Below are 144,179 nucleotides of genomic sequence, written 5' to 3' on the forward strand. Positions count from 1 at the left end.
GATCACACATAGAGCGGGCGGTAGAGACCTACAAATAGAGACAGCGGCCTAATGGCTAACCCGAAAGAAACAAGACTTCATCGACAGCTTACCCTAGTCTAGGAGACCAGTCCTGGATGTCCAAAGGCAGTAGGAAACCATCAGAAAAAAACCCTAATTCCCAAAAACCCGCAAGAGGCCACCAAATGGGAAATCGGCGAAACAGTGACCAAATGCTACCAAAATTCATGGGTAGGAGCATCTCGACATGCTCGACAAGTCTATATGACCCACATGACCAAAAAGTGACCCGAAGCGGCACTAAACTTCAGAAACGGCATCAGACACACAAAGTGTCAAATTGCTCTTGCGGCCAAACCGCAAGCCCGTTTGCCACCAAACTTCACGAGCGGCCTTCCTAGACCATCAACAACCAAGTCCTATGGTGGTAGACCACCACAAATCATCGAAGGTGTGTAAACGCAACCACGAGTGCTTCTAGAGCGACAAATTGCCAAATGAAGCTCCGGTGAAGCCAAAGTCGACAAAAACCATACGGCAAGGATCCCCAAGGGATTGGGAAGCTACGGAGACCAACATCAAGAAAATTTATCGCCAAAAAGCACTCCAAAAGTCAGAAAACGGCTCGGAAGCTCTGAAGTCCACACAGGGAGGTATTCTCTATCCATTTGACTTTTTTGTTGAAATGAGGCTCAAAAGGGACTTAGGGGACCAAGGGCAAGCACTGGGAGCACCATCCATGAAAAAATCACCAAGAGACATCCTACGCGTAGGATGTCTCAAGGGCACTTCTGGGCACAATCTCCAACAATTTTCATCATGCACATTTTCTGAATGACATTTACAAGCTATCCACCAAGTCTCATCACATTTGGACCAAATTTGATCTCATATGCATGAAAAAACGCAAAGTTAGGGCATAGAGGCAATAATGGGCCATAAACCTACAAAATCTTGTCCAAATCCAATGAAACTTGCACAACACATTCACCAACACATCAACAACCAATCTGTGTGGCCAGAAGGAAAAAATGATGAAATAGACATCCTACGCGTAGGATGTCTATTTGACTTTTTTGACCAGCAGGGGATGTTTGATCATTCCAGATCCAATCACCTCATCATCAGGAGCTCATATATCAAGTTTGAAGCCATTCTAATCATTTTTGACCCCCAACACTATCAAGATACACTTTTTGAGCCCAAAAACACCATACAGGCCCTTACAAGCATCAAACCTTGTCCAAATCCAAATCCAAGAACATAGCCATGTTCCATAGGCCAAGGACTACCCAGAGGACAAGTTTCATGTCATTTTGATGAAAAAGACATCCTACGCGTAGGATGTCTCCAGCATAAATTTAGCCTTTTGTGCAGAGAGTGACATCATGGGAGCCAATACCATGGTGCAATAAGCCCATATACCAATTGTCAACCTATTTGGACATCAATTGCTACCTATGATGGACTTTCTACCCATATTGTGACCTAAAGACTGAATCAGCCCAAAATTCCACTTTTTGATATCCAAATTCAAATCGAAGCACATAGCCATGTTCCATGGGCCATACACTACCAGCATATCAAGTATGAACCAATTCTGATGAAAAAGACATCCTACGCGTAGGATGTCTAGATGAAAATTTTTGGCCAGATTTGCACTGTGAACACATGCATAGCTTAACAAGTTCCTTTTAAGCTTCATTTTCAATTTTCAAGTCATTTGGATAAGTAAAACTCAGTTTCGAAGCTAATATGGAAAAAATGCTAACTTCGGACTACTGAGTGCAACAGGATCTATGGCAGCCGCGAAATCACCGGCAAAGAAGAGAAGAATGACCATTAAGGATTACCTGGAAGAAGTGGAACCCTTCGTCATTCCAGAAGGAACACTAAAGCCCACCAGCACATGGATACAAGAAGATCTGTTAGAGTCCAATGACCTAAAGATCTACCAAGGAGTGTTCAAAGACATTGAAAACAATGTTATTGAGCTACCAATGCTGCCGAGAGAACTCAATGAGTTTGTACGAAGCAAGATGGCCGGATACTTAGAGAAGATTGATCTCCACAACTACTTTGAAGCAATACCGACAGGGGTGGACATCAAAAGAGTCTGGGAGTTTGTGACAAGCATCAACGAGGATGGAGTGGCCAAAGTAACAGATTTACAAGGCAGACCAGAAACAGATATTATAATCACTGAGCGGGTGGTAGCAGATGCACTAAACCTCTCCAACGAGGGGGATAGTGTAACGAAAAGAAGGGACGAGGTCAAGGTGTACAAAGAGAAGAAGGGGAATTACACCTTTGAAGACCACTCTTTGCCAACCCAAGAGTGGCAATCATGCCAGTTATACGACCAGTACTTCCACATGTGCACGAAGAGGCCACAAAAGTACAGAATGCCGCCAGGTGCAATTGCCATGACATTCATGTGGGCAATGACGAAAGGCACCCCAAAGATAATCAACTATGCGGCATATATACATGACAACCTAGTAAAGATGGGCAATGACGAAAGGCACCCCAAAGATAATCAACTATGCGGCATATATACATGACAACCTAGTAAAGATGGGCAACAAGAAGCCAACCTATATAGTGCCAGGAGAACTAATCACCAAGGTGATTTATGGGGCACTACACGCAAAAGGAAGGTGGCCTGACCCCCCCGTCTCAGAATGATTGGCTGAGGTTAAAAGAAGACAAGGAAGACGAGCCACAAAGAGCACCAAAGGTGGCTACAAGACTGAAAAGACGGCTAGAGCCAGTTCAAGAGGAGCAGCCCGAGCATAAGAAAGGGAAGAAGGAGTTTGCTCAAGTGCAGGCGGCCAAAGAAACAAGGTCACATAAAGCGGCAAGACTAGAGAGGCTGATGGAGAGCTTCCAAGCAGAGAGAGCCCTAAAGGGTGATTTAAGTGAACTCTAGAAGCCATCTCTAGAGTCTATGTCAAGATAATCCAAAAGAGTGCAAAGGGACCGATTTGAAGACTATATGCTGCATCAGAGAACATTCCACACGTCCCTTTCACAGAGGAAGAAGTACAACAAATACAGCAGAAACTGCTGGATGAGCAAGAGAGCCAAGAAAGAGAAAGAAAAACTAAAGCAGACAGGGATTTAAAGGGCAAGCCAACATCTCTACCGGCTAGCCCTAAACCCAGCCCACAGCCATCACCACAGCCCTCACCACCTCCTAGCAGCCCTCCACCAGAAGATAAGGAGGCTGAGGACAAACAAGAAGAAAATCAAGCAGAAGAGCAAGAGCAGAGATGAGAGCCGGAGCCAAAAGAAGAGGCTAAGCATCAAAGTGAGAAAAAAGAATTAGATGATTCTTACTATGCATTTTTGGACCTGCTAGCTGTAGGATATACGAAGGAAGAATCCGCCACAGTCGCATTCGACTTGGCGAGGGTAGGGCCTAAAGAACAGATGCAAGGCATCAAGCTAGTCGAGTTAAAGGAAATTGCTACAGATACAGTGGACCTGCACCCGCCCTCCAATGACTGGGACGTGGTGATGACAAAGCTAACAAGATTGAGAGCGCAATCCATGGCTTCAGAGAAAGAGATGACAGCTCTCAAGGCCACTCAAGAAAAGATCAAAATGGAAGTAGATTCTCTGCAAGCACAAAGCCAAAGGCAAAAGGAGAGAAAAGCTGAGCTACAGGTCAGCTTAGCAAGGGCACTAAAAAGCTGCCAGGAAATGGAGGAAGCCAATCAAGCAGCAACAAAAAGAATGCAAGCAGTTGAAGAAGAGTGTCAGCAGCTCAACAAGTCATTGCTAGATGCCGAGAAGGAAAGAGATAATCTAACACGACAGCTGGCAAAAGAATCTAAAGAAGTAGAAGCCATGAGGAACGTCAAGGAAAGAGCATAGATAGATCAAGAAGCAAGCCAGGATGAGGTCCTTGAGCTCAAGGACCAACTGAAAGTAAAAGATCAAACCATCCAGAGGCTGCGAGAATCACCTGCCAGAGTCAAAGCTACTAGCTCGACTCAAATCATGACTGAGAGTCAACTCTATGAAGAGCAAATGCAAGAACTTCAGAAAGAGCTGACTCTAGAGAAAAAGCAGAGATTGATGATGGCAAAAGGATCTATAGTCATGCAAACGAGAATGGAAGAAGGCCAAAAAGCCCTGCAAGAGGAAGTGGAAAGCATGAAGAGAAAGCTCGAGGAGGCAGAGAGAATAAACGCCGAACTAAATGACCTCCTCGTGAACATGGACGAAGAAGCAGAAACAGAAAAGCAAAAACTCCTCAGGCAAATTGAGGATTTGAAAGGACAGCAAGGAGGAGAGCCAGAGAGCACATGGCCAGCTGCCAATGAGGGCATTGACTTAGAAAATGTGGCAGATCCGGTGGACACGCCTATGCAAGAGGAAATCCTAGAAGGATCCTCTCAAGAGCCACAAGATCTAACACAAGAAGAGGAAGAAAAATTGCGTAAAGCAATAGAGGTGGAGCTCAGAGAAACCACAAAGGAAGCCTTGGAATGGGAGTAGAGGGTCTTCAAGTCTATGACCATTCAGAAGATCGACGCCAGCAACTTCAGGCGCGAGTGGATTCAACCCTCTCTCCCATATCCATTGCTGAAATATGAGGCAGCTGCCATAAACAAGTAGATCAGAGAAGAGCCAACTGTACCCCTTTACAATGCAGATACCTCAAAACCAGAAGGGGTCAAGCTCATTGTGGATTCTCAGCCAAAGTGGAGGAAGGCATGGCTTACAAAGTACCCACAATACCTAATCCACTTGGTAGAAGCACCTAAAAATATCAGAGACAATCTCAGCTTTTGTCCTCTACCAAGGATTAGGACGTGGAAAGCGAAGGAAATTTTGCAAAGGAGCCAACCCACTTGGCTGAACTACCCTAAGTTGCTGGGCTTGAAGGCAGGTGAGAGAACAAGTGTCCAATACATGGTGAAAACCCTAACGGGCACCATAAAGTTGTTCACTGGCTCACGTGACCTTACATGCATTATGATGAGGAAAATCTGCAGAACTCTCTTAGCAGTGTTCGAGTCTTTCAAGCCAGGACAGGTGATGGATAGTATCTTTTTCTTCCAAGATACATACAGATGCGCTTATGATTTGTCTGATTAGCCTTCCAAGGAGGTGATACATGCCATGTATCAGAGGATAATGTTTCTACCCTCCTATCACCTCCAGGCTTTTGAAGAAGCGTTCTACACGGGCTTCTTCACCATAAATACTGACATTTTTGGCCCGACAATGATGAACCTGCATGCTAGATACGAATCTCTACTAAAGATGCGAGAAACGATTTGATGAAGAAGCAGATCAACGACCATGTCGGGGATGACATGAGCAAGGAGGGGGAGAGTGTTAGAAGCTGGACACACCCCACGACACTAACTACTCGGAGGATTATTATTTTTTGTAATTATTCATTCATTGAGGAAAACCTGATTTTTCACCTTGTAAATATTGGGACTTATAGAAGTTTCTAGATTGTATCCCAGTTTTGATAGTTAGATTGAGTAGATGGTTGATTTTGGAAATTTAGGGTTTGAGAAATTGTAAGGTATATATACCACTTTTTGACCTTAATGAAGAACCCTTTTGTCATTTTAAAAAACAATTTTGAAGTCTGTGAGTGAGCGTACTGTGTATGAGAGAGAGTGTGTGAGCTTCATCTTGATGCTACGTGTGCTCCGGTGGTCAGAATTGAGTGCGGAGAAGCGCAGCGTGTTGCCTTTGATGAGAGCTACGCGCCGATACCTACATTGCGCGCGTACGGTCCGGTTTTGCGAGCTCCTTCTACGAGCTTCATTGGGTGTTTGGGTGAGCATACGTTGTCCGATTTCGCATTGTAGCATATCCACGCGTTCACATTGAGTAGAACTACACATTAGGAACTTTAGATTTTGGAAACAAAGATCTGTAGATTTCGGCTAGACATCCTACGTGTTTCTGCACCAGGTGTTTTGGGTTGGGATTTTGGTTCATAGACCTTAGGGAGAGTGACCTATTGGTATTAGTAGGGTCTCCTTCAAGTTCTATGGTGGTTCGAGATTGTTTGATGGGTGTTCTGCTCTAGAAAGCATTGTAGGAAGTTTCCTCTTATGCACTCTTGAAGGCTGTGACTTAGACAATTGGTAGAGACCTCTGTAGGAATTAGTTAGGAGTCGGTCGAGTGTAGGTTGACACCTTATGCTTGCTTCCACGCGCCTACAGGTCGAGCTTTGTCCTTAGCTGACATTACATGTTAGGTGAGTTCTCGCTGTGCTGACGTCCGTCGCGGCGTATCCGTCCAACACATGTTCTTCTGACATCTCCTCAATCACTATACCTTTGATTCTAGTCACCACCCTTACTAGCACAAGTTTAGGTGTTTCTTAATTCAGATCCTTCTAGTTTGGTAGCATTTAGGTAGTGAGCTACATAATGGCCATATCTTTTGCAAGTATAGCGATTGAATTTTCTTATTCCAAAGTCACCTCTGCCTCTACCCTAGCCAATACCCTCTTGGTATCTGCCTCTGCCACATCCAGCACTCGTGCTGGTCTCATTCTCCTTGGAGCCACTTGCCCCATCTGTTTTCACCACTTTTGGAGTCATTAATGCAATCCTAGATAAGTACTTCCCCTCCTTGAAGTAATGAATCTTTATCTCATAATTGTTCCACACATGCCAATAAGCTTTAAAATATGTGCATTAAGAACATTCATCTGACTTGTGATCTTTAGATTTTCACTTCAAACGTGTGGCCTTGACCTTTTCCATTGAAGATCTTGTTTTGGCCATCTCAACTATCTGTTTTGACATTTCTCCCACTTCTTGGTCAACAACCCTTTCTTCTAGCCTTTAGCTTTTTCATCTGAGTCACTATTTGATGAGCTGGAAGTTCTATTGGAATCTAACCCTTCAGTTAACATTTTGCAATCACTAGAATCTCTTCTCTTGTGGCTTCTTTCCTTTCTAGCAGTGCTATTCTAGTTTGAGGGATCCCTGACAACATTAGGAAATTTTGGAGGTCATTCAGAGGGCCTTTTAGAAGAGAGAGAGAAAAGATCTCTTTCAATGAGAGAAGAGCCAACATTACATAAATAATAGACTAATATTATAAAAAATATGAAAAAGGTGTCACTTATTTATTTTAAACTCCACGGATCATTGAAAACAGTTTCCTTTTCATTCAATGCAAGTCTCGTTTTTGTGACATAGGCGCCGCTCATTAAAAATTGCTTCCGTCATCACTAAAATACAAAAAATTCACAAAAGTATCATCTAGTGGTGATAGTTGGAGCTTTTGACACCTCCAATGCGTATGGAGCACCCAAAAAGCGAAACAATGAATTTCTATATACCTCATTCTGATACTCGGAGAGGGAGAAAATCCCAAAAAAACACTAAAATGTGGTTTTTGGCAAATGGCGCCGTTTGCCAAAAACATATATATTTATATATATAAATGTGTGTATACACATATATATATGTGTGTGTGTATATATATATATATACATGTATATATATGTGTGTATATATTTTTGGAGAACGGCGCGCAAAGGCCATTCTAAATCTTTTTGGAGTGGCCTTTGTGTGCCATTCGCCAAAAACCTATATATGCATGTATATGTGTGTGTGTGTGTGTGTGTTTGTGTGTGTATAACATATATATATATATATATATATATGTCTGCTAGTATTCTATCTTCGGAGGGAGGGTTGCAGGTGGCATTTGTGTACTTTCTCGTGGCAACCGAGATATATCTATTTCTCTCTGTTATACAGACACACACACATATTTTTATGCATATTTATATGTATATGTTTTTGGCAAACAACGTGCAGAGGCTACTCCAAAAAATTTGGAATGGCCTATGCACACCATTGCACGCCATTCACCAAAAACCACGCTTTTCTCCCTCTTCAGGTGTCAAAATTAGGCATGTAGATATTCATGTTTTAGATTTTTGGGTACTCAAGACGCTTTGGAGGTGTTAAAAGCTTCAAATTCTACCACTAAATGATAGTTTTGAGAATTTTTTTGATTTTAATGATGACGAAAGCAATTTCAAATGAGCGGCGCCTACGTCACAAAAAAGACACTCGCATTGAATGAAAAGGTAACCGTTTGGTTCACTTTTTAGAGTGTCTAGTTTTCCTTTTGAATGTACTCAATAAGTGCGAGTGTATTTTAAGAAAACTTTCTAGAGAGAGAAATATAATTTCTTACAAGGCCCTCCAAGTTACCTCCAAAATTTTCTAATGTCTAGATCATTGAATTTCTTTGTAGGGGGTGGAACTTCCTATTCCCTTAGCTTCTTACTTCTAAAACCATTGAGGAACCAAGCCCTCATTCTTTTTTCAAACGGGGGTTCATGCAACTATCTGGTTAGTTCCTTGATTTTCTCCACATAGCTCTTGACTAACAATTTGCCTTGCTTTATCTTGTCCAAGTCACACAAGATGCCTTCATCTCCTTTATTTTTTGAGTACTCTAGGAAAAATGATTAAATCAATTTGTTGTACATTCTAAGTTGGCACGCTGGGTAATGGTAATATCACTTCCTAGCTACCTCTTTCAGTGTTTGAGTGCAATACTTTCCCCATTCATCCTCATTGATATCCTTTAGCTTAGGGTATTGTTTACATGTGTGAATATGCACATCTAGATCATCTCTCTTTTCCCCTTTGAAGATTTGAAAAGAAAATCTTTAGATCATTAGAACATTCATGATGACTGGTCTCCTTGGCATGTGGGTTGGATACACCCAATTTTCTTAGCAGCTATTAATTAATCTAATATGAATTAAGTAGATGGGTTGGATCCACCCAATTTTCTTGTTGATTTTAATTAATCTAATATAAATTAAGCACTCTCACTCCACCTAATTGCCTTCCTTTTATCTAGAGCATTCTTCTTTTTAGGTTTCTAGATAATTTGTGGTGGAGCACTAGAACCAACATTCTCCTTTCGGATCAGTTGGTAAATAGCTTCATGCTCCTTGTGCTCAGTCTTCATCTCCATTTTATATGGCATCAAAGCATTCCAAGTCTTTGTGTCAGCATCATACAAAGTGCGTTTACCTCTAGTCAGTCTGGCTCTAGCAAGCTTATGAAATGATGTTGTGTGAATCCACCCATCAAGAAGTGGTTGGTTTGCTTTAATTCTAGCCTCGAGCAAGACTTTATTCATCTCTTCGAACTAGGGTTGTGACATTGCCCTGTTTGCTAGTTCTTTTTTTGAAATCTTGGAGGCCTTTATTGTGAGCTGAAGAAGTTTATTAGTGATCTTTATGAGATCGCTAATCTAAATGTTCCATTGACCCATCTTAGGCTGAAATTTCTACAAATCAACTTGCAATTTATCCACCTGAACCTTCTTCAGAGCTTCATTCAAAGCGTCTCTCTAGGCGGTCCATTCAACTTTTCTTCTCTCATGCCAGTCTCTAAGATAATCTACTATTGTAATATAGCATTATTGATTAGTGAGCTTAGTATACTCTGGGTATAGGGTGAGAAAGAAGTGAGGGAGTTATTCTTCTTTAGTAGGTAGTGCATACACTAGTACTGAGGAATCTAGAACAAACTCTATAAAGTCCATTACTATCTGGTTTTCTTGCTGCATCATCTTTCTAGTAATTCTAACCAAACGGTAAAGACTTTTGAGATTTAGCTCCATCTCTCTGAGCATCATCTTGTTCTTTGGTCCTTTGCTACTGGTAGCATTGCTTTCCAAAAACACCTTTACCTTTTGATCAAGGACAACTCTGGCAATTTGTAACTTGACTAGCATATCCTTGATTTGGGTCCTTATATCTTTCATATAACTATATGTAGGCTTGTTTCCTGTAGCATATCTAAATGTAATCCAAGGCTCCTAAGATTAAACATGGATGGGTCCTTTATATGCGGGTTCACAATGATATCATCATTAGTCAAGAACCACTCTAGTACTTGATCCAATACTTGAACACAACTTGGATGATAGGGTAGCTAACAGACGGTCTGGTCATGATAACTGATCATCTTCCAATCCTCAATAATTTTGGCCCTAGAAAACAACATCTAAAATATTTTTAGATGAGAATATTTAGTCTCATCGTGTGGAAATTCCTAGTTCTGGGTTGCCCTTTGCTTTATTGATCTCTTGTTGAGTGTTAGTAACTCAATGGAGGACTTGGATAGAAATATGAACTTGAATCTACCAAAATCTCTATATCTATGTCTTTCTTCTGATCTGCTGACCCTTCCTCTCCAGTGGACTGTTGTGTTCCTTGTTGAGTTTGCTGTTGATTTTGATCAGACTGAGTTTGATCCCCTTGCTATTGTTGATTCCCAACTTGTCCATCCTTCCTTCCCTCTGGCCCTTTGTGTGTTTCTTTTTGGTGCCCGCCAATTGTTGAGACTAGTACTACAGGTTGGTTAGCATCATCATCATCTAGGCTCCATCCTCCTGATCTTGATCATCTTCTTTGGCCTGCTTGTTTTCATCTAATTTTTGGTCCTTCAAGTGATCATCAATGCCTAGGTCACCAGAGTCGTTGTGTACTCCTTAGCTTTTCATCCAAATCAGCCTTCATGGAGTCCACCAAAATATATTTTGTTGTGCGGTGGCCTTTTTCAAAGTGTTATGCACTCCATGAAGTGACTTCAGAGCAATTTCCCTTTCACTCAAAGCTCGTTTGAGTACTTCCTTTTCTTTGATAGCTTCCTTCTTTTCTACTACCATGATCATATTGTCGGTTGTGAGCTTCTCTATCTCCCTTTGCTGTGTAGTTATTAGCCATGCATCTTTGTTCTAGTTGATCTAATACTTCAACAACATGATTCTTAGTTTAACTATTTCTTTCTTAAAATTTTAGCCTTAGTTTCTTGGAGATCCTCCTGTGATGTAGCTAGCATTGAACTGGAAATAGATCCTTGGGCATCCATCATTTGCCCTATAGCATTCACAATTGTATTTCGGCCAAATTGAATTGTAGCCACACATCCATTAGTAAAGGTCTCTATATCCTTCTAGTTGTTTTGATTTACCAACACATGAAGGCTATAATGCATCATGGATCTCTTACATTTCTTAATAATCAAGTTCCCTTATAGAGGCTTCTTTTGCAAGCACTACAACGTACCAAGTCAAATTGGATAAACATGCTTGTGGGCAAATATATCTGTTTGGGTATGAGAAGTTCTCAGAGGTGCACTGCCTTTTCCCTTGTCATTAGGCATAACTTGTTCCTTTTAGCAGGCTTCTTTCTGTCAATGGTTGTTTGTGGTGAAGTCAGTTCAATTTCCTTGTCTACTATTGTGCCTTTAGTCAAGTCCATACTCGAAGGCAGTGTTAACTTTGTCAAAGTATTTTGCTTCTGCTTTTGTTGTGCTAGTAAATTTGTTGTCTTTTGTTTCTTTACCATTGGCTCATATATATTGGATGTACCAGCTCTCAATGTACCAACTTCAAACTATGATGTTGTCCTTCTTGATCCAAGTGTTAGCAATGCTAACTGATTCCCTTCCCTTGTAGTGTCTCGTTCTCTTCCTTGGCCCTCTATTGTTTCATACTCATTGGTATGAGCGTTCTTAGTCCCTTTTCCCAAAGTCTTTTGCCAAACTTTCTCTGCGTTGACATGAGCTGGGTGCAAGTTGCCCAGTATAGATACTGCCAGGCATACCATGCTTTAAATATATTTTGAGTCTTTACCTTGGTAGTCTATTGTACCAAACTATTGTACGGGATGGTACTTGAGTTGATATTAGAACAATGATTTTTCGATATGTGTCTGCTTTCCATTTGTTGTTGTCATCGATCTCAGTCACTACATTTGTTTCAGGCTTCTTTTGATTTTTGTCTTGCAGATCTATGACTTTGCTAGATGCCCTCATTATCATCAATATGGTTTTTGCTTCTATGAGCTCCGCTGGATTGAGACCATCGGTTTGTTCTCTTTGAATGTCTCCTCTTGAAATGCGTTGAATGATGAGAATCTTGCAACACATCAGTTGTCCCTGGATCTAGATGAACATCTATTTTATTCCCGGGTCCTCTCTCAGTATCAAAGCCTTGCTTTGACTCCTTGTAGATGGTGTTGACATGATGTGGATCATTGATGAATCTCTTTACTGGCCTTCTACAATGTGGAACTCTTCTAGGTAGGATGGTTAATTTTAGATGGTTGTAGCACCAATTGGGGATAGTTATTTTGTCAAGAGCACCCTAGCTCATCCATCATGATCACCAAAACGAAATGAGCTGGTCACATGTGAGTGCTATCTGAGGTTGGTTAGTTGAAATTAGTTCACACTACGCAAGTAGAATCAAATAGAGACTTTAAATATCTGAATAGGTGAAGATTGGAATAACGTACAAGACTTGAAACAAGATGAACTGGAATATGTATTCCGATCACTATAATTGGAGTACAATAATATGAGCCAAACTTTGCTATGGATTAATAACAAAAGAGTACAAGAGCATAATGACATCCAAGACACTAGACTTCATGATAATGGTAAAGGTAAACCACTAATTGAATAGTGGGTCCTATATATAGTTGTTGGATTTGGCATCTAACTTACTGTCTCCTGTATAGTTATTGTCATAACTAAGTTGTTGGAATTAGGGTTGCAGAGAAACGCACACAACTTGGAGAAGATGAAGGAAGCTCAAGGCACACAATAGAGAGTGTGTTACTTAGTGTGCAATGGAAAGATAGATAGCCCTAAAGTGATGGGCGTATATACAATGCTCGGGGGGAAAAACCTCCTAAAGAGGGAAAAAATGCCCCTGCGGTCCTAGTGTGTTCACAAAACATCACTACCACATGTATATGTTAACAAATCCCCCCTGGAGTGATGCGGTGAACGAGAGCTGGCACATGAGCAAAGGGAAGTGCCATGCCCCGAGGACATGATCAGCCCACAAAGGGGAGTAAGCCCAAAGCTTTGCGGAAAGCTTCAAGCTTCTCACGAGACAATGCCTTTGTGAAAAGGTATGCAAGGTTGTCTTGTGTTGGCACATAAGCCAAGCTTATCTCTCCTACTGAGAGCCTCTCCCTGACATAGTGGTAATGCACCTCAATGTGCTTTGTGCGAGCATGAAAAACTGGGTTCCTCACAACTGCCAATGCACTCTGACTATCACTGTAGATAGTGTTGGCAGTGCAGTGTCCTGTCCAACACCCAAATCAGCCATAAGGCATCTGAGCCATACACACTCAATCGTAGCTGTGAAGACTTCCTTGTACTCAGCCTCACAACTTGAAGTGGCCACAGTAGGTTGCTTCTTTCTCAACCATGATATACATGAACTACCAAGAATGAAACAAAAACCACTTGTGGACACTTGCATGTCAAAACAACCAGCCCAATATGAGTCCGAAAAAGCATGTAAGTCTGGTGGCAATGATCCCCCCTTGGGATAAAACAAGTCAAGATGTAAAGTGCCACTAAGGTAGCGGAAAATCCTCTTGATAACTTGCCAATGCTTAGACCCTGGGCTATGCATAAATCTGCTGACTTGTGAGACTGCAAACTGAATATCCGGCCTCGTATTGCATACATAAATGAGGCAGCCAACAGTAGTTTGGTAAAGAGTGACATCAGCAGGATCACCAGCATCATGTAGACTCAACTTCAAACCTGTTTCCATGGGAGTGGCAATAGGTTTGCAATCCTCAAGTCCAAACTTACATAGCAATGTCTCTATGTAACTTTTCTGACACAAAGCAATACCACCATCACACTGCTTAAATTGTATACCCAAATAATGATGCAACAGCCCCAAATCTTTCATCTTGAAAGTAGCATTTAAATCAACCTTAAATTCAGCAATATGTCTCTCATTTGGTCCCGTGATCAGCAAATCATCGACATAAAGAACTGTTAAGTATGGAGCCTGATTTACCCTTGTAATTTTCTGTGGTAAAAGCGCACATTTGTAAGGTCCCCATTATGAGGAGAAGCCATCGTGCGTGAAGGAAAATCACTCACCGGAAACCAAAATTTTCACGGACAAGAATCAGGGGCAACTTTAGAGGCCTCGGGGGCGGAGGCCCCCGAGACTTTTTTTTCGCCGGAATATTATGGCCGGACGGCCCCCGGAAAGTGGTTGGAAAACAACCGGTCGGTTGGCCGGTGGCCGGTAGTCAATGGCCGATAGTCGGTGATCGGAAGTCAATGGCCAGTGGCCAGTGGCCGAAAGTCAATGGCCGGTGGCCGAATTCAAAAGCGGACTTGTCTTCTCAAGGGCGGCCACACATGGGCGGATTGGAGGGTCCGATTTGGACTTATTCACACAAGGGCGGCTACACATGGCTGTCTCTCATAAGAGAGGGCAACCCTTTTGGCTTATAAAAGGAGGCCATTTCTACACACATTTCATAGTGTGAAGTTGATGCAACAAGGTGAGTGTGAGGTGGTGAGAGTGAAGCAAGGCGGGAGCTCCATTAAGGGTATAATCCCTTTGTAAACTACTTCTTGTTTTGAAGTACTAAAGCCATTGAGTGGCTGCTTTCCCGTGGACGTAGCCCACATTGGGTGAACCACGTATATCATGTGTACTCTCTCTCTCTCTACTCTATAATCTCATGTATGTAAATCTGTCTCTCTCCATTAAGTAATCTACTCAATTATCTATTTAGCTACGTCTTATTTCCTAACAACTGGTATCAGAGCAAGGTTTGCTCGTAGCTAAATTATCTCAAGGAAATGATTCCTTGACTTGAGTGGGAGTTATGGCGGAGGAAGGGAAGCTCAAGATTGAGAAGTTCAACAGCAAAAACTACCAACATTGGAAGATGCAGATTGAAGACTATCTCTACCAGAAGGACCTCTATTTGCCACTAGGCAGTCTTGCAAAGAAGCCCGCAATGATGGCAGATGAAGCATGGATTGTCCTTGATCGAAAGGCCCTGGGAACAATCCGGTTAAGCTTGGCGTCAATGGTGGCCTTCAATGTTTCGGAGATGAAGACCACAGAGGACTTGATGAAGTCACTTGACGACTTCTACGAGAAACCATCGGCATCCAATAAGGTATTTCTTATGAAGCGCTTGTTCAATCTAAAGATGACAGAGAATGGTTCAGTTGCAGAACACCTAAATGACTTTAACACAAACATAAGTCAACTTCGATCGGTGAAAATCAATTTCGATGACGAAGTGCGAGCTCTCCTTATATTATCATCTCTACCGGATAGTTGGGACAGCCTTGTGATGGCTGTAAGTAATTCTATCTCTGGTATAAATACTCTTAAGTTTGATGATATTGTGGGTGTTCTCCTAAGCGAGGAAATACGAAGGAGAAGCACAGGAGAATCATCAAGTGCTGCATTGTCAGTGGAAACAAGAGGAAGGCCTAAGGAGAGGTTCAAAAGCCAAAAGGGTCGTGATCACTCAAGACGGAGCAAGTCACGCACAAAGTCAGTTCTTGAATGTTGGAACTGCGGCAAGAAGGTCCACGTCAAGAAGGATTGCTGGTCCAAGAAGAAGAAGGAGACAGAGTCTCAAGACAACAAGCCAACATCGGAGGCCAATGTGGCAGGTAAAGTAGAGCAAGATGCTCTAATTCTCTCATTAGACAATGTGTCTAATTCCTGGATAGTAGATTCCGAGGCTTAATTCCATGCGACACCACACAAGCAACATTTCCAAGACTACACCAAAGGTAATTTTGGGTATGTATACTTGGGACAAGATGAAGCTTGTGAGATTGTCGGCAAAGGTACAGTTTCTGTCAAAACTACTAACAGAAATGAATGGAAGCTTAAAGATGTTAGGCATGTTCCTTCTCTTCGAAAAAATTTAATATCTACAGGAAAATTGGACGATGAAGGTCACAACATTGCATTCGGAAATAAACGGTGGAAGATCTCAAAGGGATCTTTGGTGGCCGCCAAGGGAGAAAAGGTCGGTACTTTTTACTTGTGTACTGTTAGCACGCAACCTTCAGCTTGTGCAGCAACTACAGAAGTTGATAGTGCAGTGTGGCACTATCGACTTAGGCATATGAGTGCCAAAGGAATGCAAATCCTTCAAACAAAGAAGCTTCTACCAGGTTTGAAAGAAGTGGACTTAGAGTTCTGTGAAGATTGTGTTTATGGTAAACAAAAGAGGGTAAAATTTCAAAAATCAGGAAATGAAAGAAAAAATAAAAAACTTGAGTTGGTTCATTCTGATGTTTGGGGTCCTGCAAGTACACCATCACTTGGTGGCTCATTATACTATGTAACATTCATAGACAATGTAACTAGAAAAACATGGGTTTATGTCATGAAGAATAAATCCGATGTATTTTCCATATTTCAAAGGTGGAAAGCCTTTGTGGAGAATGAAACAGGTACCAAGGTTAAATGCTTCAGATCTGACAATGGAGGCGAATATTGCAGCCAAGCTTTTGAAAGCTTTTGTGCTAGCAATGGCATTCGGAGGCGAAGGACAACCCCAAGGACACCTCAACAAAATGGGATTTCGGGAAGGATGAACAGGACAATCATGGAACGAGCACGAAGCATGCGGCTACATGCAGGCCTACCGCTTGAGCTTTGGGCGGAAGCTGTAAGTACGTCTGTGTACTTAATCAATCAGTCACCCTCAACGGCATTGGATGGAGGAGTTTCAGAAGAGGCATGGACAGGTAAACCGGTGAATTATGCATTTCTCAAAGTGTTTGGGTGTGAGGCTTTCATGCACATAGATAGAAGCCTAAGATCAAAGCTAGATGCAAAGTCCAAAAAGTGTTTCTTCATTGTCTATGGAGAAGGAGACTTTGGGTATCGCCTATGGAATCCTGAAGATGGTAAAATCTTTAGGAGTAGGGATGTAATTTTTAACGAACAAAATATGTACAAAGATTACTTGGAAAGAAAACAAACAAAAGAAACAGGTGATGAGTGCATGGAGCTTGAGGACGGTGAAGACTCAAGGACTGCAAACGGTGACAATGTGCAACAACGTCAACCAAATGAGGAGCTTCAACCTATTCCCCGAAGATCTACAAGAGCAAGTAGACCTCCAGAATGGTTTGTTCCTTCCTTCAACCATCTCTTGATCTCAGATTCTGGAGATCCGGAATCATACGAAGAAGCTATGCAACATGAATCCAAAGAAGAATGGACGAAGAGCATGCAAGTGGAGATGGACTCACTACATCGCAACCAAACATGGGAGTTGGTTGAGTTGCCTAAAGATAAGCGGGCACTTCAAAACAAATGGGTGTACAAGCTGAAGGAAGAAGAAGGTGGGAAGAAAAGGTACAAGTCTAGGATTGTGGTAAAGGGTTTTCTCAAAAGAAAGGTATTGAATTCAATGAAACATTTTCTCCTGTTGTAAAGATGAACTCAATTAGGCTTGTCTTAAGCCTTGTGGCTGCTCATGATCTAAATCTCGAGCAAATGGATGTAAATACGGCATTCCCTCACGGTGACTTAGAGGAGGAAATCTACATGCTTCAACCAAAGGGGTATGAAGTAAAAGGTAAGGAGAAAATGGTTTGCAGATTAAAGAAGAGCTTGTATGGTTTAAAGCAAGCATCAAGACAATGGTACTTGAAGTTTGATCAATGGATGTTGGATCATGGATTCACAAGATGCAACTCCGATCACTGCGTCTACACGAAGAATTTGGGAGATGGGAAATTCATCATCCTAATGTTGTATGTTGATGACATGTTGATTGCAAGTGCTAACATGCAAGACATCAAAGACCTAAAAGAGGAGCTATCTAAATCTTTTTCAATGAAAGATTTAGGTGCTGCAAAGAGGATACTTGGTATGAAAATATCAAGGGACAAGACGAAGAAGACAATAAAGCTATCTCAAGAAGATTACATCAAGAACGTACTAGAAAGGTTTGCAATGCAAAATGCAAAACCAGTTTCTACACCTTTGGCTGGTCATTTTAAACTAACGAAGGATATGTGTCCAAAGACACAAGAGGAGATAGCCTATATGTCTAAATTTCCATATGTTGCAGCGGTAGTTTCTCTAATGTATGCTCTGGTCTGGACAAGGCCAGACATTGCACATGCAATGGGAGTTGCGAGTAGGTTCATGGACAACCCAGGTAAAGAGCATTGGCAAGCTGTGAAGTGGATACTTAGGTATCTAAAAGGGACAACAACAAATGATTTGTATTTTGGAGGAGCTGATATTTTTCTAGAAGGGTATGCTGATGCAGATATGGCAGGTGACAAAGATACTTGAAGGAGCACTACTGGCTATGTGTTCACGGATGGAGGCACAGCAGTAAGCTGGGCTTCAAAGCTGCAAGTAGTGGTTTCACTTTCTACCACGGAAGCAGAGTATGTAGCAATGACGGAGGCAAGCAAAGAAATTCTGTGGCTCCAGAGATTCTTAGAAGATCTTGGATTCAAACAAGACAATTGTGTCTTGTACAGTGATAGCCAAAGCGCTATCCATCTTGCGAAGAACTCAGCCTTTCATTCAAGGACAAAGCACATTGAGGTGAGATATCACTTCATACGCACTCTTTTGGAAGAGGGGCAGCTAAAGCTAGGAAAGGTGCATACAAGTGAAAATCATGCAGACATGTTTACAAAGGTGGTCAACAAGGAGAAGTTGAGCTTTTGCTCATCTTCAATCGGCATTCAAGGATAAGAAGCCAGAATGGAAAGCAGTCACAGGTTTGGTTTGGAGATTAGTCTCCAAGTGGGAGATTGTTAAGTATGGAGCCTGATTTACCCTTGTAATTTTCTATGGTAAAAGCGCACATTTGTAAGGCCCCCATTATGAGGAGAAGCCATCGTGCGTGAAGGAAAATCACTCACCGGAAACCAAAATTTTCACGGACAAGAATCAGGGGCAACTTTAGAGGCCTCGGGGGTGGAGGCCCCCGAGACTTTTTTTTTCGCCGGAATATTATGTCTGGACGGCGGCCGGAAAGTGGTCGGAAAACAACCGGTTGGTTGGCCGGTGGCCGAAAGTCAATGGCCGGTGGCCGAATTCAAAAGCGGACTTGTCTTCTCAAGGGCGGCCACACATGGGCGAATTGGAGGGTCCGATTTGGACTTATTCGCACAAGGGCGGCTACACATGGCTGTCTCTCATAAGAGAGGGCAGCCCTTTTGGCTTATAAAAGGAGGCCATTTCTACACACATTTCATAGTGTGAAGTTGATGCAACAAGGTGAGTGTGAGGTGGTGAGAGTGAAGCAAGGCGGGAGCTCCATTAAGGGTATAATCCCTTTGTAAACTACTTCTTCTTTTGAAGTACTAAAGCCATTGAGTGGCTGCTTTCCCGTGGACGTAGCCCACATTGGGTGAACCATGTATATCGTGTGTACTCTCTCTCTCTCTCTCTCTCTCTCTCTCTCTCTCTCTCTCTCTCTCTCTCTCTCTCTCTACTCTATAATCTCGTGTATGTAAATCTGTCTCTCTCCATTAAGTAATCTACTCAATTATCTATTTAGCTACGTCTTATTTCCTAGCAAGAACCACAATGAGAAGTACATCACCCTCACGCTTTACATACAATGTGCTTTCTGTTGGACTGTTAGAAAAGCCTTGTTTAACCAAATGAGTGTCAGCTTTCTCATACCAAGCACGAGGAGATTGCTTCAACCCATACAAAGCCTTGTTACATCTGCACACTTTGTCCTCTTGTCCTTTTATGACAAAACCGCGAGGCTGCGTTACATAAACTTCCTCAAACATGTCACCATTCAAGAAAGCAGTAACAATGTCTGATTGATGTACATCCCAACCAAAATGAGCTGCCAATGCACATAGAAAATGTACAATAGTCATACGACAAGTGGGAGCAAAAGTCTCTTCATAATCTATGCCTTTTTGTTGTGCATAACCCTTTGCAACAAGTCGAGCCTTAGGGCGATCGATCTCACCATCCGGTTTGCGTTTCAACTTGTAAACCCACTTCGTACCAATGGCCTTTTTGCCAGGAGGCAAATCACATAAAGTCCATGTGTCATTCTCTATAAGTGCATCATATTCTGATTGCATGGCAACTATCCAATTTTCTGAATTCCGTGCTTCATCAAAAGACAGAGAACTCCTCAACATCATGTAAGCTAGACACAGCCAAAGCATAACAATCTGATGCTTAAGATGCATGGCGAGAGCCTGAACGAGTACGACTAGACAAAGGTGCATCCAATTTACTGTCACGCAAAGTGTGCACCAGCCATTTTGGCATACCTCTAGCGTGCTCATTTTCAGCCCTTTCCACATGAAGTACATCATGTACATCTGCATCAGAAATAGGCTGATCTAAAACAATTTCAGAAACCCCCATAGGCTATACATTTGCCTCATTGGAACTTACATTCGTATATCCACCACTGAAAAGAGGCAACAAAGTGTCATAAATGTCCTGTGAGCTTACATTACTGTCTCTAGTACATGACAGTAAGGGTTGAACAAAATCTTCCACAAACACTACATCCTGTGAAACCAGGATACGTTTTGTTTGTGGATGATACAACCTGTGACCTTTGCTCTCAGCACTATAACCAACAAAAATACATTTGACAGCCTTATCATCCAATTTTCTACACTGTGTTTGTGGCAACCAAAGCATATGCGAAAAAACATGCATGTGCCAAAATAGAAGGCTTCATATGGAGTAATAGACTGCAAAGCTTTCGTAGGACACGTGTTTAGTACATAAGTGGCACGCATGATGGCCTCAAGCCACAAAGAATGCGGAAAAGCTTGACTTTTGACCATACATCGTGCCATTTTCTAAAGTGACATGTTTTTCCTCTCAGCAACACCATTTTGTTGAGGTGTATAAGGCACTGTACATTGGTGTTTTATCCCACGACTAGCTAGAAATGCATTGAATTCATGAGACATATACTCCCCCCCTCGATCTGAACGGAGTCTTACCATACACCGAGCGATATTTTCTGAGCGAACCAAAATCCGGAACCAAAATCCGAGCGAATATTTATATTGCATGGACCCATGTTGTCCTATGTCGTGCGGTTTGAGTTCCATCCTCAACATCAAGGATGAAGCAGAGGAGGGCATGCCACCTAGGGACCATGTTTATAGTTTTCTTCTATATTCTCTCTCTCTCTCTCTCTCTCTCTCTCTCTCTCTCTCTCTCTCTCTCTCTCTCTCTAGCATATGCAGAACCACCTTCAAATCCTAATAGAGCAATGATCTATGTGTGTTGATTCTTGTCTTCACGTCATTATTCAAGAGACATGACTTCTGAGGTTTTGACTCCGAGAGCTGTAGAGCACAAACATTCCGCAGGCTCTTTGTCTCTCCTTTCGGATCTCCTCGCTCTTTCTCTCTTGTTGCAAATGCATTCTCTTCTCTCTTTGACCATAGCGCACAAGATAGGGCTCCTCACACATGGTCTCTCTCTCTCTCTCTCTCTCTCTCTCTCTCTCTCTCTCTCTCTCTCTCTCTCTCTCCCCCCCCCCCCAGGAGAAAACTAAGAAGTTAGGATCGATTTTTTGTTAGGTTACTTCGAAGTAAACAAATGAAAATATACTACACATGTGCTCGTGAATATAGGCTAAGGTCTAAGCCAAAGGTTTAACCACCTGGGCTACTCCCATTTGCTAAGAAAAATGCACAGCTTTTGTTTTCAAGTCCAATGTGGCAGTATCCTTAACAACCATCTGCAAAAGGAGGGTGGGGCAAGTGCTCTAGTGTAACAAGGGATGTGAAGCCATTCCAAAATACAAAAGTGAATGGACTTTTTTTTTGAAACTCTTCGATGTGTATAGAAATTTTAAAGAAATAAGTGAGAGACTCTCTCCAGGTTAGAAATAAACCGGGGTCCATTGTATTATAACTAGCTAAAATTGTAGAATCTCGGCTAGATTTTGAGCTAAAAGAAAGAAGTGAGAGACTCTCTCAAGGTTAGAAATAAACCGGGGTCGAGTGTATTATAACTAGCTAAAATTGTAGAATCTCGGCTAGATTTTGAGCTTGCTTTTAAAAAAGCTGGGAAATTTACACAAGTTTTAGTGTCATTATCGACAAAATATTCAAATTTTGACCTAAAAATTGGGAGTAATCCAAGTTTGCCCTTATTTTCACTGTTTAGGAAAAATGTAGTTTTCTATTCTTCTCTCTCTCTCTCTCTCTCTCTCTCTCTCTCTCTCTCTCTCTCTCTCTCTCTCTCCTTCCTTTTGTAGTTTTGAAAAAAAAAATCTATCTCAAAGGGTGTGCACTAAAGTTTATCCTTTGTGGGACATTTAAAAAAACACACACATTGAAGAGTGTCATTACCGATAAAATCTTCAAATTTTGACCTATAATTCGGAAGTAATCCAAGTTTACCCTTATTTTCATCGATAAAAAAATTCATATTTGTCTGTTTCATGCTCTCTCTCTCTCTCTCTCTCTCTCTCTCTCTCTCTCTCTCTCTCTCTCTCTCTCTCTCTCTCTCTCTCTCTCTAGTTTTTTTTAAAAAATCCTCAAAGGGTGTGCAGCGACCTTTATCCTTTGAGGGACATTTTTTAAAAAACACATTGAAAATATTTTGCCTTTAGTATAAAGAGAGTATGTATTAACGATTTTGGTTCAATTTATTTGGGCGGTATCTAGCAAGATTCAGTCGTAAGGTTAGGAAGTGAAATGAAAAGGGAAGGGGTGGGTTGAGATGGCCCCGAGGGACACGTGTAGAAAACAAGAAAGGAGGCGGTTGTAGATTTCAAAGGCAGATGCCAAGTGCTAGCATCTGGGACAGAAGCAAGGCACGATAGCATTGCGAGGGTCAATGGCAAATAATTTCTTTTGTGCAAGCTTTAAAATTATGTCCGGCTTCTGACAAAGTGGCAATCTTTTCATGCCTGAAACAATTTCCCTCGCTCCTATCTTGGTGATGTTTACAATAAACACGACCTCCCTCTCTCTCTCTCTCTCTCTCTCTCTCTCTCTCTCTCTCTCTCTCTCCTCTTGCATCTTGACTTTTGCAATTTGCATCACTTGCGCGCTCATGACTTGTGCAATTTGCATCGCTTGCGCGCTCATGACTTGTGCAATTTGCAGCTCCTGTCATGCACCATGAGAGTGAACCCTTTACATCAGTCGACTACTAGCAACAAACTCTGCGAGATCAATGTGGTAGGTGGAAGAGAAGGGTCATCGCCAATAAATAGTGGAAAAACATGAATCGAACCTAAGAGTTTTTTTATAAAAAAAATATTCACATTTAAACTCACTACAAAAATACAAAAAGACAAAGTCTAAAGTTTAAAAAAAAGTGACAAAATCACAAGGCCTCCTCGTAGAAATATATTTGGAATCCACAAGAGAAGAAGAGGAGGTGGGAATGAAATGAAGAAATAGGAATGTGTCATGTAATTGTCATTGCATTCAAAAGAGAGTTTTAAGAGTTGTATGAAGAGGTTGAGTCCAAAAAATTTGATAAATTTTTATTTTGTACATTGCTAGGTAAGTAGGGTTATTGATGGTGGATGGAGGATCCAATGCACGTCTTTTGTGTGATCACACCAAGAGCAAAATTTTATGTTGCATGGTGGAGTAGAATTGTGAATATCTATTTGCTAAATTCTAAGTTTACTTCTAAGTCCCCTACTTAGCCAAGACTTTTCCCTTTAAAGCAAAACAAGAGTGCATAGTGTCAAAGATCTAAAAAAACAAGAAGTGTTGGCAAGGCCTTTACTAAAGCAAGGCGAGAGCAATATTCAGTCAAGAGCTCTTCTTTCACAAAGTCCTACATAGCTTTTTCACTTGGGATAGAGCAACATAGATTTTTTAGAACTTTAAGAACACACATAATAACACAAATGATTGTTGGTAATTAACTAGATATTAGATATTTCAACTATAATTAGATATTAGATGAAAAGTTGACCATATAATAAAACATCTAAGCTATACATTTTTCAGATAGACTACAAGAAAATATGAGGGAGAGAATGTGAGAGAGAAGGTAGAGAGAAGAAAATTACTTTGAAAAGGCAATATTTAGTAAGCTGATTTTCCTATGATATATATATATATATATGGTACTTCCAACATCTAAAAAGAAAATCCACATTGAATAAACATTGAATGGCAAAAAGATTTATCATAAGAGGATTTTTAGAAATATGCTTCTGGGAGATAAAAGGTAACACGAGAGAGAGAGAGAGAGAGAGAGAGAGAGAGAGAGATATGAAATGAAATGTTGTATTAATGTCTTCAAAAGGCCAAAATAATCTATGAGACCAATCTGTTACAAAATAGTGAATTTGATACCATGTCTGGTTACAAAAGAACTAGAACAAAAATACTACTATTACGAGAGCGAGAGAGAGAGAGAGAGAGAGAGAGAGAGAGAGAGAGAGAGATCATTTTCATTAAAAATACTGATTTTGTAGTGATCTTTTTTTAAAAACCTAATTTTGTTGGCTGGCTACTTATCAAAGAGTTAATGGCAAATACACCATATCATAAAAGGAGTTTCTGAAACATGCTTTTGGGGGATAAGCTAATTTCACAGGTTGGCTACTTATCGGAGAATAAATGGCAAATAGATCATATCATAAAAGGATTTTTGGAAATATGCTTCTGAGAGATAATGCAAGAGCAGGGACAAATAGAGAGAGGAGAGACTGATCGTTTAAAAACAACATTAACTTCGTAGGTTGGCTACTTATTAGAGTTAACGACACATAGAAAATTGAAAGTGAACCATGAATAGGTAAACCAAGTGTGGGAAGAAAATTGGGCCTACGGAGAAGCCTGGCACCACATTTGAGCTCTCCCTCCTAGCTCCACACAAAAAGAAATGCAACACAATATGCCCAAATCTGTTAGCAAAGGGACATGAAGATCCAGCCAGCAACTAGAGCACAAAAATGACTAGTGACATCATGCACAGATAAAAAAATGAAACGCTAATGCTAATGCTTTTCCTCATCTTCTCGGCCCTCGCTCTTGAGCTGCAGCAGCTTTTGCGGAATCCAGGCTTGGGGGCAGCAGTATTGCCACAGAGCTAAAAGGCGGTCCACATTTGCATGCTGGAAGAAGAAAATGGGGTCAAAGGCGACAATTTTTGGGTAAGCCAGATGCCCACCCGTGCCGCCCACGATGGTGTACACCAGTCGTGCACCAGCTCCAGCGATACATAGTGCCCATACTGTTTGCCACTTATGCGTTTTCTCGAACCAGAAGTGGTTGGAGAAGGGCATCCATTGGTTATGGTGAAAGACTGCGTGCACGCCCTCCACCAGCGTGGTGTTGGCATTGCGCATGACAGTGACATTGAGCTTGTCGTTCTGGGACTGGTAGGTGGCAGTGACATGGCGCACAGTAGGGTAGTGCTGAGGGGTGAGGGGATACCCTGACCGGGCACAACGTAGTGGGGCCTGGCGGTGGGGTTGAAAACATCAGAAGCGTTGAAGGGCTTGGCAACATCGATGGGGACAACGAAGGATTAAGGGGGGTTGGGAATGGAGGTGCTCAAAAAGGAATTCCAGGTATAGAGAAGGGAGATTTCAGTGGAGGTGAAGACTTCAAGAAGGCCTAAGACGCGGGTGGTTTGGTTAGCACAGTCCCAGTAAGGGAAGCGGAGCTAGGACGGCCTACTCTTCCGTGGAGTCAGAGATGAAAATGGAGGCGAGGACCTTGGCCTGGCGAATGATGGACTATTCCAAGAGCTGCATCACGTAGGGGTGGTGCCAAGTGGGGAAGAGAGGGGAGCCATGTTGGCAGTAGCTGCCCCACTGTTCAGGACTCCAAGCCGTCGAAAGGGGCATGAGGCAGGCCATGAATGCCTGTTATCTGATAGAAAGACCACTTGTCGGATGCAGGGAGTGCTTGCACAGCGGACAGAGCCAGCAAAAGCACATCCCTCCTCATGTTCAGCTGATCCAGGCGTTCTTGCGCCATTTCGTCGCCTCCCGCCTACAGCGCATGTAGGTAGAAAAAGTCCAGCACCATGTTCTCACGCTCTATGGCCTTCGTCTCTATGGCCACGTTGGAGCTCGCTACCCTCACACGCTTGAGGCTCCTCCATCTCTCCCCCACACATGACGCTCCTCGATCTCTCCGGCCATTCCCTCTCAGGCCCCATCCCTTCCTCTTCCCATTCCATCAGCTCCTCATCGCCATCATCAACTCTAGAGAGCTAGGCCACAAAATTCCCTTCCTCTGCCTTCACTGACAATGTTGGTCTCTGTGGACCACTGTTACCAATCATGGTCAGAAAACTGTTGATAACGCGAGCGAGAGAGAGAGAGAGAGAGAGAGAGAGAGAGAAGGCGGTGAGCGACAGGTAGAGCTTTTTGGATATCATGCAGAGTAGGTCAATGAAGGGGAACGAAATGGTTCTAGAACGACAAGAAAGAGAGAGAGCTTGGCCTCGCTGAGTGAGAGAGCCATAGAAAGAGAGAGAGAGAGAGAGAGAGAGAGAGACTCAAGGGAAGATCTCAAAAGATGCCTCAACTTTGCATTTTCCCAAAATTCATAAGACATCTCACATACCACATTGGATCCTTAGCAACCCACAAAAACCTCAAAACTAGACTCATTTATTTTTCATAAGAGGCGGCCAAAATCTTTAATCTTTGAAAACTCAAAGACATGTCCATCATTAGCATTTTCCCAAAATTCATAAGACATCTCACATACCACATTGGATCCTTAGCAACCCACAAAAAGCTCAAAACTAGACTCATTTATTTTTCATAAGAGGGGGCTCAAAATCTTTAATCTTTGAAAACTCAAAGGCATGTCCATCGTTAGAGTTACACACTCTTCATTTAATATGAGTGTCCTCTATCTTATTTTAACCAATGAGCATTTTGGGCTTATTAAAAAGTGCTTTGAAATACAACTCAATTTTTTTCTATTTTAGTCAGCAAAAAGAGAAGGCATCTCTATAACCTTTGCCCTTTGGACAGGCCAAAAGGCCTCCTAAAGGATCTGCACCGGGCAGATCTTTTAGATCTGCACCGGGCAGATCTTTTAGGAGGCTCTTTTTTTTTGAAACTATCATTTCATAGTGAAATAAAAACTGATTTTTTTAAAAAGCTTTATCTTTTTATAGTGAGGTGTTACATTACATACTAGGTCTATTTTGCTACCTCTCCATTAATTTCTTTCCAAGAATCCGCACTCGCTTCCCAGAATCACTAAAAAGTTTATGCTTTACAAGGTTCCCACCTTCCCCATCGCCTTGAGCTTTCGCCTTGAGCTTTGGCAAAGTCCATGCATCTGCCTCTGCACTCCTTGTGTATATCACAAGGATCAAACTTTGGCCCGCTCTATCAGATCACCATGCATTGTCCCTCTGCCCACACTTGTTGTGCATGCATGACAGGAGACCGCACAGGTCTTTTGCAAGGGAGAGCACACTACTAGCTTGACAACACTCAGAATGGGAGGTGCTGAGAGAGAGAGAGAGAGAGAGGAAAATTTTGCTACGTAGACATACTCGCAGCTCGTTCTCTTACCTCTCTCTGTCGTACTACCGATGAGTAGCCCATTGCTCTTTGTGCTTGTCTTGCAATGCAATTGAACCAACATCGCACCCTGCACAATGGATGCCATTTCTTGTACAGTACCATGACGAGATTCCCATACTGCATATGCATCCCTTGGTTTCCACAATGGTTTTCTACATCGGCTTGGCCTAATTGACACACGCGCACGCACACCCTTGCGACAAGACATATCTGCAATGCCTCTAATATCCGCAGTCGTCTCTCTCTGTCTCATCGCCTTGACAGCATGGACACAAAAAAAGCCCCATGCATACTGCTCATGCATCACCCTTCTCTTTGCAAGCAAATATTTTGCAGTGACACACGTGCCACGACCTCGCAATTTTCTGCCCTCAGAAAATTTCCCTCTTTTGAAAATCTCTCCCTATCTCCTCCGTATGTATGCCCCTCCCCACGCCCTTTAGTTTAGCTTTTGTGCAAACTTTCACAAAAGCATCTTCAGAGATTCCTACAAAAAGAAATGGAAAAAGGATTAGAGGGACATATTTGAGTTCAAAAGTGAATAGGTCTTTTTTTTACTCTCTCTTTGAACTAAAGGCAAAGTGAATAGACTTTTCTTTTCCAAAGTTAGCAATGTGTTATAGAAAAAAAATCCTTCAAAGCTTATTTGTCGGTGCAACCCTTTCAAGCGAGATTTTTTTTACTATGCAATGAGAGAGAACAAAAGTTGAACGAAATGATTGTTTCTATTATTAATAAAAATTCATGATTAACAATTTTGATTCTCACCCTATCTTTCAATAATAGTAGCCCACAACTACCAAGGTCTCATTGTGTTACGTCAACAACCAGTGTTCATAGAAAACCGATCTTTAGTGTACTTTTTAAGGACAACAATTAAAAATTATTGGCTAGTTTGGAGGGGCACCTTGATGGAAACCATCTAAATTTGGAGGATTTTAGTGTAAAAACCCATAATTTTTTACAAAAAATTGGGAGATTTTCAATGCTCTTCTTTTTTCCATTGGTTGCTAAAAATGTGTCTGGTGACCATGACGCACGACAACAATTTCGCCCTACCTTTCGAGTAAGGCCACACACTGTTAAGAGTTGGGTGGAAATACTTCCTGGCCCAACAATCTTTGCACTTGAGGATGGTGATGGCACGACTAGATGTGGATTTAGTGGCATAGCCTTACTGAGAAGGAGCACAGTCTTTTTGTGTGCAGGCTACATCACATGAATTGCCATAGAGTCATCAAATATGTGTTGCACATTCAGAGAGAGAGAGAGAGAGAGAGAGAGAGAGGAGGGGGGAGGGAGGGAGGGAGTTCTTTCGGATGCAAACAGAGGGTTTGGACTCTAGAGTCTTCTAGAGAGAGGGGGGGTGTGTTTAGAAGAAGTGGGAAACAAAATCTTAATGGATTTTATTGAGACTCTCCTTTTCAAGAAAGGCGGGGAGACAAGCATGCAATAGTCAGCGCAACACAAACTTGTTACTTGCAATTGACCTTTAATTTTGTCTTTGGGATCTTGGTAGATTCCTCATAAAAGCTAAGTAAAACTCAACAAGGATATTGATACTCGTCTACAAATAGCAACAAATAGGTGATTGTCTCAATTCAAAGCACCCTAAAATATTCACGATAGTCACCTATAATGTTTCCACATGAGCAAAGAGTTCAAAAATACTCAAAATATAGTGAAAAGGTGGCCGGGGAGGGGTCGAGCGTTGATGCACAAGAAGGCTTACAGATAGCATGTCGGCAATGTTAGACTAGTATTCCATAAAATTTATTTTCACAAACTTACCAAATTCCTTTGGGCAATGGAAAAGCTATGAGGTTTCTTTTAGTTGCTAGCAAAGACACAAGAAACAACAAGCTCAATATGTCATGCTTGCTAGCACCTACGTCTTGCTTAGCATATCCACTCTTAAACTTAACTGCCAATTTATTTAGTCTCTCGAGTAAAGAAATAAGCGACTTATATAAATGAGTGACTTACAAGAACTCTTGGCTTTGAGTGTTTTGATAAAGTGCCTCTCATTAACTTGCTTGATTTTATGATTGCTCAAAAAAGTTCGCTCGAAGTTTGGGATTCCTCATCGGAACGGAGGGTTCCCATAGTACATTTTGAGACATTTTCAGCCATAGCCAGAAATTGTTTGAAGCACATAAAAACTTTGGACTTCACTTTAAGCGGAAATACCCATGCATGCCTGGAGTAATCATCAATGAAAGTCACGAACTAAAGGTATTGCCCAAGGACGGAGTTTGCATGGGCCCACAAACATCACAATGCACAAGCTGCAACCTGCATCTGGCCCGAACTGAACCATCCTTTGTAAACTTAGAATGCTACATCTTACCCAAAATACATCCTTCACAAACATGTTTGACAGGTGCTTTAAGAGGCAGCAAAGAAGCAACCATATCAAATTTCTGCAAATGCAGCAAACTGGCGAAATTCAGATGACCAAAACGTGCATGCCAAAGTTTTGCATCTGAAATAGCCATTGAATCTGCAACTGCCTATGCAAAATTTTATCCACGCTTGTCATACAAAGTGAGCTTATACAGCCCATGGCATAAAAGCCTAGATGCAACGATTTCATCACCAAAACTGAGATCATGAACTGTACATCTATCATCGACAAATTTGACTACAAGTCCAAGTCTAGCAAGTGCAGATACAGATAAAAGATTCTTCTTAATCCCAAGTACATAAAGTGCATCAACTAGTGTGAAAGAACTACCATTAGCAGCAGTAAGCACAATCTTTCCAACTCCCTGAACCGGATAACATGCATTGTTGGCACAAGTGACTGAATTCCCATGAGGAACAGACTCGAGAGAGGTGAACAATTCACGATGTGAGGTAATGTGCTTTGTAGCACTACTGTCAAAATACCACACATGTGAATCTGCAGCAACTGACAAGCATGCATCATGGACAACAGGATTGTAAGTGCACTCTGCGTTAAAAGCCCATGCCGCATCGATATTAGCATCACAGTCTCCTTTCCCAGAAGACTCAACAATGGCTGCATTTGTAGTGGAACCAGCATTTGCAGTGGAACCACCCTCTTTCTTCTTAGCCTCTTTGGTCTTCAATTTAGGACACTTCTTGATCAAGTGATCATTAGCTTTATAATAATGGCAACGCAACTTCTTTTTGCCCTTATCACCAGAATTGCCAGACGAAGTGCTGCCAGTAGAAGCATTAGGAACAGAAGTTTTGCCACTCGCAACAGAACCATAAGAAGTGGCTGCATTGCTGTTACCACCCTTTCATTGAGAAGCAATAAAAGACTGTTCAACGCACGCTGTCTAGTCCTGTTTTTTCTGGAAAGTGACTCTTGCAATAGCAATGTGCATAATGCATCAAACTTGAAAACTTCTAGATTTCCTTGGGTCATAAGTCTCCAAGTACTAGCAAAAGTCTGGTAAGAATCTGGTATGGCATCAAGAACAGCCTGTACAAGGGAACTATCTGAAATGACTTCACTTGCAAAAATAAGTTGCTCATTGATATCCTTGACACTAGCAAGGAAAGTGTCCATATCATCTTCCTCATGCATAATCTTCGACTCCAGCTCTTTACGCAGCAAAGCAATTTTAGCCTCATTGCAACTTGCATAAAGACCAGCCAAAATATCCCAAGCCTATTTTGCACATTTTGTTGAACGGAGTGAGGAACAATGGTCCGCTTCAGAGACAACACAATCAATGCATGAGCCTGCGCATCCTTGACATCCCAATGAGCTTGTTCTGTTGTAGGCAAAACAATTCTAATAGCAGCAATGCTTGCAGCAAGACCTACAACATCCTCAACATCGCCTACATCCTCAGAACAAGGACATACATCAATGCCCTGCATAATATTCCAAACGCCCTTTGACACAAGAACGTGTTGCATCATATAAGCCCACATAGGGTAATTGTCCCCATCCAACTTGTCCTCAGCAGCAAACATCTTGAAGACATCTGTGTTGTTGTCAGCCATGGTAAATGATGCACATGATGTGAAAACTGTCCAAAAATAGGAGAAACGGAGCGGGAACAACAATTGCTATATAGCACAAACCGTAGAAGACTGTAAGGCACCTGTTATACACAAATTGGCACTAACAAAAATTTTGCACAAAATAACAAAATTGCCTGTGCAAACTTGCCTATAGTGGAAGCGGAGGCCGAAATGAGCCCGAATCAAAAATCAGGGAACGCTTGCCAAACCTCACTGAAATCGGAGAAAGTGAGCAGGCGTGTGCTGGAGCTGCTGGTGACTAAGCCCGGGAGGACGCAACCTGCTCTTATACCAATTGTTGGAATTAGGGTTGCAGAGAAACGCACATAGCTTGGAGAAGACAAAGGAAGCTCAAGGCACACAATAGAGAGTGTGTTACTTAGTGTGCAATGGAAAGATAGATATCCCTAGAGTGATGGGCGTATATACAATGCTCGAGGGAAAAAACCTCCTAAAGAGGGAGAAAATGCCCCGACGGTCCTAGTGTGTTCACACACATCACTACCACATGTATATGGTAACATAAGTTTGGTATTTACCATCTCCTATTGACTTTTTGACTGGCATTTTTTCCACCTTCTACTCTCTCTCTCTCTCTCTCTCTCTCTCTCTCTCTCTCTCTCTCTCTCTCATAACCCAAAGGTGAAGAAGAAGCGAGGTTTGATTTGATTGTTCTTTGGGAGTTTTTTCAACTCTTCTACACCTATCAACTCTAGTGTGTGCTGCCATGTTTTGAGCTGACATAGGATCTTTTGTATGGGGATCATTACTTGTCCATCGCCACATTACATTGAAATGGGTAGCTATCTTTGGTGATTATTAGAGGTCAACTTGGCCATTCTTGTACATATTTGTACTGACTCAATAGACTACTCATTAAAATTTTTTAGCAGGTTGTTGCAACGAACGTCTGGATAATATCTATATGGCACTAACATAATATGTAAATATTAAAAGAAGTGACTTAGGTTGTTGCGACGCATGTCTATAGAATATCTAGTATCAACATAGTATGTTAATTGTCAAAGAAGTGACTCGAATCATTCACGGAGACTCTTTGAGGTTTTCAGTCCTCAAGAAGTGAACCCTATCAAGAAATCATATCAATTTGACAAGCAAACCACCACTTTTTGATCAAAAAAATTTCTTATGTCCTATCTCACTGCTCTTGATCATCACGTCATTTCCTCAACTAAATGAAATCATATGTTGACAGTTGGGTCAACATTACAACATTACTCAACAAAGCCTTATTTTGTGAGAGTTATGGAATGACGAGGATTATGGTTATAAACATCATTTGTAATAAGTAGGTAGTCTAGTTGCAGAAGCCAGGGTGCAATGGCACTTCCAGATTGTAAATACCAAGCCATTTGACCCCTCAAACTCTATTTTTGGTTAACCTAAGGCTACCCTAGGTTAACCAGAAATAGAGTTTGAGGTGGTAAAATGGCTTGGTATTTCTCCGGCAATGGCGCCAATGCTGCGGGAGAGAATCACACCACCCATAAAGTGTATGCAACACAATCTAGATCAAGATAATTTCAATCGAGGACACATAAAATAGGCACACAGAGGAAATCTCTTTAGCTTAGCAGTCTGAGACCATCCTACACATACAACACTTTGGAAGGCCAACTAAACCACAATCTAGAGTCTCACTGCTCTCAACTACACCACCTACCCACATACACACAAACGAAAGGAAACCCATTAAATCATACCAGAATCATACAAAAAACTTAAGGAACACCATCCCCTCACTAGGATACAACTGTCCCAAAGCCTCTACACTCAAAACCCTATCACTAAACCCATCTACGAAAAATGCGTATAAAGACAAAGCTGAATTCTGAAAGTGCACGAAACTGAAATCTATGAGTATCTAAGTGTATCTTATGTCAGCACGATTCTAATGACTACTTGCATGTAGAAAATAGACATCATTTGGTATACTTACAGCCGCAATTATCTTGTAGATACGTGAGGCATTCTCTCCGTTCCACGAGGAATGCTTGGCATTGTCGCGTAGCTCTTGCCGAGGCTAGCACAATAGTGAAGTCGGATCTACAATGTGATGAATGAGCGGGGAGTAGCGCCAGGATAATGCTCACGCTCTCTCTCTTCGTCTCTCACACACAATCGACGGCAACTTGAAACTTTGATTATGATTAAGTTCTCCTTACAAAACTCACATAGGTACCTTATATACTACGGCTACCTTAGGTTAACCAAAAATAGAGTTTGAGGGGTCAAATGGCTTGGTATTTACAATCTGGAAGCGCCATTGCACCCAGGCTTCTGCAACTAGACTACCTACTTATTACAAATGATGTTCATAACCATATTTCTTAGCATTCCATTACTCTCAAAAAATGCTTTGTTGAGTTCTATTGTACTGTTGACCCATCCGTCAACATCATATCATCACAAAAAAGTTTGAGCTTTATACCTTGGGCTTTTTAAAATGGCCAACGGCTAGCTCACATGGATTTGGGCTCATAATCATATAATATAGCTTAGAGTATACAGATTTTAGATGAAAATTACATGGACTCCATTACATGGCTTCCTTAAAAAAATAGGATGAATTATATAAAAAATGGGCTTATACTAGGTATGGTTGGCTAAGAGGGTGCCCATCAGCTATAGCAACCAAACACTCCCCCCTTCCTAGCTGTTGTTGGTCCTCATGCATGTTGTGAATGCTCCTCCATAGTCAACTTTCCTTTTATTATCTTGGAAATATTTCATGTTGATTGATAGGTTAATTCTGGTACATCTCATATTAAAGTGAAGACTACCTTGACTGCGTGTACCATGTATTCCCCTATGGGTTTATGGTTATGAGTAGGCTTTGTGAGAAATGGATAGTTGAGTCCTGATGGCCTCCTTCTCTTCCATGTATAGTACGTCTTCCAAGATTTCCTTCTTGGTATTGAAAAGTTTATGGAGTCAATCCTTAAATTTTGCTAATAAATTTTTTATATTGTCTCATCTCAGGGCCTTCTTTAAAACCATTTTTACTCCATAGCGGTTGGCTTTCCAGGATGAGCAACACATACTCTGCTGTCATTGGGACATCTTTGTAATCTCCTTTGGAGTTTGGTTCCAGTGTTGGGAGTAAATTCTTTTTCCAGAGGACTAGCTCTTGCTTCATCAATGGTAAGGCAACCATTTCATGGCCAAAATTCTTCACATGCCCATCAGGTTTGAGCATCAGTAGAGTTGTTGATTCTAAGTCCTTGAGCTCATAAGACATAAATTCTTTGCGAGACCCTTCATGCATGTCTTCTATCCACTTCTTGAGCTCACCTTTGGCATTCATATACTCTCTTTTTTTATTCATGCTCCTACATTCCTCGCCTGGATGATGTACTTGGTAAGTCCATTGGGGGACATGCCAATGCTTTCAAACTCTATGTGCTATGTCTAGGTGACTGGTACTATTACCTTTGTCTGTAGAGCAACTAATTCCAATAACTTAGCTTCCATTTCTTTGGCATGCATCTCTGCTTGGGTGGTGATGTCTGCTTTAGCCTTTGCCAACTGGTCTTAAAGCTCTTTAGTCTATTGTTATCTTTGGAAGCTGCTTGCTAGCATTCTAGCCATTAGAATTTGTTGTTGCAACTTCTCTTGCTTGAGATCCACTTTCAGAGATTTGACTTCTTCAATATTTGCACTGTTGTGAGGTGGAAGCAATGGAGCTACATCTTGAATTGTCAAAAGGGTGTGTTTGACGACGTCCGAAGATTTGCACAGCTTGCAGTAGTGTTTTTTCTCCCCCTCTAGAGCCTCCTTCATTGCTTATTGCTATAGGTGGATCTTTGTATTAGCTTCAATCTATTTTTCTAGGTCTTGATAGATGCTTGCAACATCTTCTTGCTGCACCATCTTAGGCTAGAAGTGGGAGCTCTCTTTTGGTTTGTGTCTCTCTTTGTCACAGAGGTCTCTATAATCTGATCCATTTTTGGAGGATTTTACTTTTGTTGCTCCTCAAGACATCTTTGTTCTTCTTGAGTGCGGTTCTGGTCTTCTATTTAAGTTTGTGAGTCTTTTTTCTCCTATTGATCAGTAGGAGGAGGAGATGGCTGCTTCAAAGAGACTTGCTGCTCCATTTCCTCCGCATCTTTTGTTGTAGCTATATCTTTAGCTGATTCTCATGATGAACTTGCTGGCTGGCTATGAGGATAGTCCAAGGTTGAATCCAAATCTATTGTCTTATGTCACTTAGAGTCCTCCTCCTCTCCCTCTCTCTCTCTCTTCAATGTTTCTCTTCAGGACTTTGTGGATTTATTGACGTGAGGAGCTTGCAAGCTTGACCTCCACCCAAGCTTTCTATTGTCTCTTATCTTTAAGCTTCTTGAGCTTTTTATCTAGCTTGACATCATCCTTGATTGACGGAGGTGCATCTTGCTAAATTTCTTCCATTTTCTTCTTCAACTCCAATATCTTTGCTTGGCGCTCCTCTATGAGCCATTGTAATTCCTCCATTGATCTTTGAGTTTGAGATTTTGGGATTTGATATGTTTGTTGTGGTCTCTTCTTGATCAATGTTACTTCTATCTCTCCTTCTTCATACAATTGATATTTTGATGGAATATATTTCTTTGTCTTGATCTTGCCTCGGAGCTCAAAATCAAATTTAGTAGCCTCACTGTTAGGAGTTGATGCTCTAGAGCTCTGACCGCATGTTCTTCGCTTTGTAGTTTTTGTGGATGAGCTACCCACCACCTTAACTGCATGCTTGGCCTTGTGTAAGCGGTTAAGCTAAGATTCAACTGCAAGTAGATCCTCTATAATTCTCAAGGCTTGATAGAAAATTCTTGTCAGCATTGTCCCCATGTTCATGTATGCTTTGTTTTTGTTGTTTCTTTTTAAGTTAGCTTCCACTAGATTCTCTAAAGTGTAACTTGTAAGGTTGCACTTGATCACTCTTCTCTCTGCTAACCTAATGGACATCACCATTGCTACATGTAGTAGGGGCTCTATGTAATGGGTGTTGAGATGTCAAGCTCAACATGTACAACTCCTAGATGACTACCGATAACAGTCATCATCACTAGCACGAATTGTTGGATACACATATCTCCACCAGTGATGAACAACATCCTTGGTCACCCTCACTTTGCCCATGACATGATTATAACACTTGTACCCTTTCTACTCAAGGGAATATCCAATGAACACACATTTTTTTTCTTTTAGATCAACCTTACTTCTTAGCTCATCTGGAACATGCACATAATCAATACATCCAAACACTTTAAAATTTGATACATCTGGGTTTTCCCCACCAAATATCTCTTCAAGTGTTATATCATGTATTGCAATAGTAGGGATCCTATTCATAATGTACACACCTGTAGCAACAACATCAGTCCAGTAACAATGAGACATGTTCTTCTCATTCATCAATGCTCTAGAAACTTCTACAATGTGCGTGTTCTTCGCTCAGCAACACCATTTTCTTGTGGAGTATACCTGCATGAAAACTGCCTCTAAATTCCATGCTTTTGCAAAAAACCATTGAATTCATTGGAGAAGTATTCTCCTCCTCCATCTGATCTCAAAAACTTCACATGTTTCCTAGTCTTTTTTTCAACCATAACTTAAGCTACACCTCTATTTCCTAACACATTGTTTTCCAACAAAATCTTTATTTTTAAGATCCAATATTCTTCTATCAGTGTACATCTTGGTAAGGTTGATTGCCTAGAAAATTCTGGACAATTGGAGCCCTAAGATCTATAGACATCCGTCATGGAAACCCGCTAATAGATAATTACAAGATGCACAACACCAAACAATGCTATGTTGTAGTGCATTGCCTACATGAAGTCCTTAAATCCTAATTTTAAGCACATTGTAGGTAAAGACAATACAGTGGCAGGTATGCTATCAAGGTTAAGGTATGAATATGAGTCACTGATCATGAATGATGAGGGTGATGATGTGGGCACAAAGCTCTATTCAATCTCTCATGTCAAAGGTAATTATGGCTGCATGTCTAATCTAGTTGAATTATTCTTGGAAGAGCTTTATGAAGGTGAATTGGAAGCTACTTGAGTACTCTAACAAAACAAGATGATTGGTCTGAATAAGAGTTCAATGACAAATAATTAAAATAAATACCTAAAAGTCAAAATAAATAATGGGAACACATTGGGCAGCTCACTTAAAATCCTTGAAGTTGTGTCGTGGACAACCTAGGTTAGGAGGGGGGGAATGTTAGCTATACAGTGAACAAAGAGGCTTTGAAGACCAATCAGGATGTAATATTCACTTTTTTCTGAATCTGAACAATTATAGCCACAAGCCTTTGTGCAAATCCATCAAGATCAGCCCTTGTACCAAGAAATGAAACATCAGTTAGAAGCCCTAGAACTTCTAGCCACGACCCCTTCAAAGCAGAATCCATTAAAACATCAACGGTTGTTGCAAGTTCCCAATTGACACAGTTTCCCACAAAATCTATAGACAAGCGCCAATATGAAGATCATCAAGGACAAAAGTTTCAACTAATCTTGACAAGTCAAAGACAAAAGGCAATGAATCCTATAATGTTTAAGCAATTGAATGGGACCAAGATTACACATGCATATCAAGATACAGATGGCAAAAAATACCACCAAATTCATGACCTTGTACAAGCCTCTATGGATGCTAAGCCTGAAGTCAAGGATTATCTCAAGCTGGTGCAAAGCCTCAAGCTGTCAGAATAGGTGAAAGATAGGTCAGAATCAACAAAAAGTGAAGCTCAAAAGGCTACAAAAAGGTCACCACCAAAATCTCCTCCAAAGAGATAGATTTTGCCAGAAAGTACAATGGATATGTACATATGGCTTATAAAGGTCTCAAGAAGGTAGTTTTTATTCATGTCCATGTTGTAATGACCAACAATGTGCACAAGGTCTCCATTGTCCATAATAGCCTTGATAGAAAAAAGTGTGTATGATGATGGTCAAAATCCTTGTAGATATTCATGTCTAACCAACATAAATGGATCAAAGAGTAAAAAGGATTGAGATATCTTGTTGTATTATTGGTGAGATTCAAGTCTTCAATGCACGCCTACCATATACTATGTTTTAATTTTCTTTTCCCTACAACAAACAAAGATCACAAGCCAGACATTAAGGAAACATCTAGAAGATTGTTTCAAAAATATAGAGATGTTTTTTCCCGGGAGCATACAAATCTGAAGGGGTTAGATCTAGAAGTTTGCCAACAAAGAATACCACTAAAACCAACCAGTCTACCAACTAGATGATAGAGGCATAGGATGAACCCAAACTATGCAAAGAAGGTTAAGAAAGAGATTAATAACCATTCAAAGGCAAGATTCATTATAGAGGTGGCAAGCAAGGACTCGTTATTTCTAATTGTGATGGTACCAAAGAAGAACAAAAAACTAAGAGATTACCAAAAATCTAAATGCTTAGACAATTAAGAACCCGTTTTCATTACCCTTTATTGATATGATGCTTGAGGAGATAGTTACTCATGTAATGTAAATTTTTTTTACGGATACAATGGATACAATGAGTTAAAGATTGCATCAGAAAACCAGGCTAAAACTACCTTCATCACTCAATGAGAAGTGATCATGTATTTGGTTATGACATCTGGTTTATGTAACATCCCAACTATGTTTCAAATAAATTTGATGGATATTTTCAGTGATTTCTTGCATAAATGTGTGGCCATATTTGTGCATGATTTTACCATATTTTCATCTAAAAAAATTGCAACTCCTACTTTTGGAGATAGTGTTAATAGCGGCTAGCATGTCACCGATTATGCACAAGAAAAGGATGTGCAAAGGCTATGCATTACATTTTCTATGTCTATTGTATAGGTTCTTGGGATCATTTGCATTCCAATTTTTATTAACCTAAAGGCTAAAGGACTCAATTCAATTGTATTGTAAAAAGGCTTGGAGTCCAAGCCTATAAAAGAAGCCTATGCTAAAAGATAAGGCATCCTTGGGTGAGCTACTCTCTTTATATTGTGATGGTCATGAGGTTCTTGGGCTTTACATGCCCATGTAACTCTTGATTCTTCTAATCAAATTCTCTTTCTTTCTTGTTAATCTACTTTGTACTTAATTTTGTACAAGTGAAATTGTATTAGTTGATTGTAGATCTCTAATCTTTCTCAACCACATCAATGGTGGTGTGTGAGGGCAATGACTTCCTACTCTCTCTCTCTCTCTCTCTCTCTCTCTCTCTCTCTCTCTCTCTCTCTCTCTCTCTCTCTCTCTCTCTCTCTCTCTCTCTCTCTCTCTCTCTCTCTCTCTCTCTCTCTCTCTCCAAAGTATGTGTGTTAGTGTTTGTGCATGGAATGTGCATTGAGTGGTTGGACAGTTGCATCAACGCTAATGTGACGTAGGTATGTTAACCTTGCAATACTTGTGTGTATAGGGTTAAGAGTAGTGATATGGGAAAGAGGTTAACTTCAATGGCATAATGTGTGCAATGTATGTTGATGAGTAGATCTGTAAGCTTGAGTAGAAAAATCCCATTCCATGGCTCCCTAGCCGGTAATTGCACCATGGATTGATGATTTTTTTGGTCTTGGATTGTAGATTAGGCCTATGCTACAACTATTCCAACATTTGGCACGTTGTTAAGGATCAATAATCTAAGCTAGTGAGTAGAGGATGTAAAGAAAAGAGTAATTTTGTTACCATATACATGTGGTAGTGATGTGTGTGAACACACTAGGACCACCGGGGCATCTTTTCCCTCTTTAGGAGGTTTTTTCCCCCGAGCATTGTATATACGCCCATCACTCTAGGGCTATCCATCTTTCTATAGCACACTATGTAACACACTCTCTATTGTGTGCCTTGTGCTTCCTTCGTCTTCTCCAAGCTGTGTGTGTTTCTCTGCAACCCTAATTCCAACAATTGGTATCAGAGAAGGTCACGTCCTCCCGGGCTTAGTCGCCAGCTGCTCCAGCACACGCCTGCTCACTTTCTCCGATTTCAGTGAGCTTTGGCGAGCGTTTGCAGGTCGACAAAAATTTTGGGCGAGCTCGAAGAGTATGGTCTGCTCAGAATTTTGATTTGGGCTCATTTCGGCCTCCGTTTCCACTACAGGCAGTACTGCACAGGCTATTTCGTCATTTTCTGCAGAATTTCTGTCATTGTCATTTTTTGCATAACAGGTGCCTTATAGTCTTCTACGGTTTGTGCTATATAGCACAGGTTGTTCCCGCTCCGTTTCTCCTATTTTCGAGCAGTTTTCACATCAGGTGCAGCATTTACCATGGCTGACAACAACAACACAGATGTGTTCAAGATGTTTGCTGCTGAGGACAGGTTGGATGGGGATAACTACCCTATGTAGGCTTATATGATGCAACACGTTCTTGTGTCAAAGGGTGTCTGGAACATTGTGCAGGGCATTGATGTACGTACTGGTTCTGAGGATGTAGGCGATGTTGAGGATGTTGCAGGTCTTGCTACAAGGATTGCAGTTGTTAGAGTTGTTTTGCCTACGGTAGAACAAGCTCGTTGGGATGTTAAGGATGCGCAGGCTCATGCATTGATTGCGTTGTCTATGAAGCGCACCATTGTTCCTCACATCCGTTCAACAAAATCTGCAAAACAGGCTTGGGATATTTTATCAGGTCTTTATGCAAGCCGCAATGAGGCTAAAATTGCTTTGCTGTGTAAAGAGCTGGAGTCGAAGATTATGCATGAGGAAGATGATATGGACACTTTCCTTGCTAGTATCAAGGATATCAATGAGCAGCTTATTTCAACAGGTGAAGTCATTTCAGACAGTTCCCTTGTGCAGACTGTTCTTGATGCCTTACCAGATTCCTACCAGACTTTTGCTAGTACTTGAGACTTATGACCCAAGTAAATCCTGAAGTTGTCAAGTTTGATGCATTATGCACATTGCTGTTGCAAGAGTCACTTTCTAGAAAAAACAAGACTAGGCAGTGTGCAGTTGAACAGGCTTTTATTGCTTCTCAAAGAAAGGGTCGTAACAATAATGCAGCCACTTCTTATGGTTCTGCTGCGAGTGGCAAAAATTATGTTCCTAATGCTTCTGTTGGCAGCACTTCGTCTGGCAATTCTGGTGATAAGGGCAAAAAGAAGATGCGTTGCCATTATTGTAAAGCCAATGATCACTTGATCAAGTCGTGTCCTAAGTTGAAGGCCAAAGAGGCTAAGAAGAAAGAGGGTGGTTCCACTGCAAATGCTGGTTCCACTACAAATGCAGCCATTGTTGAGTCTTTTGTGAAAGGAGACTATAATGCTGATGTTGATGCAAAATGGGCTTTTAGCACAGCGTGCACTTACAATCCTGTTGTCCATGATGCATGCTTGTCAGTTGCTGCAGATTCATATGTGTGGTATTTCGACAGTGGTGCTACAAAGCACATTACCTCACATCGTGAATTGTTTACCTCTCTTGAGTCTGTCCCTCATGGGAATTCAGTCACTTGTGCCAACAACGCCTCTTATCAAGTTCAGGGAGTTGGAAAGATTGTGCTCAGTGCTGCTAATGGCAGTTCCTTCACACTTGTTGATGCACTTTGTGTACCTGGGATCAAGAAGAATCTCTTGTCTGTATCCGCACTTGCTAGACTTGGACTTGTAGTCAAATTTGTGGATGACAGATGTACAGTTCATGATCTCAGTTTTGGTGATAAAATTGTTGCATCTGGGCTTTTGTGCCGTGGGCTGTATAAGCTCACTTTGTATGACAAGTGTGGACAAAATTTTGCAAATGCTGTTGCAGATTCAAGGGCTATTTTAGATGCAAAACTTTGGCATGCACGTTTTGGTCATCTGAATTTTGCCAGTTTGCTGCATTTGCAGAAATCTGATATGGTTGCTTCTTTGCCGCCTCTTGAAGCACCTGTCAAACATGTTTGTGAAGGCTGTATTTTGGGTAAGATGCACCGTTCTAAATTTCCAAAGGATGGTTCAATTCGGGCCACATGCAGGTTGCAGCTTGTGCATAGTGATGTTTGTGGGCCCATGCAAACTCCGTCCTTGGGCAATTACCTGTACTTCGTGACTTTCATTGATGATTACTCGAGGCATGCATGGGTATTTCCGCTTAAAGAGAAGTCCGAAGTTTTTATGTGCTTCAAACAATTTCTGGCTATGGCTGAAAATGTCTCGAAATGTACTATAGGCACCCTCCGTTCTGATCCAGGGGGGGAGTATATGTCTCATGAATTTAATGCATTTCTGGCTAGTCGTGGGATAAAACACCAATGTACAGTGCCTTATACACCTCAGCAAAATGGTGTTGCTGAGAGGAAAAACAGGTCACTGACAGAAATGGCACGATGTATGGTCAAAAGTCAAGCTTTGCCGCATTCTTTTTGGCTTGAGGCCATTATGTGTGCCACTTATGTACTTAACAAGTGTCCTACGAAAGCTTTGCAGTCTATTACTCCATATGAAGCATGGCATGATAGAAAGCCTTCTATTGAGCACATGCGTGTTTTTGGCTGTTTGACATATGCTTTGGTGCCACAAGTGAAGCGCAGAAAATTGGATGATAAGGCTGTCAAATGTATTTTTGTTTGTTATAGTGCTGAAAGCAAAAGTTACAGGTTGTATCATCCACAAACAAAACGTATTCTGGTTTCACGGGATGTAGTGTTTGTGGAAGATTCTGTTCAGCCCTTGTTGTCATGTACCAGAGACAGTAATGTAAGCTCAAAGGACACTTATGACACTTTGTTGCCTCTTTTCAGTGGTGGAAATACGAATGTAAGTTCCAATGAGGCAAATGTACAGCCTATGGGGGTTTTTGAAAATGTTCTAGATCAGCCTATTACTGATACAGATGTACATGATGTACTTGAGGAGGAAAGGGCTAAAAATGAGCAGGCTAGAGGTATGCCAAAATGGCTGGTGCACACTTTGCGTGACAGTAAATTGGATGCACCTTTGTCTAGTCGTACTCGTTCAGGCTCTCGCCATGCATCTTATGCATCAGATTGTTATGCTTTGGCTGTGTCTAGTTTACATGATGTTGAGGAGCCTCTATCTTTTGATGAAGCACAAAATTCAAAAAATTGGATGGCTGCCATGCAATCAGAATATGATGCACTTATAGAAAATGACACATGGACTTTATGTGATTTGCCTCCTAGCAAAAAGGCCATTGGTACGAAGTGGGTTTACAAGTTGAAACGCAAGCCGGATGGTGAGATCGATCGCCATAAGGCTCGACTTGTTGCAAAGGGTTATGCACAGCAAAAAGGCATAGATTATGAAGAGACTTTTGCTCCCACTTGTCGTATGACTACTGTGCGTTTTCTATGTGCATTGGCAGCTCATTTTGGTTGGGATGTACATCAATCAGACATTGTTACTGCTTTCTTGAATGGTGACATCATTGAGGAAGTTTATGTAACGCAGCCTCGCGGTTTTGTCATAAAAGGACAAGAGGACAAAGTGTGCAAATGTAACAAGGCTTTGTATGGGTTGAAGCAATCGCCTCGTGCTTGGTATGAGAAAGCTGACACTTATTTGGTCAAACAAGGCTTTCGTAACAGTCCAACAGAAAGCACATTGTATGTAAAGCATGAGGGTGATGTATTTCTCATCGTGGTTCTTTATGTTGATGAATTTCTAATCACTGGACCAAATGAGAGACATATTGCTGAATTTAAGGCTGATTTGAATGCTACTTTCAAGATGAAAGATTTGGGGTTGTTGCATCATTATTTGGGTATACAGTTTAAGCAGTGTGATGGTGGTATTGCCTTGTGTCAGAAAAGTTACATAGAGACATTGCTATGTAAGTTTGGCTTGAGGATTGCAAACCTATTGCCACTCCCACGGAAACAGGTTTGAAGTTGAGTCTACATGATGCTGGTGATCCTGTTGATGTCACTCTTTACCAAACTGCTATTGGCTGCCTCATTTATGTATGCAACACGAGGCCGGATATTCAGTTTGCAATCTCACAGGTCAGCAGATTTATGCATAGCCCACGGTCTAAGCATTGGCAGGCTGTCAAGAGTATTTTCCGCTACCTAAGTGGCACTTTACATCTTGGCTTGTTTTATCCCAAGGGGGGATCATTGCCGCTAGACTTACATGCTTTTTCGGACTCAGATTGGGCTGGTTGTTTTGACACGCTAGTGTCCACAAGTGGATTTTGTTTCATGCTTGGCAGTTCATGTATATCATGGTTGAGCAAGAAGCAACTTACTGTGGCCACTTCGAGTTGTGAGGCTGAGTACAGGGCAGTCTTCACAGCTACGGTTGAGTGTGTGTGGCTCAGACGCCTTATGGCTGATTTGGGTGTTGGACCTGACACTGCCAACACTATCTACACTGACAGTCATAGCGCATTGGCAGTTGCGAGGAACCCAGTTTTTCATGCTCGCACAAAGCACATTGAGGTGCATTACCACTATGTCAGGGAGAGGCTCTCAGTAGGAGAAATCAGCTTGGCTTATGTGCCAACACAGGACAACCTTGCAGATCTTTTCACAAAGGCATTGTCTCATGAGAAGCTTGAATCTTTCCGCAAAGCTTTGGGCTTACTCCCCTTTGTGGGCTGATCATGTCCTCAGGGCATGGCAATTCCCTTTACTCATGTGCCAGCTCTCGTTCACCGCATCACTCCAGGGGGGATTTGTTACCATATACATGTGGTAGTGATGTGTGTGAACACACTAGGACCACCGGGGCATTTTTTCCCTCTTTAGGAGGTTTTTTCCCCCGAGCATTGTATATACGCCCATCACTCTAGGGGTATCCATCTTTCTATAGCACACTATGTAACACACTCTCTATTGTGTGCCTTGTGCTTCCTTCGTCTTCTCCAAGCTGTGCGTGTTTCTCTGCAACTCTAATTCCAACAAATTTCATTACTAACTCCATTAATTTTGAGTCAGTATAACCCAATTTATTGTGATTTGATCATGTGTGTAAGTGATTGAAGTAATTGAAGCTAATTTTGAGCTACGTTACCCCAACCGCCCCAATTCCACTCCCATTTTCACTAATTTCACACTAGCCATTACTAATTTTGCTTTCTTTCATGCTAATTATAGTAATTTCATGCTAACAATCACTAAGTTTTAGAGAACTTTTGACTCATTTCACTAAGCTAACCACTAATTTTTTTATGTGTAATGTATGTTTAATTCCCTAATTTTGGGATGATTTATCACTTAATCAGGTTTTTTTGTGTTAATCCATGCCTAATATTATGATTTGAGTGATTAATTTTTTACATACATTGATCCATTTTGGAGCCAAATAGGTGGTTCACACTTTTGTTTGTGCAATGATTGAAGGAGTACGAGCGGAAGTGCGACGCGAGAGAGAGTGCGAGAAGAAGAGCACGACGATATGGTGAACTCGCTCTACTGTAATGTGTAGAGCATAGTGAGTTCTTATTAGGTTTTTACAAAAGAATATATGTACATACCTTGCGGCCCGCCCACTTACCTGGGCGACCACATTGGGCTTTATACCCCAACAACCTCCCACTTAAAGTCCAATGTGGTACTTTAAGTGTGAGAGAAGCTACTATACAAGCTAATATACAAGAGATGTAGAGAAGTGATGTACTACCCTACACCTAACTGCTTGAGAAAATGCGCAAAGCTCTTTGAGGGAAGTCCTTTTGTAAGTAGATCAGCAGGATTTTCTGTGGTGTGAATTTCGACAAGCTGAATTTGCTTATCCTCGAGCATTTCCCTGATGAAATGATACTTCACATCCACATGCTTTGTCTTTGAGTGATAAACTGGATTGCGAGCCAATTGTATAGCACTCTGACTATCACAATATAACACAAGCATCTCTTCTTTGATTCCCAAATCTGTTACTAGTCGATTAAGCCAATTGATTCTTTGCATGCCTCTGATGCTGCAACATATTCAGCCTCTGTAGTAGACTGAGTAACACAATCTTGTAATCTAGAACGCAATGATACTGCTCCACCAGCCAATGTAAAGACATACCCTGACGTAGAACTTCGGTTGTCTAAGTCACCTGCATAATCTGAGTCTATAAAACCCTTTACAGTTAGCTCCTGACTCCCATAGCATATACGCATACTCTTTGTAGCTTTTAGGTATCTCAATATTCCTTTCACTACCTCCCAATGTTTCTTGCCTGGGTTTGAGATGTATCGAATTACTACTCCCACTGCAAATCCAATGTCTGGGCGAGTAGCAATCATTGCATACATCAAACTACCCAATGCAGACTCATATGGAATCTTATCCATTTCAGCCTGTTCTTCCTCAGACACAGGACAATCTTGTTTGCTAAGTTTCACATATGGTGGCAATGGAACACTCAATGCCTTTCCCTTCTCCATATTGAAACGTTGCAAAACCTTGTCAATATACTCTGTTTGAGATAACCAAATCAACTTCTTTGATCTGTCTCTCTCAATGCGCATACCAAGTATATGACTTGCCTCACCCATGTCTTTCATGTCAAACGATTTTGCCATCTTTGACTTCAAATCTGAAATTTCTTCCAAGTGCTTGCCAGCAATCAACATGTCATCCACATACAAAATAAGGATCAGCCAACTACTATCCTTAGCCTTCTTTGTATATAGACAGTGATCGAACTCACTATGTTTGTAGCCTTGAGAACGCATAAACTTGTGGAATTTATGGCACCATGCCCTCGGTGATTGTTTTAAGCCATAAGGACTCTTTAACAACTGGCATACCCAATCTTCCTTGCCTTTCTCAACAAACCCTTCTGGCTGCTGCATGTAAATTTCCACATCTAAATCACCATGCAAGAACGTTGTCTTGACATCCATTTGGTGCAACACCAAATCTAATATGGCAACCAATGCAAGAAAGCATCTCAATGTAGTCATCTTGACCACCGGAGAGAAGACTTCATCAAAGTCAATGCCTTGTTATTGCTTAAAGCCCTTGGCAACAAGCCTTGCTTTGTACTTTGGCTGACTATCATGAGCGGTGATCTTATACCTGTAAACCCATCTACAAGGTAGAGCCTTTTTGCCCTGTGGTAATTTAACTAGCTTCCATGTCTGGTTTTTATGCAGAGATGTCATCTCTGACTGCATAGCCAATTGCCAATTCCCGAAGTCCTTCATTTGCACTGCTTCCTTGTAACATGAAGGCTCATTGTAATCATTCAGCATGACATAGTTCATAGATGAAACAAACCTATCAGGAGGTCGTGTGACACGTCCAGATCTATGCAAAATAGGTGGCTCAGACTCAGCCACAACCTGTGGTTCCAATCTATCCTGTCCTTGCTCCTCTTGAGCCCTGACATTTTGTCTTGCACGTGCACATCCATCTTCTTGGAAGACAACTCTTCTAATCTCCTCAACTTTCTCTGGTTTAGAATGATATTTGGATTCATTAAAGTGAACATCATTGCTGCGGATAACCTTTCTGGATTCGGGATCCCAAAGTCTGTACCCCATCTCACCAGAATTACCATAGCCTAGAAAGATGCACTTTCTACTCTTTGACTCAAGTTTGTTCCTAAATTCCTTTGGAACGTGAGTATATGCCTCACAGCCAAAGACTATGAGATGCTTGTATGAGGGAATTTTGCCTGACCATACCATCTCTGGCACTGAATCCTTCTGCAAAACCTTGCTAGGAGATCTATTTACAAGATGAACAGTTGTTGATACAGCTTCAGCCCAAAACCCATTTGGCAGTTGTGCATTAGACAACATACTTCTGACCTTCTCTTGTATGGTCCTATTCATCCTCTCAGCAACACCATTTTGAGGAGGATTGTAAGGAGCAGTAAGTTCACGTTTTATACCTTTTGACTCACAAAAGTCCTGAAATGACTTTGAAACATACTCTCCACCATTGTCAGTGCGTAAGCATTTAAGCTTCTTGCCACTCTGATTCTCCACAAGTGTCACAAACGTTTTGAAAACACTAAACGCTTCATGCTTGTGCTTGAGAAAGTAAACCCATACTTTCCTCGAGTAATCATCTATAAATGTCATAAAGTAAGAAGCTCCCCCTAGAGATAGGTTAGGCATAGGTCCACACAAATCACTATGAACAAGTGCCAACTGTGTATCTCTTCTACTGCTTCTATGCTTATGTGGCTGTTGTGTTTGCTTACCATACAGACAATGTTCACAGAATTCAAAATCATTAAATGAAAATCCAAGCAAATAACCAGAACGAGACAAGATTTCCATTCCCTTCTTGGACATATGTCCTAACCGGCGATGCCACAAAGAAACGTTCGGCTGCTCGGTTACATTGATTACATTTTTAGAGACATTTGATACAGAAATCATGTAAAGTCCTCCAGACATTACTCCATGTGCTACTGTCATAGAACCCTTGGATATCTTCCACATGTTCTGTCCAAAAGTGGTGACGTAGCCAGCATCATCAAGTAAACCTGTGCTGATCAAGCTCTTTGTAATTGCGGGAACATGTCTCACATTCTTCAGCGTGAAAGAAGAGCCATTCTGAAACTTCAATTGAACATCTCCAACACCTAAGATCTCACATGTCTGCCCATTGCCTAGCCGAACATGATCTTTAGTGGTCACATAAGAAGTAAACCACTCCTTGTTTGGAGACACATGAAGTGATGCCCCTGAGTCTATAATCCAGTCACTCAGTGAATTTCCATCACATGCTGTAAGAAGAGTTGAGTCCATTGTATTCTTCAAGAAGTAGATGTCTCCTGACACTAGACTGTCATCCTCTGCAACAGTGTTTGTCACATTTATTTCTTGAATTTTCACTGAGGACTTGTTCTTCTCACCATGGTCTTCATCTTTCTCTTTGCCTTTTTCTGCTTTCCATTCTCTACAGTCTCTTTTCATGTGACCCTTCTTGACACAATGGTAGCATTCTATGTCACTCTTGGCTTTAGCACTACGGGACTTGCTACGAGAATGATTCCTCTTTCCACCTTTGTACTTTTCTTTGGTCCTTCCCCTGACAACTAAGGTTGTTCCTTTGCCTTTGTCCATTGTCTTTCTATTGGTTTCTTCAGTAAGCAGACTTCCTTCTACACCTGCTATGTTCAAACCATCTGGAGGTGTAGAATTACTCAAAGCTGTGCGAAAAGTGTCCCAACTTTCCGGCAATGTGATCAACAGGAACATAGCTCTAACAGGTTCATCAAACTTGACACCTTGAGCTGACAACTGACTATAGATTGTGTTGAATTCATTCTGATGATTGGACATAGGTGTCCCTTCTTTCATCTTCAAGTCAACAAGCTTCTTAAGCCAGTATACCTGTGAAGCTGCACTCTGCTTCTCATAAAGATCACTCAGCTTTAACCATGCTTGATAAGCCGACATCTCGTCTGCTACATTGAAGTAAACGCTTTCTGCCAAAGTCAGTATAATGGTAGAAAGTGCCAATTCATCCATTTCGCTCCATTCATCTTCGTCCATATCTTCTGGTTTTATCCCCTTGAGATTTATAGGTTTTATCTGCTTCTTTTGTACCAACACATGCCAAATCTGCTTCTTCCACAATGGGAAATTGGTTCCATCCAGCTTCTTGATATTGTAAAGAGCAGTGTCCTGTGATCCAGCCATAGCTACGCTTCACAGTGGTTTACTTTCTTGGGAAAAATTCGGCAAAGTTTCCCCTGCAAACTGACCTCTGAACCAATATCAACCTGTCAAATGAACCAAGAAAGCTTCAGATTCTGCATAAATTTCGGCAGAGTCTCCTTTGTAAAATGGCTCTGGTGTACTTAAAAACAGACCAAAAAACAGCTCAAAAAACACTGTCTCTCTAACACTGTAAGCTGCGGGTAAACCTGTCCTGCACCTGTACTATCTCTCACTGTCCTGTAAGCATAGACTGTGACAATGCCTCAACGGTAGTAAAGCAAAGATGCAATCCCAACTGTCTAACTCATAGTCAATACATCCTAGCTGCCTATCTAAGGGTGCTCGAGGGATCGCTCCAAGACCTGTATCACCGAAAGGATCTCAACATTCGAGAATCCCCCAGCTCAATAAAACCTCACTCGACCCTCAACAAAGGCTACAGTAAATCTGACAGTACATAGACTTCCCACAAAGTCATACATCCACAAATTTCCCACTGTATGTTGTAACCGTTGCGGCGGTTGTTTGCTACGTGACTCACAGCCAGCAAACCCTCAACAGACATACATTATCTCTGACAATACATCCCATGTGGAAGTACCTGCAATGTCAGGATGAAATCTGGAATATCAAGCAGCAAACACAAGCTACCTGATGAACTAGTGGATGTCGCCTACAGTCTGTGTGTAGATGCACCCGTGTCGTATGTGACACGCCTCCAAGAACTGTGAGCCGTCCTTCGATGTGTAGACAGCCACAAATCAACACTCTGGGAGTGTTGATATCCTCAGCACATGCAGTCGTAGGCCGAAAAACCCCAAATTTGCAGAGTCGGATCTGCACCCGCTGAGACCACGTAGTCGAAAATGGCCTGCGCAGACCTTTGTCGAAGCCGAACGGTGGCCGAGATGACCTCAGTATGAAATTCTGACAACACCGAGCCCTTCGAGGTCTCCCACGAGATTTGGGGCCTTGTCTTCGCCTGTCGAATTTCACTCCAATCTGAGCTGGTGACTCTAGCCTCCTGCAGTGTTGCCCCGAGCCTCGATCTGAGCTCTGATACCAGTTGAAGGAGTACGAGCGGAAGTGCGACGTGAGAGAGAGTGCGAGAAGAAGAGCACGACAATATGGTGAACTCGCTCTACTGTAATGTGTAGAGCATAGTGAGTTCTTATTAGGTTTTTACAAAAGAATATGTGTACATACCTGGCGGCCCGCCCACTTACCTGGGCGACCACATTGGGCTTTATACCCCAACAATGATGTTTCTTTGCATGGCGCAAGGAATGGCTTGGAATGTGCTAACAATGTAAGTGCATTAACTTGCTCATTTGGATTTTTAATTGGTTAATGTGGGCTTCAATGTGTGCTAATCATTTGCTAAATTTAGGTGTCTAAATCAAGTAATGTACACTTTGTCTTAATTTTATTAAGTTGGATTGAAATTGATTGTTAGCGGGTCACCGCAAGGGACGTCTATAGCATAGCTATCTGGCACTAACATAATGTCAATACCAAGGAAGCGTCTCGGATGGTTCATGGAGACTCTTTGAGGGTTTCAGCCTCACGAAGTGAACCTACAGAACGAAGCTATCTCTAGCATCAACAAATCTATCACTCTCTACTCCAACAATTTGTATATGTCCTATCTCACTGCTTTCGATTGTCACGCTATTTGGCACTCAAACAAAGTCCAAATGCAATGAAACTTTAGAAGGAGGTCTAAGACACCTTGGAACACTACCCTACCAAGTCTGGTTACAATCCAACAAAGCACCAAAATCACAATCCACATGATTAAGGTCCTTAAAAATGCAATAGGAAGGTCGCCCTATGCTGTAGGAACACTCTCCTATGGTCAAAACATCAACAAACAACCATTAATGCACTCAAAATAGTAGATTTAGCTCACAAATAGATTGTTGCAAACCACATACAAATTGAGAATGATTACACTTAAATTAAAGAGCATTAGACAAAGAATACAATGTAATAATTGGAATCAAAATTGGATTACCAGAGCTCAAGAAAAATGGATTACAATGCGCGAGAGAGTAGCCTCTCTCAAATGTACACTTCAATCTCCCCAAAAACCTTGATAATGATAATGATGTCCTTTGAGACTTACAAAATTTAAGCTTTATACCTAGGGCTTCTCTTGGCCCCAATGGCTTGCTTACAAGGCTCATACTCAAATTTAGACTTTACAACACAGATTTTGCACAGGTTGTGGCTCAGAGATCATTTGGCTAAAAATAAGAGTCTCTCATATTTACAAGGCTTTTCCAAAAAATAATAGTGGGACATATAAAATTTGCAACTTCATGATGAGGTGGTCGACTAGGAGGGCGCCCGTTTGGTCCATCTACCAGCTCTTAGCAGCAAGCTAACACAGATACCACGGATACCATTTTTCAGAGTTCTCATTGTAAAAACACTTATTATTTTGATAAATCGGGAATACTAGCTAAATTATTAGCTCGGAGAAGTAATTGCCAGGGTCAAAGAAGTGTTAGCCAGAGCCTAAACCTTGTAATTGATGAGCCGGGGCTACAAGCTTCCAGATTGTATTAACCTATTATTACCCATCTTTAGTAGAACTCCCAAATTATTAGTTTTGACCACCAAAAACCTTGGCTAAGGTATAAAAGCCAATTTTTCTAAGTTCTTATTAAGTTTTGGATAATGAAATACATAGCGTGAGCTAAAGGTTCTTACTTATCTCCTTCTTGTGCTTCCTACTCCCTCCTCGGTTGTCATATTGCAATCGTGTTTGTTGCATTGCAACCGCAGGTAAGAGCTCTACGCATTGACGTAAACATCACGGTATTTTGTAGCTTTTGGCATCGCCAAACCACGGCTTAATTTCATCATAAATAAGAATTTACACTTTCAAATCAAAAACTAAGCATAGGTGGGGTATTGGGGCATCATTGCTAAGCATTTAGATGCAATCTAGGTCAAAACGACTGGGTCAAAAATCCATTGTTATTAATAATCGCGATTTTGGCACTTGACCTAAAGTGGGATTTGAGACCATAAGCATGTGTGCTTAGGTCTTGTAAACATGTCATAGAAGTTTCATTACGTTTGGATGTCATTTGATGCTGCAACGGATGTGATTTGCCGATGAGCGATTGGCTTTTGGTGATTACAGTCACTTGAGTCTAGCATGAGTTAGATGTGAGTTGTTAGTTGTTTTCCAAGAGATTGACAACCTCTTGTAGCCTCTATGTACTAGTCAAGTCAGCTTCATCCCATGGATTGACAATTTAATCGTGGTTATCACGCTAATACTGCAATAAGATAGGATAGTGAGGTTAGACACGCGTCCCACATTTGGCACCGTTGCCGGGGATTGAAGAGACCATAACTGGGGAAAAACACGAGCGTCTTGTGAAGTTATCATTTAACTTCCTCTAGGATCACCTAGAGTTCAAAACTTTCTTTTAAAAATCGCATAGCCTAAGATTGTCTTCTTTTGCTGTGTAGAGGTAGCTTGGAAGTAATCGTACTTGCTGAGTGCCTTTAGGATTGTAGGATTGTAGAAATATATTAGGATTTTGAGGATGATTGATAGACGAGACAAGTCTTAAGATCAATGCTCAGAAAACCATAAAAGACAAGAAAACAAGTTTCCACGTATAAGAAGGCAACAAGTCAAGCATTGACAGCAGGAATAGTGACAATCAAAGGATACAACAAGAACCCAACCCCAACATTGGGAGTAGTCAACTTGAATGTGATAGTACATGGATGTGCATGTCCTCATCGGTTCGTATGCTTACCAGATGAACACATGAATGAGACGATGATTCTTGGAATTTCCTGAATGCGGACATACAAAGCAGTACCAGATTGGGATACAAATCAGCTCAAGCTATCACCTAAAGGTGGGAAACTCATTGTTCCAATTGCACCAAGCAAGGAGGAATGGAAAGAAAGCAATCAACAAACCAAACCATGAAGTAATCAATCTTCTCCATCCTCTCTACAAGCAAAGCCTACAAGTAGCATGCAAGAAGTCAGGAAAATTTGGGTACCAAAAGCACAGCTTAAGGATAAGCCGATTCAAATCTGGGTGCCCAAAACATCACCGATGAAACCAAAGAAGGTTCCAAGGGTCCAAACATAGAGACGAGCATCTGCAAGCAAGGAACCTAACTTGAAATGGATTTGGCAGAAAAAGGAGCACTTATCTTCTCCACAAACTGTGAAAACATTTAAGCAATGGAGAGTTAAGTCTCAAAAGACTCCACCACACCATTCCACACCAAGCAACCAACCTGCCAATGGCGAGAAAAAGCTCGACAACAGTCAAAAGTGCTACCAACAGCTCAGGCAATCAGTGTGCTGAAGCATCCTGATGGTACAATCAAACAGAGAGCACACAAACTACAATATTTGCTCTTTGGAAGACAGCATGAGAAAGCCTCGACATCATCACAAATCATTGATTTAATTACTCAAGACCCAGCTCTTGCGCACAGGATAGTGGTTTGAATTGCATTGATCTTCAAAGCATGGTAGAGCCAACCACGGCTATGCATAGACACAATTGTTCAACCCATGCACACAGTTGAGCCGGAGTACGTCATCTAGGAGGGGTGGAAGGGCACTAAGTAATTAAGGGCAATGTTTGAAGAGGAAAGAAAAAGTTCGATATTAACGTGTGATTTTTTGCAAAATTACCTAATAATGCCCTTATAATTCATCATCAAGGAAAAATTCATTGATAATATCTTTACGATGAGTGTAAATAGTGTATATGCTATCAGAAAATCATCAAAAAATAGTCCTTTTTGGTTATTTTTCTTCATTTTTCTTGATAAAGAGACTTAAAAATGGAAAGTCCAACAAAAAACAATAAAGTTGTGTTTTTCAATGGATTTTCTTAATTATTCGATTTTCTTTTTGCTTTTTTAGCGCATTTTGTTATTTTCTTTGATTTTTTCAATAAAAAGGTCAAAAATTAATAATAAATAGCAAAGGAGCTCATATGGAAAAATGAAAGACACGGTGGTGATCAGAAAGACAAGGCGGACAAGCACAAAAATTATCAATAAAATCGAAAGATGAAAGCGAGAAGCCTAAATTAGGCGGTCAGACCTACTTCTACAAAATTCTTGCAAAATAAGCTACAGGAATCCGATTGGGGAAATTTTTGAGTCTAACACAAATTTCACGGCCTAGTAGGACTAACAGGGGAATCTGGGGTAAAAATGGTTCGGGAAGTACGGGTATAGATATCCTAGGTAGGCTAAAACAACCTCATTTCCACTAGTCACCTTTGCAAAGAGAGCTTTTCGACCTCTGTTGCGCATACTTTTCGGAGTCTACAATTGCCCGTTTTCAGCACCGTCTCACATGAGACATGAGGGGTAAGTTCTTTACTCATCAATGATCCATTTTGTACGGCCGGTAGCTGGTCTAAACCCCTAGAAAAAACCCTAGAATCCGAGCAGTGCACGAAGATCTATAACCAAAAACTGACCATAGCGGCCTGTCAGCTCGACTAAATCAGATGGGATTTGAACTCTCGCATGCGCTAACATAATAGAACCTTTCTATATCATCATTTGACCATTTGGTAGGGGTCGAGGGGGTCCCCAATAGAAAAGCTAGGTTTTTGGCAGATGCTAGAATTTGGTTCGAACTCCATAGACAGCTTGCCTACGAGGTTTATATACAATGTATATGATTGGTTTTGTGAAATCAATCAAGCAAAGCCCTCGAAAAGCAGAAAATGGTTTGAAGGTTACAAAGCGTCAATTTCGACATACGAGGTCAAACTGACTCCAAATGAGCCAGAATTGGATGAGTTGCTTCACGACTATGTTGTGGACAAGTTCAAAGCCTCACAAGTGTCAAACCAACTCAATAGGCAGTGTAGTCACAGAAATTGGTGATTTCAGAGTCGACAAAGCACAAAGTGATGCCGACAAGACCAAACTTGACCAAATTCAATTTAGGACTTGTTCTAGGTGTATAGAATGCGTTTAGGTCAAAATTTTTAAGTTTTGCAAGAAAATTGTGACTGCTGTAAATAATCATGATTATTTACTTTTGCACTATTTTTGCTTGGAAATTGTATCATCACCTCACCTATCATGTGTACACACCTATTACATGCCAAATATTAAGTATGAGCCAAAATGAGCACCTATAACTTGGAAAATTGCCAAAAAACGCAAAGAAGTCTTTGCAAGACAAATTTTGAGTTATGGACCATTTTTTTTAATCCAAATCACCTCATATCACATACACAGAGCCTATAAAATTCCTACAACCAATTTGTACCAAAAAATGTTGATTTTGATAGAAAAGTTAATAATCACGATTATTTACTTTCTAGTCAAAATGTGGGAATTTTGATATTTTTCCATCATACATCCAAAGTACATGATGTGTTAAGCCCACTAGCCAAGTTTGAACCAATTTGGAGCTCCAAATCTCAAATTTCCATTATATCTACTGTTTCAGAGACCTAAGGCCAAAATGTGGTACCATTTTCACCCTATGCATCCAAATGAGCCCATATTCCACTCAGAGCATGTATTTGGTATATACTTCAAGCCTGTGATGCCAAGTTTGCAAAATATTGAAAAAAATACTTAACCGTAAATAATCACGATTACTTACTTTGGTTGCAAATTTTTGTTTGAACTTTACAATTTTGTTCCTTGCATGTTTTTATGCATCTATGCTTGTTCAAAAATTGATTTAAAGCAAATTGGACCAAAATTGTCAGCATTTCAGACTAAAGGACACTTCAAAGAAAAATCTGGCAAATCTGCTAACTTTGACACTCTATTCACTGAACAGGAGCCATGCAAGCAGCAGAGAGGGCCAAGAAAAATCTCAACCAGAAAGAAAAGTTGCAAGAACTACCAGCATACCAACTGGACTCAGATTCAGTCAAAACCGCCAAGGCAACCTATCTCTCAAAGGAACAACTTGAGGAGCATCACACCACAGTGTTCACTAGCAGATTCAAGAGCAAGGAGGGACGTCAGGTAGAGTTGCAACTTCTACCAAAAGAAGTGTATGATGTCGTCGCAAAGCCCAAAACCAAAGATGCCAACCGACGGCTAGGACTTAGAGATTTTTACGAACAAAAGCCGTACGGAGTGGATTTCCAAAAAGCTTACGAGCTTTCATCCACGATCAAGGAAGATGGAACTGCGCAGATTTTTGACCCACAAGGGAACAAAGTTGAAGTGGTGATCACCAAGGAAATAATGGCAGAGGCACTCAGATTGCCTATAGAAGGAATGACAATGAGGGCAAGGGATAGGAAGACGACCGGAACTTTCACAAAAGAAACCATCGCAGCCACCTTTGCGGACCTTATTCACAAGCAGATGGAAGAGCCAGCTAGGTTATGCCACCAACACTTACACTTCCTGGCTAAGAGGTCACCAAGGTATACCACGCCCAACCATGCGGTTGCCACCACCTTCACACAAGTCCTCAAGTCAACAACTAGGCAACCGGTGGACCATGCTCAATATGTCTTGACCACTTTGAAAGGAATAAAGAAAGAAGGAAATATTACATACCTGGGTGCACCAGAGATGTTGACAAGGATTGCATACCATGCCATCGACATGGCCGACAATCTACCACCTGCCCCAGACCAAAACACTTGGATAGTGTGAGCTCAACCATCTCCTCGAGCCACAAGATCGCCCGAGAGATCCTACAAATCTGATGAAGAGTCTGCTGGAAGCTCGCTGGAAAGGCATAGCAGTGAAAGCTCTGATAATGAACAAAAGAGAGCACGAAGGGAGAAAATGAAGAGAAAAGTCATGGCAGCACACCAAGAAGAGCCTGTGCAAAAGCAAGCCCAGTTTGAAAGACAAAAACACGCATATCAACGTAGCTGCAAGCACAAGGAAAGGACCCGAAAAAGTGGGTGCCTAGTGGGCTTAAGGGGCCAAGAACCAAGCATCACACCAGGAAGCAGGCTGAAGAACCCACTCAAGTATTGGAACAGATGTACCAGGAAGCTTTAAAGCTGAAAGAAGCCGAAGAAGCAACGAGAAAAGCGAAAGAGGTGGAAGAACATCAAAAGAGAGCAGAGGAAACACTACACAAGGAGAAGCACAACATGCCCAAGGTGATGTGTTTCCCCCCATCTCTTCTCCAATCTCTGAACACCAAGATCAACCAATGACGAGCCCACCACCATCACCAGTTAAAGACACAACAAATGAGCCAATGAAAGAAGAAGAAGCTAAACAGGAAAAAGCAGTTGAAGCTACATAAGAAGCTGAACAGCAAGAAGCAATGGAAACAACACAACAAGTAGATGTCTCTACTCAAGAGAAGCAAAGAGAGAAAGAGCCAGAGACATAAAAGACATCCATTCCTACACCAGAAGAGGACTTCGCAAAAGTTGAGCACATAAGAGAACAAGAGGCTGAGGAAACACCCTCTACATCAATACATTAAGATAAGGCTGTTATACAACTCTCTACTTCAAAAGGAAAAGATCAGCTGACACAGGGGCAACAGCAACAACCAGCAGCCATGACACAGTCAGAGGTAAGAGAATCTGCAAAAACATCAAGGCAATTAACACAAAGCGAAGACTGACAATCGAATGATGAAGTCATCCTGCAAGTGAACAAATATGCTAAGCAAATGCAGGAGATGACAGAAAGACTTCACTCAGCAACACTTTGCCGTAGCACACAGGCCAAAGAGTTAGAGATGGTGATTGACACACCCCAAGGGGAGTTAGACAATAGACATAATGTCACCACCGATCTCTAGAGGCAAGTGTAGGAGTTAAGAGCAGAAGTTGAACAGCATCAGCTCGCAAGAGACAAGCAACATAAAGAAATGGAAGAACTGGGTGAGCTGCTTACCAAACTATCGGATGCATGCAAATCCAAGGATGATCAACTGACGAAAGTGACAAATGAACTTCTAACTACCACTCTATCAGCTCAAAAGATCCACTTATAGTTAGATGTGGCCAATGCTTCTCTACAATACTCAGAACAAAGAATCAATGATCAGGCGATATTCTTGCGGCAAATACGAGAAAATCCAATCGTTGCCTCGATCAAGGAAACAGACGAGGTCTACAAGGCATTAGAAAATAAAAATAAAGACCTCAAGCTGGAGCTGAAATTAGAGCAGTCTCAGCGCAGAGACCTGGCCTCGATGCGGGTCCAAAGAGAAGATGAGATGCTAAAGGAGATAGCTGAACTCAAACGAGTCAACCAGCTACTGAGAAAGGGAAGGACAAAAACGCAAGAAGAGATAGGCACTTCGGAGCCACCTCAGATAGAAATCCCCTCAATATCATTTGCTGACATGGAGACACATGCCGCAGTAGAGCTGAGCGGCGAGGAAGAATTTCACGTGCCCATCACAGAAGAAGACACAGTGCCCATGGTCCAGCTCTCAAAGGCTGAAGAAGATGCACTGAAAGAAAAAGTTACACAAGAGGTAGATGAGCAGTGGAAGGCAGCAATGGATTGGGAGCTGAGAGTACTTCATTCTATCAATGCCACACAACTCACTCCCAATCAAATAAATGCTCAATGGCACCAACAATCCCTACCCTACCCTCTGACTAAAATTGAGTTGCTACAAGTAAAAGAAAGACTTTACACAGACATGCAAGTCGAGGACGCAGATAAAGACCACCCAAAGTGGAGGTTGAGCTGGCTAAACAAGAACCCAAGGTACTTGATTTTGTTCACGATACGGCCCTGCAAAAGGATCCCACTTTCTATCTTGTACCAAGAGTAAGGACCTAGATAGCACATGAGGCACTACTAAAGAAGCGACCAACTTGGCTGAATTACCCCAAATTGCTTGCTCCAGAAAAGGGACCAACGACGACTGAAGAATACATGGTGAAAACCCTAAAGGACGCCATGTCATTCTTTAAAAGTCTACCAGATTTGTCATGTGCTATGCTATACAAAATCTACCCAATGCTGCTCACCTGCATCAAAGTGTTCAATGAGCTAGAGCAAGCATGCTTTGTGCTATGATCTCAATGGCCAACCTTCCGAAGAAGTCCTCTATGGCTTCTACGCCAGATGCATGTTTCTACTTTCTCACAATATACTGGCGTTTGAGGAAGCATTCTACACAGGATTCTTCACTTGGCGAACGAAGATATTTGCGCTAGTGATCAGCAATCTGACCTCAAGGTTTGTAGGTTACTCAGTAGTGGAGCTGAAAAACAGAGTAACTATGCAGTTCTTGCAAGTGCCAAAGAAGGAACGGAAAATCAGATATCAAAAGGCTCTAAGCAGCGCTTAAAGACCGCCTTGCCAACCGCCAACCCGAAGACTACTTCAGCCCATAAAGCTTTGTCAAGGGACGACACAGGCGAGGAGGGGGAGAATGTTAGCAGCAAGCTAGAACAGATACCATTATTTGGAGTTCTCATTGTAAAAACACTTATTATTTTGATAGATCGGGAATATTGTAACTCTTTTTTTTTTTGGATAAACATTGTAATTGATGAGCCGGGGCTATAAGCTTCCAGATTGTATCAACCTGTTATTACCCACTTTGGTAGAACTCCCAAATTATTAGTTTTGACCACCAAAAACCTTAGCTAAGGTATAAAAGCCAATTTTTGTAAGTTCTTATTAAGTTTTGGATAATGAAATACACAGCGTGAGCTAATGGCGCTTACCTCTCTCCTTCTTGCGCTTCCTACTCCCTCCCCGGTTGTCACATTACAGTCGCGTTTGTTGCATTGCAACTGCAGGTAAGAGCTCTACGCATTGACGTAAACACATCACAATATTTTGTAGCTTTTGGTGTCACCGACCCGTGGCCTAATTTCATCATAGCTAGGAATTTACATTTTCAAATCAAAAACTAAGCATGGACGGGGTATTGGGGCATCATTGCTAAGCATTTAGATGCATTCTAGGTCAAAAATGACTAGGTCAAGAATCCATTGTTGTTAATAATTGTGATTTTGGCACTTGACCTAAAGTGGGATTTGAGACCATAAACCATGTGTGCTTAGGTCTTGTGAATATGTCCTAGAAGTTTCATTACGTTTGGATTTCATTTGATGCTGCAATGGATGTGATTTGTTTGCCGATGAGCGATTGGCTTTTGGTGATTTTAGTCACTTGAGTGTAGCATGAGCTAGATGCAAGTTGTTAGTTGCTTTCCGAGAGATTGACAACGTCTTGTAGCCTCTATGTACTAGTCAAGTCAACTTCATCCCATGGATTGACAATTTAATCGTGGTTCTCGCTAATACTACAATAAGATAGGATAGTGAGGTTAGACACGCGTCCCACACCAACATTCCCCCCTTTCTAGTCATTGCACGCCCTTGTGCAAGCTTTTTCTTTGGCTTGGGTAGTAGATGGTCCTCAAGTTGATCCACTTGAGTCTTTAGTAGTCAAAATTTATCTTTTCTAGTGTTTTTGTAAGATGTCTAGACTTCTCTACTTGGACTACCAAATCCTTGAATGGATTGTTCATTAGTGCACTCTGATAGGAAATGTGTTGGGCTAGAAGATCCTTTGTCATGAGGTTGAAGATGGTGGAGTCCATCTCAAAGAATGTCATGAACTCCTCTTCAAATGTTTGTAGATAATGTGAGGACAGAAACATGTCTCTAGCATACAACCCCATGATGACATTGCAACTGGGAATGTTTGTTTCCATATTCTAGTTGCCTTCAAGGAAAACCTGCCATGGGTGCTCAGATTCCTTGATGTCCTCAAACATGGTGATGCAGCTGATATGCTATCTTCACTAGCATTTGACATGTGAGATCCAAGATCGCACATCTATGTGACTATTGCTTTTAAGGTATGCACCATGTAGGATTTGGTTGGTCTATAGTTGTTGATCGGCTTTGAGAGAACTGGGTAGCTTAGCATAGATGGTCTCTTTCTCGGCCAAGAATAGTAGCTATCCAAGGACCACCTTCTATTTATTGTACAAAAGGTTGGGTTGGTCCAATGATGTTGTGGTGCATTGCAGTAGAAGGTATCATCCTGTGGTCTCTTTTGGAACCACTTCTTACACCAGAGGGGTTGATTCTCTAAAATATTGGGCATATGCTCAATTGTCATAGGCACATCTTTGTAGTCCCTTCTCTTGTTTGGCAAGAGTTGGTGATAGCTTTCTTTTCCACAAGAGGGCCTCTTGCTTCATGAGCAGTAAAGGAATCATGTCAGTGCCAGATTTTTGAACAATTTAATCTTGCTTTATCATTTACAGGGCTACTAATTCTAATACCTTGAGCTTATACTGCATATATTCTTTGTGAGAGGGATCTATACTTCTTAAATCCATCTTTTGATCTCCTCTCTTTCCTCTGGAGTCTCCTCTGTATCTTCAAAATCATGGAGGCCTCCCTTAGTAGATGCGCTTGGCAGATCTATTGGGGTATGTCTACCCTTGTGGTTATTGCTTTTGCTGATGGTGTTTTTTGGAAAGGAATGATTGCTTTGGCTTGGAGGGTACTAATTTCCATATCCTTCTATTGAATCTCCAAATCATTCTTCTCAGCTTGTGAAACTTGATTTCCTATGCTTTTGCTAGCTATTATTTTAACTATTAGATTACTTGATCCTTCTGCGCTTGGATAGTAACCATGTGTCTAGCCGTCATGATCCATCTATTATATTTCTCTTGGGCTAACTCAGATTTTAATGCCTTCAACTCCTCAAGTATTGCAGCTAGAGCTTGTGATGTACATCTACCTTCTTTTTTCTTCTGCAATCTTTTTGTGGCTTTCTTCCCCAACCTTTGGGCTTCTTCCATTGATCTTTGTGTTTGGGTTATAGGGATCTATTCCTTTGGTTTTCTTCTATGTATGACCAAAGGAATGGTGATGTCATACTCTTCTTTTGTAGTGGATTGGAATTTGGACGGTGTGTCTCTGTTTCTTTGGTTGACCTCACCGCTGAATTCTACATCAGATTTGATGAATTCACTGTCTGATACTTCTTTTTGGAGCTTTGGCCACTTGTTGTTCTGGTGACAGGTACATATGAGGGACCTCCTACTGCTCTGACCACAAGTTTAGCTTTGTGTAGAAGATTGAGTTGAGATTTGACAGGCCGTAGTTGATCAATCATCCCTAGGGCTTGGTATGATATCCTTGTTAGCAGCTGGTTAGTTGTTCTAGTGACTCATGTCTAGTCCATCCTAATTGTTATGTAGCTTGTAATGTAGAAATCAAGAATTCTACTGACAATATGACATTTATCTCAAACACCAAATTGAAAGGTGTCATATTTAGTGGCATTTTGTACGCTTCCCTATATGCCCATAGAGCTGAATGTAGTTTTTTATTTCAATTGGCTCTTGATTTGCTTATAATTTTGGTGAGTTTTTGCATAGAATTTTTATTGTGCTCTTGGCTTGCCTGTTTGCTTTAGGGTGATATGGCGTTTGCTTCAACTAAAGTACCATAAATTCTAGAAATAGATAGTCAACCATATCATTGATGAAATGAGTCCCCCGATCACGCGCCATCTCAATCAAAAGCCAATAGCACGCAAAAATGGTCTCATACAAGAGCTGCACTATCATTTTGGCATGATTCTTGTGTGTTTCTTTGGCCTCCACCCATCTGGTCAAATAATATGTTGCCACTATGATATATTGAGCATGCATTTGATATGCCGGTGTGGTGAGATGGGTCCAACAAAATCTATCCCCCATTTGGAAAAATACCTTGCATCCATCAATGGTCTTAACGGCATTTCATCATGGCACATTGTTACTTTTGTTCTTTGGAAATTGTCACAATGTTTGACATACTACCTCGCATCCATGTATAGAGTAGACCACCAGATTCTTGCAAGAAGTATCGCTTTTGCAATTTTGTTGACTAAAAAGTGACCCCCTACCCGGTCCAACATGTTGCTTGCTCAAGAATCCGTAAGTACTCAGCTTTTGTGACATATATTCTCAATTTTTTATTGAACCTTCTTTGATAAAGGTTATTTTCAATGATTACGTAGTTTTTTGCTTCTCTTTGGACTGAACGTATAGTCTAGATCTACTTAAGTTTGCTGGTAAGACTTCCTATTCTACGTAATCCACTTTGTATTTCTCCCACTTAGGTACTTATATTATCTTGAAAAGTGTAACATGTTTGATTGGATTCTAAATTGCACAAGTATCACATGAACTAACGTAGTCCTGGACACTTTTTGCATATGAGGTCAGTACACCCCAAGTCTCATTAGTCTCTGGTATGTTTGTATTTCAGTGTTGTGAAATTCCATCATTTGTACACGAGCTTGTCTCAAGTACAAATATTTTTTAGAGGGCTATATATAGCCTAAGTATTTTGTTCCTTACCTGCTAATATGGTCATCCGGCTATTAGCACAAGTGAGCATGTTTGCTCAATGACTGATGGCTACCTTTCAATCTGCAAAGAACCAATGGTGAATGGTATCACAAGCTGCTCCACCTAGGTACCATCTAGATGTTGAAGAGTATGAATCTGGTAGGTCATTGTCAAATCCTAGAGGTGCCTCCCCATGGATCAATCATGATAAATGGTCCGTCCTCTCATGAGTAGTCCCTTTCTTGACTACTATCATGACATCAAACTCTAGCAATATAATGAACTATTAACTATGTGGCTAAAGGAGTACGAGCGGAAGTGCGACGCAAGAGAAAGTGCGAGAAGAAGAGCATGATGATATGGTGAACTCGCTCTACTGTAATGTGTAGAGCATAGTGAGTTCTTATTAGGTTTTAACAAAAGAATATGTGTACGTACCTGGCGGCCCGCCCACTTACTTGGGCGACCACATTGGGCTTTATACCCCAACAACCTCCCACTTAAAGTCCAATGTGGTACTTTAAGTGTGAGAGAAGCTACTATACAAGCTAATATACAAGAGATGTAGAGAAGTGATGTACTACCCTACACCTAACTGCTTGAGAAAATGCGCAAAGCTCTTTGAGGGAAGTCCTTTTGTAAGTAGATCAGCAGAATTTTCTGTGGTGTGAATTTTGACAAGCTAAATTTGCTTATCCTCGAGCATTTCCTTGATGAAATGATACTTCACATCCACATGCTTTGTCTTTGAGTGATAAACTGGATTGCGAGCCAATTGTATAGCACTCTGACTATCACAATATAACACAGGCATCTCTTCTTTGATTCCCAAATCAGTTACTAGTCGATTAAGCCAAATTGATTCTTTGCATGCCTCTGATGCTGCAACATATTCAGCCTCTGTAGTACACTGAGTAACACAATCTTGTAATCTAGAACGCAATGATACTGCTCCACTAGCCAATGTAAAGACATACCCTGACGTAGACCTTCAGTTGTCTAAGTCACCTGCATAATCTGAGTCTATAAAACCCTTTACAGTTAGCTCCTGACTCCCATAGCATATACACATACTCTTTGTAGCTTTCAGGTATCTCAATATTCCTTTCACTGCCTCCCAATGTTTCTTGCCTGGGTTTGACATGTATCAAATTACTACTCCCACTGCAAATCCAATGTCTGGGGGAGTAGCAATCATTGCATACATCAAACTACCCAATGCAGACTCATATGGAATCTTATCCATTTCAGCCTGTTCTTCCTCAGACATAGGACAATCTTGTTTGCTAAGGTTCACATATGGTGGCAATGGAACACTCAATGCCTTTCCCTTCTCCATATTGAAACGTTGCAAAACCTTGTCAATATACTCTGTTTGAGATAACCAAATCAACTTCTTTGATCTGTCTCTCTCAATGCGCATACCAAGTATATGACTTGCCTCACCCATGTCTTTCATGTCAAACGATTTTGCCATCTTTGACTTCAAATCTGAAATTTCTTTCAAGTGCTTGACAGCAATTAACATGTCAACCACATACAAAATAAGGATCAGCCAACTACTATCCTTAGCCTTCTTTGTATATAGACAGTGATCGAACTCACTACGTTTGTAGCCTTGAGAAAGCATAAACTTGTGGAACTTATGGTACCTTGCCCTCGGTGATTGTTTTAAGCCATAAAGACTCTTTAACAACTGGCATACCAAATCTTCCTTGCCTTTCTCAACAAACCCTTCTGGCTACTGCATGTAAATATCCACATCTAAATCACCATGCAAGAACGCTGTCTTGACATCCATTTGGTGCAACACCAAATCTAATATGGCAACCAATGCAAGAAAGCATCTCAATGTAGTCATCTTGACCACCGGAGAGAAGACTTCATCAAATTCAATGCCTTCTTATTGCTTAAAGCCCTTGGTAACAAGCCTTGCTTTGTACTTTGGCTGCCTATCATGAGCGGTGATCTTATACCTGTAAACCCATTTACAAGGTAGAGCCTTTTTGCCCCGTGGTAATTTAACTAGCTTCCATGTCTGGTTTTTATGCAGAGATGTCATCTCTGACTGCATGGCCAATTGCCAATTCCCGTAGTCCTTCATTTGCACTGCTTCCTTGTAACATGAAGGCTCATTGCAATCATTCAGCATGACATAATTCATAGATGGAACAAATCGATCAGGAGGTCGCGTGATATGTCCAGATCTACGCAAAATAGGTGGCTCAGACTCAGCCACAACCTGTGGTTCCAATCTATCCTGTCCTTGCTCCTCTTGAGCCCTGACATTTTGTCTTGCACGTGAAGGTCCATCTTCTTGGAAGACAACTCTTCTAATCTCGTCAACCCTCTTTGGTTTAGAATGATATTTGGATTCATTAAAGTGAACATCATTGCTGCGGATAACCTTTCTGGATTCGGGATCCCAAAGTCTGTACCCCATCTCACCAGAATTACCATAGCCTAGAAAGATGCACTTTCTACTCTTTGACTCAAGTTTGTTCCTAAATTCCTTTGGAACGTGAGTATATGCCTCACATCCAAAGAATCTGAGATGCTTGTATGAGGGCATTTTTCCTGACCATACCATCTCTGTCACTGAATCCTTCTGCAAAACCTTGCTAGGAGATCTATTTATAAGATGAACATCTGTTGATACAGCTTTAGCCCAAAACCCATTTGGCAACTGTGCATTAGACAACATACTTCTGACCTTCTCTTGTATGGTCCTATTCATCCTCTCAGCAACACCATTTTGAGGAGGATTGTAAGGAGCAGTAAGTTCACGTTTTATACCTTTTGACTCACAAAAGTCGTGAAAGGCCTTTGAAACATACTCTCCACCATTAACAGTGCGTAAGCATTTAAGCTTCTTGCCACTCTGATTCTCCACAAGTTTCACAAACGTTTTGAAAACACTAAACGCTTCATCCTTGTGCTTGAGAAATTAAACCCATACTTTCCTCGAGTAATCATCTATAAATGTCATAAATTAAGAAGCTCCCCCTAGAGATAGGTTAGGCATAGGTCCACACAAATCACTATGAACAAGTGCCAACTGTGTATCTCTTCTACTGCTTCTATGCTTATGTGGTTTTTGTGTTTGCTTACCATACAGACAATGTTCACAGAATTCAAAATCATTAAATGAAAATCCAAGCAAATAACCAGAACGAGACAAGATTTCCATTCCCTTCTTGGACATATGTCCTAACCGGCGATGCCACAAAGAAACGTTCGGCTGCTCGGTTACATTGATTACATTTTTAGAGACATTTGATACAGAAATCATGTAAAGTCCTCCAGACATTACTCCATGTGCTACTGTCATAGAACCCTTGGATATCTTCCACATGTTCTATCCAAAAGGGGGAAACGTAGCCAGCATCATCAAGTAAACCTGTGTTGATCAAGCTCTTTGTAATTGCGGGAACATGTCTCACATTCTTCAGCGTGAAAGAAGAGCCATTCTGAAACTTCAATTGAACATCTCCAACACCTAAGATCTCACATGTCTGCCCATTGCCTAGCCGAACATGATCTTTAGTGGTCACATAAGAAGTAAACCACTCCTTGTTTGGAGACACATGAAGTGATGCCCCTGAGTCTATAATCCAGTCACTCAGTGAATTTCCATCACATGCTGTAAGAAGAGTTGAGTGTCTCCTTGTTTGGAGACACATGAAGTGATGCCCCTGAGTCTATAATCTAGTCACTCATTGCATTTCCATGAGATGCTGTAAGAAGAGCTGAGTCCATTGTATTCTTCAAGAAGTAGATGTCTCCTGACACTAGACTGTCATCCTCTGCAACAGTGTTTATCACATTTATTTCTTGAATTTTCACTAAGGACTTGTTCTTCTCACCGTGGTCTTCAGCTTTCTCTTTGCCTTTTTCTGCTTTCCATTCTCTGCAGTCTCTTTTCATGTGACCCTTCTTGCCACAATGGTAGCATTCTATGTCACTCTTGCCTTTAGCACTGCGAGACTTGCTACGAGATTCATTCCTCTTTCCACCTTTGTACTTTTCTTTGGTCCTTCCCCTGACAACTAAGGTGTTGGAATTAGGGTTGCAGAGAAACACACACAGCTTGGAGAAGACGAAGGAAGCTCAAGGCACACAATAGAGAGTGTGTTACTTAGTATGCAATGGAAAGATAGATAGCCCTAGAGTGATGGGCGTATATACAATGCACGGGGGAAAAAACCTCCTAAAGAGGGAAAAAATGCCCCTGCGGTCCTAGTGTGTTCACACACATCACTACCACATGTATATGGTAACAAATCCTCCCTGGAGTGATGCGGTGAACGAGAGCTGGCACATGAGTAAAGGGAAGTGCCATGCCCTGAGGACAGGATCAGTCCACAAAGGGGAGTAAGCCCAAAGCTTTGCGGAAAGCTTCAAGCTTCTCATGAGACAATGCCTTTGTGAAAAGATCTGCAAGGTTGTCCTGTGTTAGCACATAAGCCAAGCTGATCTCTACTACTGAGAGCCTCTCGCTGACATAGTGGTAATGCACCTCAATGTGCTTTCTGCGAGCATGAAAAACTGGGTTCCTCACAACTGCCAATGCGCTCTGACGGTCAGTGTAGATAGTGTTGGCAGTGTCCTGTCCAACACCCAAATCAACCATAAGGCGTCTGAGCCATACACACTCAACCGTAGCAGTGAAGACTGCCGTGTACTCAGCCTCATAACTCAAAGTGGCCACAGTAGGTTGCTTCTTGCTCAACCATGATATACATGAACTGCCAAGCATGAAACAAAATCCACTTGTGGACACTCGCATGTCAAAACAACCAGCCCAATCTGAGTCCGAAAAAGCATGTAAGTCTGGTGGCAATGATGCCCCCTTGGGATAAAACAAGTCAATATGTAAAGTGCCACTAAGGTAGCGGAAAATCCTCTTGACAACCTGCCAATGCTTAGACCCTGGGCTATGCATAAATCTGCTGACCTGTGAGACTGAAAACTGAATATCCGGCCTCGTATTGCATACATAAATGAGGCAGCCAACAGTAGTACTGTTGGTAAAGAGTGACATCAGCAGGATCACCAGCATCATGTAGACTCAACTTCAAACCTGTTTCCATGGGAGTGGCACTAGGTTTGCAATCCTCAAGTCCAAACTTACATAGCAATGTCTCTATGTAACTTTTCTTACACAAAGCAATACCACCATCACACTGCTTAAATTGTATACCCAAATAATGATGCAACAGCCCCAAATCTTTCATCTTGAAAGTAGCATTCAAATCAGCCTTAAATTCAACAATATGTCTCTCATTTGTTCCAATGATCATCAAATCATCAACATAAAGAACCACAATGAGAAGTACATTACCCTCACACTTTACATACAATGTGCTTTCTGTTGGACTGTTACGAAAGCCTTGTTTGACCAAATGAGTGTCAGCTTTCTCATACCAAGCACGAGGAGATTGCTTCAACCCATACAAAGCCTTGTTACATTTGCACACTTTGTCCTCTTCTCCTTTTATGACAAAACCGCGAGGCTGCGTTACATAAACTTCCTCAAAGATGTCACCATTCAAGAAAGCAGTAACAATGTCTGATTGATGTACATCCCAACCAAAATGAGCTGCCAATGCACATAGAAAAAGCACAGTAGTCATACGACAAGTGGGAGCAAAAGTCTCTTCATAATCTATGCCTTTTTGTTGTGCATAACCCTTTGCAACAAGTCAAGCCTTATGGCGATCAATCTCACCATCCGGCTTGCATTTCAACTTGTAAACCCACTTCGTACCAATGGCCTTTTTGCCAGGAGGCAAATCACACAAAGTCCATGTGTCATTTTCTATAAGTGCATCATATTCTGATTGCATGGCATCCATCCAATTTTCTGAATTCTGTGCAAGTTCGAGGCTCCTCAACATCATGTAAGCTAGACACAGCCAAAGCATAACAATCTGATGCATAAGAAGCATGGCGAGAGCCTGAACGAGTACGACTAGACAAAGGTGCATCCAATTTACTGTCACGCAAAGTGTGCACCAGCCATTTTGGCATACCTCTAGCGTGCTCATTTTCAGCCCTTTCCTCATCAAGTACATCATGTACATCTGCATCAGTAATAAGCTGATCTAAAACATTTTCAAAAACCCCCATAGACTGTACATTTGCCTCATTGGAACTTACATTTATATTTCCACCACTGAAAAGAGGCAACAAAGTGTCATAAATGTCCTGTGAGCTTACATTACTGTCTCTAGTACATGACAGCAAGGACTGAACAAAATCTTCCACAAACACTACATCCCGAGAAACCAGAATACGTTTTGATTGCGGATGATACAACCTGTAACCTTTGCTCTCAGCACTATAACCAACAAAAATACATTTGACAGCCTTATCATCCAATTTTTTGCGTTGCACTTGTGGCACCAAAGCATATGCCAAACAGCCAAAAACACGCATGTGCTCAATAGAAGGCTTTCTATCATGCCATGCTTCATATGGAGTAATAGACTGCAAAGCTTTCGTAGGACACCTGTTAAGTACATAAGTGGCACACATAATGGCCTCAAGCCAAAAAGAATGCGGCAAAGCTTGACTTTTGACCACACATCGTGCCATTTCCGTTAGTGACCTATTTTTCCTCTCAGCAACACCATTTTGCTGATGTGTATAAGGCACTCTACATTGGTGTTTTATCCCACGACTAGCCAGAAATGCATTAAATTCATGAGACATATACTCCCCCCCTCGATCGGAATGGAGGGTGCCCATAGTACATTTCGAGACATTTTCAGCCATAGCCAAAAATTGTTTGAAGCACATAAAAACTTCGGACTTCGCCTTAAGCGGAAATACCCATGCATGCCTGGAGTAATCATCAATGAAAGTCACGAAGTACAGGTAATTGCCCAAGGACGGAGCTTGCATGGGCCCACAAACATCACTATGCACAAGCTGCAACCTGCATGTGGCCCGAACTGAACCATCCTTTGGAAATTTATAACGCTACATCTTACCCAAAATACAGCCTTCACAAACATGTTTGACTGGTGCTTCAAGAGGTGGCAAAGAAGCAACCATATCAGATTTCTGCAAACGCAGCAAACTGTCAAAATTCAGATGACCAAAACGTGCATGCCAAACTTTTGCATCTGAAATAGCCCTTGAATCTGCAACAGCATTCGCAAAACTTTGTCCACACTTGTCATACAAAGTGAGCTTATACATCCCACAGCACAAAAGGCCAGATGCAACAATTTCATCACCAAAACTGAGATCATGAACTGTACATCTATCATCCACAAATTTGACTACAAGTCCAAGTCTAGCAAGTGCAGATACACATAAAAGATTCTTCTTAATCCCAGGTACATAAAGTGCATCAACAAGTGTGAAGGAACTGCCATTAGCAGCACTGAGCACAATCTTTCCAACTCCCTGAACCGGATAACAGGCATTGTTGGCACAAGTGACTGAATTCCCATGAGGAACAGACTCGAGAGAGGTGAACAATTCACGATGTGAGGTAATGTGCTTTGTAGCACTACTGTCAAAATACCACACATGTGAATCTGCAGCAACTGACAAGCATGCATCATGGACAACAGGATTGTAAGTGCACTCTGCGTTAAAAGCCCATTCTGCATCGATATTAGCATCACAGTCTCCTTTCTTAGAAGACTCAACAATGGCTGCATTTGTAGTGGAACCAGCATTTGCAGTGGAACCACCCTCTTTCTTCTTAGCCTCTTTGGTCTTCAATTTAGGACAATTCTTGATCAAGTGATCATTAGCTTTATAATAATGGCAACGCAACTTCTTTTTTCCCTTATCACCAGAATTGTCAGACGAAGTGCTGCCAGCCGAAGCATTAGGAACAGAAGTATTGCCACTCGCAACAGAACCATAAGAAATGGTTGCATTGCTGTTACCACCCTTTCTTTGAGAAGCAATAAAAGCATGTTCAACTGCACGCTGCCTAGTCCTGTTTTTTCTAGAAAGTGACTCTTGCAACAGCAATGTGCATAATGCATCGAACTTGACAACTTCAGGATTTCCTTGGGTCGTTAGTCTCCAAGTACTAGCAAAAGTCTGGTAGGAATCTGGTAAGGAATCAAGAACAATCTGCACAAGGGAATTGTTTGAAATGACTTCACCTACAGAAATAAGCTGCTCATTGATATCCTTGACACTAGCAAGGAAAGTGTCCATATCATCTTCCTCATGCATAATCTTCGACTCCAGCTCTTTACGCAGCAAAGCAATTTTAGCCTCATTGCGGCTTGCATAAAGACCTGCTAGAATATCCCAAGCCTATTTTGCAGATTTTGCTGAACGGATGTGAGGAACAATGGTGCGCTTCACAGACAACGCAATCAATGCATGAGCCTACGCATCCTTAACATCCCAACGAGCTTGTTCTGCCGTAGGCAAAACAACTCTAACAGCTGTAATCCTTGCAGCAAGACCTGCAACATCCTCAATATCGCCTACATCCTCAGAACCAGGACGTAGTTAGAGAGATATACATATTTAAGGGAACCACTCCCTATGTAAATCCGGAAGAGGTAAAAACCACGACTACTCACACAAGACCTGAGACTGTACATGTGAGCCCAGTGAGAACTAGGGTGGAGGAGTCTTTTGGACATGAACGAGTCCCAAATACAGGCCCTTTAGGATTGACGGCATCTAGGGCTTCCATTAACACACATAGGGGCAGTATTATTCCTGATGTCACTTACAGCACTAGAATCCCTCTGACTATTACACGAGATCGACTTGGCGAACGTATAGCAGATAGGATACCACTGGTAGTACCAAGAGGAGATTATGAACATAGAGAAGCCACACCAGGAGGACCAGGTGTCGTAAGAATGGTTGCGGAGTCCAGCTAAATGTGACCATCTCAAATGGCAAAATGCGTACTCGAAAAGTATAGTGGATCAGGAGATCCGTATGCCCATGTTTCAATCTTCAAACAAGTGTTGAGAGCAAAACAGGTAACTGATTTCCATACTCAATATGAAGGTCTTGGGTTGATGTTAGAAGGGACTACTTTGACTTGGTTCCAACTATTAAACACCTTGGAATTCCCAAGTATTGACCAACTTCTCCAAGAGTTCGCTAAGGAATTCTCAAAGAGGGGAATCAAGCATAATATTGTCTCCCAGATCTATGCATTTAGGCAAAAGGAGAAAGAAAAGGTGAAGGAAGCATCGCTTTGTTTCAAGCAGTATATAGAGAGATGCCCTGCTCGAGAACTACCTCAGGATGAGAGATTGTCAGTCCTTTTCATAGAAGGATCGCAAAATGACACGCTCAAAAAGGACTTACACTTGAAGGCATGTGTAACTTTTGAGCAAGTCACGGTAGATAATTGCAAGGCATATGGGGAGGTGACTAAAGACACAAATCAGGGAATGAGTAGCACCTCTTCAACCACTAGTGAGTCCACAATGAAATTAGGCGGGCAAAACCCAATTGTGCCGGACATTGATCAAATGATCAAGGAAGTGATGAGAAGGATAAACCAAGGAAATAGGACGAACCCGAATACACAACAACTGCCCACCCAAAAATGTGACACTTGTGGAGGAGATCATCCAACCCAGTGGTGCAACCTTCAACAAAGATCAAGAGTAAACGCACCACGAGTATTGAAGTGGTGTGCTACCGAACAAAAATGGACAAACCATGAAACCCATGAATGTTTCTATAATTGGAACTATGTTAGAGAGAGACAATATGGAACACATGGAGAGCAACAATTTCCACCCCCCCAAGATACCAAGTAGGGCCAAATAATGCAATCGAAGGGCAGAAAAAACCTCAACCTGTGTTGGAACATCAACCTCCTTCACCCCAGGAAAATTGGGCCATCTTTTGTGTTCTTTCTTTGTGTGTGTGAGTGCAAGAGAGAAAGAGTGAGTCTTCTTTGATTGCACTTCTTTCCAAACCCTAGTCTTCATGGCATCTATGGTTTAAATCCTTCATATAGTTTTTGTTGAGTTCTCTCACAAACTCTCACAGCCATAAGCCCGGTGCTTTCTTGGCAAGACCGCAAATTTCTCGACATATTTTTGGTGAACCCGACGCGAACCTTCCAGGGTGAGAATTTGTGGCTAACCATGGGTGATCATGTTGAGCAACAGGGTATGCATTTTGACCCATCAACAATGCAAATGTTTCAAGCATTTTCAATGTTCATGCAACAACAACATGCCACTGAAAGAAGGGAGATTTCAGCAACAAAGGCCATACACGCGGTCGTCAACAGAATGGATCAATTCAATGGCAAAGATGTAGCCAAGTACTTACGCAAGTATGTGAAGGAGATGGAGCTGCATCGCGTGTCAGAAGGTGAGATGATTCAAAGCTTTGAGCTAGTTGTTGCTCCAGAAATTAGGGAGCATGTTAGGCCAATTAAAGATGGGCATGGGAGAAATTGGGAAGAACTCAAAGTAGCTTTAAAGGAGGAATATATCATGGAGGACTCGGAGAGAGTGACCAAAAGGACATTCTTAGAATGGGTAGTCAAGCCAAAGCAAGGACTATCAATAACAGAGCTACTTAGGGAATTTGAGCGATGCTATGCACAACTCACAAGGACAGAAAGGCCCACAATAGATGCAGAGAAGAGAGGTATTTTCTTACAAGCTGCAAGTAAAGAGTTTCAAGAAAATTTGGAGCTTCTTCTTGAAGATAAAGATGTTGAGCAAGGACTAAAGACCGACTGGAATGAGGTTGAAGGTGTTGTCTCACTGCTTGCCAAACGACAAAGAAGAAGGGACAAGATGGTAGTAAACACTACAAGTCCTTCCACCTCAACTTCTGACAAAATAGTAAAGCCTACTTTTATCGCTCCTAAGTTTGATGAGTCCATGCTAGATGAGTTTGTGAAGGGAATGCATGACTGGAAGGTGAAGCTTGCAAAGCTTGAAGAAAAAGGCCAACCATCAGGGCCACTTCTTAGGCAAAGACAACAGCCCAAAGAAGGATTTGTTAACAGATGTATTTGGTGTGATAGTACAGACCATGTAAGAAGGGATTGTGATGATTTTAGTGATGCTTTGTCAAAAGATGTTGTCTTTTTTAAGGATGGTAAAATCCACTTAAGAGAGACAGGTCTACCCTTGAGAACTAACTTTGGGAAGGGGGGAATGCAAACCTTCGTTGAAGATATGGCAACTAAGCATGCCACCTCTTCAGTTGAGGCAGCTTCTTATGGAGTAAAAATTCAACATTTTTGTGATGAAGAGGTGAGTGACCATCATGGTCAAATTTGGCCAAATGTCATACAATTAGCTAAAAAGGAAAAGCTTACAAAGGAGATTCTACATGAAGCAGGTGATTGCATACGTCTAGAAACAGGATGGAATGATCCAGTGGACTCATTGTCAGTGCATGCCTACATTACAAAATGCCAACAAAATGAGGCAATTGTAGAAGAGAAGCACAGACGTGAGAATGTTGATGAAGGACCATCAAAAAGAGCTTCTAGAAGTGGGGAAAGAAGCGACTCAATGCCTTCTCAAACACCCTCAACACAAGGAGCATCTCCACTTGAAGTACTCATGGAGGAGTCTACAACAAGAAAGAAGAAAGAGCCAACAAAAGGTAAGACAAAAGGCCCAACTTATAAACTACAATCTGATATTGAGGTTGCTACAGATTTAAAGAAAGTCTTGGAGGAAAGGATCTTGAATAGCAAGATTGAGTTTACTCTAGGAGAAGTTCTTGGCATTGCAAAGCGTGAATTCCATGAGGAGATCATTGACATCATGAAGAGGAAGAGTCAAACCCTTGCTGAAGTTTCTCGTCCACAGGTTGAAGGGGAAACCTCGAAGACACAAGGGATGCAACTGCAAAATAAGGAGAATGATGGAGCTATGGTAGGATGCTACCAATCTAGTGGGAGAGTGAAGCAAGTGCATTTCTCAAATGATGATGAAGAAGTTGAAGATATTCCTAGGAGTTACTATTCACGAAGTCATTGGGCAAGGGCTACTACAGAAACTTTGGTCAAGGTAGGTGATCTTGAAGAGCCATTTGTTGCCTTGATTGACCATGGTTCAAAAATAAACATAATGTCAAAGAGTCTCTACAACAAGTGCAAATGGCCGATGGACATAGATCATGGCTGGATGGTAAAAGTGGCAAACAATTCATCCGGTGAATTGTATGCAGCATGTCCAGGTGTGAAGGTAACAATAGGTGATGTATAGATTGACCAAAACTTCTTTGTACAGGATACATCTTCATATCATCTCATCCTTGGACAACCCTACATTGTGGGAGTTCGAATGGAAACAAAGGTAATGGATGATGGTTCAGCATATGCTAGGATAGGTAGCAAAGATGGTAAACGAGCTGTCCAATTTCTCAAAATTTGTGTAAACCATGAAAGAAATCGTGACAACCTCAGAGAACATCCTCTACCAAAGGTGAGCAAAGAGTTTCATGATCATAGAGAAATGATGGGTTTTGTCCAAGTACCATTGTAAAGCGGGATTGCAATGGTACAGAAAGAAAAAGGGTCGCGCCTGATCCAAAAATAGGTGAAGCTTTTTCAAGGAGCTCCTTGGTAACAAAGAATGGATCAGTATGTTTTACAAAACTTGAAGATTTGAAGAGATGTGAGAGGCAATATGTGCATAATGTACAAATAGGCATGAAAAAGAGTGGGTTGCTAAAGCCTACTGAAAATGTTTTGGGTTTGTGTGAACAAGTTTCTTTTGTAGATACTATGGGTGAGCTTGATGCTATAATGGGGTCTAGTTTGCATCTTGAAAATGAAGTTGTGGAAGTCTGCTCTATGGAAATGTATCAAGTAATAGAAGCCTTTAAATAAAACCAAACAGTTGGCCCGAAAGTCCATGTTGAAACTAAATACAAGAGTGTAGCAAAAAAGGTGAAACCAGTAGCTTCACCCTTACCACCCAACAATAGGGAAAAGATTGAGCAGGCTTCTTTACAACCAAGTTTGAGGAATCCTAAAAAGATTGGGCATACCTTCACAAAGGAGTCTTTCCAAGAGTTGCAGATTGGTCGCGAGGAGTTTCTAACACAGGAGGAGACAAAGTGCTTCAAAGAAATGCTTTCAAAGCATGGTAAGGCTTTTGCATTTGAGCCACATGAAATAGGATGTGTTGATCCTTCTATTGTAGCTCCTATGGTAATTTTCACAATACCTCATGTGCCTTGGAATCTGCGGCCTATTCCGGTTCCAAAGGCTCATTTGCCAAAGTTAGTAGAGCTACTGAATGAGAAAATCAAAATGGGAATCTTGGATCCTTCTTGTGCTCCATACTCAAACAAGTGGTTCACAGTTCCGAAGAAGAATGGTTCTCTACGCTTCATCCAAGATATGCAACCAGTGAACAAGGTGACAATTAGAAATGTAGGTACAGGTCCAATTGTGGATGAGTTTGCAGAGGCATTTGCAGGAGGGCAATCTACTCAATGGGGGATCTCTACTCAGGGTATGATAAATTTCATCTTGCAATCGAAAGCAGAGACTTGACAACCATGAGGACACCTTTGGGTTTGGTAAGTATGTGTACCTTGCCACAGGGAGCAACCAACTCGGTTGCACATATGATGAATGGGATGAATAAGGTCTTACGTGACTTTATTCCTCAAATCACAATGCCTTTCATTGATGATTTTCCTATCAAAGGATGTGAAGAAAGTGACAAAGATGAAGCTTTGGATCTCAAGGGATGTCTCAGGTTTGTGGTAAATCACATAAATGATTGTGATAAAATTTTGTCTAGGTTGGAAGAAGTGAATCTTACATTGTCAGGGAAAAAGTCTATGTTTGGTGTCAATGAAGTGCTTATTGTGGGGCACATGTGCGTGCCATATGGTAGGAAACCTTGTCCATCAAAGGTAGATGCCATCCAAAGAATGAAAGAAGCATGCACTAGCATCACTGAAGTTAGAAGGTTTCTGGGAGCATGTGTCTTCTATGTTATTTGGATTCCACATTATGCACATGTAGCTGATCCTCTTTATCAGCTGCTTAGAAAGAATCAGAAGTTTAAATGGACAGAAGCACATGTAAAATCCATGAAAAAACTAAAGGAGTTGCTCCAGTCAGCAACAACTTTGAGAAAGGTAGACTATGAGTGTCAAAGTCAAGTAATTGTGACAGTAGACACCAGTCCTACAGGGATTGGATGGGCAATAGGGCAAGATGACAAAGAAGGACACAGGTATGTGGTAAGATTTGGAGCAAAGGTGTTAAGTGCTAAGCACAAAACTACAATTCCAAAGAACAATACGTAGCCTATTTGGTCAGCCAAGATTGAATGCCATTAACTCATCTATTAACCCTTTCATATTACCCATGATATGATACGACCATAGCATTGATGTTTTCATCTTCGTATTGTTTTGACATTCTCTTTTGTGTTCTTTCTTTGTGTGTGTGAGTGCAAGAAAGAAAGAGTGAGTCTTCTTTGATTGCACTTCTTTCCAAACCCTAGTCTTCATGGCGTCTATGGTTTAAATCCTTCATATATTTTTTGTTGAGTTTTCTCACAAAATCTCACAGCCATAAGCCCGGTGCTTTCCTGGCAAGACCGCAAATTTCTCGACAGCGTCAGCTCAAAATGGTGCAAGATTGGGATTACAACTATATCTATCTAAGGAACAAGGATGTCACTACAAAAATTAGTGTCACAGATCATAGCTATAGAGATATAGAACGAACCCCAAGAGAAGACTTGAACTCCACAACTGACCAAGAAGAGGGAATACCAGCTTGGCTGCAGAACAAAGCTCGCCAGTGGATAGGAGAAGCTTCCGAAGATGGAAGTTTAAAAGGAAAGATTGCATTCTTAATAGGACTACACAAGACTAGGCATATATACCAGAGCCTTTTCCAGAAGAGATGTTCGAACCTTTTGGATGGCAACAGATACTAGCCACTCTTGATGTTTGTGTAAACGAGGTGACCCTCACCAAATTCTGCGAGATGAGGAAGGATATGATATCATTCCATTCCAAATGTTGGGTGTCAGCCTAGATTCGAAATTAGAATGGGAAGTCCCTGACAAGGAGAGGGTTGCTGAGTGCCGACGCATAGTGGATGAAATCTCAATAAGAAACCTTGACCAAACGGAGGAAAGATGATTTCCAAGACTCGATTGATAAGCTGTTAGAGGACAACACAGACGAAGAGCTGTCTAATAGCTCAACTCAGAACATCAAACGGAAGGACCGATGAGTGATCTACTATGATGTCCCGAACCAAAATCCTCAAAGACAGCACAAATATCGAGATAAACGTAGAAACAACGAAAACAAGACCAAGGAAGACTTAGTACCTCTGTTAATCGATAAAAAGGCAGTACTTAAGGTTAGTAGAAGCAACTAATTGCCTCAAAGACGGGATATCAAAGAGGTACATGAAACCTGACTCAAACAGACCAAAAATGAAAAAAAGAACACACAAAAACCAAAAAAAGAGAGCAATTCCGAGAAATCGACAAAGTTATCCAAAATGGAGCAAAATCAATTACAATGAATTGAAACGAGCCTTGAAGGAATTTTGGACAATTAAAATAAAAACTGACGAGGAATCAAACGATAATAAATTCGATGCACCATCTCACTATAAGAAGTATACTATTCAAGATAGGAAAATCGTGGTGCAAAAACCCAAACGAGATCCCAAAGAACCAGGAACTTCATATGATGGGCTTGAAAAAGCCAAATGCATCAACTTAGCAAAACCAGGTGAGGAGCCTAAACCGGCATACATCACCACGGACCTCACTGAGAAGAGCGACTTCTAGTCGATACACTCAAACAATACAAAGATGTCTTTGCATGGTCATACAAAGATCTAAAGGGGATAGATCTTGAGATCTGTCAGCACACGATACCCCTTAAGAGTGATGCCAAACCACATAGACAAGGTCCTTACACATACAGTGAGACTTTTGCCAAGAAAGTTAAGGAAGAGATAGACAAATTGAAGGATGTCGAGTTTATCTACAAGATTGAACACACGGATTGGGTGTCCCCTATTGTGGTAGTATCCAAAAAGAATGGCAAAGTGCATGTCTGTGTAAACCTCAAACAGGTAAATGCAGCCACCATCAGGGATAACTATCCACTACCAATAACGGATCATGTTATTGAGAGGGTAGCAGGGAAAGAGGCCTATAGTTTTCTGGATGGGTTCTCAGGCTACAATCAGTTGACAATTAAAGCAGAAGATCATCATAAGATAGCTTTTGCAGCAGAGTGGGGTATATTTTCCTACAGGGTAATAGCTTTCGGCCTGACCAATGCCCCTGCTACATTTTAAAGACTAATGAGTCATGCATTCAAGGAATATCTCATACCATTTCTAGAGATATACATGGATGATCTTTGTGTTCATTCTCATCGAAGAAGTGACCACATAACTCATCTAGGAGGAGTCTTTGAAAAGTGCAGAACGTATTGTGTTTGCTAAACCCGGAAAAATGCGTCTTCATGGTAAGACAAGGTAGAATTTTGGGCCACATTCTGTCCAAAAACGGAATTTCCACTGATCAAGAGAAGGTATAAATAATTGCCATACTACCAAGACCAACGAAGATGAAGGAAGTGCAGGCATTTATGGGGCATTGTGGGTACTACAGGTGTTTCATATATATGTATGTTGTAATACTCGCATTCTAAGTTCGAATGGAAGGAAGAATGCGAGCAGGCTTTCCATGAATTGAAGTAGCAATTAATTTTTGCTCCAATTTTGCAAGCCCTTGACTAGAGAAAAATCTTTCATGTTCATGCTGATGCATCAGCCTATGCCATAGGATGCCTACTAGCCCAGCTAGGAGAGAAGAAAACGGATTTTCCCATTTGCTACTCTAGCCGACAGCTAAACAACATAGAGAAAAAACTATACCACTACATAAAGAGAAGGTATGGGAATGATATATGCTATCAAATAATTCAGACACTACCTTCTTACAAACAAGTTTGTTTTCTTTCTGGATCACCAAGCACTGCTATATCGAGTAAACAAACCTTGCAACACTGGAAGAATTGTTCGTTGGTTTATACTATTGCTTGAGTTTGACTTCACGGTAGTCGCAAAAAAGGGGACTACACACACACACACGAGCAGATCATCTTTCACTATTGTTTCATGGGGAAGCACCTAAGAGTGTCGATGATGATCTTCTCGCTTTGTATCTGTTTAACATCAAATGCTTCCGAGATGGAGCGAAGAGGTCATTTCTCTACTCACAATCAGGTCACTATAGATAGAAAGACAACCATCATTTATACATCAGACATGAAATCTCTACCTTTTAGCAGGAAGACTGTACAAACACGATAAGGATGGGATATTGAGACTATGTGTATAGCCCGAAGAATCTACCTACTACCTCAAACAAGCTCATATACAAAATACGGGATTTCACAATGGAGAAACGCAGACAGGCCAAGTTGCCAACGGCTAAAGAGACTGGGAGTCTACTGGCCAAACATGGCACATAATGTCCATACATATGTAGAATAGTGTGATGGCTATACAAAACAACCTCCAGTGGAACATGCCACTCTGTTTCAAGTAATACAAGCACCCAAATGGAGTACTCACATAGCTGAGTACTTACAAAACAAGACCTTTCTTTAGGGGACCTTTCTTTAGGGATGGGACAAGGGAAGAATGAAAACTGTAGAAGAAGAGGCCAAACACTATCTGCTCATGTCCAACCAACTGTATAGGCGGGGAAAAGACAAACAACTACGGTTGTGTGCTACAAAAAGTGAATATTATATTATCTTAGAACAAGCACACTCAGGATAGCCAGGGGGACATTTCTCTGCTGATAAAATGGCAAAGCTCGTGCTACATTCAGGAATATGGTGGCCAACCCTGTTTATGGATACAGAGACCTATGTCAAACGATGTGATGAATGTCAATGCACAAAACCACCCCTACGGGGAGATGAAATTCCACTAAGGCCAATGATGGGAGTATGTGTCTTTTCCAAATGGGGCATTAACTTCATTGGTCCCATCATACCTTCGAGATACAGATCTCACGCACAATACATCATAGTAGCAACAGACTACATGAAATAATGGACATAAGCAAAGGCGACCCAAAAAAACAATGCACGAACTACAGCTCAGTTCCTTTTCGAACACATCTTCATGAAATATGGTCTACCCATAGAAATAGTGAGCGATTTAAACGAAGTCATTGAAAGCCTACTTGACAAATTCATGGTGGTCCATTGCAAATCAGCACCCTATCATCCGCAAGCTAATGGGCAAGCAGAGAGTACCAACAAAATCTTATGCACTGTACTCACCAAAATAGTCAGTGACTCAAGAAATGATTGGGATCAAAAGCTACACACAGTCTTATGGGCTTACAAAGTAGCTTTTAGAACTTCCATTGGAATGACTCCCTTTAACCTAGTATTTGGGATTAATGCGATCCTACCATTGGAATTCTTAATCAAAACCCTATGAGTGGCAACACAATTAGGATGGACTGGCCATGAGCTATCGGAGAGACTAGATACCCTGGAACAATTAGATGAAACCCGACTTAGAGCGATAGCTGGGATATATACTTAGGAAAAACAAATGAAGGCTTTCCATGATTAGCAAGGAGCTCCAAAAAGGGGATTATGTTTTAATGTATACCCTCAAACAACACTCCAAAAAGCTCAAAAAACAAGAGATGGGGCCTTTTTTAATACATGATATATCACAAAATGGCGCCATCAAGCTTGCAACATTAACAGGTGAGGAGATGCCTAATTGGACGAGTGACTGTAGATTAAAGAAATATCTTCTTCCACTGACACCAAAAGAACTCGAAACAATACATGCAGCAGCTCAGCGCAGAAGTCAAGCACATGACATTCGGGAACATGCACAAAATCACAATATTAAAGCACAAGGAGCAAGCAAACTATCAGAGAAAAGCACATCAAAATGATGGTATCAATACTACTCCTATATCATCCATACAAACGGCAGCTACATGGTTATGAGGAATGGATCTACGCATTAATTTACGGCTTGCTGATGGCACCACCGAGCGAGAATTAGTGGACACTGGGGCTAGAGCTAAGGTTGTTAACTACTCCACTTTCAGAAAAATCACGCGGGAACCTTTCATGCCAAACATGATGGGGTTCAAAGTTACATAAATTTACCAATCACTATTGATGGAACAATTTATCCGCATCAATTTCATGTGGTCAACGATTAGCATCTTAATGAAGCAGTTATTCTGGGAGTTCCGTGGATGTGCACTTTTCAACCACGCCAAACTGGCAGGACAATACCTTACATCTCAAACAAGATGACCAATCTTTTGCCATGCCCTTTGTACAAACAGACCATGTATGGGAACCTCTACCATCGCCACATACACCAGTTCAACGATATTCCACAACCATGGTCAAGAAAATATGGGTTAAATAATCCATCATGCAAACCAATCCTAAGAAATCATGGATACCAAAATGACAAACCAATACAAGTCAGCCTACATTGCCTCCACAAAAATCCGACCTTGCCAAATTGCCTACGGCTTTTGTCGGACAACCTAGGCCAATCCAGCACCACCCTCGACAACCAAAAAAATTCAAGTGGGTATGGAAACGAAAAAAAACTCGCTCACACGATGCCTCTTCTAGGGAATCCACAAGCAATCAATTTCAGTGGCAACCAAAACACAACCCTCAAGCAAAACAACTAGCAGCATCACAACTTCTGCAGGTCACTGTCAAACACAGAGCACATCTTCTACAATTACTATTGTTCGGACCACGCACCTTCAATGTGACCTCTCCACCAGCAGCCACTGAACATATTGTTCCGAACCCCTCTCTTGCACAACATTTTGTTCCCCATGCATATCCTCCATTAGCATCATACAGCCACACTATACGGCTATGCATAGACACGTGCTTTGTTCCCATGCACTCTAACACATGTTCGTCTGGCATGAATTACTCTAAGACGGGGGGGAAATGCGACAGGATTACCATTTGTATATATGATTATTATCATATTATTTCTTTTCTTTTCCTTTCCTTTCTTTTTCTTTAAAACAAGTTTTTTAGAGCCTTATTAACTCTTAGCCGTCATAATCATGAGCCATACCAAAACCATCTAATACCAGGATAAGGATATGCATGTAGGGGAGGTTACACTAATTTTGGCTAATTTTTTGCCAACTAATAATAATTGTAAATAATTTTCTTTTACAAAAAAGCAAAAAACAACAGATAATCAACAAAAATTAATAAGTCGAGCCAGGAAAGTCGGAATTGACTTTTGAAAGCAAACATCAAAACTTCAAAGCAAGGACTTCGAGCATGGCAATATGGAAAGATTCGGCACAAGATGGATTTTGAGCCAACTTCTAAGGGATCAAAACTGCAAATCAAACACCATTTGTCAAGAGAGTGCCAAAATGAAGAACAGTTCGAACTGCAGGTGATATGAACAACAAGGTATAATCAATGCACGTAAGTATGAATGGGGCATTCCGGGTAGACTAGGAACATATAGTCAAATGGGGCAACATAAGCTCATTTGCATTCAGAGAGAGAGAGAGAGAGAGAGAGAGAGAGACAGAAGCATAGAGTTTTTGGATTTGTTTCTGCCTGCTGCGACCACCTCGGTAGATCTTACTATACTAGATTTGACAGGTATGATCATTAACCTTACAAGAACATGTGTGTATGTCCCATACTACATCAACGTTGCCAAAACAACAGATTAGAGCAGTATAAAGTCACAAAATTTGCAAACTAACAAGGCCAATGGGGAATTCTAAAACTCATCAAAAACCAAAAACCTTTCACCAGTAGACCCCAAATAGCTGGCAAAATCAGGCAAGACAAAAATAGTAGCAAAAGGTGTTGAAACATGGATCGCGATCCATGTTCCTCAAACCCTAAAATCAGCAAAATTTATACAGGAGCACCCACAGGTGGTCAAGAACAAACTCCTATAGTTGGAATTTCAAAATGCCTCCCAACATGGATCATGATCCATGTTCCTTTTTAAAAAATCAAGGCAAGAGTGGCTCACTAGCTGGGGAATGCAAAAATATGATTGGTGCTACAAAAATAATCACAAAAATTGCTCTTAAGATCATCAAATCCTCCTAGTTGGACACCTTCAGTCTGCAAATGGTCTTTTGGTCATTTTTGGAGGAAAAAGAGTAGGATTCCAATAAAAACTCAGGGAAAATACAAATGGTAGGATGCCAGCAAAACTTATGAAGAAGGGCTAAAAGCAGAGTTCTTGAGAAGTTTTCAAATTGCTGCTTAAGCTAGTCAGGAGACTTCACACTCTCTTGAAGCCTATCAACAAGGAAATGTAACTTAAGGATGTTTGTAGGATCAAAACGAAGCAAAAAACAATTTGCAAAATGGTGAAATTTGTTGAAATCAATTTGTCTCCTCAAATGGATTCAAATTCTGATGGAATTTGACAAGGAGCCAGGAAGTTGTGCACTACCGGCCCAAATCATCGAGAATCAAGGCAATGACAGATATCAGGTAAACCATGTGCCCAAAAATGGTTCCAAGAAATAGATATGGTCAAGACGGAAAAAATATGGCCATAAACTAGAAAATGGGATAAACTAAGGAAAAATGTTACCATATACATGTGGTAGTGATGTGTGTGAACACACTAGGATCGCTGGGGCATTTTTTCCCTCTTTAGGAGGTTTTTTCCCCCGTGCATTGTATATACGCCCATCACTCTACGGCTATCTATCTTTCTATTGCACACTAAGTAATACACTCTCTATTGTGTGCCTTGAGCTTCCTTCATCTTCTCCAAGCTGTGTGCATTTCTCTGCAACCGTAATTCCAACAATTGGTATCAGAGCAGGTTGCGTCCTCCCGAGCTTAGTCACCAGCTGCTCCAGTACATGCCTCCTCACTTTCTCAGATTTTAGTGAGCTTTGGCGAGCATTCGCAGGTCGATAAATATTTTGGGAAAGCTCGTAGATCTTGGTCTGCTCAGATCTTTGATTTGGGCTCATTTTCGGCCTCTGTTTCCACTACAGACAGTACTGCACAGGCTATTTCATCATTTTGTGTAGAATTTTTGTCAGTGCCGTTTTCTGCATAATAGGTGCCTTATAGTCTTCTACGGTTTTTTCTATATAGCACGTGTTGTTCCCGCTCCGTTTCTACTATTTCCGGGCAGTTTTCACATCAGGTGCAGCATTTACCATGGCTGACAACAACAACACAGATGTGTTCAAGATGTTTGTTGTTAAGGACAGGTAGGATGGGGACAATTACCCTACGTGGGCTTATATCATGCAACACGTTCTTGTGTCAAAGGGCGTCTGGAATATTGTGCAGGGCATTGATGTACGTCCTGGTTCTGAGGATGTAGGCGATGTTGAGGATGTTGTAGGTCTTGCTGCAAGGATTGCTGCTGTTAGAGTTTTTTTGCCTACGGCAGAACAAGCTCATTGGGATGTAAAGGATGCGTAGACTCATGCATTGATTGTGTTGTCTGTGAAGCGCACCATTGTTTCTCACATCCGTTTAGCAAAATCTGCAAAACATGTTTGGGATATTCTAGCAGACCTTTATGCAAGTCGCAATGAGGCTAAAATTGTTTTGCTGCGTAACGAGTTGAAGTCGACGATTATGCATGAGGAAGAGGATATGGACACTTTCCTAGTGTTAAGGATATCAATGAGCAACTCATTTCTGTAGGTGAAGTCATTTCAAATAGTTCCTTAGTGCAGACTGTTCTTGATGTCTTACCAAATTCTTACCAGACTTTTGCTAGTACTTGGAGACTGATGACCCAAGGCAATCCTGAAGTTGTCAAGTTTGGTGCATTATGCACATTGCTGTTGCAAGAGTCGCTTTCCAAAAAAAACAGGACTAGTCAGTGTGCAGTTGAACAGGCTTTTATTGCTTCTCAAAGAAAAAGTGGTAACAGCAATGCATCCACTTCTTATGGTTCTGTTGCGAGTGGCAAAAATTCTGTTCCTAATGCTTCTGCTGGCAGCACTTCGTCTGGCAATTCTGGTGATAAGGGAAAAAAGAAGATGCGTCGCCATTATTGTAAAGCTAATGATCACTTGATCAAGTCGTGTCCTAAGTTGAAGGCCAAAGAGGCTAAGAAGAAAGAGGGTGGTTCCACTACAAATACTGGTTCAATTACAAATGCAGCCATTGTTGAGTCTTCTATGAAAGGAGACTATAATGCTGATGTTGATGCAGAATGGGCTTTTAGTGCAGAGTGCACTTACAATCCTGTTGTCCATGATGCATGCTTGTCAGTTGCTGTAGATTCACATGTGTGGTATTTCGACAGTGGTGCTACAAAGCACATTACCTCACATCGTGAATTTTTCACCTCTCTTGAGTCTGTCCCTCATGGGAATTTAGTCACGTGTGCCAACAATGCCTCTTATCCAGTTCAGGGAGTTGGAAAGATTGTGCTTACTGCTGCAAATGGCAGTTCCTTCACACTTGTTGATGCACTTTATGTACCTGGGATCAAGAAGAATCTCTTGTCTGTATCCGCACTTGCTAGACATGGACTTGTGGTCAAATTTGTGGATGAAAAATGTACAGTTCATGATCTCAATTTTGGTGATGAACTTGTTGCATCTAGGCTTTTGTGTCGTGGGCTATATAAGCTCACTTTGTATGACAAGTGTGGATAAAACTTTGCAAATGCTGTTGCAAATTCAAGGGCTATTTCAGATGCAAAACTTTGGCATGCACGTTTTGGTCATCTGAATTTTGCCAGTTTGCTGTGTTTGCAGAAATTTGATATGGTTGCTTCTTTGCCGCCTCTTGAAGCACCTGTCAAACATGTTTGTGAAGGCTTTATTCTGGGTAAAATGCAGCGTTCTAAGTTTCCAAAGGATGGTTCAGTTAGGGCCACATGCAGGTTGCAGCTTGTGCATAGTGATGTTTGTGGGCCTATGCAAACTCCGTCCTTAGGCAATTACCTGTACTTTGTGACTTTCATTGATGATTACTCCAGGCATGCATGGGTATTTCCGCTTAAAGCAAAGTCCGAAGTTTTTATGTGCTTCAAACAATTTCTGGCTATGGCTGAAAATGTCTCGAAATGTACTATGGGCACCCTCCGTTTCGATCGAGGGAGGGAGTATATGTCTCATGAATTTAATGCATTTCTGGCTAGTCGTGGGATAAAACACCAATATACAGTGTCTTATACACCTCAACAAAATGGTGTTGCTAAGAGGAAAAATAGGTCACTGACGGAAATGGCACAATGTATGGTCAAAAGTCAAGCTTTTCCGCATTCTTTTTGGCTTGAAGCCATCATGTGTGCCACTTATGTACTTTACAGGTGTCCTACAAAATCTTTGCAGTCTATTACTCCATATGAAGCATGGCATGATAGAAAGCCTTCTATTGAGCACATCCATGTTTTTGGCTGTTTGGCATATGCTTTGGTGCCACAAACACAGCGCAGAAAATTGGATGATAAGGCTGTCAAATGTATTTTTGTTGGTTATAGTGCTGAAAGCAAAGGTTACAGGTTATATCATCCGCAAACAAAGCGTATTTTGGTTTCACGGGATGTAGTGTTTGTGGAAGATTCTGTTTAGCCCTTGCTGTCATGTACTAGAGACAATAATGTAATCTCACAAGACATTTATGACACTTTGTTGCCTCTTTTCAGTGGTGGAAATACGAATGTAAGTTCCAATGAGGCAAATGTACAGCCTATAGGCGTTTATTAAAATGTTACAAATCAGCCTATTACTGATGCAGATGAAACACAAGCCGGATGGTGAGATCGATCGCCATAAGGCTCGACTTGTTGCAAAGGGTTATGCATAGCAAAAAGGCATAGATTATGAAGAGATTTTTGTTCCCACTTGTTGTATGACTACTGTGCGTTTTCTATGTGCATTGGCAACTCATTTTGGTTGGGATGTACATCAATCAGACATTGTTACTGCTTTCTTGAATGGTGCCATATTTGAGGAAGTTTATGTAACGCAACCTCGCGGTTTTGTCATAAAAGCACAAGAGGACAAAGTGTGCAGATGTAAGAAGGCCTTGTATGGGTTGAAGCAATCTTCTCATGCTTGGTATGAGAAAGCTGACATTCATTTGGTTAAACGAGGCTTTCGTAACAATCCAATAGAAAGCAAATTGTATTTAAAGCATGAGGGTGATGTACTTCTCATTGTGGTTCTTTATATTGATGATTTGTTGATCACTGGACCAAATGAGAGACATATTGCTGAATTTAAGGCTGATTTGAATGCTACTTTCAAGATGAAAGATTTGGGACTGTTGCATCATTACTTGGGTATACAGTTTAAGCAGTGTGATGGTGATATTGCCTTGTGTCAGAAAAGTTACATAGAGACATTGCTATGTAAGTTTGGACTTGAGGATTGCAAACCTATTGCCACTCCCATGCAAACAGGTTTGAAGTTGAGTCTACATGATGCTGGCGATTCTGCTAATGTCACTCTTTATCAAACTGTTGTTGGCTGACTCATTTATGTATGCAACGCGAGGTCGGATATTCAGTTTGCAGTCTCACAACTAAGCAGATTTATGCATAGCCCATGGTCTAAGAATTGGCAGGCTGTCAAGAGGATTTTCTGCTACCTTAGTGGAACTTTACATCTTGGCTTGTTTTATCCCAATGGGGGATCATTGCCGCCAGACATACATGCTTTTTCGGACTCAGATTGGGCTGGTTGTTTTGACACGCGAGTGTGTGGTTTTTCTTTCATGCTTGGTAGTTCATGTATATCATGGTTGAGCAAGAAGCAACCTACTGTGGCCACTTCGAGTTGTGAGGCTGAGTATAGGGCAGTCTTCACAGCTACGGTAGAGTGTGTATGGCTCAAACTCCTTATGGCTGATTTGGGTGTTGGATAGGACACTGCCAGCACTATCTACACTGACATTCAAAGCGCATTGGCAATTGCGAGGAACCCAGTTTTTCATGCTCGCACAAAGCACATTGAGGTGCATGTACAAGGAATGGATGACTTCAAACACTCCCAACACAAATAGTCAGGTAGAGTACCAAACAACCACTCAAGGATTAGCCAAGATCACATCAAGCACTCTCACACACATATAAAAGATTTCTCTTAATTAACATAAGTAAGAGGAGGAGAGGTTACTAGCATGAAACAATTTGCACTCTAGAATGTGCAAGAATAGAGTGAGTGAATGAGCTTATGGGCTCATGGTGAGTGATACAAAGACTCAATGGGGCTGAGGGAGGCTTGAAATTACAAAGGGGAAGGCCTCTTTATATAGGAAAGAGAGTGATTAGGAGTGAGGTTAAGATCCAAGTGTAATTTGTACAAATGAAGCTTGATTAGGGACATTCAACCAATGAAGAAGCTCCTTCCAAGTGATTTGTTGACCAATTAGCTCCATCATCACTTGTGTTGTCTTCACTCCTTCCTCCATAGCTTGAGTCCAAGAGCTTCCTTATTTTAAAATGTAAAGAATCTACATAAAATCAATACATATCTAGTAATAATAGAAAGGGGTTGAATGAGAACTTATGAATTACAACAAGATTAAGCATGACTTGAGAGGTGATTAGAAGAGGAATTTTGATGGGTTTTTGAGCTTGAGAGAGAGAAGAGGAAGGAGAGGAGTGTGAGAAGACTAATGGCTGATTTTTAGAGAAGGTCTCAATGTGGAAAAGGAAGGGTGTGTGTGTGTAAAGGTAGAGGGGGTGGTCTCCACCACAGTTGAAAAAACTGGCGTCCGCCATTTTGGCCATATCTCCTAGACCGTAGATGCAAAAATTATTACAAAAATATGGCCAAAATCTCCAGCTCATCAGCTACAATTTTGATGAAGACAACTTTTCTTGGATCGGAGTGGAAGTATTTTTTAAAAATTCAGCAAAATCATGTGTCTGGTTCCTTCCTTTACCAAGTCTTCCACTTGGGTCCCATTTGTTTGAATCATCATATGGCTCCAAAGCCATGATGATATGAGCCACTCATGACCCTTGAATCATGGGTGCATGGCTCCACAACCACATCATATCTTTTCTTTTCACATTTGCATATTTTCCCTTCCCTTTACCACTAGGTTCTCCCTCTACCTTTCACCTCCGGTGAACCAGTCAAGAAAAAATTCCTATCAAATCATTTTTTTTTAATTTTTCCAAGAGGTTGTTCTCACTCTTTCTTTTATTGTAAACCTCTAGAAGCAAGGAAAACCAACAAAATATGATAAACAAAAATTTGTGATAGGCTCGGATCATAGCCCCCCCAAACCTGGCTAGGGGTATTTATGCCTCTAGCCTACTTTCTTTGATCTTGAGCTGACCTTATCCTGATGTGATAAGGCTTTAGACGCCATCCATTTTTCCTGGTCTTGTGCACTTTACCATCAATGTCTTGAAGTCTGTAAGAGCCATTTTTGAACTTTTTGGTGACCAAGAACGGGCCTTCCCATCGGAAAAGAAACTTTCCATCCTTACGAGTGTCGAAGCGATTGTCATATCGAAGCACCAGAGATCCCTTTTTGATATCTTTGGATGCTAGCTTTTTGTTGAACTTTTCTCTGCGCTTCTCTGCTTCTTGAGAATAGTGGTTGATGGCTTCTTCACGATCCAATTGCAGCCTCTCTAGATCCATGATCCTTTGATGTACTTTCTCCTTTTGAGAGCCTACCTGGCTACCCAATATTCGAAGACTTGTTAACTTCACTTCAATGGGCAAAAGCGCCTCCTTTCCATAAACCAAATGAAAGGGTGTGTACCCTAATGTGGTTTTGAAGGAGGTTCTATAGGCCCATAGAGCTCCATTCAGGTGTTTGTTCCAATCTTGGCGCCTGTCATGTACCTGTTTGGTGAGAATTTTGCAAATGATTCCATTTACCTTTTCCACCAAACCATTGCACTGAGGGTAGTAAGGAGTAGAGTGTTGATGCTGAATATTTAGCTTCTTCATGAGTTCTCCTACCAAGTCTGCTCTAAACCCTGGTCCTCTATCAGATAGTATTTCAAGAGGGGTGCCAAACCGGCAACAGATGTGGTCAAAGATGAACTGACTCACATCCTTAGCAGTAATTCTATTGGTCGGCATAGCCTCAGCCCATCTAGTCATGTAGTCTACTCCCATGATGATGTACTCTTTACCTGACTGAGTGCGTGGTAGAGGCCCTATGGCATCAATTCCCCACTTCTCAAAGGGCCCATATACCTTTATTGGGTTTTGAGGTTCAGCTATGAGCCATCGTGGTCCTGCTTTCTGACATTCATCACATGTTTAACACCAGTATTTGACATCACGATGAAGACTTGGCCAAGTAAACCCAGCTTGTAGAACCTTTCTACTAGTGACGTTGTGTGCAATGTGTCCTCCGCACATATCATCGTGACAAGCTTTTAAAATCTCTTTAATTTCACTCTTCAAAGGCACTCTCCTAAGCACACCATCCTTACCAAGACAATACAAGTCATCATTTACTATGCGATACCTGGTAGCCTTCCTAGCTAACCATCGCCTTTCCCCTGCATTCAAGTGTTTAGGAGCCTCTCCTTGCTCCAGAATGTTCATAATATCTTCCAAGTCCTCCTTGCCTTGCTGAAGTGGAAGTTTGATGGCCACTGCTCCCACCATTGACTCATTTAACTTTGATGATGCTAGGTGGTCTGCATCCTTGTTCTGGTCTCTTGGCACATGATGTACTTGTGCCTCCCTAAATCTCCTCATAAGAGCTTTTGCTTCTCTCATTTTAGTAGAGAGACGGGCATTTTTGCAAGCCCATGTACCTTGCATTTGCCTTACCAAAAGCATGGAGTCACCAAAAGCGTTTAATCTCTTAATTGAATTATCGAGGCACCAACAAAGGCCATGAATTAGAGCATGATATTCTGCTTCATTGTTGGAGTGGACATCTTCTAGAGTGATCCCTTCACCATGGATCCTCTCTCCCAATGGAGATAAGACCACGATGCCTGCAGCTGCCTTATCCTTGGTTCTCTTGTATGCTCCATCAAAGTAGAGGCTATAAGCATTGACCAAAGCCTCTGGAGCTGGAGGTGGTGGAAGTTCCTTTCTCTTCAAATGGAAAACTTTTTCATAGCACTTGTTTGTTAAAATGTCGGCTAAGCATGCTCGAGTTGTTCTTTCAACCTGTATTGTATAATCAAACTCTTGAAGTCGCACCACCCACTTTGCTATTTTGTCAGAGATTTCCATATGTTGTAGTGCATAGGGAAACATATCCTCCACAGTGATAATTACAAACCTCTTCGGCAGCAAGTATGGCCGAAATTTGGTTACCGCAAACATGAGAGCTAACACTAGCTGTTCCATCAGGGTGTAGGCCTTCTTTGTGTTTTCCATGAGGCGGCTAGCAAAATACATAGGCCTCATAAAGGATGTTTTTGGATCTTTTTGTAGGAGGGCAGCACCAATGGCCTCTTCTCCCACACTAGGGTTTACAAAGAATGTTTCTTCCCAACAAGGTTGGAGGATTACAGGGAGTGACCCTAACATTTTTTTAATCTCTCTAAAATTCCCATCACTTTCTTCACTCCAAACAAGCGTCTCTTGACGAGTCAGCTGTTGTAGAGGAAATGTCACTTGGGAGAGTAAGTGTATGAATCTACTCAAATATCTTAGCTTTTGCAAGAAAGAGATTAATTGTTTGATGGAAGTTGGGGAAGGTAGATTTAGCAATGTTTCTATCTTTTCAGGATCTACCTCGATTCCATCAATGGACACTACATGCCCTAATAGTGTAACCTTGCTTTCCCCAATGTGACATTTGTCCTTGTTTAGTTGTCCACCCAGCTTAGCTAAACGAGTAAATCCTTCATCAATCTTGCCGAGATGCATACTTTTGGAGCTGTAAATACAAAAGTCATCTATGAAAACCCTTATGGACTTACCAAAGTAAGGTTGGAAGACCATGTTCATGAATCGTTGAAAGGTGGCTAGAGCGTTGGTGAGACCAAAAGGCATGACTCGAAATGCAAAACATCCCCATGGTGTGATGAAAGTAGTCTTTTTCTGGTCCTCCTCTGCAATGCGTATTTGAAAGTAGCCAAAGTAGCCATCACACACTGTGTATCTCTCATGGCCTGCTACTTCATTTAGAATCTCATCTTGAAATGGGAGTGGGAAGTGGTCCCTCTTTGTTGCAGCATTTAGTGGCTTGTAATCCACGCACACTCGCCATTTACCATTCTTCTTTGGCCTCACCACTACTGGGGAGACCCATTCTGAATCTTCTACTGGGTATATGAATCCTGCTTCTAAGAGTCTCTTCACCTCAGACAACAGTGCATTTTGTTGCACAACTCCTAATCTTCTTAGTTTTTGTACTACTGGCTTGCTCCCTTCTTTTAGATGGATATGATGCTTCACTGCAGTGACACCTGTAATGTGAGTGTAATCAGAAATAAACAATGATGCATGCTTCTTGAGAACATTTACATAACCCTCCTTTTCTTCTTCCTTTATATCCTTGGATAACATCTCCTCTAGGCTGGCATCCCACACATTCTCCATTTGGATCCTTGGGTTGTCTTCTGATGAGGTAGTTTCCTTTATGGTGACGCCCATGACTTCGAGAGTGCTATCACTCTCTTCACTTGAACTCTCTTCCTCGTCCATGGATGAGGAGCATCCACTTGAGCTCCACTCATCAGCTGACGTCTCTAGTTCAAGGTTCTCTTGTCGCCCATTCTTTAGGTTATAAACCACCTTCCGACTATGGCCACCCATGCGAGGCCTCAACTCCAAGTCTCCTGTTGCCCAATCTTTCCTAGCTCCTATACCCATGAGCCAAGGTCGTCCTAAAATAAGGGGGTATCCTTCTCCCTTTACTGGCATCACATAAGCATCAACCTCTGTAGTGATTCCAAAAACAGAAACTCTCAAAGCTTTCACTACACCCACACAAGTGACAGAGACATTATTGGCCATTTTTGCCCTAAAGTTTGATGATTCCATTACCTCTAAACCCAATTGATGCATTAGCTTTTCTGTCATGACACAAACCTCTGCTCCACTGTCAATGTAAGTTTTTGGAATCCGTTGTCCCTTGATTTGAGCCTCCACCAAAGGCACTATATCCTTGAGACCATATGCTTTGATTACACTTACTAGCTTACTTCGCTTTGCCCTCGTGCTCACCATTTTTTACCATTGTCGTCGAAGCTTTGGGGAGATATGAAGTAGTTGTGGCCAAGTAATCTTTGGTCCTTGAGAACTCACATCAACTGTCAAGTCATAAGGTTGTGTCCGAGATCCCATAGGGAAATCAGAGATGTCAATTTGAGACCTAGTACGGGTCTTTCTCTTCTTGGCTTCATCTTTAGTTGCCCGAGATGTACTTTCTTCATTGCTTGCATCCTTGCTTGTTTCTTTACCTACTTCATCTTGGACATGCACACGTTTGATAGGCATTGTAGCCACTTCATCTATCTTCATCTTCCCTTTAGCTATTTCTTCCTGGTTGCTTCTGCCCTTGAGGACCTCCTCCATCCTTATGATGCTCACATTTGGTTGAGTAGCAGGGGCTTGAGCTTGAGCACGAGGTGGCTGCAAAATTTGAGGTTGCGGTTGCTCTTGTGCTTGAGCTCTAGCACGGGGAGGACTTACTTGTTGTCGAGGACCTCTGACAGGGTAGTCATATCTTCTGGGATGAGGGCAATTATACATGCCGTGGCCATTTTCCCCACAATTGTAAGACAACATTTCCCTTGCTTGACGTCGCATTGGTGGCCGATTCCCACCATTTCCCTCAATAGGCCTTCTTGCACCCTGCACAAGATTTACTCTCAACCCCTCTAGCTGGTTTGTGAGATTGTTTATTTGTTGGAGCATATCTTCTTGTTGACCTCTATTGAGGTCTGGTGCATTAGGCACATTTGGAGGTATGTGAAAAGCTTCCATAGTTGTGATATTGCCTCCCAAAGCTAGCTGGCCAGCTTGGGCTTGATAGAGAATCTTTCTATTCTTTTCCCTAGCAATTCTTAAGGCATCTTCAAAAGCATTTGGAAATTTTCTCTTTACCTTCTCCCTTAGCAAGGGGTACAAACCTGAGATAAATCGATCCTTTTGGAGGAAATTGGGAGCTCGCTCACCAGGGTTTAGTGAGTCTGACCATTGCCCCCAAAGTTTTAGAAAACCTTCCTCATAGGTTGCATAACCATGAGGGTCAACTTGATGAAGGGCCAGAAGCCGTTGCCATAGTTCTTCTGCCGAATTGGCTCGTTGAAATCTTCGTAGGAAAGCCGCCTTCAATCCCTCCCAATCAATTCTTTGGGTTGGATCTAGAGCCTGAAACCATACCCTAGCTTCTTCTTTGAGCACCAAAGGAAAAGCTCTCAATTTCAATGCTTCGTCATCCCTCCCAGAGACAAGGAAAGCCATCTCCAAGTTATCCAAAAAATCCCCAGCATTTTCCCCACTACGCCCAAAAAAATTTGGGAAAGCCATCATAAAAGTGGGTTGCCTTCCTCTCAATACAGCACAAAGATGAAAACGTCTAGGCCCAAATCATATCTTATTAAGGGTATAATAAATGGATTGATAGATGCATTAATCTCAGCTAGACGACGAGGGCCTAGTAAGTTCCTTATGATGTTTTGGAACCTAAGCTTTGTGCTAGCTATTATATGCACAGTTTGTCTAGCAAGAGGTTGGAAAGGTCCATATAAATCCCTATGATTCATGGAGTATGCTTAAAGCAAGATGAAGATGTGAACATCAAAAGATACATTATACTCCAAAATAGGAAATATTATAGGGTCAGGGGACAACAATATCTCTCTCAACCTCTCAGCTCCAAAATAGAAGACCAATCTTTGTTGGAAAAAAATATTTCTATCAATGCGCACATTCACCCTAATATTCTGAACTGATTGAAAGTTGTAGAAAATGGGATTATTCATTGGTGCATTAAATACAAACTTCCATGAAGCACTTCATTGAAGTTGAGCTCTCTTGGATCCCACCATTTGAGAGATGCGAAGAATTTGCTCACCAGTGATTAGCCTAGCTTTGGTGTGACCATCTTCAGCTTTGTAGAGTTCATAGGGTTCGATGGCTACCCTCTCAACCACCTTGAGCCTTCTTGCTAGTAGTAGTTGGAGTGCATCACCATATGTAGCCTCTTGCCAATACTGCACCCCATTGATGTGTAGCTCCCCCTTCAAAAACTTGTTAATACCCGAGTTTGAAAGTGCTTTCACCACCTGAAGTCGAGGCTTCAAAGGAAGTTTCTTCACACTAGCCACAAAGCACTCAACACAATTTTTTGACCTAGGGACTTGATGACTACAAGATTTTCCTTGAAGCAAAGAAGGGTGTGTGTAGTTAACTCTCTTTACCCGCATACGTGCCGTTTGTCGATAAAGACGCTTCTTTTCTCGAGCTTCTTGGGGAGACCATAGTGGAAGTCTCGGAGAATTTGATGGATCTTCCTTCATAGGATTGACAGAGCACTGCTTGAGAACTCCTCAGTGGGGGCACCAATTTATGACGAAGGAAATTTGGAATGGTGGCCTCTACACCAAAACAAACTCCATTGTGCCACAACGGAAATGAGATAAGGGCACCACCTAGTCTTGGAAGCGTGGGCTAGGACCGCTACAGAGAGAGAGAGAGAGAGAGAGAGAGAGAGAGAGAGAGAGAGAGAGAGAGAGAGAGAGAGATCACTATGAATGAAGCATTAACCTTAATGTGTGTACAAGGAATGGATGACTTCAAACACTCCCAACACAAATAGTCACGTAGATTACCAAACAACCACTCAAGGATTAGCCAAGATCACATCAAGCACTCTCACACACATATAAAAGATTTCTCTTAATTAACATAAGTAAGAGGAGGAGAGGTTACTAGCATGAAACAATTTGCACTCTAGAATGTGCAAGAATAGAGTGAGTGAATGAGCTTATGGGCTCATGGTGAGTGATACAAAGACTCAATGGGGCTGAGGGAGGCTTGAAATTACAAAGGGGAAGGCCTCTTTATATAGGAAAGAGAGTGATTAGGAGTGAGGTTAAGATCCAAGTGTAATTTGTACAAATGAAGCTTGATTAGGGACATTCAACCAATGAAGAAGCTCCTTCCAAGTGATTTGTTGACCAATTAGCTCCATCATCACTTGTGTAGTCTTCACTCCTTCCTCCATAGCTTGAGTCCAAGAGCTTCCTTATTTTAAAATGTAAAGAATCTACATAAAATCAATACATATCTAGTAATAATAGAAAGGGGTTGAATGAGAACTTATGAATTACAACAAGATTAAGCATGACTTGAGAGGTGATTAGAAGAGGAATTTTGATGGGTTTTTGAGCTTGAGAGAGAGAAGAGGAAGGAGAGGAGTGTGAGAAGACTAATGGCTGATTTTTAGAGAATGTCTCAATGTGGAAAAGGAAGGGTGTGTGTGTGTAAAGGTAGAGGGGGTGGTCTCCAGCACAGTTGAAAAAACTGGCGTCCGCCATTTTGGCCATATCTCCTAGACCGTAGATGCAAAAATTATTAAAAAAATATGGCCAGAATCTCCAGCTCATCAGCTACAACTTTGAGGAAGACAACTTTTCTTGGATCGGAGTGGAAGTATTTTTAAAAAATTCAGCAAAATCATGTGTTTGGTTCCTTCCTTTACCAAGTCTTCCACTTGGGTCCCATTTGTTTGAATCATCATATGGCTCCAAAGCCATGATGATATGAGCCACTCATGACCCTTGAATCATGGGTGCATGGCTCCACAACCACATCATATCTTTTCTTTTCACATTTACATATTTTCCCTTCCCTTTACCACTAGGTTCTCCCTCTACCTTTCACCTCCGGTGAACTAGTCAAGAAAAAATTCCTATCAAATCATTTTTTTTTAATTTTTCCAAGAGGTTGTTCTCACTTTCTTTTATTGTAAACTTCTAGAAGCAAGGAAAACCAACAAAATATGATAAACAAAAATTTGTGATAGGCTCGGATCAATGTGTGTCAACACACTAGGACCGCCTGGGCATTTTTTCCCTCTTTAGGAGGTTTTTCCCCCCGTGCATTGTGTGTATGCGCATCACTCTAGGGCTATCTATCTTTCCATTGCACACTAAGTAATACACTCTCTGTTGTGTGCCTTGAGCTTCCTTCATCTTCTCCAATCTATGTGCGTTTCTCTGCAACCCTAATTCCAACAAAAAACATGTCCAAATCTGAAAAAACTTCACCAGTATACTAGGAAGACCTATAGGAACATATGTGCAAAAAAACGTGTCAAAATCTCTCCCACCATGGATCACGATCCAAGTACCTTTTGCCCAATCAAAGAAAAACCCATGCCATCTGATCCAGTATGTTCAACACAGTCAAGCCATGAAGTTTCAAGCCATTTGAATTTCAGAATCCACTTCAAATGCCAAAGTTCTCTAAGTCTGCAAAAGATTTTGAAAAATTAGCCCAAGTGCCAAACCATTGATCCAAATCCCAAAAAATTTGGACCAAGGCATCATCTAGATGAACCCTACCAGATGGTATCTTCAAATTTCCAAAATTTTTCCCAGCATGGATCGCGATCCATGTACCTCAAACCCTAAATACAGAGAAAATTGCACAGTAGCATCTCCATATGCCCATGAACAACTTCCCCTATGTTGAGCCAGCAAAGGATCACACCCACATTTTTGCTCACACTCATCATTTTGTAACCATTGATTGTAATAAATGTCTTTCCGACATTAATTTTGATTTGAGCCATTCATTAAGTAACGGGACTCAATTGAGTTTCCAGCTTGTAATTCCGAAGTAATTTCACTTGCTGATGTAATTAGTTAGAGATGTTCTCACCTCCAAGGCTGAGGTATATAAGACAAAGTTTTTGTAACCTAAGGGGATTCATATTATTAATCAAAGTGAGTTTTTGGAGCACCGTGACTGTGTCTGAGAGAGAGAGAGAGAGAGAGAGAGAGAGAGAGAGTCTTATCTACTTGCTACGCGAGCTACGGAGCCGCCATTGGAGAAGCGACACCGCCATTGTGTTAGCAACGGCGAGAGCTACGCACAGATACCAAGAGTGCGCGCTATCGGCTTCTATGTGTGGTAAGTTCCTACGAGCTTCGGTGTGAGTTTTCTTCCAACTCGTGTGTCGGAATGGAGCGTGCAGCATATCTATAGAACCACAACGAGTAGAGCTACACATTAGTACCATTTGGGTCAAGTTTCGATCACCTGTATTTTTTGGCCTGTCTTCGTACGCGTTTACCGCACAAAGTGATTATAGGTTGATTTTGTAGTTCAAGTCTTTAGGGTGTTGTTCTTACCTAGTGTATAGACTTCCCCTTGAGTTTGAGATCGATTCAATGATTCTAGATCCTGTTTCGTATAGCATTCGTTCGTAGTACGTATTTCAGTCACTTGCGTATTTTAGAACTTAGATTTGATTTCCTTAGTAGTGATTGTCATTAGAAGGTCGAGTAGGTGATTTGACACCCACCTAGTTGTTTCCATGCGCCTACGGGTCAAGCTCCGTCCTCGTCTGACAAATTCTGTTGTTGGTTGAGTTCTCGCTATTTAGCTTCCGCTAGCGGCGTAACCGCCCTAACATTTGGCGCCGCTGCCAGGGACGAGAGCCCTAAGTAGGTGACCTTAGACTAATCCTACGAGGTGAGTCGTATAAACTACTTTGTATACTTTAGTTAGAAAAGATCTAGGAGTGGTGGACTCCGAAGATCTCGAGTGATACTCAGAAGTGGGGTATTCCTGGGTCTTCCGTGTTGACAGTATTTTTAGTTTAGCTTAGATTTATTTGTTGTTTTGTTGGTGTTGAGTAGTTGTTGATAGAAGAAGAATTTGCTAGTCCATGAGTGGTAGTGGATCTCTTTAAAATCACAATTACCAAACCCATTTTATGATTAGGAATAGCTTAGGTAGGACTTCATTTGATCCTGATCTAGAGCTAGTAATCATTGGAGTATTTGCTTGATATGGTTGATTGCATGTTAGATCACTAAACCGTCGAGTTAGTAGTGAAACTTGCAATAAACAAAAATCAGAGAAATTTTCTGTGTATCTGGGAGTTGCTGAGCACTAGAGAAAGCTTTAGGAAGGATTCTGTGCCAAAAAACTGGAAATCTGCAACTTTAGACATCATACGCGTATGATGTCTAAATGACCAAACAGAGACCAAAACAGAAATTTTGACTTTACCAGAATGTTCAAAAGGGGAGTTATACCCTAATTTCAACTTAAAACAAGAGCATTAACACTCAAAGAAACCCAAAAAGACAAGTCGGAGTCCAAGAAACGCAAAGAATAGGAAATTTTGGATTTAGATCTTGTTTTTACATTCAAACCTGACAAAAACACTTGAAACTCAATTATAAACATTGGAGAAGGCTTAAAACCAAAAATAGTCAGAATCTGGGACAAAAGACATCATACGCGTATAATGTCTTTTAGCACATCCACTGCTTAATTTTGATATCTGACCTGACAAGATTGTTACAAACACTGTAGAAAGCATAAATATCAAGTCTTGACCCAAATTGAGGAAAAAGACATCATACGCGTATGATGTCTTTTACCTAATTTTGGACATATTTTGATACTTTGCCAACACAGATCCATTGTAATAGCTGTCTAGAGGTTATATTTCAAGTTTCATCCCATTTGGATCATAATTGACCCAAAACAAGTCAAAAGCGGAAAATTGCCAAGAAAAGCCTAAATTAGCCATAACTTGCTCAAACAGAGTTCAAACTGAATTTTGTGAGTGGAAAGAGCGTAAGGGGGCTACTGAGAGTGAGCATAACCAAAATAGTTTAAATCTGTGAAAAAAGACATCATACGCGTATAATGTCTTTTTCAGCATAACTGCAACAAAATTCTCACTTGATGAAACAGAAGTTGTCCAACTGACAAGATTAAACAATCGACCAAGTATCAATCAATTTGGATCAATTCTGACCACAAAAACTTGGGGAAAACAAATTGCCAAGACGAAAAAGTTAAAGTCCTTCAGGGGAATTGATGAATTTGAGATCGGGCAGGAATCTCCAGAATAACCAACCAAAACAAGGGGAACAAGCAAGTGTCATATCAACCGAGGGAAGTGTAAACCAAAGTTGGGTGCAACCATTAGAGCCGATCTTTGAAGGAAGTGTTTCTGATACTTCTTCGGAGAGATCTTACGAGATTTTCACCGAACACTTGGAACACTTGAACCTGAACAACAGAGAAAATATGGCAGCAGGATCATCAAACCCTTTCGCCACAATGAAGCTATTGTTCATAAAATACCAGTACGACAATGAGCACTCAATACCCTGAAACAAGCTCTTTAACAATGGGAATAGAAGAAGAGTGGTATAGCCAACCAACTCCACTCCTTATAGAGCCAATGTTTCAAGCACCTATTGAAACAACACATGTTAACTTATTGAAAATTAGGGGGCGAGACCACCAATGGTCACGCTAATGCCCAAACCAAAAAACTAGAAATTGTCATAACTCTGGAGCGGATGATCATCGGAAGAATGACTGTCCCAAATTGGTTAATAATGCACAACCTATAGAGGGTTATTGTGGGGCATGTGGATGAAAGGGAGGACACTTTCCCAAAGATTGTCCTAGGAATCCAACCAACAAAGCATGTGGATGAAAGGGAGGACACTTTCCCAAAGATTGTCCTAGGAATCCAACCAACAAAGGAGGAACTGCTATAAATATAATTCAAATCATGCCAAGTAGTTCATTAGAAGGGGAACCTACTGTTCTTGTTTAAGTGATGGCTAGAGGCCAGGACAAGGAGAACAAGCAAAAAAATTCAAGTGGATCTGACAAATCCAATAAATCTTCTAAAAATTCTAGGAAAGAAAGATGCAAGAGGTACAAACTTAAGAGACAAAAACAATGAAAAGAGGCTGAAGAGAAGATACGAAAGGAAACAGAAGAAAAAATTCAGACTCCTTCAACCAAATTCAAGGAACTAAAATCAAAACTGGTTGGATCAATATTGTTCGACCGAATCTATGAACCAATCAATGCAACTTTGGAGGCTTTACAAGCTGGGTTGAAAGCAGGTTAAATCCTGGAGAATCAATGGAAAAATTATCCAGCACTAGATATAGAAGCAGCTAGACTAGAAGCTTACAGAAACCTTGTGCAAATCACACAAACCATGATGGAAAAACAGAATCCACAATAGAAGGTTGCAGGAAAACCGGCTGAAAATGAGACTGAAACCATGAAGGAAAAAGTTCAAGAAAAGGACAAGTTGGGAAATAGGGAAAATGATAAAGCACACCACCTAAATAGAAAGTTCTTGATAGTGAAGAAGGATGGGACGAGGTGTTGATAGTTGAAGGAGATTGGCCAAACTACCTATGGAAAAGAGTTAGAGAAGCAAAATATGGGAGTATGACCTTGAAATCAGCTCCAATCAAGGAAGTTCACTTTGATAGATTCTCCATGGAACTGGATAAACAATCATTATATGGAGATTGGGTATCCGAGAGTCAGGCTTTTTGAAAGCTGGAACTTTGCGGACGCTACCATCCTACTTATAAGAGAACAAAGAGAAATAAGTGGTTTGCAAAACAACCAAACTAAAAAGCCAAGACAAACCTTGGATGTGGCTAATCTACAATCCATTATGGCAACACCAGTTCAATGCACAATCACCTTGGGAGAACTACTGAGATTAAACCCACAGTTGTGGGGAGATATATGAACCACCATGGAGAAAATGGGGCTAAAAGAAGCATCTCAAATGGACTTGGAAAAATTGCAAAGCAAAGACATACATAATAAATTTGTCAGATCATTACCTATAAACAAAGTAGGGGACTATTGTGAATGGAATGAGGGAAACACTACCCTTCCAATACAGTATGATACAATTACCATGGCTATTTTGGACAGTGGCGCAAGCATTTTCATAGCAACCAAAGCTATTTGGGAAGCTTGGAGAAAACCGACAATCAAAAAGAACAGAATGAAACTACAATTGGCAAATGGACACATTGAGAAACCAATGGGCTTACTTGAGAATGTGATAGTCACTTTCTGTGGAATTGACTACCAGCACACTTTTGCCATTGTAGATTTTGGAAATAAACTAAACTATGAAATCATATTTGAAAGTCCATTTATGAGACAAATACAACTAGTTTAAAACTAGGGCAACGATTATCTCTATCTAAAACAAATAGGGGCAATTACCTGAGTAAACTTGAAAGATCATTCCTATAGAGATGTCTTGAGGACATCAATACAAGAATTAGACTCTGAGACCTCTACAGAGACTAAACTACCTTCAAGGATACATAGAGACACTAAATTTGGATGTGTGGGTCTTCTCAATCGAAAGGGAAGACTATGATCTAGATAGGGAGATGAATAACACGAAATATATACCAGAAACGTTCTTTGAACATTTGTTCGAACCCTTTGAATGGACTCAGATCCTGGCCATAATGGATGTATGTATTAATCAACACCTACACAATTCTGTGATGCAGAAGGCTATGACATAGTCCCTATCCAAATGGTATTCATTGAGATGATTGAGGAGCAACAAGTCTTTTTGAATCCCTACTATGATGCCACGGATGAGTTGGAAGAAGAGATAATTACAAGGGAAGAATCGGACTCAAAAAAAGGGAATGTAAGGGCCAAATTTCTACTCCGAGGAGGGGAAGAAAGATTTTTTAAGTTTCCAAATTAACATCAAATACATCAACAAAGATACCGCAGAAAGCGAGAAAAAAACTTGAGGAAGAAAATCACAAAACAGCTGTTGGATACCAAAACTCAATTCTTAATGAAAGTAAACGCCGTAGATTCCATAAAAGACAAAGTAACTGGAAGGTATCCCAAATCGGCACTTAAAGAGAGACAAACCCAAAAGAAACTAAAAATTTACAAACCTGAAACAACCAAGGGGAAAGAGCCTCCAATGACAAAAATAGAGTGTAAGGCTAAATACAAAGAGTTGAAAAGGACCTTGAAAGAGATCTGGACAACGGAATGGAATCGGATAGTGATAAACATGGAGAAATTAATGTTCCATCTCACTATAAAAAATACACTTTGGAAGATCAAAGGATTGTTGTCGAGCAACCATTATGACAGTCAATAGAACCTGGAAAATCCTATGAAGGTTTGAAAAATACAAAACAAATTGACCTAGCAGAGCTTGGAGAAGAGCCAAGACCTGCATACATAGCTATGAATCTATCACAAGAAGAAGAAGAAGAGATTCTCATAAGGATGTTGAACAAATATAGAGATGTTTTTACATGGTCATATAGGGATTTAAAACGAGTGGATCCGACAATATGCAACATACTATCCCTATGAGAGATGATGCCAAACCAAGTCGACAAAGACCATATACGTATAATAAAACCTTTGCCAAAAAAACTCAAAAAAGATATATAAAACCTCAAGAAAGCAGAGTTTATCTATGAGATAGAGCACACAGATTGGGTATCACCAATTGTTGTGGTGCCTTAAAAAAATGGCAAACTCAGAGTGTGTAAATCTAAAAAAAGTGAACTCTGCCACTATACGAGATAGCTATCCTCTTCCCATCACTGATCATGTGGTAGAACGAGTAGCAGGCAAGGAAGCTTATAGTTTTTAAGAAGGCTTCTCTGGGTACAACCAACCGACAATAGATTCCAAGGACCAACACAAAACAACCTTTGCTACAAAATGGGGAATTTTTTCCTATAGAGTCATGCCCAATGCACCAAAAACATTTCAAAGGAGGCTAATGAGCCATGCCTTCAAGGAAAATCTGCAAAGTTTCTTAGAAGTATACATGGATGACCTTTGTGTGCACTCCACCTAATGAAAAATTCATTTTAAGCATTTACGATGTGTCTTTGAGAAATTTCTCTTATATAGAATTTTCCTAAACCCTAAAAAATGAGCTTTTATGGTTAGATAAGGCAAACTTATGGGAGATATTGTGTCTAAAAATGGCATAGCCACATACATGGAAAAAGTGGCATTTATTGCGGAGATGGCTAGACCAACAATAGTTAGAGTGGTTCACGCATTTATGGGACATTGTGGTTACTATCGTAGATTTTTCTAACATGTATGCCAAGATTTCTAAGCCCATTTATAGCATTATCACTCATTTTAAATGGACCAACGAATGTGAAGAGTCATTTCAAAAGCTTAAGCAAGCTTTGACCTCAGCACCAATACTGAAAGCTCCCTACTAGGACAAGGTATTTCATGTATATGTTGATGCTTCAAGTTTTGCTATAGGTTGTATCTTAGCTCAGCCAGGAGAGGAGACCATAGATTTTCTTGTCTCCTATGCTAGCCGACAATTAAACCTGGAAAAATGGAATTATACAACTATGGAAAGAGAAGTCGTTGGTATGGTGTATTCGGTCAAGAAATTCCGACACTACTTGCTAGCCAACAAGTTTGTCTTTTTCGTAGACCATCAAGTCTTACTGTATTTGGTAAAAAAACCCTGCAATGTTGGAAGGATAGTGAGATGGTTCATCATCCTACTTGAATTTGACTTCAGAGTGGTGGTTAAAAAAGGCATCACACACCAAAGAGCGGATCATCTTTCGAGACTCACAACAGGGGAAACACCTAAGGGGTTAGATGATGATTTGCCAAATGCATATTTGTTCTGTGTGGAAATGGTTCCTAGATGGTCAGAAGACCTTGTGACCCTAATGACCATTGTGCAAGTAGATTCACAAATACCAATTCCCATTACACCATGACTGATTGAGCAATCCGCATTGTATTAGTTGCTGGTTGGATGTTTGTATCAGAAAAACAAAGATGGAATCCTGCTCTTGTGCATCAATCCTGAGGAGCAAAAAGCCTACTTGAGTCAAGCACATACCACAATAGCAGGACTACACTTTCACGACCTAACCTTACAAGGATTAACTTGGTTGGGGGTTATTCGCCTACTATGAAGAAGGACGTTCATCAATATGTGAATGAGTGTGAGGTCCCCAACCCCTAGAATATTAGGGCGACTTGATAGAGGGACTTCCTTATTCTCAAGTTCCATTGATGACACCCTACTCCATTTCCATGAAGTAGAGATACAAGCAACAAAAGAGAGGAAGTCCTCTATCCATCGTGATCGTGGACATAAGGGCCATACACCATAGGCCAGGTCGATAATCAAGGGATTTTTAATGGGAGCTATTCCCTATATCACAAAGATAAAATCTCATTGATATACTTAAGATCTATAAACAACTCCTTTTTTTCACGTTTAAGAGGCATGATCGCCATTCATAAATCATAGGTGTGATATGAGACTTATACTTAACTAGCTAATAGTCTTGTGAAAAGTACTTGACTAATCGGGTCCACCCATCCGTAGACCTAGATCCATTAGGATACTAGTCTCCCACTTTCCACACCACACTCACCCTTTCTTCTTGTTTTCTAATTACTATCACGCTGTTTTACATATACAAACAATGTTCCTTAATTAACTCCAGACACAGGTTCTTTTATATAACCCTTCAAACAATACCAAAACAATTCAAACAAGGCCTAATGAAGACATCCTATAATTCAACAAAAAAAATAAATTTCTTATGAGTTTGCTGCTACCCACAGACTTTCTCTGTCTAACCAACAGAGCCTTTGCAAAGGATTTATTTTCTCGCTAATCGCAAATTGTGCAATCTTTCCATCTCACTAATCGCGAGGCATCTCACTAACCGCCAGGCATCTCGCTAATAACGATGAGGGATAAAAAGAGAACCGATAACCTCAGCTTAATCTTCACTTATCGTAGGATCATCTTGCTAACCGCGAGGCATCTCACTAACTGCAAGGCATGTCGCTACCCACAAGGAACAAGAGATATTCTTTCAACAATTCTTCTCTTTAAATGATTCTTCAAACATGAACAACCAAATCTTCACATCAGCCCTTAACAACTTATCAAACAATAACAATTATCAAGCAATAATAATTTAACAAACAGTGACAATTTATCAAACAATTCTTTCACCAATCTATGAAAACATATGCTTGTTTCTTGTGATAGAATCAGGTTTCTTGGACGATTTAAAGAAATCCCTATGCTTGGCTTCCCAGGTCAATATGAATAGCAATGCAAAATTATAAATTTATCTTACTGGATTAGCGACATATTTAATTACATCCCGTGTTTGAGGTTGGACGGCTTTCACTTCTTCCGTAACCGATACCTCGGCTTGAGCTATAGTTGGAGTAGTTGATGCCTTCCTTTACACTTTTCTTGGAGGTGGAGCGGCATGAGTGTGCTTTGAGATTCGAGTCACTCGTTTTGGGACCATTGTATCAAGATAGAGAAGAGGGAAAGAGAGAAAGAGAACTCAAGAATCCGAAGGGCAACACGATGATGGTAGAGAGGGAGTTGGAGATGGGTTGAAGGTGAGAGGTTGAGGGAGAGAGGTTAACTCCGGCGTTATGGCAAAAGAGCTTTCGCTTTTGAGAACTTGTGTGTGTGTGTGTGTGTGTGTGTGTGTGTGTCTTGAAAGTGAGAAAAGAGGTGCCTTTATGTAAGCTCTCAAGAGCCAAAAGCACAAGCTAAAAATAGCAAAAAGTAGAGAGATAAGTTCATGCACATTCGTGATTGTTTTTTTTTTTTTTTGCGAACATTGATCTTGATGCGCGATTTTGAGTCTCTAATTTTAGGAGAGACCTGGCTTACAAGAAAGAAGCTCTAAACTTGACTTACTCCTCTTTTCTCCGTAAAAATACTCTTCTTTTCTAAAAGTCCTTCTCTTCTAAAAATACTCCTCCTTTCCTAAAAATACTCCTTCTACTCTTTTTCTTCTAAAAATACTCTTCCTTTCCTAAAATTGCTCCTTCTTTCTTGAGGGTCAACTCTTATCTTTAGATGTAGTCTTGAGGCTTAAGTTTCCCCATCAACCTATCGTTTCCAAGTAACTAAAAGCCATGATTAGTAGTTCCAGAGTCCGATTTTCAATATCCGATCGTTCCATTGGAACGCTCTACGACTTAATAAAATGCGAACCTTAAATACTTTTCCAAAATAAATGAAATAGTTTTTATTGAAAAATATTGGGTACATTACAATAACTGCTCTTGGTGTAAAGTAAAAGCCTCCATATCCCATGCCACATTATTCCATATTGCAGCCACACCACAGTGGAGCGGTTACCTGGTAGAATATCTAACTAATAGAATCTTTCCAAAAACCATGAGTAAAAGATGAAGGAGGACAATAGAAACAAAAAGTCGATAACTATATCTTGATTGGAAACCAGCTCTATTGACGAGGGAAAGACCAGCATCTTAGACTGTGCATAAATGAGGAGGAATCTTTTTCTATTTTAGAACAAGTACATGCAGGTCTAACATGAGGTTACTTCTCTCATGACACCACAACCAAAGCTATATTGATGGTAGGTATATGGTGGCCAACTTTATTTGCGGACGAAAAGAGTTTGTTCAAAGATGTGATGCATGTCAAAGAGAAAAAATGCCGACAAGGGTTGATAATATTCCATTGCGACCTATGATGGGAGCACGAGTCTTTGCTAAGTGGGGTATATAGTTTGTGGGACCAATCCAACCACCACCAGCTTACAAAACTTAGGCACAATATATTATTGTGGCCACAGATTACCTAACCAAGTGGGCGCAGGCCACCAGGAAGAACAATGCTAGAACCACCGCTGCATTCTTGTATGAATGTGTATTCACTAGGTATGGACTTCCTATTGAGCTTGTGAGTGATCGCGGATCACATTTCCTCAATGAGGTGATAGAATATCTGTTAGACGAGTTCATGGTAATCCATAACAAATCTTCTCCCTATCATAAGCAAATGGTCAAGCAGAACATACGAACAAATTTTTGAGCTCTGTACTAACTAAAATTGTTAGTTCAGGCAGAACAGACTGGGAAATGCATCTTCATTTTTCCTTATGGGCTTATTGAGTTTCCTTCAAAACAGATTTGAACACGACTCCGTTTAATTTGGTATATGGCCTGTATGAGATCTTGCCAATGGGATTCTTATTACCCACCCTCAAAGTTGCTACTGAGCTAGGATGAAAGGGACATGAATTGTTGGAACGACTTGAAGATTTGGAACGATTGGATGAGCAACGATTAGCAGCCATTGCTCACATCTACGCAAAAAAACAAAAACAAAAACAGTTCTTTGACTCATAATTGTCGACCAAAGTTTTCAAACAAAGGGATTTAGTCCTAGTATATTCATTAAAACAGCATGTACCTAAATTAAAGAAAAAAGGACATGGTACTTTTGTCATTGAAGATGTTTCACCAAGCGGTGCAATCAAGTTAGCTACATTAGATGGAGAAATTATGGCAAATTGGATTAGTGGATGTCGGCTCCGTAAATACAATCTTCTCTTGAACTGATGAGCTTTTGTAGAGAATGCATGCAGCCAAGGAAGAGAAAGCTTAAACAATAGTAGGTGATAGACAAGGCTCAAGAGGAGGCCCACAATTGGATTCTAAAATAGAAAGGTGCAAGGCAACCTGTTCTAAAAGCGATACCACTCAATACTCTCCAAGTTCAGCCCATCACTGAGGAGGAGGTATAGACTGATGAGATGAGTGGATGGATGGTCTTGATATGCAGATCAACGTGATTTTGAAGGAGGGATACAAAGTGAAAGCTTTAGCGAACACAAGAGAAAAGCCAATGATTTTGGTTACTCAACTTATTTCAAGGCAACAACTCAACCAGTTGAGTACTATCGAGCCACTGTCAAAGCCTGGGCTATAACAAACGAATCACTCCAACACTGGGAAAAATTGACTTGAATATTATGGTTCATGGATTTTCTTGCTCGTATACTTTCATATGTATTGCTGATGAACACTTGAATGAAGACCTAGTACTAGGGATTCCATGGATGTGAACTTACAAATCAGTACAAGATTGGGATGTTTGATTGCTGGAACTCACACTTAAAGGCGGACAAGTAAGAAAACCATTTGCATATAGTAAAGAAGAATGGAAAGGATCTCTCGATAAATTCCCATTTATGAAACAGAAGTAATCAGTCATAAATACAACCACTACTCCATTAAAGTCTTCTTCTAGCCAATCTATGAAAGGAGTCAAGAAAATCTAGAGTATGGGTGCCAAAAAGGCTGCTACACATTGTTGACAACTTTAAAGAAAAAAAATTACATCCACCTGCTTAATAGAGGACATGGATATGGCAACCAAAGAATCAAAGTACAGCCATAATGAAACCAAAAATCCATGCCAAACAAGTGAAGCCGGCTACACTCAAATATAAGTGGGTACCTAAGGTCATGGCACTCCGAGTTACAGAGACCTTGTATCCAAGCAACATACATCAGACAATGCACATCAAACTATCAAAGAACGAGCTCACTTGCTGCAAAATTTGCTCTTCAAAAGATTCAAGCTACAGGATACCTGGACATCGGAAACCCTTGAGTGCCATACTCAAGACCCATTTCTTGCACAACATAATGTGTTTATTTACATCGAACTCCATAGCATAATAGGGCCAATCAGGACCATGCATATACACGACTTTCTACACTCTACATTGCACAACCCAAGATAAATTGAATCTAGGAGGGGGGGGGAGACAAGGAAACAATTGGAAAAGAACAGAAGCATATGAATTTGGAAAGTAAAAAGGTCAATGATTTGAAGTAATTGTCTATTACTGTGTCTGATTTTTGTTGAACCAATTAAGTCATTGCCCTAATAATGAGATGAATGGGGATTTCCATTTGATAACCTATAGGATTCCAATAATTATAATGTAGTACAATTTCACTTGTTAGAGTGTCATTTGATCGAAATCATGAAAAAAATGGAGCAATCCACAAAATATGGTTAGATAATAAGAGTGGAAGTGTTTGCTAGTTTTTTGAGTATCGAATATAATTTTTTGAGTGATTTAGCTAGTTTTCTTTAAATTTTTGCTAATAAATCTAATAAATCCAAAATAAATAAAATAAATAAGCAAGAATATGAAAATTGGATTCCGACTTCAAACGCCAAATCTCCAAGTTCAAGGGAAGAGTTAGAAAAAAATTGAAGCTAATCGGATCAAAAAGTTTAGCGGCCTTTTTCACCAACTAGCCATCTGGGCAAATCACGAAAGAATGATTGAGGGATGTTGATTTTTAGAAATTTTCAATCCAAGAGTATGCAATTAGATATGATGAACTCATTGGGTAGGTAATTGAAAGAAGGCATTGGGAAAGTTTAGGCATGTATAGCCCCGTAGGCCAATATTTCTCTCATTTGCATTCTAGACCTTAGAGCAAGAGCTCTGAGTGGTGGATTTTCGGGACTTCTATGCTCTACACCTTCAACCAAATTTTACCAAAATTGAACCAGAGGATCATCACTATAGGGGGAAAACACATTGCTAAGCTCCAAAGTGCAAAAAGCTTCAAAAAATCTGACCTAGCATCTTCGGTGCGCCAAAGATAAAGGAGTCATATGGGGACCAAATTTTACAAATGTTTTGAGGCAATCATGTTAAGGAACTATGTAGGTTTAGGGGTGCAATTGAGGCTCAGTCATCGATATAGGACAAAAGACCATCTTCACTCTGCAAAGCCCCACAATGCAAAATCTTGACCCAACTCACCTCAAAATCAAGGGGGACCCTCTCTACACCATATTGGACCTCCACCAACCTCCAAGGAGCAAGTAACTAGTGATTAGTGACTCCAAGTCAAACCCTGCTTTACAAGCACATGCCCACCCAAAGGACAACAATACATAGGAGCAAAACCCCGTCAAAACACGAATTTACAGCACACACCAACCAATGCATATGAATACAAGGTCTCCTCTTTCACAATTGAACATAACAAACTCACAATTTAAACATAAGCTCTACAATTCATAGGTATATGCTCTCCCAATCTGTTTGCACACAATTTTATACTAGGCTTCTATAAGGTACCCAACATTTTTCAATAAAAGTATTTCATTTACTTGCAAATATGTAAGGTTTGCATTTTGTTAAGTCATAATGCGTTCAAATGGACGATCAGATTGGAAATCGGACTCTGGAACTATTAATTATGATCTTTTTTCACTTGGGAACAATAGGTTGATGAGAAAACTTAAGCCTCAAGTCTATTTCTAAACATAAGAGCCGTCCCTTAAGAAAGAGGGAGTATTTTTCGAAAAGAAGAGGGGAGAGTCAAGTTTAGAGTTCTTGTCTTGGAAGCCAAGCTTCTTTTATTATTAGAGAATCAAATTCGTGCATTGAAATCCGTTTCCAAAAAAACAAAAAATAAAACAAAAAAAATTATATATATAAAAAAGAAGACGCGAACATGCGCAAACTTATCTCTCCTTGCTTCCCTCTATTCTTAGCTGGCGTTGAGAGCATATATAAAGACCCCTCTCCCTTCACTTTGAAAAAACACACTCTCAGAAGCGGAAGCTCTCTTGCCTTGACATCAGAGTTACCTTCTCTCCCTCAACCTCTCTCCCTTAAGCTCTTACCTTCAAGCCATCTCCATCTCCAAGTTTTTCTCTACCATCCTCGTGTTGCCCTTTGGATTCTTGAGTTCTCTTTCTCTCGTTCCCTTTTCTCTACTTCGTTTATGATGGCCCCAAAGCGAGTGACCCAAAGCTCGAAGGATGCTCATGTTGTTCCACCTCCATGGAATGTGCAAAAGAAGATATCATCTACCCCAATCATAACTCAAGCGGAGGTATCGACTCCAAAAGAAGGTGAAATCGTCTAGTCTCAAATACGGGAGGTAATCGAACATGTCACTAATCCGGTAAGAGAAACTTATAATTTTGCATTGCTATTCATGTTGACATAGAAAGCTAAGCATATGGATTCCCTTAAACAGTCCAGGAAACGTGATTCTATCACAAGAAACAAGCATACGTTTTCATAGATTAGTGAAAGGACTGTTTGATAAATTATCATTGTTTGTTAAATTGTTACTATTTTTTAATTTGTTATTGTTTGATAAGTTGTTACTGATTGATATGAGGAGTTGGTTGATCATGTTTGAAGAATCATTTAAAGAGAAGAATTATTGAAAGAATATCTTTTGCTCCTCGCGGGTAGCGAGATGATTCCACGGTTAGCGGAGATTAAGTTGAGGTTATCGGCTCTCTTTTTGTTCCTCGCGGTTAGCGGGATGCCTGGTGGTTAGCAAGATGCCCGCGGGTAGCAGGATGCCTGGCGATTAGCAAGATGTCTCGCGGTTAGCTAGATAGGAAGGTTGTGCAATTCGCAGTTAGCGAATAAACCCTTTACAAAGGCTCTGTTGGTTAGATAGAAAAGTCCGCGGATAGCGGTAACTCATGAGAAATTGAAAAAGTTATTTTTGTTGACTTATAGGGTTGTCTTTATTAGGCCTTGTTTGAATTGTTTTGGTATTGTTTGAAGGGTTTTATAAAAGAACCTGTGTCTCTAGAATTAATTAAGGAACAATGTTTGTATATGTAAAACAATGTGGTAGTAATTAGAAAACAAGCTAAAAGTGTGAGTGTGGGGTGGAAAGTGGGGGCTAGCTTAGGTTGCCAGTCAAGGATGGGTGGTCTCGCTTAATCGAGAAACTCTCCACTCCCTCTTATTAAGAGACTCATTGTGCCAAGAGTTGAGATGTCCTAAATCTACGTGCCCACAAGATTACTGGTTAGTTTAGACTAAGTCTCATATCATATTTATGGTTTATGGATTGCGGACATGCCTCTTAAACGTGGAGAAAAAGGCGTTGTTTATGGATTCTAAATATGTCAATGGGATTCCATCTTTATGTTAGGAAACAGCTCACATTAGAATCCTAGATTTATCGACCTGGCTTGTGGCGTATGACCTTATAACCACGTAAACGATGGATAGAGGACTTCCTCTCTTCTGTTGCTCGTATCTCTACTTTGTGGAAACGAAGTAGGGTGTCGTCAAGAGCAAAGGAGAATAAAGGAGGCCATCTATCAAGTCACCCCAATCTTCTCGGGGTTGGGGACCTCACAATTAGTATCAAAGCATGGGTTAAAAAGATTTAATTGGCTACTTCAAGCTCCCTCATGTGTATGGTTTCTATACCCATTATCTAGCTCGTAGAGATATTACGTTATGCTGATTGACATGTACCATAGTTATGGTTGAAACCTCTATTGTGTTTTCTCATCGAGAGATCTTTTGTAGACCTCTATATGACATTTTGATGATTTTATGAATAGAAGATTGAGTTGTTTTTCTACAAAGAACTTGCTTGACTAGTTAAGTCATGAAAGTGAGTTTTTTTGTGGGATTGAATGAGCCATGGCTGGTTAAGTCATGTGATGAGAAACTCATGACTGGTTAAGTCATGTGATTGAGATAAGTCACGATTGGTTAAGTCATGTGACTGAGTTTTAATGGATCGGATAAGTAATGATTGGTTAAGTCATACTATTGAGTTTTAGTGGACTGGATAATTGGAAACTACCTTAGTGTGTTGAGTTATTATGAACATTAATGTTAATATATGCGTACACTCAGGAGAATCCTCAAATCACTTCTATAATGGAAACCCTTAGAATGATGCTATCTATACGGAGATTCACGAGAAGGAGTTGTTGCTTAAACAAATGCAACCACCTTCTTTTAAAGGAGAGGGTGATGATATTGAGAAAGATGCAGAAGTATGGATTAAATCTATGGATGATTATTTCTCAAGGTTGCATGCACAAACTTGTTGGGTGTGACGAAGCTAGTGGATTTCTTGAAGCAAGATAGATGGCTTGAGTATGTAAATCTATCTAGTGCTTCTTCATGGGCTACATATGAGAACTCCTCTGTCATTAACAATAATTGTAGCATTGATGTTGAGCTTAAGTCAGAGATTAAGCCAAATGCATATTGATGAGGTTTTGTCTCTTGATGATAAAAGCCTTAATGGAGTTATATGAAAGCAATATCATGAAAGAGAAAACCTTGGAGTGCATGTATGACAAAGAGGGAAATGATATGATTGATCTCATTCCATGTATGGATGCTCATAAAGATGAGGCCATATATGATCTGGTGTGTTTGCATTAATGTGCCTATGGATTCTCTTACTTGTGATATAGATGATGTGCGTGTTGAGATAATGGGTAAAATTTTCTATTCTCATTCATATGAGCTGACATGGTATCCATATGACTTGTGGACATGTGGACCCATTTGGGATGTTGATATTGATGTTTATGATGTTATTGGTGGCATTGAATCTCCTACTAATTATGATTTTCATTATGAGCAAGACGTTGGTAGATGGTAGTCTTGATTGGGGCTTTGATGACTCGCAAGTTAAGATGGACGAGTGTGGGACGCATGTCTAACCTCACCATCCTATCTTATTGTAGTATTAGCAAGAACCACAATTAATTTGTCAAACCATGGGACGAAGCCGACTCGACTAGTGCATAGAGGATACAAGAGGTTGTCAATCTCTTGGAAAACAACTAGCAACTCACATCTAACTCAAGCTACACTCAAGTGACTAAAATCACCAAAAGCCAATCGCTCATCGGCAAGCAAATCACAACCGTTACGGCATCAAATGACATCCAAACATAACGAAACTTCTAGGATAAGTTTATAAGACCTAAGCACACATGCCTATGGCCTCAAACCCCACTTTAGGTGAAGTTCCAAAATCGCGATTATTAACAGCAGTGGATTTTTGACCTAGTCGTTTTCAACCCGGAATTCATCTAAATGTATCTAAACTTAACATATAAATTCCTAGTTATGATGAAATTAGGCCGTAGGTCGGCGACGCCAAAAGCTACAAAATACTATGAATGGATTATGTCAATGCGTAGAGCTCTTACCTGCAGTTGCAATGCAACAAACACATTTGCAATGTGACAACCGAAGAGGGAGTAGGAAGCACGAGAAGGAGAGAAGTGAGCGCTGTTAGCTCACGCTGTGTATTTCTTATCCAAAAACTTATATAAAACTTACAAAAATTGGCTTTTATACCTTAGCCAAGGTTTTTGAGTGGTCAAAAGTAATAATCTGGAGTTCTACCAAAGCTGGGAATTGACTGGCTGATACAATTTGGAAGCTTGTAGCCCCGGCTCATTAATTACAAAGTTTACCAAGAAAATAGGAGTTACAATATTCTCGATTTATCAAAATAATAATTGTTTTACAAGGAGAACTCCAAAAAATGGTGTCCGCGTTAGCTTGCTGCTAACATTCCTCCCCTTCTCGCCTGTGTCGTCCCTTGACACAGCTTTATGGGCTGAAGTAGTCTTCGGGTTGACAGCGGGCGAGGAGGTCTTTCAGTGTTTCCAATGCTTTTTGGTATCTGATTTTGCGTTCTTTTTCTAGCACTTGCAAAAATTGCATGGTGACTTGGTTTTCAGTTCCACCGCTGAGTATCCTACAAATCTTGAAGTGAGGTTGCTTATCACTGACGCAATATCTTCGTTTGCCAGGTTAAAAACCAGTGTAGAATGCCTCTTCAAAGGCTAGCATATTATGCGCGGGCAAGAACATGCATCTGACATAGAATCCATAAAGGATTTCTTATGAAGGTTACCCACTCAGATCGTAGTATAGGCCTTTGTTCCCTTCCAAAAATGAGAGCCATGGGGCTCCTGTCTGCTCAGGCTCATTGAAAACCTGTATGCATGTGAGTAGCATCCTCCAGATCTTATATAGCATTGCACAAGAGAAATCTGGCAGACTCTTGAAGAATGTCATGGCGCCTGTTAGGGTTTTCACCATGTATTCTTCTGCCTCTTAGCCTCTCTCTGGAGCTTGCAGCTTGGGAAAATTGAGCCAAGTTGGCCTCTTCTTCTGTAGTGCTTCATGCGCTTTCCATGTCCTTACTCTAGGTATAGGACAGAATGTTGGATCTTTCTGTAAGGCCGCAGGTGCTCTTGTGAACAGAATCAGGTATCTTGGATTCTTGTTCAGCTAGCTTAACCTCCACTTTGGGTGGTCTTTATCTGCGCCATCCTCTTTCATATCCTTGTATAACCTTTCTTTTACCTGTAAGAGTTCTATCTTGATGAGAGGATATGGCAGGGATTGTTGGTGCCATTGAGCGTTGATTTGATTGGGAGTGAGCGGCCAATCCGTAGCGGCGTTCCACTCCTCATCCACCTCTAAGGTGATCTTTTCCTTCAGTGCGTCTTCTTCAGCTTTTGACAGCTGGACCATTGGCACTGTATCTTCGTCAGTAATGTGAACCTGAAAGTCTTCCTCACCACTCGGCTTTGCTATAGACTGCATCTTAAATTCAGCAAACAAGACCGAGGGAATGTCAATTTGGGGTGGCTTTGAAGTGCCTGCCTCTTCCTGTGTATCGGGCTTTCCATCTCTGAGGAGTTGATTCATTTGCTTCAGTTCTGCAATCTCCTTTAGGAGCTCCTCCTCTCTCTGGACCCGCATCAGTGCTAGGTCTCTGCGTTGTGACTGTTCAAGCTTCAACTCCAATTCTAAATCTCTGTTTTTCTTTTCAAGTGCCTTGTACACTTCATCTACTCCCTTGATCGAGGCCACGGCTGGATTTTCTCTTATTTACCGCAAGAAAGTGGCCTGATCATTGATTCTCTGTCCGAAATATTGGAGAGAAGCGTTGGTTACATCTAACTGCACTTGAATTTTCTGAGCTGACAGAGAGGTGGTAAGAAGTTTTCTTGTCACTTCTGTCAGCTGCTCATCTTTCACTTTGCAGGCATCAGATAATTTAGTGAGGAGGTCACCTAACTCCTCCATTTCCTTTTGTTGTTTGTCCCTGGCTATCTGATGCTGTTCTGCTTCTGTCTTTAGCTCTTGTACTTGCCTTTGGAGATCATTGATAGTACTCATCCTGTCGTCAAGCTCTCCTTGAAGAGCATAGATGACCATTTCTAATTCTTTGGCTTTAGTGCTACGGTTGAAGGCTGCTGAGCGGAGTTTCTCCATCATGAATTGCATCTGCCTTGCATACTCGTTTACTTGTAAAATCACTTCGTCATTGGATTGCCACTCCTCCTGACTTGCGAGTTGGGATGTGCTGGCAGCCTCCTGTGTTGCTTCTTGCTGTGTTGTAAGTGCTGGTGGTTCTATAGAACTAGATGGTTGTTCTTTTTCTTGGCCATCCTGAGGCTTTGATACCTCGGCAGTTTCTGGCTGAGTGGAAATAGGTGGTGTGGTCTCAACCCTCACCGTCTCTTCAGTTGCAGGCCTTTCTGCCTTCTCCATCTCAGGCTCTTTCTCATGTGTAGTGATATGCTCTTTTTCTGTATCTACCTCTTTATCAGTTTCTTCTGTCGGCTTTTGATTTTCTACGGCTGCCTGCTCCGGTTCTGGCCTTGCTTCCTTTTCCTCTTGGTCTTTGGTGTGGTCAACTTTTTGTGTAGCATCTGTTTTGTGGGTGAATTTAGAATCTCTTTCCTTTTTGGTCTCGGCTTCTTCATTGGTCTCTTGGCATGGTGGTGATGGTGGTGGACTAGGCATGGGCTGGTCCTGTTGGTCCGGTGGCGGTGAGGTGGGTCGGGGAGATGCCTAGCTTTGCTCTTGGGAAGCTGTTTCCTCAGCTTTCTTTGCCGTGTCTTCGGCCTCTTTCAACTTTAAGGATTTGGCCTCTTGGTACATTCTTTCTAAATGATCTTTTGGATCCTCAACCTCTTTTCTTGTATGATGCTTTGTTCGAGGTCCTTTCAGGCCTGTGAGTACCTACTTTTCTTGGTCCTTTCCTTGTGCTTGGCTAGTGCTAGTGCGCTTGTTTTTGAGCTAGCTCCTCTTGGTGGACAGCCACATCTGTCCTCTTCATCTCCTCCCTGCTAGCTCTCTTTTCTTCGTTGTCAGAGCTTTCGCTGCTGTGTCGCTCTAATGAGCTATCATGTGATTCATCACCTGATTTAAAAGATCTTTTACCTGATCTTGTAGCTCTTGGAGAGGGTTGTGCTGCCAAGATCCATGTATTCTGATCCGGGACAGGCAATAGGTTGTTGGCCATGCCGATGGCATGATAGGCTATTCTTGTTAATACTTGTGGCGCGCCCAAGTATGTTATTTTACCCTCCTTCTTGGTGGCCTTCAATGTTGCCAAAACATACTGCGCGTGGTCCATAGGCTGCCTTATTGTTGACTTCAGAACTTGTGTAAAGGTGGTGGCCACGGGCATGATTTGGTGTCGTGTACCTTGGTGGCCTTTTTGCCAGGAAATGGAAGTGTTGATGGTACAGATGGACTGGCTCTTCCACCTATTTGTGGATGAGATCGGCGAATGTAGCCGCGGTTGTTTCCTTGGTAAAGGTGCCTGCAGTCTTCCTGTCTCTTGCCTGCATGGTCATCCCTTTAGTGGGCAGTCTGAGTGCCTCTACCACTATTTCTTTTGTAATTACAACCTCGATCTTGTTTCCTTGGTTGTCTGATATTTGGGCGGTTCCGTCTTCTTTGATTGTGGATAGAAGCTCGTAAGCTTTCTGAAAGTCCACTCCGCAAGGCTCTTGTTCGTAGAAATGTCGGAGCCCCAACCTGCGGTTAGCCTCTTTGGTTTTTGGCTTTGCAGTTACATCATAGATCTCTTTAGGCAAGAGCTGCAACTCCACTTGATGCCCTTCTTCACTCTTAAACCTGCAGTGAAGACCGTCGTGTGGTGTTCTTCCAAATGTTCTTTAGAAAGGTAGGATGCTTTTGCTGCTTTGATTGACTCAGGGTCTAGTTGATACGAGGGCAGTTCTTGAAGTTTCTTCCTTTGGTTTAATTTCTTCTTGGCCTTCTCCGCGGCTTGCATTGCTCCTGTTCAGTGAATAGAGTGCAAAGTTAGCAGATTTGTCGGACTTTTCTCTGGAATGTCCTTTTAGACTGAAATGCTGATAATCTAGTCCAAATTGCTTCAAATCAATTTTTGAACAAGCAAAGATGCATAAAATCATGCAAGGAACAAAACTGTATGGTCAAAACTAAAATTTGCAACCAAAGTAAATAATCGCAATTATTTACAGCTGGAAATCTTTTTGCAAACTTAGCTTTATAAGCTTGAAGTACATGCAATTACATGCTCTGAGGGAAATTGCAATTGCATGTACTTCAAGCTTTATAGGCTTGAAGTACATGCAATTACATGCTCTGAGGGAAATATGGGCTCATTTGGATGTACAGGGTGAAAATGGTACCAGATTTTGGTTTTAGGACTTTGAAACAGTAGATATAAAGGAAATTTGAGATTTTGAAATCCAAATTGATTCAAAATTGGCTAGTGGACTTATCACCACATGTACTTTCATGTATGATGACAAAATATCCAAATTCCCCAATTTTGACCAAAAAGTAAATAATCGCGATTATTAACTTTTCTTCCAAAATTGACATTTTTTGGCATAAATTGGTTCTAGGCATGGTATAGACCGTGGGTATGAGATATGAGGTGATTTGGATCAAGAAAAGTTGTTCATAACCCAGATTTTGGCTTGCAAGGACTTCTTTGCGTCTTTTGGCAATTTTACAAGTAATGGGTGGTCATTTTGGCTCATACTTGATTTTTGGCATGTATTAGGTGTGTACACATGATGGATGAGGTGATTTGATAATTTCCAAGCAAAAATCATGCAAAAGTAAATAATTGCGATTATTTACAACAATGACAAAAACTTTACAAATCTCACAAATTTTGACCTAAACATGTTTCATACACCTAATACAAGTCCTAAATTGAATTTGGTCAAGTTTGGTCATGCTAGCATCACTTTGTGCTCTGTCAATTTTGAAATCACCGTTTTTTGTGATTACTCTATCTGTTGGGTTGGTCGGTCACCTTTGAGGCTTTCGACTTGTCCGTAACATAGTCGTGAAGCTATCTGTTCAATTCTGGCTCATTTGGAGTCAGTTTGGGCTCGTATGTCGAATTTGACGCTTTGTAACCTTCGAGCCGTTTTTTGCTTTTCGAGGGCTTTGCTTGATGGATTTCACCAAACCAATCATATACATCGTATATGGACCTCATTAGCAAGCCATCTGTGAAGTAGGTCGTAATTTTGGCATTTGCCAAAAACCCTAATTTCTCTAATGGGGACGCCCTTTACCCCAGTCGAATGGTCATCTGATGGTATAGAAAGGTTATATTATGTTAGGGCATGCTATGGTTCAAATCCTGTCTGATTTGGTCAAGTTGGCAAGCCGCTATCGTCAGTTTTAGGTTGTAGGTCTTCGTGTACTTCTCGGTTTCTAGGTTTTTTTCTAAGGCTTTAGACTAGCTACCGGCCATAAAAAATGGATCATTATTGAGTAAAGAACTTACCCCTCATGTCTCGTGTGAGACGGCGCTGAGAAAGGTCAACTGTGGGCTCCGGAAATGACGCGCGAAAGAAGCCGAAAACTCTCTCTACAAAGGCTCCAAGTGGAAATGAGGTCGTTTTAGCTTACCTTGGATATCTATACTTGGACTTCCCGAACCAAATTTTCCCAGATTCCCCCATTAGTCCTACTAGGCCGTGAAATCTATGTTAGACTCAAAAATTTCCCTGATCGGATTCTTGTAGCTCATTCTGTAAGAAATTTGCAAAAGTAGGCCTGGCCGCCTAATTTAGGCTTCCCGCTTCTATCTTCTAATTTCGTTGAAAATAGCCTTGTCTTTCTGATCAATATCGTGTCTTTCGTTTTTCCATCTGAGCTTCCCTGCTATTTATTATTAATTTTTGACCTTTTTATTCGAAAAATCAAAAAAAATAGCAAAATGCTCTAAAAAAGTAAAGTGAAAATCCAATAATTAAGAAAATCCCTTGAAAAACACAGCTTTATTTCTTTTTGTTGGATTTCTCAATTTTAAAGCCTCCTTATCAACAAAAATGATTAAAAAATACCCAAAAAAGGACCATTTTTTATGATTTTTTGATAGTATATACACTATTTACACTCATCGGGAAGATATTTTCAGTGAATTTTCCCTTGTTGATGAATTATAAGGACATTATTAGGTAATTTTGCAAAAAATACACGTTAATATGGAACTTTTTCCTCCCTCTTCAAACATTGCCCTTCATTACTTAGTACTTAGTGCCCTACCCTTCCACCCCTCCTAGATGGCGTTCTCCGGGACGACTGCGTGCATGGGTTGAACAAGTGTGTCTATGCATAGCCATGATTGGCTCTACTATGATATGAAGATCAATGCAATTTAACTCAATATGCTGGGCAAGAGCTGGGTCTTGAGTAAATAACTCAAGGGTTTTCGATGTCGAGGTTTGCTGCTGATGTCTTCCAAAGAGATAATCTTGTAGCTTATGTGCTCTCTCTTTGATAGTACCATCAGGGTGTTTTAGCATGCTGATTGCTTGAGCTGTTGGTAGCACATTAGACGGTTGTCAAGCTTTTTCTCGCCATTGGTAGCTCGGTCGGCTTGGTGTTGTATAGTGTGTTGGAGTCTATTGAGACTTAACTCGCCACTGCTTGATTGGTTTCGCGGGTTGTGGAGAAGATAAGTGCTCTTTTTTCCTCCAAACCCTTTTCCTATTAGGTTCCTTGTGAAGGAGTACGAGCAGAAGTGCAACGCGAGAGAGAGTGCGAGAAGAAGAGCACGACGATATGGTGAACTCGCTCTACTGTAATGTGTAGAGCATAGTGAGTTCTTATTAGGTTTTTACAAAAGAATATGTGTACATACCTGGCGGCCCGCCCACTTACCTGGGCGACCACATTGGGCTTTATACCCCAACAACCTCCCACTTAAAGTCCAATGTGGTACTTTAAGTGTGAGAGAAGCTACTATACAAGCTAATATACAAGAGATGTAGAGAAGTGATGTACTACCTAACTGCTTGCGAAAATGCGCAAAGCTCTCTAAGGGAAGTCCTTTTGTAAGTAGATCAGTAGAATTTTCTGTGGTGTGAACTTTGAAAAGCTGAAGTTGCTTATCCTCGAGCATTTCCCTGATGAAATGATACTTCACATCCACATGCTTTGTCTTTGAGTGATAAACTGGATTGCGAGCCAATTGTATAGCACTTTGACTATCACAATATAACACAGGCATCTCTTCTTTGATTCCCAGATCTGTTACTAGATGATTAAGCCAAATTGATTCTTTGCATGCCTCTGATGCTGCAACATATTCAGCCTCTGTAGTAGACTGAGTAACACAATCTTGTAATCTAGAACGCCATGATACTGCTCCACCAGCCAATGTAAAGACATACCTTGACGTAGACCTTCGGTTGTCTAAGTCACCTGCATAATCTGAGTTTGTAAAACCCTTTACACTTAGCTCCTGAGTCCCATAGCATATACGCATACTCTTTGTAGCTTTCAGGTATCTCAATATTCCTTTCACTGCCTCCCAATGTTTCTTGCGTGGGTTTGACATGTATCGACTTACTACTCCCACTGCAAATGCAATGTCTAGGCGAGTAGCAATCATTGCATACATCAAACTACCCACTGCAGACGCATATGGAATCTTATCCATTTCAGCCTGTTCTTCCTCAGACACAGGACAATCTTGTTTGCTAAGTTTCACATATGGTGGCAATGGAACACTCAATGCCTTTCCCTTCTCCATATTGAAACGTTGCAAAACCTTGTCAATATACTCTGTTTGAGATAACCAAATCAACTTCTTTGATCTGTCTCTCTCAATGCGCATACCAAGTATATGACTTGCCTCACCAATGTCTTTCATGTCAAACGATTTTGCCATCTTTGACTTCAAAGCTGAGATTTCTTCCAAGTGCTTGCCAACAATCAACATGTCATCCACATACAAAATAAGGATCAACCAACTACCATCCTTAGCCTTCTTTGTATATAGACAGTGATCGAACTCACTACGTTTGTAGCCTTGAGAAAGCATAAACTTGTGGAATTTATGGTACCATGCCCTCGGTGATTGTTTTAAGCCATAAAGACTCTTTAACAACTGGCATACCCAATCTTCCTTGCCTTTCTCAACAAACCCTTCTGGCTGCTGCATGTAAATTTCCACATCTAAATCACCATGCAAGAACGCTGTCTTGACATCCATTTGGTGCAACACCAAATCTAATATGGCAACCAATGCAAGAAAGCATCTCAATGTAGTCATCTTGACCACCGGAGAGAAGACTTCATCAAAGTCAATGCCTTGTTCTTGCTTAAAGCCCTTGGCAACAAGCCTTGCTTTGTACTTTGGCTGACTATCATGAGCGGTGATCTTATACCTGTAAACCCATTTACAAGGTAGAGCCTTTTTTCCCCGTGGTAATTTAACTAGCTTCCATGTCTGGTTTTTATGTAGAGCTGTCATCTCTAACTGCATGGCCAATTGCCAATTCCCGGAGTCCTTCATTTGCATTGCTTCCTTGTAACATGAAGGCTCATTGCAATCAGTCAACATGACATAGTTCATAGATGGAACAAACCTATTAGGAGGTCGCGTGACACGTCCAGATCTACACACAATAGGTGGCTCAGGCTCAGCCACAACCTGTGGTTCCAATCTATCCTGTCCTTGCTCCTCTTGAGCCCTGACATTTTGTCTTGCACGTGCAGGTCCATCTTCTTGGAAGACAACTCTTCTAATCTCCTCAACCCTCTCTGGTTTAGAATGATATTTGGATTCATTAAAGTGAACATCATTGCTATGGACAACCTTTCTGGATTCGGGATCCCAAAGTCTGTACCCCATCTCACCAGAATTACCATAGCCTAGAAAGATGCACTTTCTACTCTTTGGCTCAAGTTTGTTCCTAAATTCCTTTGGAACGTGAGTATATGCCTCAAAGCCAAAGACTCTGAGATGCTTGTATGAGGGCATTTTGCCTGACCATACCATCTCTGGCACTGAATCCTTCTGCAAAACCTTGCTAGGAGATCTATTTACAAGATGAACAACTGTTGATACAGCTTCAGCCCAAAACCCATTTGGCAGCTGTGCATTAGACAACATACTTCTGACCTTCTCTTGTATGGTCCTATTCATCCTCTCAGCAACACCATTTTGAGGAGGATTGTAAGGAGCAGTAAGTGCACGTTTTATACCTTTTGACTCAGAAAAGTCGTGAAAGGCCTTTGAAACATACTCTTCACCATTGTCAGTGTGTAAGCATTTAAGCTTCTTGCCACTCTGATTCTCCACAAGTGTCACAAAAGTTTTGAAAACACTAAACGCTTCATCCTTACGCTTGAGAAAGTAAACCCATACTTTCCTCGAGTAATCATCTGTAAATGTCATAAAGTAAGAAGCTTCCCCTAGAGATAGGTTAGGCATAGGTCCACACAAATCACTATGAACAAGTGCCAACTGTGTATCTCTTCTACTGCTTCTATGCTTATGTGGCTGCTGTGTTTGCTTACCATACAGACAATGTTCACAGAATTCAAAATCATTAAATGAAAAGCCAGGCAAATAACCAGAACGAGACAAGATTTCCATTCCCTTCTTGGACATATGTCCTAACCGGCTATGCCACAAAGAAACGTTCGGCTGCTCGGTTACATTGATTACATTTTTAGAGACATTTGATACATAAATCATGTAAAGTCCCCCAGACTTTACTCCATGTGCTACTGTCATAGAACCCTTGGATATCTTCCACATGTTCTGTCCAAAAGTGGTGACGTAGCCAGCATCATCAAGTAAACCTGTGCTGATCAAGCTCTTTGTAACTGCGGGAACATGTCTCACATTCTTCAGCGTGAAAGAAGAGCCATTCTGAAACTTCAATTGAACATCTCCAACACCTAAGATCTCACATGTCTGCCCATTGCCTAGCCGAACATGATCTTTAGTGGTCACATAAGAGGTAAACCACTCCTTGTTTGGAGACACATGAAGTGATGCCCCTGAGTCTATAATCCAGTCACTCAGTGCATTTCCATCAGATGCTGTAAGAAGAGCTGAGTCCATTGTATTCTTCAAGAAGTAGATGTCTCCTGACACTAGACTGTCATCCTCTGCAACAGTGTTTGTCACATTTATTTCTTGAATCTTCACTGAGGACTTGTTCTTCTCACCATGGTCTTCAGCTTTCTCTTTGCCTTTTTCTACTTTCCATTCTCTGCAGTCTCTTTTCATGTGACCCTTCTTGCCACAATGGTAGCATTCTATGTCACTCTTGCCTTTAGCACTGCGGGACTTGCTACGAGACTGATTCCTCTTTCCACCTTTGTACTTTTCTTTGGTCCTTCCCCTGACAACTAAGGCCGTTCCTTTGCCTTTGTCCATTGTCTTTCTATTGGTTTCTTCAGTAAGCAGACTTCCTTCTACACCTGCTATGTTCAAACCATCTGGAGGTGTAGAATTACTCAAAGCTGTGCAAAAAGTGTTCCAACTTTCCGGCAATGTGATCAATAGTAACATAGCTCTAACAGGTTCATCAAACTTGACACCTTGAGCTGACAACTGACTGTAGATTGTGTTGAATTCATTTAGATGATTGGACACAGGTTTCCCTTCTTTCATCTTCAAGTCAACAAGCTTCTTAAGCCAGTATACCTGTGAAGCTGCACTCTGCTTCTCATAAAGATCACTCAGCTTTAACCATGCTTGATAAGCCAACATCTCGTCTGCTACATTGAAGTAAATGCTTTCTGCCAAAGTCAGCATAACGGTAGAAAGTGCCAATTCATCCATTTCGCTCCATTCATCTTCGTCCATATCCTCTGGTTTTATTCCCTTGAGCTTTATAGGTTTTATTTGCTTCTTTTGTACCAACACGTGCCAAATCTGCTGCTTCCACAATGGGAAATTGGTTCCATCCAGCTTCTTGATATTGTAAAGAGCAGTGTCCTGTGATCCAGCCATAGCTACGCTTCACAGTAGTTTACTTTCCTGGGAAAAATTCGGTAGAGTTTCCCCTGTAAACCGACCTTTGAACCAATATCAACCTGTCAAATCAACCAAGAAAGCTTCAGATTCCGCAGAAATTTTGGCAGAGTCTCCTTTGTAAAATGGCTCTGGTGTACTCAAAAAACAGACCAAAAAACAGCTCCAAAAACCACTGTCTCTCTAACACTGTAAGCTGTGGGTAAACCTGTCCTGCACCTGTACTGTCTCTGACTGTCATGTCACTGTCCCGTAAGCATAGACTGTGACAATGCCTCAACGGCAGTAAAGCAAAGATGCAATCCCAACTGTCTAACTCACAGTCAATACATCCTAGCTGCCTATCTAAGGGTGCTCGAGGGATCGCTCCAAGACCTGTATCACCAAAAGGATCTCAACATTCGAGAATCCCCCAGCTCAATAAAACCTCACTCGACCCTCAACAAAGGCTGTAATAAATCTGACAGTACATAGACTTCCCACAAAGTCATACATCCACAAATTTCCCACTGTATGCTGTAACCGCTACGGCGGTTGTTTACTGCGTGACTCACAGCCAGCAAACCCTCAACAGACATACATCATCTCTGACAATACATCCCATGTGGAATTACGTGCAATGTCAGGATGAAATCTAGAATATCAAGCAGCAAACACAAGCTACCTGATGAACTAGTGGATATCGCCTACAATCTGTGTGTAGATGCGTCCGTGTCGTATGTGACACGCCTCCAAGAACTGTGAGCCATCCTTCGATGTGTAGACAACCACAAATTAGCACTCTTGGAGTGTCGATATCCTCAGCACCTGTAGTCGTAGACTGAAAACCCCAAATTTACAGAGTCGGATCTGCACCCGCTGAGACCACGTAGTCGAAAATGGCCTGCGCAGACCTTTGTCGAAGCCGAACGGTGGCCGAGATGACCTCAGAATGAAATTCTGACAACACCAAGCCCTACGGTTCCGCCCACGAGATTTGGGGCCGTGTCTTTGCCTGTCGAATTTCACTCCAATCTGAGCTGGTGACTCTAGCTTCCTGCAGTGCTGCCCCGAGCCTCGATCTGAGCTCTGATACCAGTTGAAGGAGTACGAGCGGAAGTGCGATGCGAGAGAGAGTGCGAGAAGAAGAGCACGACGATATGGTGAACTCGCTCTACTGTAATGTGTAGAGCATAGGTTGTTCTTATTAGGTTTTTACAACAGAATATGTGTACATACCTGGCGGCCCGCCCACTTACTTGGGCGACCACATAGGGCTTTATACCCCAACACCTTGCTCGTAGATGCTCGATTCTGTGTTCGAATCTTTGGAACCGTCTTATGTTTCTTCGTGAAGTTTTAGGTACCCAAATCTGATTTGGTTTATCCCTAAGTTGTGCTTTTGGTACCCAAATCTGCCTGACTCCTTGCATGCTACTTGTAGCATTTGTTTGTCGTGGAGATGGAGAAGATTTGCTTCATGAATTGGTCTTCTGATTGCATCTTTTTCATTCCTCCTTGCTTGGTGCAACTAGAACAATGAGTTGCCCTCCTTTAGGTGATAGCTTTAGCTGATTGGTATCCTAATCTGGTACTGCTTTGTATGTACGCATCCAAGGAATGCCAAGAATCATCGTCTCATTCATGTGTTCATTTGGCAAGCATACAAACTGATGAGGACATGAACATCCATGTACTACCATGTTCAAGTTGACTACTTCCAATGTTGGAGTTGGATTCTTGTTACATCCTTTGATTGTCATTATTCCTGCGGCGGTCAATGCTTGACTTGTTGCCTTCTTGTATGTGGAATAACTGACTGCATTCACTCTAGCTCATGTGTCTACCAAAGCATTGGTGCTATGATTGTTGAGCTGTACTTTGATGCGCAGATCCATTCCATCTAACCAATCGTCATCTGTAGAAACCGCGTCTTTGGGTAATTCCCATTGTCGATCATCTATTTTCAAAGTGTTGATGGGAATCGGTATTTGTTGATTCTTGAGAGCAGCTTTACGCTTGAGTACCCGAAGTCTAGCTTTCTCTTGGGCTTCATCAATAACGTGTTGTCGCTTCATCTTCTTTTGTTGGGTTCACGCATTCTCTCTAGCAATTCATTGGTTAGTGGCAAATTGTATTTCTTTAAACGACATCCACTAATCCAATTAGCCATTGGTTCACCATCTAGGGTGGAAAATTTTACTGCTCCACTTGGAGATACATCTTCAATGATAAATGGTCTGTTTCCCTTTTCTTAAACTTGGGAATGTGTTGCTTAAGGGAATAGACTAGAACTAACTCCCCTTTTTTGAAGATTTTGGTGATTAAGTGGGAATCAAAAAACTGTTTTTGTTTCCGCTTTTGTGCATAGATATGAGCTACAACAGTTAGCCTTTTCTCATCTATCTTTTCCAAATCTTCAAGTCTTTCTGACAATTCATGTCCAGTCCACTCAAGAGTCTGTGCTACCCTTAATGTCGGCAATAGAAATTCTATTGGCAGTATGGCATCAAGACCATAAACAAGGTTAAAGGGTGTAGCATTTAGAGCTATTTTGAATGAAACTCGATAAGCCCATAGAGCAACATGGAGATTCATTTCCCAGTCTGTCCTTCCTGTACTAACCACTTTGGTCAGTAATGAGCTAAGAATTTTATTCATGCTCAGCTTGCCCGTTTGCTTGTGGATGATAGGGAGTTGATTTGTTATGGATAACCATAAATTCATTAAGCAAATACTCTATTACCTCGTTGAGGAAACGAGTTCCCCGATCACTGACAATCTCTATTGGCAGTCCATATCTCGTGAATACATACTCATATAAGAATGCATCAGTGGTTCTGGCATCATTCTTTTGAGTCGCTTTAGCCTCCGTCCACTTGGTCAAATAGTCCGTAGCTACAATGATATATTGAGCTTGGGTTCTATAAGCAGGTGGCTGTATCGGTCCAACAAAATCTATACCCCATTTTGCGAAGGCTCTAGCCCCCATCATTGGTCTTAAGGGCATGATGTCTACTTGTGTTGGCATTTTTGCTCGTTGACAAGCATCACACCTCCGAAAATATTCTTTGGCATTTGCAAAAAGTGTTGGCCACCATATTCCTGCCATCAAGATTGCTCTTGCGGTGGTCTCACTAGAAAAGTGACCTCCAGCTAATCCAACATGTGCTTGTTCTATAATCGGAATATACTCGTGTTCATTTGCACAAAGACGCAAATGTTGATCTTTACCTTGATCTTTACCTCTCCGATACAATTGGTTCCCAATAAGAGCATAGTCTCTTGCTTCAGTTTCAAGTGCTCTTTGACAGCGTTTACTCATTTCCTCAGGAAATGTTCGGCTCGATAAGTAAGTAACCAGATAATTACTCCACTTTGGAACATGTGACATTTGAAACAATGTTACATGAGGAACAGGTGGTTGTTTTTGACATTGAGGGAAATATTTTACAAAAGATCTAACATCTCTTCTCATAGAGTGCCAAAATACCCCAAGTCTTAAGATCCGTTGCATAGTTTGATCTTTTGCAAAGTGAAGTCCTACTATGGTAGCATGTGCTTGACTTAGGTATTGTTCCTTTTCTTCAGGGTTAATGCATATATTCCGTCTTGATTCCTTTTATATAGCCTTCCAGCTAGTAATTAATACATAGCCGATTGCTCGATTAAATTAATTGTGATAGGAAGTGGTATTTGTGAATCCACTTGAGTTATTGTCATTAATGACACAATGTTTTCCGACCATCTAGGTATCATTTCCACAGAGAACAAATAGGCATCTGGTAGATCATCATCTACCCCTTTAGGTGATTCCCCTGAAATGATTCTTGACAAATGATTTGCTCGTTGATGTGTAGTGCCTTTTTTTACAACCAGAGTGAAATCAAATTCAAGAAGAATGATGAACCATCTCACTATTCTCCCTGTGCTGCATGGTTTATTGACCAAATATAACAAGGCTTGGTAGTCCACAAAGAACACAAACTTGTTGGCCAATAGGTAATGTCTATACTTTTTAATGGCATAGATCATTCCTAGTCCTTCTCTTTTAGTGGTGGTGTAATTATTTTTTGCCATGTTCAATTATCGGCTAGCATAAGAAATAGGAAAGTCGATTTTCTTATCTCCTGGTTGGGCTAGTATACAACCAATAGCAAAGTTTGAAGCATCTACATGTATGTGGAATACCTTATCCCAATCGGGTGCTTTCAGTATTGGAGCTGAGGTGAGAGCTTGCTTAAGCTTCATGAAGGATTCTTCACATGCCTCGGTCCATTCAAAGTGCGTAATCAATCTATACATGGGTTTTGCAATTATAGCGTATATGTAGATGAATCGTTGGTAATATCCACAATGTCCCATGAAGGCTTGTACCCCCTTGACTATTGTTGGTCTAGGTAATTCAACAATAACATGAATCTTCTCAATATCGGTGGCTATACCATTCTTAGACACGATATGTCCAAGAATTTTTTCCTGTCTTCCCATGAATGTGCACTTTTCAAGGTTTAAGCAAATCCTGTAAACTCTACATTTCTTGAACACCTTTTTGAGGTGTTCAAAATGATCAGCCCGGATTGACGAATGTACGCATAGATCATCTATGTATACTTCCAAGAATTTCCGAAGATACTCTTTGAAAGCATGGCTCATCAATCTCTGAAATGTGGCTGGAGCATTAGTTAACCCAAACGGCATAACCCGATAGGCAACTATACCCCATTCTGTTGCAAAAGCACTTTTATGCTGATCTTTTGGGTCAACCAAAAGTTGGTTGTATCCCAAAAAGCCATCTAAGAAGCTGTAAGATTCTTTTCCTGCCACTCGTTCTAAAACATGCTCAGTTATCGAAAGAGGAAAGTTGTCTCTAATGGTAGTTGCATTCACTTTTTTGAGATTAACACACACTCGTAGTTTCCCATTCTTGTTAGGTACTGCTACAATTGGAGACACCCACTCAGTGTGTTCAATTTCGTAAATGAATTCGGCTTCCTTCAGTTTTTCAATCTCTTCTTTGATCTTTCTGGCAAATGTTTTGTTATAAGTGTATGGTCTCTGTCTACTTGGTTTCGCATCGTCTCTCATGGGTATAGTATGTTGACAGATTTTTGGATCGACACCCTTGAGATCCTTGTAAGACCAAGCAAAGATATCCCGGTATTCCTTTAACAAGCTTAGCAAAAGCTTTTCTTCTTCTTTTTTTAGGTCATTTGCAATGTAAGCCGGTCTAGGCTCTTCTCTTGGTTCAACTAAGTCTACCATTTTAGCGTGTTCAGGTCCTTTGTAAGACTCACCTTGTTTCCGTAGTTCCCTAACAGGTTGTTCGATTATGATTTTTTGATCTTGGAGAGTGTACTTTTTATAATGGGATGGAACATGCATTATATCATTATCATCCTCTTCCGTGGTTTCCATTTCGGTTGTGTATATCTCCTTTAGAGCTTTTTTCAACTCTTGATATTTCTTTTTCTACTCGACTTTGGTCATGAGTGTTTTTTATCCGGATGTTCTTTGTGAGTACCCTTCCTTGCTTTTCTCGATGTTTGAGACATTTTTGAGTTTTTGTTTGAAGGATATCTGCCAGTGATTTTTGTCCTTGACATAATCATTAGCATCTATTTGCATCAGGAATTGTGTTTTATTGGAGACTGATGGCATAGGTCGTGCTTTCACGATTTTGGTGTCTCTCTTTCGTCTATACCATTTTTGTCTTCTTAATTTTTGGTTCGGAAAGTCAAAAAACTTTTCCTCCCCTCCTTTTAAAAGTAACTGAGCTCTCGTATGCTCTTTTTTTGACCCCGAATCTTCTGAGGTAGATGAGTGTTCATCTAACTCATCAGTTGCATCGTAATAGAGGTCAGAAAAGACTTGTTGAGCTTTCATCAAGTCCTTTGTTTCCTCATCTTTGCTTTCAATGTTAAGGACTGGCATCATTTGGATGGGAATTATGTCGTAGCCATCCTCATTGCAAAATTGAGTAGGCATAGACGTATTCACACATATATCCATTGTCGCTAAAATTTGAGTCCACTCGAATGGTTCAAATAAATGCTCTGGAAAGGGTTCAGGTATGTAGGCTTTGTCTATATAGTCCCTTTCTAGGATACATTCCTCTCGTCTTAAGCTTCCATTTTCTAAAGCTTCGCAGATCCAAATAGGATTGTCTTTGTTTAGCCATGATGGGAGTTTAGTTTTAGCCAAAGAGACTGAATCAAACTCTTGGATGGACGTTTTCAAGACATCTCTATAGGTGTGATCTTTTAGATTGACTCTTGTGATAGATCCCACCTGCTTCAAGTATAGATAGTCGTTTTCCCAATCTTGGATAAGTTGTATCTGTCGCATGAAAGGTCTTCCCAATATGATTTCATAGTTGAGTTTTTTCCCAAAGTCTACTATGGCAAAAGTGTGTTGATATTCAATTCCACAGGAGTTGACTATCATTTTTTCTAGTAACCCTAGTGGTCTCTCAATGTGTCCGTCAGCCAACTGTAATTTCATTCGCGTTTGTATCCCCAGGATTCCCATACTGCTTTAGTGTCTATGGCTATGCCAGCCCCACTATCCAGTATTGCCATGGTTTCAATGTCATTATATTTCACTGGGAGGGTGGTGTTTCCTTCTTCCCCTTCATAATATTCTCCGACCTTGTTCATAAGAACTGATCGGATCTCTTTGTTTTCCATTTCATTTTTCAATTTTCCCAAATTCTTAGAGATTAACCCTGTTATCCCCACCTTCTCTAGGGCTTTCTGTAAATTGTTCCATAAGTATGGCATGAGTTTCAACAGTTCTCCCAAAGTAAGAGTGCATTGGATAGGTGTAGGCATGATTGAATGAATGTTATCTATTTCTAGGGTCTGTTTGGCTCTTTTTACTTGAGTGGTCTTGCAAATGATAGATTCATCTTCGTTATCTCCCAAGTAAGAAGGTAATGTTTTTAATGTCACAGGTTTAGATATTCCTGAAGCCTCCGATCCGCAATCCCCGTACAAGGATTGTAGATCCATGTTCATATCAGATGGTAGGTTATCCAACCAGACTTCCTCTATAGGAGCTGACTTTAAAGTTAGGCTCCCATCATTGATCTCTCTTACCTTTTCCCACAAGTGTCCTGGCCAGTCTTCCTCTACGAATGGAATTCCGTCTAAGGCATCTTCACTGTCCGGCACTATGAGCTCTAGTTCATTTGTTTCAAGGTGGGGTTCTACCACCCACATCGGATTTTGCTTTCCTTTCTTCTATCGCAAGCTCTTTCTGTTTTGCAATACTTTTAAATTTGGGTTTTTGTTTATCCAGCATTTCTTGCGTGATTCTTACCAAGTTTTGATAAGCTTCCAACTTCGCTGCTTCCATGTCTGGAGATGGATAGTTTTTCCATTTGTTTTCCATGTTTTGGCATGCTTTAAGTCCTGCTTGGTAAGCTTCCAAGGCAGAATTGATAGGCTCAAAAATTTTATCAACCAGAATGGATCCTCCAAATTTCACGGTTGTTTCCTTGAATTCACAGCCAATTTCTTTCAACTTGTCCTGGGCTAGAATTTTTGCTTTCTCTTCGTTTTCAACCCATTGTTTTTGTTTTCTCATCTCATATCTTTTGCTTCTGCTCCTTTTGATTCTTTGAGAAGAAACTTTTGTGTTCTCCGAATCATCAGAGGAAATTGTGTTTCTTTTTCTTTGCCTGGGCTCTTGTGATTACCTTGATTGGAACAATCGGTTCACTTTCTGATGAGCTACTTGGCATCACTTGGACTACGTTTACTATAGTTTTTCCCTTGTTCAAAGGATTCTTAGGACAATCTTCCGGAAAGTGTCCCCCTTTTTTGCAACATTGTATGCAATAGGATTCAATTGGTTTGAGGTTTTTGTCAGGCTCTGGACATTCGTTCTTCCAATGGTCATCAACACCACAGTTATGACAGTTTCTCGTTATGGGCTTGATCATGGGTCTTCCCATGGGAGGTCTGACACCTTGATTAGCTACATAATACATTGGTGTGAGCTCTGGTGGAGCATAAGTCATGGTTTCTTCCATTGGTGGTGGATGTGGACATACCATTCTCCCTCTACCATTACTGTAGATGGACTAGGCTCTACATAGGGTGTAACAGGCACTAATGCTTGTTCATCTATGACTCCTTCTGAGTTCATGTACTTTATAGGCACCGCATTATGTCCTGGATATGGAGTTTGTTGTCCCAACACAGGTTGAGTTCTTTTCATACCCATTGGTGGTCTTTGAGCTTGGGCCATATTAGGCTGATATCTGTACATGGGTTGTCCCTGGGGCCTCATGGGCACGTACTGAACATTCCCATCATACTTTGGTATGAAGTAGCACTTGTGGGTCTCATGGTTGGTCCATTTACCCTCGATTGCACACCATTTTTGTGGCCTAATTGATTGTCCCTGTGGAGGTATCCCTTGTCCTGGTCCTCTCATAGGTGCTTTTTGCATATTGTTCACCATGTCATTCATCCTTTTAAGCATATCTTCAATGACTGAGAGTGGTGCCGCAGCAGCCATTCCCACTTGTGTTGGTTTTGTGGATGCTGTCTTCTCGCTTTGGTTATCCTTAGGGACATCCTCTTCATTGAAGATCTCACAATTGTCTCCTAGGTCAATAGCATCGGACACACACGCTTCTAGGGTTGTATGCTTTTTACTATAGAGTATTGCATGAAGTTATTTGTTTAGCAGTCCCTCCAGAAACAAGGATACAAGTCGTTCTTCTGCAGGTATCTCCATCTCTGGGCATCTGGCAATGTATAATTTCATTCGAGTTGCACAATCCCTAACAGACTCACCATGTTTCTGTTTAAAGCTGTAGATTTGAGCTACCGTATTATGTTTAATCCCCGTTTTAGAACAAGCAGCTACAAATCCTTGAGCTAATGTATTTAAGTCCATGATTGACCTTGGTGGAATGTTTTGGAACCATGTCAAAGCTTTTCCTTCTAATGTCATTCCAAACCCCTTGAATTGAGTATGGAAATCAAATATACGCTCTGCTCTTAGCACTTGCTTAAAGCTTGCTAAGTGGTCATATGGATCCCCTGATCCAATATATTTTCTGACCCATTTTTGAAAATCAGCTGGTCTGACACGTCTGTTTGGTTCAACTCCAGGTCTTCTGGGAGTTGGTCCTGTTCCGAATCCTTCAAACCAGTGTGTCGGAAATAGTGACTCATGTAGCCTGGACTGGCCTTAGTGTCACCCGATTTTCTACGTGATGAGGTGATTTCTGGTTTCTTCACATTACTCTCAGATGATCTCTCCCGATGTTCGTCTCTTGGAGTGGTTTCTGGTCCTTGACCCAATATCCAATCCCGTATGGAATACCCCTAGTATTTGGTTTGTTCTACCTCCTAAGGAGTCATCATAACAAAATTGTTGTTCTAACAATCCATAAACAAGTAACTTGGTAGGTCCGAAGATCCCTTAATATCTTTGATCTTGAAGATATAGATGATCTTCATGGTCGTTAATTGTCCTGGTCTAGCATGAGAAGTCCACAAAAGATCCTATATATTTTTGTCTTCCCAACAATAGACTCCGGTCCTAGGATTATCTGTACTAAGCCGTTTCAAAGGCTTCAAGTCTACTTGATCGTATCCCTCGAATTCCAAAGTTGGTGGTCCTTCTTTTACTGACATATCTGGATTATAGTGTTTACTTCTAGTCCCCATTTGTCTACCACATCAAGATTTTCGACTTGTACATATTGAGTTCCGTTTTGATCCATGTACATTTTTCCTTGTTTGTTTGCCCTAACCTCTTCTTCGAACTCAATACCATGGTCATCAATGCGAATAGAATTATCTTTGTTAGGATCCAAGTAAACCTGGGCTCCATGATGGTTAGTCTTCTAAAAAGAGAGTATATGCTTATAGCACATTGCCGTTCTGGTTTCTGAGTGAGTCGAGTAAGACGCTAACACTCTCAATATCTAGGATCACATTGCCTGTCCTTTGTAAGAGGCCATCATCTAAAAAGGTAGCCACCATGAAGCCTTTGAGGGTTGACATTTTTCAACAATGATGGGAGCTCTACTTCAATCTTCTTAAGGTCCCTAGCTTTGAGCTCCTCTTAATCAATGTTTTCCTCCTCCCCTTCCTTGACCACTTCCTTCTCCTCCTTTATGATCTCCTCAATTACCACTTCAGGCTCTATGGGTTTTCTTGATGGAGGTACATTAAGGATATGGTAATTTTTCTCATCTTGAGGTGGCATTGGTTCAAGGATTTTCCTAAATCTATACCTTATCCTGCCCAAGAAAATCATGTCTTTGTCCGCCAGTGTAACCCTATGAGAGTGAGTTGCATAGCTTGGAAGAGATCGATCAAAAAGTATTCAGCAGCCTCTTTCATGTAGTCCAGGCACTCCTTGTTCACCCCATATCTATCTTGAATTTCTCTACAACCTACGTGTAAAGCCTCTGGCAAGGTAGCACAAGAATTGCCATAGTGTGAGTCTTATGTGATCCTTAGTCTTCCTCAAGCATTTTACTCTCTGAGAGAATATTCTCTTCTTTGGAAGTAGGGGCTTGATATCAACTTCTTTTTTAGGTGCTTTATTTTTACTTGTAGCCTTTTTTCCTTGCTTTGAGCTCTCTCTTTGGTTTCTTTTGACCTGTCAAGTGGCTCCTCCCTAACCTCTTTTTTAGGGACCTTCCTAGTAGTTTTTTCTTAGTGGGTCACCGCGATGGATGTCTTCAACCATGCCAATGTTTCCTTTGTTGCTTCACCACCTCCTGCTCCAACATTGCCCTTTGTCTGATTTTATGTAGCTTTAGTAAGTCATCCAGTCTCTTTTTTAGGTTAGTGTTGTAATCCATATCACGTTTAGTTGCAAATTCCAATGGGAGTAAAGGCTCTATACTATACACCATTTTGGATGGTGTCATGTCAATAGTGATCTTGTAGCTATTTTGTATGCTCATAAAGAAGTCAAAAGATTTAAATCCAAGTTGTGAGGTTCTTTTTAAACAATCTTAATCAAAATGGTCTTTATAGTCTTGTCACTACTCTTTTCCTATCCATTGCATCTAGGGTAGCACGGTGTTAATTTTTGATTCTTGATAGAGAATTTGTCAATGAGGATTAGAATAGTCTCATTGATAAAATGAGTTCCTTGGCTTGAGACTATTTCCAAAGGGTAGCCATATTGACATATGATTTGTTCAGATATGAACCGGCTATGGACTATGTACCACTGCCTTGAACCTTGATTTAGTCCATACAAAGCTTTCTCAGTCTACACACTAGAACATTATGTTAGTGCCAGACAACCATGCTACAAATGTCCAATTGTGATGGACCGCTAACACCATCTCGGACCAACACATAGTAGTTCATCAACCAATGAGAAACCTTAAAGAACCAAGTACATCGTATAATGGGTCTAAGAATGCAAAGAGAATTGACCTAGCTAAATGAGGGGAAGAACTGAGATTGGTGTATATAGCCACGGATCTCACGGAAGAGGAAGAGAATCTTTTGATAGCTACTATTATATTAAATTATATTACAATTACAAATCATCATAAGCTGAATTACATGTCTTCTTTTGAAAAATTGAGTGAGTGTTTACAGGGTTTGGTGTGCATCTGCCTGTCACTCGTTAGATTGTTTTATCCACCAAACATTCCCTCCTTCCTATTCATTGCACGTCCTTGTGAAATCTGTCTCTGAGTGTAGTCTACTGTCTTCTCTTGAGCATTACAATGAGGTGTCTGAACTTCTGCACTCTTGCATCAATCTCTACTTTGGTGGTCAGCTCTCTAAAAGGGTTGTTGCTGAGGGTACTTTGGTATGCGATATAACGTGTTGGTAGATTTTTTAACATGGGATTGGATATTGAGGAGTCCACTTCAAAGAAGACGGTCATGATCTGATGCCTCTATATCATTAAAAGTTGTGATGCAGGTGATTAGCATCTTGGCAATTTTCACGAGTATCTAGCATGCAAGATCCGGGATCTCCTTCATCATGTTAATCACCCCTTTGAGAGTCTGAACCATATATTGCTCGGACGGTGGGTTGTTATTGAGTGGCTTTGTGATAACTGGGTAGTTCAACACCGTCGGCCTTTTCCTTTGCCATGAGTAAAAGCTGTCCGAGGATTGCCGTCTGTTGATGCGATAGTAAGTTGGGTCGATATTGAGATGCTGTGGAGCGTTCCTGTAATAGGTTTCATCTGTTGGTCTTTGCTCAAACCATTTCTTTTGCCAAAGGGGTTGATTGTCAATGATGGTTTGAATCTGGATTGCCATGACAGGAACATCCCTGTAATCTCCTCGGTTGTTTGGTTCGAGTTTCGGTAGCATTCTTTGCTACCATAATCTAGCCTCTTGCCGCATCAGTGGTGGCAGGGCAATCATCTCATGCCTGAGGTTCTTTACCACCTCACTGGAGTGATCATAAGGAGGGCAGCCAATTCCAACACTTTCAGTTCATACTGCATATATGCTTTGTGCAAGGGATCCTTGACTTATGAGATCCAGCAATGAATTTCATCCTTGGCCGAATCCGAAGTGGATGTTGTGGCTAGATTTGCAGATTCTTGTGTTGCTTTTCCAGTGTTGGTAGTTGGCACCTTTGTTTCATGAGTCTCAAATGTGGACTGCTCAAAACCTCCTTGCTCAAATCTACTGGGGCTATTTGTTGATGCTTTGCCTGATTGGCCCTCAGTGTCTCCAAGTCCCCTCGTGCCTCATCCAATTGCTTCTTAATTCTTCAATTTCTTTGTCTTTGGCTCATTGTAGTGCCCCATGTCCTGCTGTCATGATCTATCTATCATACTTTTCCTGAGCCAGGGATTCTTTTAAATCTTTAACCTCTTGGTTCAAGGAGGCTGATCTTGCAGTCACCGTTGAGGAGGTGGGGGTCCCTTGTATAGCAAGGAGTTGAGTCATAGTTCTGCTAACCATAGCATATGAGCCTTGTAGCTTCTCATTCTATTCCCTTTCTTTGGTTAGTTCCTCCTTGAGGCGTTGCTACTTGACTTATAGTGTGAAGTTTGCCTCGTTAAACTGTTGCACCTCCTTGTAATAGTAGGCTGCATTTTCTTGTTCCCTTTGCAACTCAAATTGGGCTTGGAGTTATGCTTTCTCTAATTCCTCTATTCTTTGCTTTAGTTGCAGGGCATCTTCAGCTGCCTTAGACGCGTCTCTTTTAGTATCGTCCAATTCCAGCCCTCGCAGGTTGTAAAGAGCCCTTTGGCATTGAAACTGGAGCTTGATCTGCTGAGCATCAATGTCAAATGACTCAATTATTTCCGCTCCTTCCTCTGTTACAGCTTGTGATCAAGGCAATCTTGGCCTCTGTTGACTTTTTTGGCCTTGATCTGATGTTTCAGCCTCATCAGTCATTTTTTCTTTTAGTTGAGGATCTTCTATAGTTGCAAAAGTTTTGGTAGGCTTTGGTTGTGTTGCCTCCGTTTCCTGATCTATGTTTTGTTCCGACTGCCTCTTCTCTACTCCTTGCTCTGGCAGGTCTTCAACTTTTTCTTTCCCTTTTATTGCAGTCTCTAGAGGTACCCCAGTGTCGTTGGGAGAATCAAACTCCCGACCCTACTGGTCATGCGTGTCTAGTTGTTCCTCCCCTTGTGAGTTATCTTCCTCTTTTTTACTTCAAGTAGATTTGTTAGATGATTCGATATCATTGACGCATGGTTTCTTTGCTTCTTCTTTCTCCCTTTGCTCCATCTTTCGCTTGAGCTCGTTATGGATTCGTTGCCGCATGGTGCTTGCAATCTCTCGTTTTTCCTTAGCTTCTTGTCTTTTCTGCTGCTTGATCCTTTCCAGAGCAGCTGTTTGCCTGCGTAATAGTGGAATGTTTTCTTCTTCTTCTTCCTCTTTTTCATCATCAACCTCTGTTCCTTGGGTCCTCTTTTCTTCGTGCTTCTATTTGTGGAGCCTTTCCCTCAACACCTGCGCTTCTTCCATTGTCCTCCTGGCATGAGTAATTGGGCATTAGGAAGAGGATGGCGTCTAGGAGGGCCTCTTTATTTGCCATGAGATTATAAAGGTGATTAATATTTGGACAAATAGATACATGCCATGTGTGCAAGAATGGTGGGTGTGTAAGAGAGATGTAAGAGTGGTTAAAGGATGCACTTTTCCCCCAAAAAAGAGGGAGGAAAAAATTATGATTTTTGGCCTTCCATAACTCCTACATATGATCTCCGATTTGAGTGAATATTATAGATCTAAAATCTACAAGCTGAGCTCTTTGCATAGATATGTTACATGTTATACTTTTGTCCGCTAGATTATTTAAATTTCATTCTGTGGGGAATTTGAATTCAAATAAACTAAGTCATTTTACCTGGTTAAATTCAAAAGTTATCCTTTGATTACTTTCTTAATACTAAAGGTTTGACTCCCTTAAACTGCCAAATAAAGAGGCCCTCCTAGACTCCATTCTCTTCCTAATGGATAGCTTCTGCCACGTGGGCACTTTTCTTCCTCAATCATGTAGATCTGAGAGTATACTGGCTATCGTGCTCCTCCTCTGAAGACTGGTACTCTGAAGGAGTGTCCCTCTGTTGGGACCCAGCTTCCTGGCTACTCCGAGCATTTGACTTTGTCTTTTCGCTGTTAGAATCTCTTATGGTTGCGCTTTGCCTTGTTTGCTTAGCTTTTGATTTCACCTGGAAGGTCCGGCCACAAGTCTTACTGCTCTTTTAGACCTGTGAATCAAATCTATCTATGCTTCTGTGGGTGGTAGATCTTGAATCATCCCTAGTGCTTGATAGGCAATCCGCATCAGCATTGGTCCCGCATTCATGTAGGCCTTGATTTTTTGGCTCCCGTTTAGGTTTGCTTCGAAAATGTTGTCAAGGAGGTAATTTCCAAAATCGCAGCTGACCACTCTTCTCTCTGCCAAGCCCATTTCCATTACTACCGCCATGTGCAACAATGGTTCTGTATATCTGGGTGGCTTCTACACTCTGAAGTGTTGCGATATGAGTCACAATGGCAATTCAATTTCCGAGTGTATCAAATCCTGATATGTTAGCTTGTGGCCTCTTTGCTTCAGAAAAGCTTTATCGTTATCTATCACCTTTGTGTTTTGCAATAGATTGTGCATCCCTTGCCCCATTATACTGAATTGAACTTATGAGTTCATGAGCTCGTCTGAAGTCCATTCCCCAAGGAGGTAATCATAGGAAGCTGTCTAACTGTAGGCATCTACCCCCTGCTTGCACTTCTGGCTTTTGGTGCAGTGTCCACATTTCCCGTGGGAAGATAGTGGCCTTTACTATTTCTCCATCTGCGGCTTGAAACCTTCTGATGAAGATGTGGGCCGGTATTGCTTCAAGTACTTGTTCTGTGATATGAGCTTTCTCATTTGAGGAGATATCTATTATCTCATAAGGTGTAACATTCCACTCCCTTTGTGCTTTCCTTCGAGGCATCCTATGGTCAATTCTAGCATTGAAAATGGGTTTTAGCCATCGATCAAAACTGTTGGAAAGTTGCAAACTTGACCATAAAATGAAAAATGAGCATAACTTTGTCAAAACTACCCCAAATTTGACCAAATTTCACTAGTGCATCCAAGATTACTATAGGCACAAGGATATAGTGTAAAGATGATTTCTGGCAAAAAGGAACATGGATCGCGATCCATGTTGGGAGGAATTTTGAAATTCCAACTAGGGTGTTAGGGCGGTTACGCCGCTAGCGGAAGCTAAATAGCGAGAACTCAACCAACAACAGAATTTGTCAGACGAGGACGGAGCTTGACCCGTAGGCGCATGGAAACAACTAGGTGGGTGTCAAATCACCTACTCGACCTTCTAATGACAATCACTACTAAGGAAATCAAATCTAAGTTCTAAAATACGCAAGTGACTGAAATCCGTACTACGAACGAATGCTATACGAAACAGGATCTAGAATCATTGAATAGATCTCAAACTCAAGGGGAAGTCTATACACTAGGTAAGAACAACACCCTAAAGACTTGAACTGCAAAATCAACCTATAATCACTCTGTGCAATAAACGCGTATGAAGACAGGCCGAAAAATACAGGTGATCGAAACTTGACCCAGATGGTACTAATGCGTAGCTCTACTCGTTGTGGTTCTATAGATATGCTGCACGCTCCATTCCGACACACGAGTTGGAAGAAAACTCACACCCAAGCTCGTAGGAAC

General features: G+C 41.1%; 1 pseudogene; it reads right to left on the reverse strand.

The window, feature by feature from the left end:
* Positions 1-24,167: 24,167 nt before the first annotated feature.
* LOC147433655 (polyphenol oxidase 1-like) lies at positions 24,168-25,830 on the reverse strand (annotated as a pseudogene).
* Between the last annotated feature and the right edge of the window lie 118,349 nt (positions 25,831-144,179).

Source organism: Adiantum capillus-veneris, chromosome 19, assembly GCF_014529385.1.
Source record: "Adiantum capillus-veneris isolate H3 chromosome 19, ASM1452938v2, whole genome shotgun sequence".
NCBI lineage: Eukaryota > Viridiplantae > Streptophyta > Polypodiopsida > Polypodiales > Pteridaceae > Adiantum > Adiantum capillus-veneris.